The sequence below is a fragment of the Phragmites australis genome, chromosome 1, assembly GCF_958298935.1.
Source record: "Phragmites australis chromosome 1, lpPhrAust1.1, whole genome shotgun sequence".
NCBI classification, from domain to species: Eukaryota; Viridiplantae; Streptophyta; class Magnoliopsida; order Poales; family Poaceae; genus Phragmites; species Phragmites australis.
In genome coordinates this window covers 3,560,826-3,682,721 of record NC_084921.1, presented here as the reverse complement: position 1 = coordinate 3,682,721, position 121,896 = coordinate 3,560,826, and the positions used below count along the sequence as shown (strand labels likewise).

The 121,896-nt window shown below is 43.8% G+C and overlaps 3 protein-coding genes and 1 pseudogene across 7 annotated transcripts; 2 read left to right on the top strand and 2 right to left on the bottom strand.

The window, feature by feature from the left end:
• Positions 1–8,798: 8,798 nt before the first annotated feature.
• On the bottom strand, positions 8,799–17,005 carry LOC133920816 (transcription factor GTE4-like). Of its 2 annotated transcripts, none has more exons than XM_062365419.1 (5): positions 15,585–17,005; positions 15,450–15,501; positions 15,148–15,270; positions 14,945–15,029; positions 8,799–9,390 (listed from the first exon to the last, which is right to left on the bottom strand). In XM_062365419.1, exons 1-4 carry the CDS (start codon positions 16,818–16,820, stop codon positions 14,959–14,961), a joined length of 1,482 nt encoding a protein of 493 aa, XP_062221403.1. In that variant the 5' UTR covers positions 16,821–17,005; the 3' UTR covers positions 8,799–9,390; positions 14,945–14,958. The 2 variants fall into 2 exon arrangements, with proteins under 2 accessions (XP_062221403.1, XP_062221484.1); XM_062365500.1 differs by having other exon boundaries at positions 14,945–15,020.
• An 11,926-nt stretch (positions 17,006–28,931) lies between these two features.
• Positions 28,932–32,391, top strand: LOC133920651 (GDSL esterase/lipase At5g45920-like). Of its 2 annotated transcripts, none has more exons than XM_062365344.1 (5): positions 28,932–29,298; positions 29,381–29,605; positions 29,703–29,770; positions 30,730–30,897; positions 31,231–31,994. In XM_062365344.1, the coding sequence occupies exons 1-5, from the start codon at positions 29,200–29,202 to the stop codon at positions 31,271–31,273; spliced, it is 603 nt and encodes a 200-aa protein (XP_062221328.1). In that variant the 5' UTR covers positions 28,932–29,199; the 3' UTR covers positions 31,274–31,994. The 2 variants fall into 2 exon arrangements, with proteins under 2 accessions (XP_062221328.1, XP_062221265.1); XM_062365281.1 differs by lacking the exon at positions 31,231–31,994 and adding an exon at positions 32,035–32,391 and having other exon boundaries at positions 28,937–29,298.
• A 9,238-nt stretch (positions 32,392–41,629) lies between these two features.
• LOC133920413 (transcription factor PCF5-like) lies at positions 41,630–44,350 on the top strand. 3 transcript variants are annotated; one of them, XM_062365188.1, is made up of 3 exons: positions 41,630–42,042; positions 42,143–43,888; positions 43,978–44,350. In XM_062365188.1, the coding sequence occupies exon 2, from the start codon at positions 42,168–42,170 to the stop codon at positions 43,788–43,790; it is 1,623 nt and encodes a 540-aa protein (XP_062221172.1). In that variant the 5' UTR covers positions 41,630–42,042; positions 42,143–42,167; the 3' UTR covers positions 43,791–43,888; positions 43,978–44,350. The 3 variants fall into 3 exon arrangements, with proteins under 3 accessions (XP_062221172.1, XP_062221052.1, XP_062221115.1); XM_062365068.1 differs by having other exon boundaries at positions 41,631–42,042; positions 43,974–44,350; XM_062365131.1 differs by lacking the exon at positions 41,630–42,042 and having other exon boundaries at positions 42,049–43,888; positions 43,974–44,350.
• Positions 44,351–44,645: 295 nt separating this feature from the next.
• Positions 44,646–68,905, bottom strand: LOC133930325 (3-dehydrosphinganine reductase TSC10B-like; annotated as a pseudogene).
• Between the last annotated feature and the right edge of the window lie 52,991 nt (positions 68,906–121,896).

Genomic DNA, 121,896 nt, shown 5'->3' with positions numbered 1-121,896 from the left:
ATCGGGTTTTCTTGTGTTCAATCTTGAATTTTACATCTTATGAATTGCGTTTTGGGAGGAAGCTGAAGGTTTCACATTTGAGAATTTCTGGTTGCTGATGCTTCATCATAAAGCGTGGTAATCTTGACAAGTTCGAGTCGCGTTCTTTCGATGGGATTTTTTTGGCTATTCTCTTCATGGTCATTCTTACAGTGTTTTTAATCTTGACACTAACACCATCATGAAGTCCTGTGATGTGACCTTTGATGAATCAACCTCATGTACTAGTCATGTTCTTGAGTGTGTATGTGATCAGGAGATGAGAGAAAGTATATTTGTAGATGGCGTCCTTCCAGCTCTTGGAAATGACGAGAATGATCCACTACCTCCTATTACCACACTTGCTCCCGAGTTGATTCCTGTCTCTTCTACACCGGTAGAGGGTCCTGCAGCCTCTACTTCCACTTAGTTGCTTTCGAGCCTGCACCAGTAGTGTTTGAGGGGGATATCATATCATAGCGCGAAGCTCCTCAACACATCCAACGGCGACACCCTCCACAGATGATGATCGGCAACATCAATGAAAGGGTAACGTAGTCCAAATCCGCTTCTCATGCTTACATTACTGATTCTACATTTGTTGCAGACTTTGAGCCCCATGATGTTGGACATGTTTTATCTGATTCAAATTAGGTCAATGCCATGCGTGAGGAATTAAAAAACTTTGATAGAAATCAAGTTTGGGTCCTTATAGAGTCACCCCCTAATATTCACACAATAGGCACAAAATAGGTTTTCAAAAACAAATAGGGGGAGGATGGGTCTATAGTGAGAAATAAGGCTAGACTTGTGGCTCAAGGTTTCACTCAAATGGAGGTGATAGACTTTAGAGAGACCTTTACACCGGTAGCTAGGCTAGAAGCCATTAGGATCCTCCTTACATTTGTGGTATCCAAAGAGTTCAAGTTGTATCAAATGGATATCAAAAGTACTTTCCTAAATAGTTTCATAGAAGAAGAGGTCTATGTTAAGCATCCCCTATGTGTTGAGCACCCCAAATACCTAAAAAGAGTGTACAAACTTCGGAAAGCTTTGTATGGGCTTAAGCAAGCTACTAGGGCTTGGTATGATAGGGTTAAATCTTTCTTGCTAGAACATGGGTATGAGATGGGGTCGGTAGATAACACTTTGTTCATTCTCAGGCATGGCAATGATTTTCTACTTTTTCAGAGTTACATGAATGATATCATTTTTGGTGGCTCTTCTCATGCACTTGTGGCTAAGTTTGCAAAAACTATAAGTAGAGAATTTGAGATATATATGATAGGCGAACTCAACTTCTTTCTTGGGTTGCAAATCAAGCAATGCAAATAAGGTACCTTCGTCTATCAGACAAAGTACAACAAGGATTTGCTGAAGAAGTTCTACATGAGCGATGCTAAGCCCTTAGTGACATCAATGGCTATCTCGATCGTGCTCAATCCATATGAAGATGGAGAGGTGGACCAGCGAGAGTATAGGAGCATGACTGGCTTCCTTCTGTATCTGATGACGACAAGAACCGACATCCACTTTGTTGTCTGTCTGTGTGCCCGCTTTCAAGCTTCACCAAGGATGTCTCACCGCCAAGCGGTAAAGCGTATACTCAGGTACCTTAAGCACACTCTCGAGTATAGTCTTTATTTTTCTGCATCTTCTTCTCTCTTCCTTCAAAGTTTTTTGGATGCGGATTTTGCTGGTTGTAGAATTGATAGAAAGAGTACTTACGGTATCTGTTATTTCTTGGATACTTCTCTTGTGTATTGGTCTTCTCATAAGAAGTCTAACGTTACGCAGTCTACTACTGAAGCTAAATATATAGCTGCTTCTAGTTGTTGATAGCATGTTAAGCTCAGTAAACATCGAAACTTTTTACAGACGAAATCCAGAGTCCGAATAAGCTGTACTCACTAGAAAAATCAGAAGGCCTTGCTTGCATGGCTGCAACGGCAACTGCAAGCATCGACTCTGTCGCTATGCAGTTACGTTCTCAGGTGAGCGCCTGCTTTATTCTTGGATTGTTTGCGAATGTGTCTGCACAAACTGAAATGGATGCTCCTATTCTTCGTTGTTCCTTCTGTTTCTGAATATATGTATACATGGGGTTACCATCAGTGCCCCATTTCCCAATGCTATTTGACAATAATCAAATGCTAAATCAGCAGATAAGTCGATGTAACACTGCAGTTTAAGGAGAAAAAAAGATCAACAGCTTTTTTAGATGAAAGATCAGCAAATTTACACAGTCTCATTCGAGCAGTAATCTCTGGGCTGCAAGAGAGGAGCTGCGGTTGTTATCATATTTTTATTTCGTTCGATCGGCCTGTCAGCTCCACTCCTCTTCTCTACTCTAATTTTGCAAAGACGTGTTCGATTGGTTGGGTGTCCCATACAAGTAACGCCCGTCTTATACCAAACATCACGGCCATGGTAGCTAATTTCCACACACGCGGTAGTCATACCACGATTAATTTTGGTGATTAGGACTGGTGACTTCTCGTGAAAAATCCAAAGATGGAGGATAAGACAATCAATCCGAGTGTAGCAGGTATGTATGTTAGCTCGAAATGCAGGGGGCACAACGTGGCAGGATGGCGGTAGTATGTTCCAACATTTGGCCGGTGCAGTAATGCTAGAGCTTCATAATGAGTTACGCAATTTCTACGTGATGACTAGGATCGATCCCAATCAGCGCCCGATGTGGCTGGATCCATTTATCCAACTAAGTGGTGATTAACTACCAATTCCTAGAGGCTCATCTTTTTCTCAAGCCGGGGGAAACCTAGATGCAGCGACGCTGCCTCACCAGCCCGGTTGGGGTGCCGTAGCGTACTGCAAGCTATGTTCCTCGGCGTTTCGAGTGTCATGGTGACTACTAGCTTGCGCGCTTGTACCGATCTACGGCGTGGTGTGCACGGTGGGCGTCGATCGCTGCATAGCGGCTGGAGGCACGCTTTGTGCACAGGCAGCAGTGGTGCTTCAGGTTCGGGTTGGCCTAGGCGGCCTTCGACGGCAAAAGGACGCTGCGGGGCTGGCCCCAGTGGGGTTCCTTCTGCTGACAGTATTCACTTGGCTAGCATAGGCTCATAAGTAGGTCTGTTTGTTTTAGTTATAGATTGTGCCTTTTAGCTTTTACAATCTGAAGTTAAAATAAACAGACGGTTTTTATTATAGTATTTTACAATTCACTTGTTGGATTGTGGAAATTTAAGAAGTTGGTTTCCCTCACCTTTTCATAGATTGAGAAAGTCTATTATTGAACTGTCTATAAAAGTTTTTTAAATCTACAATCTAAATTTTTTTCATAATCCACAATCTAAAAACTGCTTTTTAGAATTCTCAGCTGAAACAAACAGACCAATTACTCAACAACTCGTCACTGTTGTGCTGCCAAAATTATGTTTTCACAAGTGCAACAGATAAAGTTATATTTCCTTCTTACATTCATTTTCCATCTTTCTAGTACATACTTTGAAGGGATCTCCTTTACTTTCTTGTATGTGAGCAAACATAACACATGCCTACAAAGAATGCCTCTGAATTCAAAGCGGCGACAAGAACACTGAACTTCAAATTCTTTCTCATTCAATAGAATATTGTAAACAACATCCTTTCTTCTTTCACCAATTTTCATGTCCTCAGTCACTTGATATACTTCTATTGCTCCTTTTTATATGAAAGTAGAATAGTAGTATATCTTGTGTGCCAGTTCTTCTTGGAATTCCTAAAACTTTGAATTTGTATAAACTGATTGGAATTTCTTCTCAATGTCATAATGAATGATACAAGTTATGGTTGAATTCAAAGAATGAAAATCAGCAATAGTCTCCTCCTCAACTTTATCTTGGAGAGCATTCTCATATTGTCCAACAAATTGCCTCAGCGTTGTCTTAGAGTTAACATACCCCATCAAAGAAGGAATGCATACTCTCACTACGTTGTGTTGTAGACATACCTGCCCAAAATGTGTCCTTCACATATGCTGGGACCCAACGGTACCTGTTGCTATATAGTACTTGAAGCCATTCATTGTCAGATAGATTAGACTCATCAACCATATGCTTCCAAGCATTTTCAAACTCCTCTATTGTTAATGAATCAAAAACAACATTGCTAAGAGTAGTCATGATGTCTTCATATGCTGAATATCTTCCTAACTTGTTAGGGATCTTTTTCATTATATGCCACAAGCACCATCTGTTCGAGATTTTGGAAATACTATTTCGACAGCATTCTGAATTGCCCAAGCATGACCGGTTATAATTGCTTTGGTCCTCATTTGACAATAAGGCACAACCTAACAACAACGATGGGCCATGGTGATTCACTCCAACAAAACAAGCAAAAGGCATATCATATTTATTTGTAATATGTTGTGTCAAAAGTAATAGCGTCGCTGAAAGATTCATACATTGCTCTACTTCTTGCATCAGCCCAAAAAACATTTCTAAGTCGGGATTCATCATCAAGATCCATGACACTAAAGAAATTAGAATTGCTAGAATGCATTTTAACAAAATAGTCACAAACTGCTTCAGCATCGTCATTTCCAAGGTTTAACCTTCTTGTTTTATCTAAAAAGTTACGACAATCTTTCTCACCAAAAGTGAGATTCTCATGTCCACCGGCTGCCACAACAAAAGAATTAAAATTCTTGTTTACTCTTATGCTAGCCCTATCATTCAACTCAAGCCTTCATTTAATATGCAAATCTAGTTTTCTGTTGCATCTATAGAATCGGGATTTATGTGGGCTCAGTTTATAATTGTGATCCAAAATGACCATTAAAAGATGAACTTTCCTGAATTCCAAGCAACAGACTTGTAAAATCTTCATGAATTAGCAGAACAACCACTGCAGAACAATGTCAAATGGCATAGCAGGTGCCATGGGTTGGATTAAATTGCCATAACCGATGCCTAAGTTTGTTCCCTATTACATACAAATTGAAGTGATAATTAGTTGAAAATGAACTGAAACAGATGTTCAGATATCTAATTGAAGTGGACATATGGAGCATAGAGATACATGAATTGTATTGCTGTATTTCATGGCCATTCATAAGAAATTATGTCGAACCAGTTTCAGAGGTACAGTATGAAGTTGCTTTTTTGCCTTCTTTTCTCTTGCCCTCTTTTCTCTTGACTTGGGAAGAAGCTTATCAACCTTGGATTCTTTTCTAAGAGTTGGAGGGTGTCCTCTACTTCTAACTGCAATTGGACTTAGAATAGTTTTTCTCCTTCCGTCACGATGAGCCTTCTTGTACATGTAGTTCTTTAATATTTTTGAAGTCCGAGTTGCTAGAGAACTGAATTTTCAGGTTGCGAATTGCTTCAACTAAAGCATTGCATGATTCATCAGACATGGCACCTATTTCTGCCATTTCATAGAATGAATTGCACAACATGTTGAACTGTTTTGCAATAGGAGTGTCATCCATGCCACCACAAGTGCAGCGGATAAAGTTATGTTTCCTTTTTACATTCTTTTTCCATCTTTCTAGTACGTACTTTGAAGGGATCTCCTTTACTTTCTTGTATGTGAGAAAATATAACACATGCCTACAAAGAATGCCTCTGAATTCAAAGCGGCGACAAGAACACTGAACTTCAAATTCTTCCTCATTCAATAGAATATTGTAAACAACATCCTTTCACCAATTTTCATGTCCTCAGTCACTTGATATACTTCTATTGCTCCTTTTTATATGAAAGTAGAATAGTAGTATATCTTGTGTGCCAGTTCTTCTTGGAATTCCTAAAACTTTGAATTTGTATAAACTGATTGGAATTTCTTTTCAATGTCATAATGAATGATACAAGTTATGGTTGAATTCAAAGAATGAAAATCAGCAATAGTCTCCTCCTCAACTTTATCTTGGAGAGCATTCTCATATTGTCCAACAAATTGCCTCAGCGTTGTCTTAGAGTTAACATACCCCATCAAAGAAGGAATGCATACTCTCACTACGTTGTGTTGTAGACATACCTGCCCAAAATGTGTCCTTCACATATGCTGGGACCCAACGGTACCTGTTGCTATATAGTACTTGAAGCCATTCATTGTCAGATAGATTAGACTCATCAACCATATGCTTCCAAGCATTTTCAAACTCCTCTATTGTTAATGAATCAAAAACAACATTGCTAAGAGTAGTCATGATGTCTTCATATGCTGAATATCTTCCTAACTTGTCAGGGATCTTTTTCATTATATGCCACAAGCATCGTCTATTCGAGATTTCGGAAATACTATTTTGACAGCATTTTGAATCGCCCAAGTCTGGTCGGTTATAATTGCTTTTGGTGCATGATTTGACATACATGTCAGCCATGACTGAAATAACCAAACAAATGTTACAGTGTCCTCATTTGACAATAAGGCACAACCTAACAACACCGATTGGCCATGATGATTCACTCCAACAAAACAAGCAAAAAGCATATCATATTTGTTTGTAACATATTGTGTCAAAAGTAATGGCATCGCTAAAAGATTCATACACTGCTCTACTTCTTGCATCAGCCCAAAAAACATTTCTAAGTCAGGATTCATTATCAAGATCCATGACACTAAAAAAATTAAAATTGCTAGACTGCATTTTAACAAAATAGTCACAAACTGCTTCAGCATCGCCATTTCCAAGGTTTAACCTTCTTGTTTTATCTAAAAAGTTACGACAATCTTTCTCACCAAAAGTGAGATTCTCATGTCCACTGGCTGCCACAACAAAAGAATTAAAAATTTTGTTTACTCTCATGCCAGCTCTATCATTCAACTCAAGCCTTCGTTTAACATGCAAATCTAGTTTTATGTTGCATCTATAGAACCGAGATTTATGTGGGCTCAGTTTATGATTGTGATCCGAAATGACCGTTGAAAGTTGAAAATTACCATTAGGTCGACGGATAACATTAGTTTTTGCTTTGCACTCTATCCCAGTTGATGGATTTGGCTTCAACAAGTTTTTTGACTTTGATTGACCTTTACCTTGGCAAGAACAAGAAAGTGTAAGATACTTCAGTTCTCCGTCATCTCTAGCTCTTGAGCTTCTTCTAGTGACACCAAAACCTTTTGAATTACCATAATTTGTGTAGTATAGCCACATGACATCCTCACTGTCGAAAGTCATTCCCACATCTAATTCTTCAGTTAATAAACCATTTGATTGAAGAGCACAATTCTCTTCTGAGAAGTCTATGCTGGTCACCTTTTGTTGTTCAATGCCATCATCTTCGGTAAAATATACATGTCACTATTTGATTCTTGAGTGATGGCATTAGTGGTTTGACTATCCATTCCTATGTACCATTTATGCAGCAAGCATTTGGTTAGAAGATATATATTCTGTAAGGTCTAGCTAAACGTGAATGAAACATTCATAATCAAATAAAAATTGACAGACAAAGAATATAGTCCAAGTTGATGTCTTGTTGTACATATACAACTCCCCCTCATATAAAATTATAGGGATAACACACTCCAAGCTCTCCACTCAAATAGGCAATTATGGTTGCATCAAGAGATTTGGTAAAGATGTCAGCTAGTTGGTGTTGGGTATATATGTAGTTCAACTCAATATCTCCCTTCTCATTGTGATCTCTCAAGAAGTGAAATCTCACATCTATGTATTTAGTTCTGGAGTGTTGTACTGGGTTATTGGCAAGGCTTATAGCACTAGTTTTATCACACAAAAGTGGTACACTCTTGAAAACTAACCCATAGTCCCTAAGGTGGCAATCATCCGCAAAATCTATGAGCAACAACTAGTAGCAGCTATATATTTAGCTTCAGTAGTAGACTACACAATGTTAGACTTCTTGCGAGAAGACCAATATACAAGAAAAGTACTCAAGAAATGACAAGTACCGGAAATACTCTTCCTATCAATTCTATAACCAGTAAAATCTGTATCCGAAAAACCTTGAAGGGAGAGAGAAGAAGATGCAAAAAACTAAAGCCATACTCGAGAGTATACTTAAGGTACATGAGTATACGCTTTACCGCGTAGCGGTGAGACGTCCTTAGTGAAGCTTAGAAACAGGCACACAGACAGACGACAAAGTGGATGCCGAATCTTATCACTATCAGGTACAAAAGAAAGCCAATTATGCTCCTATACTCTAGCTAGTCCACCTCCTCTCCATCTTCATCTGGATCAAACACAATCGAGGTACCCATCGATGTTACTAAAGGCTTCATCGCTCATATAGAACTTTTTTAACAAATTCTTGATGCACTTTATCTAATGGACGAAAATACCTTATTTATATTGCTTAATTTATAACCTAAGGAAGAAGTTGAGATCGTCTATCATTAATATCTTAAATTCTATGTAAATCTTAATAGATAAGAAATTATTACCATACCTGAAAGTGAACAAAGTGTTATCTACTAACCCCATCTCAAAGTTTTAGCAAAAACAGACTTAAGCCTATCGTTTTTGTAGTTGATAAAATGTCCGCCACAATTATAGCAAGAAACCAAGTCATAACAGTCGAGCCATAGCAAAGAGAAAAATGTCTAGCATCAAACCAAATGGCAGACAGCAGTCGAAATATCCGTCTAAATTGTATCGAACGGCCGCAGATCAAACAGGCCAGAAGGAAAATATTTCAGATAGTGACATGTTTTCCAAAACTTGCTATAGGCTTCTTTGTTTTACCTTGTGCTCCTATCCTGAACATAAAATCACGAGACCAGAGTAACAAACGCAGCTCCTCTCTATCATTGAGGACTCCAATTCAAACACATGAGCAGCACAATTAGAACAGGCAGTGTAATGAAAGAAATAAGATAAAATTAGGTAAATCTCATCATAAAAATGCTCATATTATAAAATACCATTGACGGCGAGATGACATATTAGCCATGCCATATGAGCCTATGACTCATATGTCATCCACACACACCGATAGTATTTTTTAACTTTTGCAACTTTTACGATGGTACTCAGCAAATTGACCCAAAAAATAATGATCAATGCTAATGCAACACCAACAGAAATTACACAACTCTTAACAATTGCACAATCTGACAACAGGGCGAGGCCTCCAGGTTCCTGGTCTTCACCTCACCGGTTGTTTTACTAACCCAATTTGCAGTTCTCCTATCCAATGTGAGATAACTTCCAGCTCGACGACTAGGTAAGTGCAGCACTTACAATAAGTACATAACTGCAAATAATGGTACAGATGCATAGGTGCACCTGCTATCTCGGGCATCCACTATGAGACCAAAACAACAACCAACAACATGGCATTGGTTAGAGTTCCTACATAACCAAAATTTACAACAATCTCGCCAACAATTTCATGCCAGATATCTTTGGTGAACTAAGGAGTTATGACCTTTACAGTCTCACATCAATATCTGCAGAGAATGAAATTGGACATGTCAGATTCACGATTTTGTAATAATAAAATATGGTCAGTATATTTCCTATGATTTGGAAGCCACCACGCCTCCCTACCATGAATTACTTAACTAACTCTTGCTTTAAGATTGACAAGTTCTGTAAAAGGTCAATAAAAACTAGGTATCTGAAATAGTCACTATAAAATGCCAAAAAAGAGGAAGTAAGACATAAGCTTAAACCTTTCGGTAGTACTAGTAGTAAATAGCAATAAAACAAATTCCAGCCATTCAAACTAGTGTCACTTGCAGAAATGTATCAAATCAAACAATCTGTGTTGGTTTCAGATCAGCATCCCATTGCGCATGGTTTCCATCTACCAAACTAGCCAACAACTAAAATTGTTGCGCTTGTTCTAATTTAACAAGGCTCTGGAGGAGCTGGTCTAAGGTAGAAAAAGAACAGAACAAAACAAACATGTATCTCTCTAAGCTCAAGAAAAGGTCAAGCAAGAAAATCTTTTCCTCACAGAAGTGAGAACAGTTTCCATTACAGGACAGCTACGAAAAATCAATTTTGTATTTCCTAAAAAAATGGAGTAAATCAGGAATATTAAAATGTTACAACTTTTCATCGTATTTATGATATACTGACTAGTGAGTGGCGACTTTTGAATATCATAACATGTTTCACATTTCCCTCATCCACTAGTGGGAATCGATATTACCACACATTAGGCCATTACTATAGCTGGTTTCTATCGTGTAAACTTATGTTGCAAAATGATCCACAATATATATGCTGAAAATTCCTATCTGAATCGGAAAACTTTCGGCCACTGGCAAACATATTAGCAATTCTCAATGGGCTGGACCAACATGGCCATATATAGGCAGCTGATGAAAATGGGAAAGCATACCAAGCAAACCTACTTACCTACCACTTGATATCCACAAAAAGCAGGGCAGGTAAACTTTAATCAACTCCGATATGAATACCTCCAAGTTTTCCAACTACGGTATATAGTTAGAATTGGAATAACAAACAACCTGACCAGAATACTCCATAAAGCAGCAGCCATACAATTAATCACTCGTTGCTTGAATTCTGAAGAACGCATGCATGATATATCAATTTCTAACAAGAATCTTTTGTAGTACTCCCTTCAGTCATAAATACATGTCGTTTTGGAAAAAGGTTTAGTCAAACTTTTAAAACTTTGACTAACAATAGCTTTCAAAATATTTAGTTTGGAAACCTTAAAATTATGTGTAGATTTGTCTTGAAATTTTTTTTCATAATATCACAAATCCATGCATTGGAGGCCATGTCTTATCCAAAACGACATGTATTTATGACCGGAGGGAGTAGTTGGTGCTATAGCTGGTTAGTAACAAGAAAACCTGGTTAATGGCATCCAGGCAGAGAGACATATCAAGACCAAAAACCTGGTTAGTGACAAGAAAAGAGTAAAAAAATAAAGAGATCAAATCAGTTTGGATAGTAAGTTTGATAACTGCATCACCTAAACAGAGGGCTAGAGCCTAGAGTTAGAACTGATCTTTAGGGGTGAGGTCTGTAATGTACCGATCTTGGATGACCCAGAAGGCCTGAACCCAAGCAGCGCGACCACGCCGGCGAACGGCGGCTGCACCACAAGGGATAGGAGAACGGATTGGGAAGATAGATTGGTTTTACTTATTGCTTGTCCCTAGATACATGACATATGCCCCTTATATAGAGGGCGAATTTGAAAAATACCATCGGTTTCCATTATCTCCTTTCGTGAAGAATGGAATGTCCAAGGTTCATTGGACCAACTCGCAGCCAATAGTATTTTCCAATATAGGCATCTTTGCAATGGTATCCACCTAATTTTTCATTATATAGATGGTGGCCGACTCCTAACAACTAGATGATGATTCTATCCTGAATCCTTATCTCTAACTAACCCTTATGTAATCGCTAAGTAACAATGCAGATGGCCCTAGCTTGTTGCGGTTGTCCTCCTTATTGGGCTGTACATCATCCTCATTCATGGGCCCATACTGCCGATGACACTACACCCCTCTCGAACATGCAGCTCGAGGAAGATGACACTAGACTGAGCCAGGTTGCAATCTTTGCACGACACCTAACTCGACATGCACATGCAGGTGCAAACAAACAAAACCCTGAAATAAACCTTTTACATCTCAGCTTTATTTCTTTATTTTCCACTAAAAATAAATAAGGAACCAAGCAGAGAAGCCGACGGGATCAAATCGACTGCGGAAAGATGCGTGGAAGTTGCAACATGCAAGGAGAAAAACTAGAGAAAAAGAAACCCTAACCCTAATTTTGGCTCTGTATACTATGTTACGAATAGCAACCTGTATTCAATAGTAGCCCTTAAGGGCAATATATAGAGTACATAAGGGAGTACAAGATAAGGACTCTAATAACCTATACGTAATAGATAAAGATTATATACCTAACACTTCCATCTTGGCCTGTAGACTGACCCCAACCCGAATCTTGAAGAGATAAACTTTGACACCAAGTAGACGCCCCTTTTGATTTCACCCATGCACACATATGGCAAACGACTGTTAATATCCTGGATTCCTGGTCAACATGATCTCCTACTCCCGCAGAATAATACAAATTGATCTCCAAGAAACGTGCATGACTTGGTGTTGGTTCCAAAAGGAAACAAAGTTGTGATTGAAAATAGCATGCATGACTTGGTTTCCATTATCTCCTTTCGTGAAGAATGGAATGTCCAAGGTTCATTGGACCAACTCGCATGCATGCAGGTCCCCGTCCCACTTGGCTTCCATGGAAGTTTCACGAGCCTGCAGTTCACACCGTACAGACACGTGATTGCATGGTTGCCTTCTTCCAGCACCGCTGCATATGCCATGCCTTTTGCCTACTTAGCTCCCCCACCTCTCCTTCGACATAGGTCGCCCACGAGTTGTGGCAGTCCCCAACAGCCCCATGTCGGCGAGGATTAGTGCCATGGATATGCCACAGCATGCTGCAACAATCCATCCCCACCGCCGAGGATGGCAGATGCGTCCTCCTGGACATGCACAACACATCTCACCACGCGGCATGGGCTGTGCAGCAGCTTCAGACTAGAGGCAGAGGCCACAGAACGCTGCAGTTCGTTCTCACTGGCCACACTTCCCCTATCGTCGTAGTACTGCCGTCCAGTGGGAGAGGAATGAGCTCCAGCTTCATGCCATCATGTGGCACACCAACGAAAAGGATCCCAGTTCTAGCGTCATCCTGCTGCACGACACGTACGGGCGCTACCTTGGCACTAATTGGAGGTGAATCCCTTGGCACGCCGGTGTCACCGTCAACGTGTAGCATTGCCACAGTGGAGTTCAGCACTGGCAACATGAAGCATCTATTAACGAGCACCACGAAATCCTCCAACGACGAAGGCGCCTCTTAAGGGCGGCAGCCAGTAGTACCACAACTATGCTGCCCCAGTCAAGTGGAACGACACGAGCTGCTCCTTCTCGTGCTCTGGCGTGCGATGTCCCTAGAAGTATTGCTTGCAACAGTTCAACAGAGCAACGAACCATCCCTGCTGTCATTCGTTAGCAAGGGCGCCTTGTGGTCGAGCTTTGCCCACGTTGATGACAGGTCGTCGATGACGGCATCAAGCTTCTTACAAATGGTGGCGATCACTTGTCGTCCATTGCGATGGAGTAGGCGACGGGTTGCCACGCCATGGCTTCCCTCGGTGTCGTTGCCGCCCGTGGGGATAGTGACGATGGAACCAACAATGGCACGACGAATTCTGCGGTAGAGGGCATGGTGGTTGGCTCTGATACCAGTTGTCATGTATCAATTTTGGATGACCCTGAACCCAAGTAGCGCGGTCACGCCGACGAACAGCGGCCGCACCACAAGGGACGGGATAGGGGAAAAGACTGGGAAGATGGATTGGTTTTACTTCTTGCTTGCCCCTAGATACATGACGTATGCCCCTTATATAGATGGTGGTTGACTCCTAACAACTAGATGATCCTATACTAAATCCTTATCTCTAACTAACCCTTACTTAATCGCTAGGTAACATGCAACCGGCTCTAGTTTGTTGTGGTTGTCCTCCTTATTGGACTGCAAGTCATCCTCATTCATTGGTCCATAGCCCCATACTGCCCATGACAAGGTCGCGGTACCCACCCCAAATAAAGAAAAAAGTCTCAAGAAAAACAAACTATACACAAAATGCTAATATAGTTTTGCAGAATGGTTGTATGACTGTATCACTTTCACACATGGTCCAGTTTACAGGCCGTAAGGGAACCCATTCAAACAAAGCATAGAAGTTCAAATACCTAAATTAAATTAGTATGAAGTACAAATATATAAGCAGTATCATAAATTTCTCCAGAAGTTCATCATTTTGAAACATTTTGAATTTCCGTAGAAGAAAAAAGATCAGAAAAGTAAACTAAGTCAAATACAAATTAAAAATAATTATATGTATAATAGTATAATTGTATTAAAAATCAAGGCAAGGGTATATGTACTATACATTGTATCACTTCACATGACAGTAGTATGCAATAAGACAAGCAGTAACCAATATCCATTTTTCAGACTACATGCAAAGAACGAATGGAGGGGCAAACAATATTTACGTGAGATGTCTACCAACAAATCTCAACTTCTTGGGCAGAGCCAACATAAATTAACTGTGCTATGCCATTAATGTGAACACTTTGTCAACCATTTACAAATTTATCTAGGGAACAACTCTGTTACTTTTCCTCAAAAAAGTGTCTCTACTACCAACAGACTTACTTCTTTTAGCGTAGGCTAGCAAATTACTATTGTTGGTCATTTTATGATCACAGTAATAGAAGCTTTCTCAGATTTCAATCATGTGCATGGTAACCCACCAGATATAAACTAAAGCCATATTTGTTTTTATTCAGTACATCAACAGATTATCAGCTTCAGAACTACTTGAGGTCTCTTAAATTCTACAAGCCAGCAAGGGAAGTTACTCTTTCGTGTGCTCCTAATCAAGGTCACCACCTAACCTACTCAGTAGTCAGTACACACATTATTTCTAACTTACAGTCTATGCAAAGAGCTTTAGCACAAAATGCGAAGCCGGTGATTTGCATCTCTGCTAGTGTATACATAATCAGAACATCCAACTATCCTAAGGAGTCAGATCATCAAATTGGTCTGCCAACTTCTTTTAAAGCTTATGCAGATATACACAGAGTGACTAAGGCAAATAAAACATTTCAAGACTGATAGTTGAGCAAAGTAGAATACATCACCCTACTAGATGAATTACGGCTTGCTCATGTGAGCTATCAATCAGTAAAATTTAGCATCCTCTATGAGTCAGACAAGAAATGTGTGCCCAAAAGCTTTATAGAAAAAGCAATTAATTAATTAAGCAAGTTCCACAAACAACATGCATTTTCTCTACACACTTGCTAGTTCTGGCGATTTGCAGCTCGAAACAGCTCATTGAATTTGAAGAATTCACTGAAGTTATTGGAGAATAAATGCAAATGATTGCTGCATTAATGTAAAATATACCTGGACTATAGATGTTACGTTCTAGGTGACTGTGCAGCATCAGAGCCATCTGCTGATGAACTATCTGTGTCCGTATCTGCACATGCTTTTCAAGGTAAATTCATGTGTTTTGCAAATACCTCCAAACCAAACCTTTATAAAGATGATTACAAAATCCAAAAGCTATTCATGTTATAATATCTGCAAAATGAGATAACATTTACCACTGGAGGAAGAGCCTGAGTCGCTGCTAGAGCTTCCAGAACTACTTGATCTAGCATTCTCTCCCTTCTGGTCTTCCAAATGGACCGGTGATGATGATGAACCCACATATCTTTCGTTGTCATCTGTAGTTGAGTAAACTTAGTTGGTGCTTTCGCAGTGATAATAAAAGTAAGTTATAAGCACAAGTAACTGTTTCATTTACAGCATGATGATTATAAGTGACACATTTGATGTTTTCTCAAAGAGAAATGGACAGTTATAGAAATTAAAAACATGCTCTAAAGGCACATGTGTCGCCTACCTGCTGCATTTTCCTTAGGTGGTTCAACATCAACTGCTTCAGGTTCTGGAATCTGTAACCACAGGACAACAATAAGGATCATATGGATCTAAAATTTAGAGCAAGCACCGATTTCTCTATCAACAAAAATCATACCTGCTCTTGTACCGTGGGAATCTGATCCTGATCTGCTTCATCCTGCCTCGCATGCTCTATCTTCTCCAGCTCCTGGTCATGCTGAGCCTCATCCTGCCTTACCGCGGAAAGCTCAGCCTTCCGCTTATTCTTAGTTGTACTCTTCTTATAGTTCATCACAAACCTATCAAGCTCCCATAATGTCTCGACATCAAAGCTATCTATATCAACCTCGATCTCATCATCATGTTGGCTGAGTGATAAGTTCCTCTTCTTTATAATCTGAACAACATTGTCTAGCTTCTCTGGTGGCAAATCCTGGAGGTTATTGCTAAGCCGCTGCTTCTCCCAGAAGGTCATATCCCTCTTATTGGGATCTCTTGCCTTGGGCTTCTTTAAAACAGGGGGTTTGCCAGTATGTGGCTTTGGTGTAGCCTCCATCCCTGCAGCATGAACTGTGGAGTCCGACCTCTCTAACACCCTAGAATTATCTATCTCCCTAGGCTTCCTGGGTGCAGCCGAGGACGGTGTCGGAGGCTGCGGTGATAGCTGTGATACCTCAGCCTCGATCTCTGACCACTTCTCCTCAAACATGTTCAGCAGCTGCTCGGCCATGAAGTGCACGTCCTGCCCCTTGGGGTTGTACGTCATGGCGTTCTGGAACGTCAGACGCACATCCCCAGCAAATTCCCGTGGTGACTTGTAGTGCCCGGCGGCTAGCTTGGACTTGACAGTGCCGAGGTCCATGGGCTTGGTGATGATGGTGTGGTAGTCGTGCAGACCGAGACCGCTAGCGTCGACCGGCTTGTTGAACACCCAGCTGTGCTTGTGCTTCATCAGCCTGCCGAGCAGCGCGGCGCAGTTCTTAAACACGGGTGCGTAGAGCTTGCGCCGCGCCTCCGCGGAGACGGGCGGGTGCGCTGCTCCCCCTTTCTTGGATTTGTGCTTGGATGCGGATGGGTGCGGCGGGAGCGGGGTGGAGGGGTCGGTGGCGGAGAGCGCGGAGGAAGGGGCGGGGGCCTGGAGCGAGTTGAGGCGCTTGGAGGCGGCGCGCACCTGGGCAAGCTCGGCGGAGAGGCGGCGGCGGAGCTCCCGCCGGGAGGCGGGCGTCGAGGGCAGCGAGAAGGTGACGGTGGGGAGGAGCGGGTCGTTGTGCGCGTCGAAGGAGGGGACGCCGGGGGCCTTGGAGCTGGCGTTGGGGCCGTGGGATTTGCGGGAGTAGGCTTTGCCGGACGGCGAGGGCGGCCCGGAGGCCATTCTGGGCGGTCAACGGCGGCGGCGGATCGGGGACAGCGGCGGATCGGAGGCGGCGATTTTGGGATTTGGCGGAGGAGGCGAGACGGGGAGGGGATCGGTGAGGTGGTGGGGGCACGGCAGCTGCTACTGTGCAAGGGACGGCCGCGTTTGTTTTCGCCTACACTGTTTTGTCCCCCCACTCTTTTCTGGAAATGTTTTCTTCCCCGTTGCTGGTAAAATTTAAACTCATCTACGGTTTGTCCATCTCTTCCATCTTACGAATCTTTAGAAGATATAAGGAATATTTTAAATAGACAAATTATATAATATAGGTTTAGATTTCTTTTAAAATAATAGCTCTATATCTTATTTGTTTTATATTGATTTTTTAATACAGTTGCTACTGTGCAAGGGACACGACGTTTTTTTTTCGCCTACTCTGTTTTGTCCCCCTCTTTTGCTGGAAATGTCTGCTTTCCCATTCTCCTTTCCCATTGCTGGCAAAATTTCAGCTCATCTACTGTTTCCTTTCCAATGCATTATTGATCGAATTTTCTTCTTGGATTTTGGTTTCCAATATATGATGAGTTGTTTGCAATATCGCCAAAATAATTCTGGTTTATAGTTCCTCAAAAAAAATCTGGTTTGTGTATGATATATATGCGTATGCAGAATTAATCATGTAATGGTCAACGGAAGTAACCGGCCGTTAAAAGATCATGTTAAGTACACTTACTAATTGCCGCACCATTGCAAAATCACGCTAATAGCATTTATTGCCGCTAATTAACCAAATAAAGTAAAAAATATTATATTGTTCTCGGTTTTGAAATCGTGTTGAGTGCACTTATTACGAGTAATAATTTGAAACTTAAAATCATATTGAGTTTGCAAATGTATGTCTGTATACATGGCACGGGGTAACTTGAGGGCTGGTACTTCGTTTGAGAATAAACTGATGACAAATTCTTAAAAGATTATTCAAAAACATCTTTCTTTTGTTTTTCATACATGTGGTTACCCAAAAGTGTACCATCTTAGGTTGGTGAAAAGACAATAAGTCAAACAATAGAAAGTGTTCGGTGAAAAGATAATAAGTCAAACAATAGAAAGTGTTCGTTATTCTCAGCACAGCTTCTCCTTTAAATGATGGCAGTGTAACATGTTATAATGATTATTTAGTAGTAAATCTTCTAAGGTAAAGACTAGTTTTCGAGCGTGCATGCTCGTGCACTCTGGCTTGCACACTCAATTGGGTATCGGTTGCGCGTCTGTTGCTTTGCATGGATCCGTGGAAGTTTCAACGTCAGCCACGCGTTCGCACGTCGGTCACGGTCCTGTTCACACGATTAGTTTTGATTGTTAATCTATGTTCGTATCCTTTTTTCCTTTTCTCACACCAAGTCCACAAATCATTAGTTGGTTATGGTTATTTGCATTTACATGATGGAAGTGGCCACCGAGAAGTTAACGAGGCAGGGAGGAACTCACGAGTTGCGTATGTTGATTTCGTCTCCTGCTTGGCTCTCTCTCTCTACTGATTTTGTTCCCCTCCCCCAAATGAGTTAGCTTTGTATGCCCACCGAGTTACATAAAAATTTGAAGGCTGTCAAGTACTTTATATTTATGTCTTCCTTTTTATTCTATACATGTCAATTCATTATTTTTCGAGTCTTCTTTTCTTTAAACATAGGCCACAAAAGCATTGTGGCTTTTTATTTGTGTCTTTTGATGGTTTCTATGTTCTTTGAATTGGAATCTTTTTATTTTCCATTAACTGATATAGTGGAAGCAAAGAGATGGATAATCTACAGAAGCAAATCGATTATATTGTGCAAGCAATTTCTTATTGCTGTGTTGGCAAAATTAGCATATATATAGTGACGTAGGAGACCTAAAGAGTGCTAATGACGGTGTTAAGAAGTAGGTAATCTTTTTTCTTTTGTACTATTACTACTGCAGTTGTTTAATCATTAGGCATTCTTTTCTATCGGAATATGTTGAGTTCATTGAAAAGGTACGAGGAAGGAACCATTGACATGGCAGCTTCAATTGGCCTATATCTCGTGTAACTTTTGGCCCATTGCAGAATATTCCTTTGCAAACAAACAGCTAAGCTGATAAAAATGTTCTTCTAATTCCTAAAGTTGTACACATTCTCCCCCCCCCCCCCTATATCTTTGTTCAAGGAGATTATTTTTCAAAATAAGCAACTTTGTATTGAAGAATACACAAAAAAATCATTTTTTTCCAGAACGGGTTAACCCCGAATTTTATTACCCTAAATCAATGAAATTACCACTAGTTTGTTCCTCCCTACCGAACCCTGTACAACAAAACAGATTAAGGAGGAAGCTAGGACGATCGCAAAGTCTAACGCAGCACTGAGGGCTGCCTACTACACACAGGCACATAGCTTTCAAATAGACGAGCAACTAAAGACACAAGAGATCTCACAAGGGCGCCAAAAGAAGCACCTATTACTAACGCCAAAGTTCCAGACTTCACACGCAAAATTACCCCAAACTACATATACAAAAGCCTTCAGCCACCCTCTGGCTCTCAACATCCTACTAACGACACACCCACTAGCTGTTGACGATTGCACCGGTGGGGACGCATTCTTTGATCTGCTCCCTTGCCATCACTGCAGCATCACCTTCTTGCTTCTTGAGGTGGAAGAAGAGAGCCGTTTCCTGCAGAGTCTGTGCTCCAACCTCTAGCGTGGCTTTGTGCTGATCGTCATGGAGACCTACCCAATAACAAAGAAAGGAACATGCACAACAGACAATCTCAGTTGGAACTCGAACCGGTTTTTTTATCAAAGACTACTATATTCCTCATTCTCCAAATTGCCCAAACAAAAGCAGCTAAGGTTGTCATATAAAGGGTATCTCCACCAGGGAGGAAATGATTGACCCAAAGAAAGTGCTGATCAAAGCTCTCTGGCCGATAATCGGCCCCAATGACGATGTCAATCAAACTCCAAATATATTTGGCCATGGTGCACCCAAAGAACAAATGATCAATGCTCTCTGTTTGACAACAGAACAAACAACTAGGGTCTCTTTCCATTTCCTTCTAATAAGATTATCTTTGGTAAGGATGGCATTTTGATATATCATGTAAGGATCGGTGACGTTCTAAGAGTGGATGAATTAGGATACTTAGAACTATTCTGGCTCCAAAAATAACACAAGATAAATCTATATTAAATTCTATCTAAATATGATCTAAGTTTATCTAGTGTGTCTACTCTACCAAACATAATGCTTGCAACCTATCTAAGAGGGTAAATTGCAAGTAAGTAAATACGGAAACGTAAATAAGATAGAGAGAGCAAACTCGGCACAAGTATTTTTTTTCTCATAGTATCGATGACATGAATGCCACCCCTAGTCTACGTTGAAACTCCACAAAGGATATGCTCCCGGTCGGCACCCGATCACGGCCTTTGAGCCACCAAGTCACAAAGACAATACCTCCACCCGGATGAACCACCAAACCACCAAGGCAAGGTCTTACCACTAGCCTCTCTTCCGGTTCATCGCCGTCGTGATCACTTCAGAGCTTGAGCCACAAAAGTAAAGGTCTTAGCATTCCTGCACAATCATCTTGCCGCCGCTCTACACCAAGTCAGAGGGTCAACAAGCTTGCCGGTGAGTCACCAAAACTCTAATGTGCCAGCGTACCAAGAAGTACATTATTGGATCACTCCTTAATCCACTCTCTAGGCAGCAATCACCTAGCAACTCACTCTCTAGACCTATAAGCACTAATCACTCACTAATCTTATGCTTAATCACATTGGATGATCAGTTTAAGCACTTTGGTGGCTTGGATGTCTTCTCAGATGTACATGAACTTCTCAGGACTCCAGCACCCTCAAATGACTGAGTGGAGGGGTATCTATAGCCTCAAACTCGTGCACTAGCCGTTAACTCAATGGCTCTAAAAAGCTGTTAACACCGGATGATTCGGTGAGAACAATAGTACTAATACCAGATCATCCGGTGAGTACACTCTCACAAACTAGCTGTTGGAACCCCACTCAAGGCTCTGTGAACACCGAATTATCCTGTAATGACTCACTAAACACCGGACAAATGCACCGGATTATCCTATGTGTATATATTTATTTTGGAGCTCTCTGAAAATAATAGTTTGGTGTGTTTATTTTATGAACACCGGATCATCCGGTGAGGCAAAAGACTCCGCTTCAAACTTTCTGTGAACACTGGACTATTTTTTATTATTCTCACCGGATTATCCGGCGTAGCACCGTACTAATTTTGATGTGAGCATCGGATTATCCGGTCAGGCAAATTTTAACAGAACATCGCTATGTATTTTGGGCATAACTTTTCGCTCCAAACTCCGATTTTGATGATCTTGGGCTCTATGAAAAGCTTGTGAAGATCTATACAAGATTATATAGAAATCCATTCCATTTGATCACATCAAAATTCATGGAATAAGTCCAATTCATTCCTCTTTTTGTTCCGGCTTCGGTGACTTCTCTTTTGTTGTATCCATGAGACCTACTAAAGCATACTTGACAAATATATTAGTCACATTGACTGTATTGTCATTAATCACTAAAGCACAATCATGGCCTAATAGGTCTATTTTCGCTACAATCTCTCCCTTTTTGGTGATTGATGACAACACAACTAAAGCAAGTGAAAAATAATAAATGATACCAATTTTAATGATCATAAACGAGCACAAGATCTTACCACATTGCTTGGATGAATGTTCTTACCATTTAATCCTCTTTGTTGTGGCTCCTCATTTCTTCAATGTCACTATCTCCCTTAATTAACCTAAACAAGAGCTTCTCCCCCTTTGTTAACATTCATGTATCTTGCACTTGCTATAATATCTCCACCTTTGTTCATCTTGCATTCCTTTCTTTGGTCATCAAACTTCTCACCCTTTGTCAATAATCTCCCAAAAAAGACTATTTGCACATATTAAACTCAAAGAAAGAACATTAGAGCTCATAGGAGAGAGCTTCACAAATCATGATGCAATAAAAATGATGCCAATTGTAATGATACCTATTGAAAGCTATGAAAGCATATGCATCATAATTCATAAAACTCACATAATATAGTCTAAAATCCTCCTATATGTGTTTATACATGTGATGAGAATAAAACATATGCACAACTATATAATTATGATAAGATAGGAAGTTTAAACTATATTATGTATGGAGGTAGTTTAAATAAAAAAAATATTTAACAATGATATCAATTAAAGCGTTTAAGCATTGCATACCTCCAGGGACATGTTGATTGCTCCATGTGACTACAAGAGATACAACTTGCAACATATGTTAGTCTCAAAATCACAATATATAGAATATACTCCCCATAAATGTGTGTATACAAGTGTTGAATACTTGTGAGATATATGCACTTGTTATTGATAACGATAGGAATTTATCCTATATATTGGATCATGATATATAAAAGATACCAAATAAAAAACTAGTGTCATGTAAGGTACCTACAACTAATAAACCATGTAGGTTGCTCATGGGTTAGAGATAAATACAAGCAACATACCATATGAAAACCTACACTATGCATTACAATATATTGAAATAAGCACATACAATCCTAGATGAGATAAATGAGAATAATAAAGAGGTTTTTTGCATGTAGCTCATTTACCTTAAATACCTTTGGATATGGATTTAGGTATGTGATGATTTAATCTTTATCAATGCACTCATCTTGTATACTTGGCTTCTTTGTTTCAATCTTCACTTTATCTTGTAAGTCAAGCCTCCAAATCCCCATAGCCGCCTTGGGCTTCAAGTCTTCTTTGGAACCTAAACCGATTGGGGCCCCTTCATGTTATTAATGACTTCTTTGGGCACACAAATGGGTTGGTTCCATCCCCAATTCTTTCTCACAATCATGTGTGCAACCATCTTATCATTGTGCTTCTTTTTAAGCTTGTAGTGGTTACTTTTGATCTTATTTTTGTAGTTGGGCTTGGTGTAGAAGTTGAAGGTTTTGTTTGAGAGGTTCGCCATCTTCTTCTTCTCCTTTGTCTCCTTCTTGACCTGCTTGTATTAGAAAGACTTGTGACCTTCTTGATGACATTTGAAGCATGTCACGGTTGACTCTCCGCAAACTTCTTCACCATGAAAGCACGGTTATCTTGAGTAGGTTGGACATGTCAATTTCCCTTTAAACTCACTAAGTCCACCTTGAGCTTCTCTACTTCTTGCTTGAGCTCATCATTTTCTTGTGCAATGAGGTTGCTAGATGATTTTACAACAACATTCTCAATACAAATTTCATTGCAAAGGAGTGAGCCAGATAAAGCAATTAAATCATTATAAGAAGTGGAAGCATCTACCTTAGGATTGAAATTAAATAGAGAGATAGATTACTTCAAAGGGGCCTTAATTTGAGATTTAATGCATTCAAATTTAGTCTTAAGTTCTTCATGCTCCTTGTTTAGCAAATTGAAATTGCATAATAATTGTTCATAATTAGAAATAAAGGTAGCATGAATGTCATTAAGTTCATTTAATTTCTCAAGCTCTTTTGATTATTTCTTAAGGTCCCTTTGTTGCTCATTGATAAAATGAAGGAGTTCATTATATGAGGGAGAACCCTCATTGGATTCATCATCACTTATATCGCTATCCACACATTTGGCCATAAGACACTTGTGAGATGACTTGCAAGATGACTTGTGTGATGATGACTTTGAAGAAGAGCTTCTCTTGGAAGAGTGGATGGTGATGCTCTCATCACTTGAGCTTGAATCTTCATCATCACTCACTCATCTTCCTATGCCTATGAATGCTTTAGCTCTTTCCCTTGTCTCCCTCTTGTTCTTGATCTTTTTCTTCTCCTTCTTAACATGATCAATTATTTTGATCAAGTCTTTAATAAAGATAGGATGATCAACCTTGGCATTGATCTTCTTCATATTTTTCTCTAACTTTGAGAAGAGCTTGACCATCTTACGATCAATTTCTTCATCACTTGATGTGCTTTGATAATTCTCTCCATAGCTCTCTTCATCTTGATCACATCATCTTTGCTTGAGCTTAATTCTTACTCTTATCTCCTCATCCTTGCCTTCATGTGTTGGCATTGAAATTGCTTGCTTGTAAGAGCAAGATTCTTGGTGTCAGATGAGGAAGAAGATTCAACTCTCATGTTTATTGTCATCTAATGGCCAGTGATTTTGCTGAGCACTTAACTTGAAGTCATCATCTTGATATCATTGTTGTCGTAGATGATGGAGACTATCCATTTGTACTTCGAAAGAAGAGTTTGAAGTTCTCACCACTTGATCATCTTCAATTGACGTCAAACCTAACACATTGATCTTATTTACAAGAATATTCAAATGTGAGTGTATGTCAATAACATTTTCATAGGGTAATTGCTTGATGCTATTGAGCTTAGTAACAAGCACATGATATTTCTCATTGTGCACATTCTTTGTACCTTCATATATTTCAATGAGACTAATCTAAATATTATGTGTATTGGTGAGAGAATAAATACGATTAAATGCATCAACACATATAGATGATAAAAGGATACTCTTGGCCAATGCATCTAATTGTCTCTCCTTGTTGATGATACGTTGTCTCTCCTGGTGACTCTCCAACATTTAACCCTCGGGCTTACAAATAGCAAGTCATTAGAATTTTCTACCGAGGGAAGTTTGTGCCATTGAAAAGTGGACCACTATGAGAATCTATCCTAACCCCTAACCTCACAACTCACTAGGTGGTGAAGCCTAACCGATCACAATGAAACTAAGGCTCAAATGCCATTAAATTAGCGAGACCTTATGAAAGGTGTGAAGCCCTAACACAAATTGTAGAGCTAGATGTGAGCCCTAGCTCTGATACCAATTGAGAGGATCGATAACGTCCTAAGAGGAAGGTGAATTATGACACTCAAAACTATTTCAGCTCTAAAAATAACACAAGATAAAACTTATATCAATTTCTATCTAAATGTGCTCTAGGTTTATCTAGTGTGTCTACTCTACCGATCAAAGCGCTTGTAACCTACCTAAGAAGGTAAATTATAAGAATGTAAATGCGAAAACATAAATAAGGTAGAGAAAGCAAACTCGGCACAAGGATTTTTTCCGCAGTATCGATAGCATGAATGTCACCCCTAGTCCACGTTGGAGCTCCACAAAGGATATGCTCCTAGTCGGCACTCGGTTGGCTCTTAAGTCACCAAGTCACAAAGACAAAACCTCCACTCGGATGAGCTACTAAGCCACCAAGGTAAGATCTCACCACTAGCCTTTCTTCTTTCTTCTGGTTTCTTGCCGTCGTGATCACTTCGGAGCTTGAGCCACCAAGGTAAAGGTCTCTGTGTCCCCACACAATCACCTTGCCACCGCTCCACACAAAGTCGGAGGGTCAACAAGCTTGTCGGCAAGTCACCAAGACTCCAATGTGTTGACGTACCACTTGGTACAAGGTTGGATCACTCATTGATCCACTCTCTAGGCAGCAATCACCTAGCAACACTCTCTCTAAACCTATAAGCACTAAACACTCTCTAATCTTGTGATTAATCACCTTGAATAATCACTTTAAGCACTTTAGTGATTTAGATGTCTTCTCAGGTATACATGAACTTCTCTAAACTCCAACACCTTCAAATGGCCGAGTGGGTGGGTATTTATAGCCTCAAATTCGCGCACTAACCGTTAACCAGACGACTCTAAAAAGTTGTTAACACCGGATGATCTGATGAGAATAATAGTACTAACACTGAATCATCCGGTGATTACACTCTCACAAACTAGCCGTTGGAACCCCACTCAAGCCTCTGTGAACACTGGACACTTTGGTGTATACTTCATCTTCATCACCAGACTATCCGGTGAGTTATCCTGAGCCATTTGAGTCTTTCCTTCTTCTCTGTGTAAATTACTCCGGTGTATGCATCTGGTGCACATCACTTCATCACCGGACTATCTGATGAGTTGACTTTAGCCAACCGAGCCAATGCAACCCTCTTTGGAAATAATGCTTCTGTGTTACACAACCTTCATCACCAGACCATCCGATGCCTTGAACTTCGTTTTGCTTCTTTGCATTGTTCATTATCCGGTGTATTATTCGGTGTCCATTCCATTCACATCGAACCATCCGATAGGTTGAACCTTCAATCTTCAACGGCTGCATTCTTCTCTGGTAAGAATGCTCCGGTGCATTCATCCTTCTCAACACCGAACCATCCGGTGGGTTGAGTTTTCTCTTCTTTTCTTTGAAAATACTCCGATGCAACTCCCACTGATCACCGGACTATCTGGTGAGGCGTAACCTTCATTCTTCATTACATCACCTTCTCTGGAAGAATTGCTCCGGTGAGCACTCTGCTCAAACAGTGAACCTTCCGGTGAAATCTTCAGACCTCTCTCCCATTTGACAAATATACTCCGATGAGTTCAAACACCGGATCATTCAGTGAGGAAAATCTTCCTAGGACTTCTCCAATTCAGTCTAACTTTGTCCCGGCTACGGTGACTTCTTCATATATTGCATCCATAAAACCTATTAACATATATTGTTGACAAACATGTTAGTCTTATTGACTATGTTATCATTAATCACAAAAATCATAATCATGGTCTAATGGGGCAATTTTTGCTACAATTTTATTGAGGGAATGCCAAAATCAAAAGGTAAAGATGTTATTCTTATGGTGGTGGATAGGCTAACCAAATATGCTCATTTCATTGCTCTTGCTCATCCATATACAATGGCTCAAGTGGTGTATTTATTTATGGAACATGTGTATAAGTTACATGGCATGCCCATCTCAATAATTAGTGATACGGGAATGATATTTACTAGCAAGGTGTTTACTGGAATCTTTAAGGCTCTCAAAGTAAAGTTAAAATTCAATACTACCTATCATCCACAGTTAGATGGCCAATCAGTGTTTGGAGGCTTACCTAAGGAGCATGGTGTTCTTAAAACCTAAAGAATGGTACATTTGGTTGCCAACTGAAGAATAGTCGTATAACACGTCCAACCATACCTCCCTCAAGATCTCACCTTTCCAAGCATTGTATGTTTATCCCCCTCCTCAAATTGGTGAGTTGTCTCTACCTTGCAACATCTCAAAAGAGGCATGAGTGACCATCAACCAAAAGGAAGTCATGATACAGAGACTCAAGCAGAATCTGGCACAAGCTCAGAAAGGAATCAAAAGATTTGCAAACAAAAGAAGAACAGAAAGGAGTTTTTGAGGTAGGAGAAATGGTGTATCTAAAGATGCAACCTTACATGCAAAATGCCTTTGGCCTGAGAGGATCACTCAAATTGAGGTCCAAATTCTATGGTCCTAATTAAGGTCCAAATTCTATGGTCATTTCAAAGTGTTGGAGAAAATAGTCAACAGAGCATATAAATTACTGCTACTAGAAAAAGCTAAGATACATCCTGTTTTTCATGTAAGCCAGTTGAAAAGACATCATGTCAAGCATGCAACCCCTTTACCATGAGTACCTTTGGTTGGTCCAGATGGAAAAATTAGGACTGAACCAGAAGCTATTCTTTATAGAAGAATTATACCCAGGAAGGGGGAAGTGCTAGCACAATGGCTTGTGAAATGGGTGAATCTACCCATTGAAGATGCTACATGGGAGGATATCTCATTCATGAACAAGGCATTCAATGGTTTCAAACCTTGAGGACAAGTTTGATCTCATAAGGGGGTGTTGTCAAGACCTAAATGTTCAGAGAGCCAAAAGTTCAGAAGTCTGCAACCGCTAAGTATAAAGTTCTTCAGTCAGTTCAAAAAACAGGCAAAGTCACTCACCTGAATACCTCTTTGCCGACTTCATTCAGAGACGTCGCGGGAGTCATGTGAAGTGTAGATGGAAGATCGAATGGCTCTCCTTGAACTTTAATTACCCGCTGTTGTAATCAACTGTGTCATTAAACACTATTTAATTACCACGCTAAACATGTTTACTTCTTAATCACCGATGTAATGAACCGGGCAAGTATATAAGCCCCATCGAAATGGAAAAGAAGCAAGACTTTCTAGAGTATCTTTCTGGTATATTCTAGAGTATCTTTAGGCTCTTAGGTACTTTTAGAGTTCTAAGAAAATCTCTAATCCACTCTCTAAATTTACCTTCTTATTTCCTCTATACAAAGAGCTCTCTATCCTAATTCCCTCCCTATTCCTTAACGCGATCCAACACACTCCTTAAATTTAACTCTTCCACTTAACTATATTTTATAAATATATTGTAACTACCAAATAGTTCTCTCTCCCCTAATTCTATATCTCCTTGCATCGGCCAACACTAGTAGAGCATAGTAGCAGCAATATTTCATCTCTCTCAGCCATGAGTTCCTCCCCTCTCTATGCTCTTCTTTCTCACGAAGCAAGCAGCAACCATCTTCCTCTCTTTCTCAAGGCAAACATCAGCAGCACCTTACAATCCTCTCTCTCCCTCATCGCCAGTCCAAATACAAGCACACTAGCAACAACCATCTAGCTTTTCTTCCCTAAATCAGTCGCACCTTCCTCTTCCAATCGAAGTACCAGCTCCACGCGCAGCTCCAATCCAAGTCCATCGCCTGTTCTTCCTCACGGAGCAGCATAACCACAACATGCCATCAATCTCTCCCGTAAATCCGCAAGCACAAGTACAAACGATGCCACCCGAGCTCCATCCCCCACTGGCGCTCGAGCTCGTCGAAGAGGAAGGGGCTGGAGGACAGGCGCCCAGAGCTAGTTCGCCCTTGGCATCCAATGACTCCGCCCGAACTCGTTGGTGACCCCGCACCTAGGCTGTTAGCTCTCAAATCGATCTGCGACAGCCATGCAGAGGGTAGCACGGCGGCGGCCGGGGCCAGTGGGGATGTGGGGCTACATCAAGCTGCTCGCCTACGGCGCTGGGGCGGTGGGACATCGTTGGTGGTGGGGATGAGTGGTGGCGGTGGCGTGAAGGAGTTGCCCGAGCAAGAAGCGAGCGGGATAGCGTGTCGAATCGGCTCAGTACATGTAGCGAGCGCAAGGGGAGAAGTAGGGAGACATAAAAATAGAGTAGTGGGTTGGAGAGAGGTTTTAGATTATTTTGCTAAAAAAATAGTATAGAAAGCGGGATGGAGAGTGGGTTGAGAGTTGCTCTATCATTTTACCCCAATTCATCTGCTGAAACTGCGGGATCACACACCACCTAACCAGCAAGAGACGACGAGCTTGCCGCTCACCACCAAGTCTGCAACGCATATAAATTTGCCCCCCGAAACCTGAAGTGGAATCCCCGCTATAGATCCGTGCTCGTGCTATCGGATCTCGGAGCCCGTCGTCCCAGTGATCCCCCGCGGCGGAGTCCCCGATCCGAGTAGTCGAAGATGCGGCCGAGGCTCGTGCTCTTCGGCGACTCCATCACCGAGCAGTCCTTCGCCGCCGGCGGATGGGGCGCCGCCCTCGCCGACCGCTTCGCACGCCAGGTACGTGCCCGCCGCTTTCCTCTCTCGCTGCGCTGTCGCCAGTCGCTGTGCTCGAGTGTCTTTGGCTCTTTGCCTTGACTAGGCGGACGTGGTACTGCGCGGGTTGAGCGGGTACAACACACGGTGGGCGCTCGAGGTGCTGCCGCGGGCCATGGAGGGCGCGGCGCCGGCGGACGAGGACCCGGCGGCCGTGACCGTCTTCTTCGGCGCCAACGACGCCTCGCTGCCCGACCGGGCGCAGGCGCACCAGCACGTGCCGCTCGAAGAGTACCAGAGCAACCTCCGCGCCATCTGCGGCTACTTCAAGGTTGCGGTCTACGCTCTTGCTGTCGTTGACGTGTGTTGTGTAATTCTCGGATTTGGAATTATTAGCTCATTTATCCGTTGTGGTTCTTCGATCACAGGAACAATGGCCCTCCGCTTCTATCATACTTATCACTCCCCCACCGATCTACGAACCAGCGAGAATTCGGTAAAGAAATAAATCCACTTTGCAGATCTTTACTGATCTCAGCTTTCAGAGGGGAACCTAGTAGTCAACAAAAGAGAAGTCAAGGCACTGGGTGCCTTTAGTATGTTGATTCCCATTTTGGTTTCCTTTTGCTACGATGCATATATGCCATTTCTCCATTTGGTCATGACATGCATGTAGTATGATATACTATCCTGGGTTTTGAGTTAAAAAGTGAATTACATCAATCCAAACTACTACTTGCAGTAAGTTAAAATGGTGCTCAGCATTGACAACCATACTGCACACCGCCATCGATTTATGAATTGGCGAGAATCGGGTAAAGAAATAACTCCACTCTGCAGATCTCTAGATACTGTGCTTAGCTTTCTGAGGAGAATCTAGTGGGCAAACGTAGATAAGTCTCTAGACCACTGGGCGTCTTTATGCTGATCACCATTTTGGCATTTGGTTTCTTTTCGCTATGTATAATTGCATATATGCCATTCCTGTTGCAGTTTTCATGACATGCATGCCTTATAATACTATTTTTCATGAACCTCTGTTTCCACATTCTAATTGTGATGAACATAACTTGAGGGGAGAAACAACGGGGAATACTGAATTACATCAGTCCAGACTACTACTTTTATAATTTTATTCAATAAGTAATAAGAAAAAAGTGGCCAGAATACATTGTATGTATTGAATGCAGCACATGCTTATTTTGGACCTATATACATTTTTCCAAGAGTCCATGAGGTAGGATTCTTTCAATGTTGCCTGTATATTCTGTTCAAAAGGATGTGCATTCTTGTTGGATTGTGTGTACCACTGTATCTCTTGGTTTCTAGGTATGTCCAGCTATCCAATTACCTGGCCTGATCTAAAGAGCTCTTCTAGCAACCAGTGCAAATTGTGCCTTTTACTAAAGTAGATTTCAAGCCAGGCACACTGATTGTTCCTGACTCCTTATGCAGAGACATCTATGGAGAAGACGACCCTTCACGACAAGCAGAAAGAACCAACGAGGCTGCTGGCGCTTATGCACAGGCATGCCTAGCTGTTGCCAAAGAATTGGGTCATGCAGTTATAGACATCTGGACAAAGATGCAGGAATTTTCAGATTGGCAAACATCTGCATTAAGGTATGGCATCTATTTCATTTGCCCCTATGCCAAACACTGGATCTGGGTAGGCTCAATGAGCAATAGCGATCTTTCCTCTCGCGTTATCAGCACTCTACTTCATAGGTTCTGGGATGGCTGATCAGATGAAATAGCTTTGTTGTATGTAAAACCTTTTCAGAAACTATTAATTCACAGGTAGCTTGTTACTCAGAAATATGTTACTATCCAATATCCACAATTAGTAAATTTGAAATTGAATGAGGATATCATATTTTGTTTCTGTACATCCCAGATGCCATAAAAGGATGGATAGAAGGTTATGAGCTGAATGTGATTTTTCTTTTGTGACAGACTATTGGTTAATGCTGTAGTTCAAGCGCTAAAAGCTCTGTAGTAAGATCAAGTGACATTCTGTATATTGATACAAAATAATGACATTTCTCGACTTTGTTATTCTAGCTTCTACAATGTCAAATATCCTTCACCTTATGTCTTATAGAATACACATACAGCGTCTTTTTGTGTCTCTTAGTTTTCAAACTTCCCCATCATTAACATTGTGCACTGGATATTTCAATACGCTGTATGGGGGCAAGGAACTTATGTATATGTTTGATTGTTCTGTTGGCTGTTGCTAAGACCAAAAGCTTATGTGCTTGGAATACACTGTTAAGAAATTTGGAAGGGAAATTGTTTCTCTTCGAGCCTGTTTGGTAGAGCTCTCCTTTATTCAAATTTTTTAAAAAGAGTGATTATTTGAAGAAAGTGATTCTGTGACTGAAAGTAATTCTCTAAGGTAAACGCTATGGATGAAGTGATTTTATTAGGGAAGTGAATCAGAGGAAACTATTTTTTTCAGCTCCACAACATATAGTTCATTTCAGAGAATCACTCCAATGGAATCACTCTGGAAATTAAAAACTGCAAACTATGGTTTGGCAGAGCTCCCACTAATGACAAAGAGGCCCTTGATTTCCTTTAGAGTTATGTTCTGTATCCAGTAGGTTAATAATAACCAATGGGCTAGTATTTTTTGATTTTTCTGTCGTCAGTCTTCTGGTCTTGGTGTTTTCCAATGAACTTCTTGTGAAATAACTGTATAGTGAGCGTATTTTTCCAAGTGCAAGCATGGGTTAACATTTTTATACCATGTAGTGATGGACTTCACTTCACCCCAACTGGAAACAAAATTATGTTTGACGAGGTGGTGAAGACACTGGCAGGTATTGGTTTCAGCCATGAGAACCTCCCATCGGATCTCCCTCTCTTCCAAGAAATCGACCCCATGGACCCCATGAAAGCTTTTGAAGTTTGAAGAAGATGCCTGCATGATTGGATTAGTGATGTTTACTTGAGACAAATGATGTCGTTGTCAATGTCTATTCTGCATGACTGTGCGTGTGCGACTTTTCCTTATGAAGATGCTTTTGTTCCGTGGACATTGTACTGAATACGAATTATATTATGCCATTCCAGAAACGGTGAAAAATACCAAATGGCGATTTTCTGTTATTTTTTCAGTACTACTGCATAGTCTCCATTCCTAAGGGTGCAGTGAAGCTCTGTTCCGCTCCCTGATGCCTTGGAAATCAGATTCAGATCTGCAACATGGGTTTGCTTGTACTCAGCAGTCTACAGATTGGCAAGATTCAACAAGTCTCAACAATGCTGCCTGAAAAATTAGTGCATGGGTTTCGCAAATCTGATGACACAGGAGTGCTGCAAGTATTTCGATGAGAGAGAAAACAGATGACTGAAATCACGAAGGTTATCCAAGAAGAAGGGTTCATCTGGAAAAGAGAGAGAAAGAAAAAACGCAAGGCTCTGGGCCACAGAGAGGAGGTCCAGCAGAGCACAAAGCCTAACGCAATTTTAGCCCATCATGCTCTCCCGTGCCGCTTTGTCACTGTTTGGGTCCTTCTGTTTTCTATATAGATTTCGCCTGGCTCCTCTGTCCGAAAATAAAAGGGTAGAAAGATCTGGCCTGGGAGTGAGAATAATGTGATCACCAGCTCATCACCTGGGGATAGGAGTCCACAACATCCTCCTCCGCGGCTCCATCCATCAAAATTCAGCACCACAAGAAGCGGATCTGCCGATGAAGCACACATGCCATGGCCACGAGAGAAACCACGCAGCTGCTGCCTGCTACTGTACAGAACGAGAAAGAAAATTAACCGGCCGTTTTTCTTTTGCAGAACTCATGTGCAGCAGTGTCGGCGCCTGCCTCGCTAGAGCAGAGAGAGAGAGAGAGAGAGAGAGAGAGAGAGAGAGAGAGAGAGAGGGAAGGGGAGGGGACAGCGCAAGCAACAAGAGCCGCAACAAGGAACTGGCATGCATGGACACCTACTGCATGGGTTACTGATCCCTACGGCCTAGGTAGGTTGGTTAACTAACTAAGTACTCCTATATACTACGTACTACTAGTACAGCTTGCAGCGAGATTAACGATAATCAAAGCACAGCAAGCTAGGATTTTTAAACAAAGCTGCCTATGTGTACGGCGGCAAAGATCGCTCGCCTTGGCCTGCGAGACGGCGATCGACCTCCTTAGGCCGACGCGTGGCTCCACATGGGCCATAGACCCGTTTGTCCGCATGGCGACGACGGCACAGGCATAATGCAATAAGCATACGCACGGCATGCATGCCTAGTGATCCTTTTGCGCGTGTCGTGGAAAGCAGCGACCTAGCAGCCGTAGCCTGATGGGACAGGATAGGATAGCGTAGGGCACAGCGTACCACCTAGCCGTACCGTACCATGAGATGAATACAGTAGTTTTATCCTCTCCATCCTAGCCAGCAGTACCATCAGGAAACTAAATTTTACTATCCCACTGACGCCTGCCATTCTTAAGGCATCCAATGATCATTCTAGTAGCACATATAATCATCTAGTTAGTTTCGAAATATACCTGGAGCAGTACTTTCTTTCTGGCGCGGGAGGTTCGTTTGCAAGAAGAAGAAGAAGAGGAGGAGAATTTTGCATGCATGCAGCCCCACCCACGAGGGAAAAGGAAAACTGGTTCCATCAGCTACAGTCAAGCAACGCTATTCTCAGCTCAGCTGCACTCCTCCTACTCAATTTTCAATGGGGAAACAGCTAGCTTACGATCGCATGCAGCTGTAGCCGCCATCGATCTGCTGCTTCACTTGGGCGTCGGTCGTCTCTAATCATTGTCCAGAAACGCCACTGGCGGCCACCTCCCAGCTCTCATGTAAGGATCTCGATCCATTCCTTCGTGTACGTCTACACATCGACATGAACAGCGACGTGCATGGCGCCCGATCATTCATACGGAATTCGTGTTGTCTTGTTTTAACACATAGATCACCCGCGCACTGGGAGATGTCCTTTGAAACTTGAGACGTGTGTTGAGATCTAGGCTTGAGATCGGTGGAGCCTTCTCCTGGACGTCTCAGTTCAGCAACTGTTTTTCTAGATGTTCCTCGATCCATTTATGCATGCTTAGCTGAGCGTCGGACGTCGATCTGTATCCATCAATTGATCGAGTCACTGCATGTTGTTTGTTGTTGTTGTTGTTGTTTTTGACATTAGTACCGCATGTTGCTAGCTGGGCTCGTTTTGGCGTTTGCAGCTGGAGTGTTGCCGTGTTGGAGGGATGTTGATCGTGAGTAGCAGGCTAGCAACACAATGCAATCGACTGTAGTGCATGGGATGCATGCAAACCTGTGGGCCTGGATGCATGCATGGTGTTATTATGAGCATGTTTGTTTCTGTTATAAATTCTGAAAAATAACTTGTAGATTATAGATTGTAAAAAATTGAATTATGAAAAACTTATAGATCGTGGATTCTAAAAAATTTGATGGATAGATCAGTAAAATGGACTTCTATAATATGTGAAAAGTTAAGGGCAATCAGATTCTTTTATTTCATAATCTAACAAATAGATTAAAAAAACTATAACAAAAAATTATCTATTTATTTTAGGTTCGGATGGTAAAAACTGAAAGACAAAATTCAAAGTGGAAACAAACATACCCTACATGGCTGATCATTCAAGGTAGGCCTAGGCTGGGGGGATCGATCCATGCAATGGGGCAGATATCATAGGGCCCAACTGCAAAGCTGGAGCTCCAGGAGATGCGTGCCTGCATGCATGCGCGCAAGAGGAGAAAGTAAGCAAGTGCAGTACTGCAGTGCACACGGCGAGCTAAGCTAGGTCTCAAGGCCTGTGCGGCGATTTACGCGCGTCGCATGTGTAGTACGTAGGCGTCAGGCGTCTCATGGTCACAGCGGCACCGCAGGAGAGGGCCTGATCGACCGACATCTAGCTAGCTCCGGATGTGGAGTTGGACCGCGGCGATATGGCTTGACTTCCTTTCCGCAGCATGCATACATGCATGCAGTGGCCTGCCGCGGCATCCATGCTCTTGCAGGCTACAGATATAGCTAGCCTAGGCCGATAGGCGATAGATAGCTCAAGTCCAACTGCGGAAACAGGATATGTAAGCCTCTTCTCAAGCAAGTTCAAATTGCTTTCCTTAGGACGAGCTTTTAAGGCAAAGTAGAAAGAGCTTATTTATTCGTCGATAAAAAGCCTTTACTTAAAACTAAAAAGGAATAGAACCGAAAGCTTCCTGAGAGAGACGATGATTTTCTTGCGAAATTTGATTATATGTTTTAAAGTCGATTAATATTTTATTATATGTTTTATAGTTAATTAATTTTTGATGATTTATCTGAAGTTGATTATGTTTTAATCATATATACTACGTAGACTAGTTTGTAATAGAATTTCGTATTAGTAAAAGAAGTGAAGACATAATGTAGGAATGAGAATGGCGACTAGAGGGGAGGTGAATAGGCGCCTCAACAAATTTCTTTCGAAATAGATAATCTTTTCCTATTTCTCACCCAACGCACCTCAAAACGCTCCAGCGGAAGCAAAAGAATTAAAGAGACAAATCAAGAAGACTACTTCCATGGCAACATGACTCCACAGATGAAATATGAACCATAGGTTCCATTTAGGATCATTCCATGTGTCTTTGTGCACAAAAATTCGCAACTCCAAAGAAACTAGATAAGATGGACACCGGACAAGGTTATCCTCCAAGATGATAGTCTAGTGGTAAGGGGACTCAAGATCCGCTCAAATACATGAGTATGTGAGTGTTTAAGCCACTAGCATCAAGAAAAATAACCTTGCAAAGGTAAGATATTGCAGCTCAAAGAAAAAGATCACCGGGCAAGAAACCTCTCCAAGTTGATGATCTAGATGCAAAGGTACTCAAGACCCATGAGCATACACTCGTATGTGAGTTTTTAAGCCTCTAGCAACAAGAAGAATGATCTCACAAGGTGCTGAAATTTCAGCCCAAAAACCAAAACAAAAATCAAAACCGAAAATCGAAAAACTTGCAAACTTGCAAGGGAACCAATAGAGGAAAACTAGAAGGAGGGGAATTCAAGCATATGTAAAAATATAAACTAAATTAGTCAAAGAGGTCAGCCCTATTTTAGACGGATCAAAAAGATTTATCTCTCAAAACTCTCACCTATTACATAGGCTAAGCACTCATCCTTCTCTCTTCTAAAAACCTAGCTCTAAGGCTCTCAAATGAGTGGTATAAGGGGGCTCAAGTGGCTGGTTCAAAGCTCTCTCTAGTCTTACCCCTCTATTTATAGGTCTAAGAAACTTAGCCCTTAAGTTTCCTAGTTTTTTCCCAAAATACCCCTCTCTTGTAGTGCACTCCTACCTACCATCGAGGGTATTTTAGTCCATTTTCTTCTCCATTCATCGGACGATCGCGGCGCCTTCACGACTTAGCTTCGCCTCGACTCAAGCTTCGCGATGGTGCCACATACTCCTCCAGTCCTCCCACGATTTTGAGGCCAAACCGCGAAACCCTCTGCACGCTTCTCAAAGCGTGACTCACCGCCTTGCTTACACCTTGAGCAATCGCTTCGATGTTGACGCGTATACTCCGTCATGCGATAGTGACCGCTGGCAAGTCTCTCCCGCTCCCGATCCCTCGGGCCGCCTTGTCACTTGCACCGGTATCCCCTTCGCTTGACTTTGTCAACACGCCGTCTCCATCCGCCTTCAATGCTTTGCTTGACCTCCACGTGTTCAGCTAGGATCACGCTTGACTCCGCTCGGCCTCCTTGATCGTCTGGCACCAAGCACTCCGCTTGGCCCCAATCATCCCGCCGTCGACCGCCAAGTTGCATCCATCACCTGCACATCATGAGACAAGCAAACACATATCTCCAACTCTAATTCTAATTAGTCCATAATCATTATGCTCAAATAAAATCTCAAATCAATTCACATCACATCAAAGCTCATGCAAAACCGAAAATCATCAAACCAAATAAATGACAATGTCAATCACTCATCATAAGAAAATCAAGGCACATCTCAACTTGGTTTCTCACATAACTTTATTACAAACCAGTTCTTATAGAACATATAATTAAAAATGATTAAATTTAAATATATTATTAAAGATTGATCAACTATATAATCAAATTTCACAATTTCTTCTCGTCTGGCTGCACATAATCCTAATGAGTTGCTTCGGAAAATTGAAGGGACTGAAAAGATAGTATAAAACTGTACAATCCGGCCGGCTACATCCAAAAGTTGCGGAAGAATTAAATCTCTTGCGCGCTTAACCCTGATAACAGCATATAGCTCACATAATCCGGATCGGATACACAGTATTTTCCAAAGTTTTATTCTTAGGAATGAAATAGCTTAGCATAGTGGAAAACCCACCCAAGCTATGGCTTATTGGTTGTAATCGAACTGAGCTTTCGTTTCAAAAATGGTGATCGAACTGAACTCTGCTCTTCACCAAAAGAACCAAGTTGCCAAGCCGTTGTGCTATGCAACGGCTGGCTAGTCCTATTTCTGTCCACAAATTAAAGAAAAGCACCATCAATAACAATGTTTTCTCCGTCCGTACAAGGAAGCCAATGGATCTATAGACAAATGTTTCCGGTCAACATCAAACCTCACGCTTAATCTATTATATTACTATTTGAATATTAAAAGGACTCGTCATGTTCATTTTTAAGATCACGGAATTATCATGTTAATCGAAAAAAGATAAAAAAAAAATTAGACCACTCATTTTTATGAACATCTAATGATCTTGATTAAACTAAAGAGTCTATATAAAATACGATTAATAAATATCTAAATTCGAAATTATAAATTATAAATAATATAGTAGTTAGATTTCATTAGGCTTTAGGAAGCAAAATATCTAAATAAAGAACCCAAATAAAATAAAATAAATAATAACAACTAATTTTTAATCAAATATTATTGTGACAAAATATTACAACAAGGTTAATTAACCACATTATTACAGTGAGGTCACCTTGCTAGTTTATAAAAAAAATCCCAATTGAAGCGAGCAGCGAGCACGAATATAGTCCGCATCTAGCAGCAGGTCAGTGGATGACGTCTAAAGCTAGAGTAACTCGCATGCTACTGTTCGTGTGGCCATTTTTTTATAAAAAGAACTAAAATTTTGTAGGCAATTTGCAGTATAGTTTAGAAGCTGCCAATAAAATATTCCTTTTTTCCGACTGTCGGCCTCCACTCGATCATTTATATACTATTTTATTTTCATTTACTTTTCATCAATTTTTTACTGTAACAATTTTGATCTTACGTTTTTTTTAAAAAATTTATAGATGTCTAAAATTTTCGTATCATTAGTTTTATCATGAAATATACTTTATTAGTATTATATAAATTTTAGTTGTAAATTTTTCGTAAAAAACGTAAGATCACAATTGCTAAAAAAAATTGTGATAAGTAAATAAAAATAAAGGTAGTACTATTATTGTGAGAATCGCATTCTTTGCAACGGGCACACTACGCAGTAGGCTGCACACAATGTGCCCAACACACCACACGGTGCGGCTAGAAAATTTCGTCTAGCTCCGGCCCCTCACAACCATCACTTGTACGTACCAACCTGCTAGCTAATTCTGATTTCTGACGACTTCAGGTTATGTTTGCACAGACAGGACTTGCATTGGGTCGAAACCCTGAAGATTCAGTTCATATTTAAGGTTTAGTCCTAAATTTTTTTATCTGAGATCAATCGTCGCATCCAAACGATAATGAAGTTTTATTAGTACAAAATCATTTGCAAGAGAAATCGGCGATCCCTATATATATATATGCCTAAGAATCTTCTTGTGTGTGCGCATGCAAGCAAGATCACGAAGATCACGGCCAAACAATCATGAATTGTTAAAGTGTTTCGGCGTACTGCATACCCAAACTTTCACATGGAACAAAATAAAGGCGAAAAGAGAGGTTCGCCAGCGTTGGTCCTTCTGTGGCTGGGTTCTGTCGGCGTTGGGGGTGCGCCACCGACCGCTGCAAGGCCGACTAACATGCGTAATCCATCCATCAATCAAATCAACTGACAGAAGTTTCTACAAAAACAATTCCTCCGGGCCAGAAGTGATGAGTACGAGTCGGCTGTTTAAATTTTATTCAAGCTGATTCGCAGAATGTCTCTGTGTCTGGCCGGACGGGAGGCAGCAAAGTGCGATCTTTTTTACACTCGTTCACCGTCTTTATTGATGGTTCCGAGACCACATGCGGAACAGAAAATCGAATCTCTATCTGGCTCGACTCCATCAAAGCGTTGCCTCACGCTCCATACGTGACTACATAAATCGAAAAAATCCTATACATATCCATGGGAGCGCGCTCGAACGCGGGTTGACTCGGGCGTTCACAGCGTCTTTGCTAATGGATATAATTTTTTATATATATATTCGTAGAAATAAAAAAACGTTAAAATTGGAGTTTATATGTAAAAGTTATGTTATTTTACCGAAGGCACTCCAATTTACCTATCAAATTATGATCATTTGTATGAGATATTCATAAATTATTTGTACAACTTTAGATGAAGAAAAATTTATATGTAAATCAAATATTCACTAAATTCAGTATCAAACAATTCGGTACTCAATAATTCGACAAAAATAGTCATCAGTAAACAGGTCATAACTGTGACCCGTTACCTACGACCTTCGGCAACTAAGATTAAAAGTATAAAATATCCAGTTTCTATCATAACAACGTGATAGCTAAGTGGTAAGAGGGTTAGTGTGTGAGGGTAGGTCATGGATTCGATTCTCACTTAATATAAAGACTAAAAATAGTGTTTCTTGTGAGATATATATTCCTTTTTCGTATCTAAGAAAGAAAAAAAACGCTTATCAGTCATAAGTGAACATTAGTGATGAGTCCTGCATCCGTCACTTCGAATACATTACTGATGAGTCGTGATCCATCATCAATAACGATTTATCAATGATGTGTTCAGGATGACAAGCATGAGATCTATCAGTAATAATATTTACCACTTATCACTCATGATTTTTTTTTCAAATAGTATCACGTCAAAGGATGTGATAACTGACATATAGAGCCTACTGAGAGTGACCTCACGCACTAAAGACCACGTCAGAGAACAATTACGTCAGGCAAGTCTCCTCCCAGCATATGTGGTGTGGAATGGATGGATAATAGGGCGTGTCTCTTTTGGCAAAGCAAAGCCATCAAAGGCAGCAGCCCGTGGAAGCCAAAAGCTGTAGAGAATTCGCGCACCTGTAATGCACACAGCACCCACACTGCACAGCCTGGCTGCTCCTCCACCGATTCCATTCAGATCTCCCCATCACTAGCTGCGAGAACGAAACGGGCTGTTGCTGCGGTCGCGACGTCCCTTCACTCGGCGCATGCGCTTGCGGTCTTCCGAGCCGACGCCGACGGCTCCTGGCCGCTAGCTGTTGCCTCTTGGAAATGAGAGGACGAAACGAAAACAACCAACTACACATGACATGCCACGCACACGCACCCGTCGTCCTCCATCGACTCATTTGCGGCGGCGCCGGTGCGTTTCAGTGCACAGTGCAAATTGAGCTTCAGTCTACTACTGATCGAGTCAAGTCAAGCATGCTCGTTATATTTTTACGTGTCCGGGATCTAGTTACTCTATGACGTCTAAGTCTAACCACCGCCGGCCGGGCACTTTGAAAGCGTGCCAGTTTCCTACTGTTTTAAGTCTCAAAGGGGAAAATGTCCTTCACTTCACTACCAGCACTTTAACAGGTGGAGTTATGAACAATAAACACTGTATATAAATCTAGTTGGACCAACCTGAATTGATGGAATCATCGAACCTAGCTAGCCCACATAACATATGTAGAAATATTAAAAAAAATCTAGAACAATGTCATATCTAGTGGAAATGACATTCCACAGCTACGAAAATTTTTAAGACTAAGATCTATGTATTTTCTAAGTTACAAAAATCGGAAAAACACAACGAAAAAAGTGAAAAAAGATGAAATATTAACGTCTTGTACTTAGTTTTGGTCTTTTTCGTCGACAGAATGGAGTCTGATCGTGAAATTTTGTACGGTTCGTATAATACCTTTTTCCCTGCATATATATATATGATTTTTTAGGAAAAAAACTTATACACATGTTGTGTGGAGTGATTTCACAATTCCACCGCATCGGAGGTCTTCACCCAACATTTACCCATTGGAAGGGGAAGAAGACTCCCACCCAGATCACGCAAAGCATTGTAAGCAAGCATGCAAAAGAACATAAATATCTATCTCATAGCACATCTCCATCTCCAGAATCATCCAAATGACCAAATCAGCCACCCTGCAAGGAATCCCCACCCAAACACATGCATCCCAGCTCCTCCAAAATTTGGCTTCTCAAACACCTCTTGGCCCCAGCTGCTCTCACTCATCAGCTAGTGCCAGCACTCACTCTCTCTCTCTCTCTCTCTCTCTCTCTCTCTCTCTCTCTCTCTCTCTCTCTCTCTCTCTCTCTCTCTCTCTCTCCAGCTCCTGCAAATTTGGCTTCTCAAACACCTCTTGGCCCCAGCTGCTCTCACTCATCAGCTAGTGCCAGCACTCACTCTCTCTCTCTCTAAATCTCAAATCCCACTCTTATCATCCTGTCTTGCTGCCTCCTGACCTCCAAGCTCCCACACTCCCAAGAAAAAAGAAAGGGAGAAAGCTTCTAGCTTTGCCTCCCCCCGCCCCCTCCAGCCCTGCTAAAATGTGATGTTGCCATCCATGCGATTGCTTCTAGTTTAGTCCCCCACTCCTCTCGTCCCCTGGGTCAGTGTTCCTGGCCACCACTTCTTCTCTCCCCATGCTGCCGCTGCCGCCTTCTTCTCCATTCTTTTGACGTTTTTTTGTGTGTTTCTTGTCGTCCTAGTTATGGGTTCCGGCGAGGTGGATGGATGCGCAGTGCAGTTGGAGCAGCAGTAGGGGCGCCCAAGAAGGTGGGGGATCTGGATCCGAGGCACCACCACTGGGTTCCTCACAGAGGCGGCGGCGGCGGAGAAGGAGGAGGAGGAGCGCAGCAAGAAGCTGATGAGCAGCAGCAGCAGCACCGGCTGCTGCAACTCCACCAAGAAGTGCAGGACCAAGAGCCGCCGCCGGTCCCCGTCTTCCAGCTCCAGCATCTGCAGTCGGCGTCCGTGAGGCAGCGGGGTTTGTCCGCCGAGTATGCCCTTCTCGCGCCCATGGGCGACGCCGGACAGTCCCACCACCACCACGGGTTCCAACCGCAGCTCCTGTCCTTCGGAGGAGCCGGCCAGCACCACCTGCACCAATTCACGGCGCAGGGGCAGGCGCCTGCGGCAGGCGCGGCGTCTCACTCGCGGTCGCGTGGAGCAGGTGGAGGCGGCGAGATTGTGGCAGCGACGTCCGCGTCGCACTCGCGCGTGAGAGGCGGCGGGGAGATCGTGGCGGTGCAGGGAGGACACATTGTGCGGTCGACGGGGCGGAAGGACCGGCACAGCAAGGTCTGCACGGCGCGCGGGCTGCGCGACCGCCGCGTGCGGCTGTCGGCGCACACGGCCATCCAGTTCTACGACGTGCAGGACCGGCTGGGCTACGACCGCCCCAGCAAGGCCGTGGACTGGCTCATCAAGAACGCCAAGGACGCCATCGACAAGCTTGAAGTGCTTCCCGAGTGGCAGCCCACAGCCACCGCTACCAATGCCGCCGCGCCGCCGTCCTCCTCAACCCGCCCTGATTCCATGGAGAACTCGGACGACCAGGCGCAGGCTATCACCGTCGCGCACACAGCGTTCGACTTCCCCGAAGCCGGAGCAGGAGCCACCGGTGGCGGCAGCGGCACAGGCTTCCTTCCGGCGTCGCTCGACTCGGACTCTATCGCGGACACGATCAAGTCGTTCTTCCCCATGGCTGGCACGGGAGGCGGAGAGGCGTCGTCGTCCACGGCGGCGGCGCAGTCGTCGGCCATGGGCTTCCAGAGCTACACGCCTGACCTCCTGTCGCGCACCGGCAACCACAGCCAGGAGCTCCGGCTGTCACTGCAGTCTCTCCCAGACCACATGTTCCACCACCAGCAGCAGCAGCAGGACCGGTCGCACGGCCACGGCGGCAATGCCTCCTCGCAGCAGGCACTCTTCCCCGGCGCTGCCAATTACTCATTCGGCGGCGGTGCCATGTGGGCCGAGCAGGCGCAGAGCCAGCGCATGGTGCCATGGAACGTGCCCGACCCAGGCGGCGGAAGCACTGGCGGCTACCTGTTCAACGTGTCGCAGCAGGCGGCGCACATGCAGGCGGCGCTTGGTGGCCAGAGCCAGTTCTTCTTCCAGAGGGGACCCCTTCAGTCCAGTAACCAGCCCTCCGAGCAAGGATGGCCGGAGACCGTCGAAGCCGACAACCCGATGCACCACCACCAAGGCGTATCGGCCATCGGGTTCGCCCCCAGCATCGGCTTCTCCGGGTTCCGCATCCCCGCGACGATACAGGGCGACGAGGAGCACAACGGCGGCGGCGGCAATGGCGATAAGCCGCCGCTGTCTGTGTCCTCGGCTTCTCACCACTGACAGCAGCAGTGGAGCAAGAGATTACTTCACAACCAACCACCATGAGCACTACACCATGTACCAGTATCATCCCCTTCAGCTCCTCAACATGCACCCTCGTGAGGATTCTCCTCATAATATAATCCTACTGTTCCTATTGCTGTTTCTTGGACTAAATCTGACGCAATTTCATCCTAATGCTAGGTAGTTGATTTGCTACTGCTGCTTCCTGATGATGTTGGTGATTGCAACGAGGAGGAGCAAAGTTTGGAGCCAGTACTCCAGTGGTTGGTTGGTTGGTCGGTCGGTTTTCCATCTCTTGTGCTGTGTCATTGGTTTTTGCTTCATGAACTCACTCAGAGCTTCTTAGAATTAGGCCTGTGAGCTGTGAGAATGCAGCATATTGTTGGTCAGCCGGCCTCTTTGTTGCATTACAGTAGGTTTTAGTTGATGTTCTAGCTGCTGTAGTACTTCACGCTTGTTTAATTTCACTTGTTCTTGTTGGTGATGCATGCATGAACGCTTAATGTGCTACCTCCTGTTCTTCTTAACCTGATAAGTGGATGGGGACAGGAATCTTTTGCTGTGATTGGCATTTGGAGACAGATTGTGCCTGCCCTAGGATCTTCTCCCAAGTTTTTATTACATTATTATATATACTACTCTAACCTGCCTACTGCTAGTATTTTATCGTTGGTGCTGTTGTTTAATTTCTGAACCTTTAATTTGTTTGGAACTGAGAAAGAGCTGCATGACAATGCCGCTGGCCCTCCGACCTTCCTCAAAGCAACCAAAGGGGTAGGATTTAGTGCACACTTTAAGCTTTGAAAAAACAGAAACTACAGACTCCCAAGGCCAAACACTATTTCCCCTACCCTATCCACCATGTGATTGGTTTGGCCTCTTTCCCTGTTGCTGCTGCCGTAGCAGGACTGCAGGAGGAGGCAGGAGCAGCAGCAGCTTTACTGCTAGCTCTGTGCCATCCATGCATGCACGATCTATTGCTCGTACTGGCCAAGGCAAGAATGACACGAGGAAAAAGGTTTTGTGTCTGTTTGCGTGTGATCAGTACAAGATCTGTCTGTCTGCTGCCTCTGCGCGTGTCATTTGATTTAGATTAGTACAGTACATGCGCCACCAGCGACCCAGTACACAGGCCCTTTTTAACCATGTTACTTGCCTCAGGCCGGCCTAAGGCTGACTCCAATGGAGTCTCCGAATGTCAGCAGCATTACTGTACCAACAGATTTGCCGCTCATGCTCTTCTGTATCACGCTCCAGTAGAATCGGTTTTAGTGGTATAGTATTACGGCTCTCCAGAGATACATTGTTATAGTTCCCTTATATTTGTGGATCTCTTCCTTCCTCATCCTTATTTATGGAGAATGACTTTGGATCCGAAGAAGGAAGAATAGTAATAGAAAATAGAAAATAGAGTAGTTGTTGAAGATAAAATAATATTATAAAATAATATAATAAAATAATATTATAAAATAATATAATAATATTATAGAAAATAAACTTTTAAAGTATCTGTTAGAGATGACTAATTTGAAAAAAGAGGAGAGCCATGATTGTTTGCTTCTCTTTTCCTCTCCTCTCCTCTCCTCTCGTCTGGTTGGTTGGCCGGCTGGCTGGCTTACACATGGACTCTCTTGTTTGCCCTCTTGTAACTTTAAGGTTGGTAAATTAGCTCCGTGATGATTGGGGCATGTCATGCATGATTCTTACAGCCCAGTCGGACCCTCCCTTCCCTCTCTTACTATACCCCCTTGGGAGTCGGCATAGATGAGTGCTTTGCTTGGAAGATGGAATGAGCAATCAACACTTTACACACCCATAGTGCAACACTGATGAGTGTACAGATATGGCTGTCACAACATACTCCTTTCCAGGCTTTAGCCTGGCCCGATAGCTATTGGTTATATCCTGCCAGATACTTAGCTATGACAGTAAGCAGATATACAGAAAAAAGTCCCCCACCCTCCTTTTACTTCTACACAAGTTAGGATTTGTAGTATGTGAATCAAATCCCTTGTCTTTCATTTGGTTGATAACAAGATATGCATGTGACTATGTGAGCACCACAAGTGAAGTTCTAAACATATGAATTTCTAGTTCCTGATCTCTGGTAGATTTTGGCCAATTTCTTGTTGATTGCAACATATTGTTAGAAATATCATGATGTGAAAGTGTTTCGTGGCAAATCCACTAATATCATACACCAAGCAAAGTGATACTTTTGTTACTAAAATCAAATAGAAAACTATAGAAACATCAAGAAAAGCATGCTGCTTTCTAAAATATATTGAACTTGACATTTGTTTTCTGTAGCTCTATAATCGATCAACTTTGTAGGTACGAAAACACAAGCTGAATTTGCAAATAATATATATATATATATATATATATATATATATATATATATATATATATATATATATATATATATATATATATATAGATGACAAAACGAAACAATAAACAAATCAAGTTCCACACTAGTTGTTTTCAGAGCTGAAAGAAGAAACAAGCACATCCAAAGCTAAAAGATCACACAAATGGCTAACCTTTGCTATTGAAGAAAAATGAAAATTGTATGTTGTAACGGAGTATTTAGACATTTGAGTTACTTCCTCCTCCACTTTATTCTATCATAGCAAACAAAATGCACATGCAATGATCCCTGAGAAGGTCTGACAAGCAAATCAACAATAATTCATATGTTAACAAATTTGCCTAATTTGCACATCAAGCTTGTAAGAAGTAAATCGCCATCTCATGAAGAAAAACTACTAATTGCCATCAGCCATTCAGTTCATTACACATTTACTCTGTAACACCCAACAATCCATGCTTACACAAAATAGAGTGAATGGCCATCATACATCACTGTCCAAACAAACCTCCTAGCTCAATTCATCAGCTAACCTCTTATGTCTTATCATAAGAGTTCTCACACCCACAGAAGTCTATAGAGACATCCACAATATTATAGTTTCTATTTCCAGTTTTCAATCAAATACCCACCTTGTTCGAACCGATTAAACATCACTTGCTCATTAAAAAGACCTCTTTGCTATGTAACAATATGAATGGTGGTTAGTGCACAAATGCCCACTTTGTTTGCTAATTATAATAGTAGCTTCCCTTCTTTATTAAATATATTAGCTAAGCTAGAGATTGTGATACTGATTCAGATGCCTAATCAATTTGTGTTAATGAAACTTAGCTGATGGGAGCTTAGTTGGATGCCCAAAAAATCAGAAAATAAACCAAACATATCGGCACCGAATTGTGTGGATTGGGGAGAACAATGAATATTCGCATTTTAAAGCATAGTAAAAGCATAGCGGAAACTTAACAAGAAGAATATTTCTTCATTCTTCCCATTTGTGCTGGGTAACTTGCGAAAATGATATTATGGAACATGTACCCATTTAACCAAACGAGGAATAAAATAACAATGGTCAACGTATTTTCCGTATATAATTTTTCATGTACTAATTTACAGATAAGTACCATTTAATAGTCATATAGTATTGTGGATATATTATCGTCACTATATAGCTCTGAAATTTTCAGGTTGCTAACTTGCAAAGTTTCAATATCAAATTGAAAAGGAGAACTCAGGTGTTCAATGCAAGCACTTGTTAGTTGCTACCAAACTAATAATCTTCAAACATGCAATCCATGTGGTAATTATTTTTAGAATATTTGCATCAATGCAAGTGGACTTCAAAGCTAGAATGAAAATAAGTACATAGTTGATTAGTTCAGCAGTCACTTAAAAACATCCATAAGCCACACATACCCTCTTTGAAACCAGGAGTCTCAGTGTCTGGAGGGAAGATCAACGACATATGAATATTGTCTGCAATGACCTCATGCTGTAGTGCCTCCCCTCCCTACAGGGGAAACTTGCTCGCCGAGTATGCAGTGGGTAAACCCATAAACACTAACATGCAACAAAGATTTTACCAACAATGACATTAATCTCATAAGCATTATATCGAACACCTTAGTTGCATGGTGGGCAAAGCAGTGAAGAATCGCGTGCAGTATCTACCTAGCCAGCCTGCGAGGACATGATGGCGATGGATGCAGTGAGGCCCGTTTCGCGGGTGCACGCCTTCATGGTGGGGAGAGGGGCGTTGACGAGGTGGAAGGAGCCCATGAGGTTCATGCCCACCATCCACTTGACCTCCTCCATGTCTTGCCTCTCGAGCTCCTGTGGCACAAACACGTCATGCTTGCAGACCAAGACGTCGACAGAGCCTACCTCCTGGAGCGCATGCACCACAACATTCGTGTCTTGCACGTCAGCTGCGAGAATGAAGTCGTCCTGCCCCATGGCGACGCGCGCTTCCTCGAGGTGGGTTGTTGAAAATGCATCTAGGCCCACTATGTGGGTTTGGCTAATTGATGACAAATGATTAAGGGACTAACGTATTTATTGAGATTATGAACATGTTTTAGTTCTGATGAAGAAGTTAAACGACGATGACGTCCCTCAAAAGAAAAGAGGAGCAGTATGTAGTCACTCAATAGGTTTTAATTCGCTTTATTTTCGAATTTGAGTTTAGGAATACTGCTCTATCCAGAGGGACGTGTACTGATAGTTTTGATGGTGTCTCAGTGCTCAAGTATCCTTTTAAAACCAAAAATTGAGAGTCACAATAATCCGTAGACACTGGGAAATTGCTATTTTTTGTCTGAACCCGGAGTCTCCGGGTTAGACTGGATACTCCAGGTTGGACCGGATACTCTGGGATTTTGTGTTCATCCGGACCCTCTGGGTTGGGTTCCGGACAGGCTGTTGACTATGCGATTTATGCCAACTCGGAGCCTCCGGGTTGACCCGAATACTCCGGGTTAGTTCAAAAAGCACAGTAACAACTAGTTTTTGAGTGGGAGGTATAAATACCCCCTCATCCCCTCCTTCATTTGCTGCTAAACAACTCATGAACAAACTCATTCATAGCCATTCAATAGCTCTCCTAACTCCTCTAAAACCTTAAATCTTTGTAGATTTGGAGAGTAGGGTTGGTAGAGTGAGACTAAGAGCTAGTGAGCTAAAATCAAATCTTGAACACTTGAGTTCATCGCTAAGCTACCGATCCGCGCCCTTTACTATTGGAGCCTTGAGCTCCTAGATGGTTAGGCATTGTCCGGAGAGCACCCAAGCTTGTGGAGTGCCCCGAGAAGTTTGCATTACCCCAATGATTTGAGTAAGCAATCCTAGCTTGATCTTGATGGTCGCTTGGGTGAGGAAAGGGTGAGAAGAGACCTGGCTCTTTGTGAGCTCCTCAACGGAGATGTAGGCACCTCTTTATGGAGTTGCCGAACTTCGGGATACAAATTCTTGTCTCCTTTAATTTTTGCATATTTTCTTGCTCTAGTTGATTTTGGGCAATTTGCCCCTATCTACTTGCTTGTGAGTGTGTAGTTGCAGGTTGTTAGTCAATAGATCTTGAGAAATCTATTAGAACCTGTGGTAACTCATAGACTAAATTTCATTTGCATAAAAGTTCTTATTTTTTCATTTCCTGAACAGGCCAGGTTCACTCGGAGTATCCAGGTCTGTATAACCCGGAGTATCCGGACGCTGTAATCCGCTACGAAGTTTTAAATTTTAGATATTGTCTATTCAACCCCTCTAGGCAACATCAAGTACTTTCAATTGGTATCAGAGTCTAACCTGCTTCAAGGCTTCACCGTTTGGAGGATTAGAAGATGTCGGCATCTGGGGAAAGAGCCCAAAGAGTCCGAAGTATGACATTTCGACATCGGGCAATGGTAAAGGGAAGGGAGTAAAAATTGAGTTCAATTATGACAAATTAAATGCATCTAATTCTTATATATCAGTGCCATTCAGGCGTGTACCGTATTTTGATGGTACACATTATGGAGCTTGGAGACACAAAATGAAATTGTATTTAATCTCTCTTCATCCAAGTATTTGGAAGATTGTTTGCACAAGTTGTGATTTACCGAATGAAGATAAAGAGCTCACTTCCAAACAAGAGCAAAGCATCCACCGTAATGCACAAGCCGCAAGTGTATTGCTTGACACCTTGAGCCCCGAGGAGTTCAATAAGGTGGACGGGCTTGAGGTGGCCAAAACAATATGGGATACACTCCAAGTCGCACATGAAGGCACCACAAGCGTGAGAGAGTCCAAGATATAGTTGCTTGAGGGAAAATTGTGAAGAATTGTAATGGATGATGATGAAATTCCTCTAGCAATGTATGATCACATGATGGTGTTGGTGAACAAAATTAGAGGGCTTGAAAGTGAAGAACTAGATGATCACAAGGTAGTGAGAAGATTGCTAAGAGGTTTTGCACCAAGAAACCCCACCTTGGTGACTCTTATCTGAGAAAGAAGAGATTACAAGAGGCTCATACCAAGCGATATGCTCGGAAGAATCCTTCCTCATGATCTCATGAAGGAGGAAGCAAATGAAGTCAAAAATCTTGTCAAGCAAAGCTCCACTTCCAAGAACAAAGAAGTAGCATTCAAGGTAAGCAAGCGCAAGAAAATTGAAGAATCAAGCTCGAGTGAAGATGAGAGCTCGGATGATGAAGGAATAGGCTTCTTTGTAAGAAAATTCAAGAAATTCATGAAGAAGGGTGGCTATAGCAAGTACAGGAGAGATATTCCCAAGAGAAGAATATCCAAGAGGGTTTGCTATGAGTGTGGTGAAGTTGGCTATTTAATCGCCGATTGTCGGAACAAGAAGAAGAGCAAGGACAAGGATGAGAAGAACCAAACTATCAAAAAGGATAAGTACAAGACCCACAAGAAGAACTACTCGGTCAAGCTCATATCGGCGAGGAATGGGACTACAACTCCGACACCGATGATGAAGGAGTCACCACCATCGCCATTCGCTCTTCTACACCAACAAAGTCACTTTTTAGTGTCATGAGCAATGACGACAACACTCCCAAGTGTCTCATGGCAAAAGGGCGCAAGGTAAAATCGCTCCCTAGGCTCTTATATAGTGATAGTGATAGTGATAATGGTTGTGAAAGCATGTTTAAATATCTTAGTAAAAATGCAATGTTAAAAATAAAAGAACTAATGGAAATAATAGAGAGTCAAGAGGAAATCCTTGAGAAGCAAGAGGACTTGCTCATCCTTGAAAAGGAGATAAATCTTGAACTTGAGGAGCCCTTTGCTAAAGATAGGGAGAAGGTTGAGGAGGTGACCAAGCAACTAAGCTTGGCCAATGAATCTGTTGCTAGTCTTGAGAATAGGAATGTTACACTTCAAGAGAATTTAAATTTTTTGGATGAATCTCATAAAACTCTTGAATTGCAATTTGATACTATTAAGAATTGCACTCCCACCTCTAATAATGCAATACTCTCTAGTACTTCCACTAGTAATGGTTGCTCTCGTTGTTACAATATTGTTATAAATGCTTGCACTACTAATGTTCAATCTTTACAAGTATTGCAAAAAGAAAATAAGAGGCTAAATGCCTTAGTTAAGTATGGGTGTATCAAGACATACAAATCCAAAGATGCACTATACAAGACCATTGAGACCTAGGACAATAGGCAAATTTGGGTACCAAAAATAAAGACTTAAAATTGTTTTGTAGGCATACTCGTCCAGTGGATCAAGTTGGGTGCTAGATAGTGGATGCACAAATCATATGACCGGGGAGGAGGAGATGTTCTCATCATTTGAAGAAAATGAAGGATCTTATGAAAATATTATTTTTGGTGATGATGGGAAAGGAGAGGTAATTGGCTTAGTGAAACATAATCCATATTCAAGAAATTCGTGAGAAGAGCTCAAAACGAATTTGATGTGAAGATCAAGAGGGTGAGAAGCGACAATGGAAGCAAATTCAAGAATACATAACTTAAAGAATTCCTTGATGAAGAAGGGATCAAGCATGAGTTCTCGGTACCCTACTCCCCTCAATAAAATGGGATTGTCGAGAGAAAGAATATGACTCTCGTAGAGTTAGCAAGGATAATGCTTAATGAATACAAGATTTCGGATCAATTTTGGGCAGATGCCGTCATCACCGCATGCCATGCCATCAACCGGTTGTATCTCCACAAGATCTTAAAGAAGACCGCTTATGAGCTTCTAACCGGTAACAAGCCTAATGTTTCGTACTTTAGAGTTTTTGGTAGTAAATGCTTCATTATAAATAAGAAAGTAAGAAATTCTAAAATTGCTCCTAAAGTAGATGAAGATTTCTTGCTTGGTTATGGATCAAATGTCTACGCCTATCGTGTTTTCAACAGAACCACTGGTTGTGTTGAAATTTCATGTGACGTGACATTTGATGAATCTAACGGCTCTCAAGTGGAGCAAGTTGATCCTAATATTTTAGAAAATGAAGAAATCCCAAGTGAGGCGATAAAGAAGATGGCAATATGTGAAATTAAGCCTCAAGAGCCCCAAGAACTACAAATAGCCAATAATGATCAAGTTTATCCATCTTCATCAACTCAAGTAGAGCCATCTACATCAACTCAAGATCAAGACTAAGGTCTAGATCAAGATCAAGCTCATGAGTTCCCAAGTGACGCACCCAAGAGTTCATCAAAGTGTCCAAACAGATCACCCCGTCGATAACATACTTGGTGATATACAAAAGGGAGTAACCACTCGTTCTAGAATTGCAAATTTTTGTGAATATTACTCTTTTGTCTCCTCTTTGGAACCTTTGAAGGTAGATGATGCACTTGAAGATCCGAATTGGGTGGTGGTCATGCAAGAAGAGCTCAACAACTTCAAGAGAAATGAAGTATGGTCATTGGTGGAAAGACTCAATCAAATCGTGATTGGCACCAAATGTGTCTTCCGCAATAAGCAAGATGAGAACGATATAGTGACAAGGAACAAGGCAAGGTTGGTTGCTTAAGGCTTCATATAAATCGAAGGTTTGGATTTTGGTGAGACTTATGCTCCCGTAGCTAGGCTTGAGTCTATTCGAATATTATTTGCCTATGCTACTCACCATGATTTCAAGCTATATCAAATGGATATGAAGAACGCTTTTCTTAATGGACCAATCTCTGAATTGGTTATGTAGAGCAACCACCTGGATTTGAAGATCCTAAGTATTCTCATCATGTGTATAAACCCCATAAGGCACTATATGGGCTTAAGCAAGCACCTAGAGCATGGTATGAATGGCTTAGTGATTTTCTTATTAAGAAAGGTTTTGAAATAGGCAAAGCCGATTCTACTCTTTTCGTTAAAAATGTTGATAATGATTTATTTGTTTGCTAAATATATATCGATGATATTATATTTGGTTCTACTAACAAAATGTTTTGTGAAGAGTTTAATATGATCATGTCCAAGAGGTTGAAATGTCAATGATGGGAGAGTTGAAGATCTTCCTAGGATTGCAAATGAAACAACTCAAGGAAGGGAACTTCATATATCAAATCAAGTACATTAAATATATGCTCAAGAAGTTTGATATGGAGAATGCGAAGCCTATCAAGACTTCCATGCAAACCAATGGACATCTCGATCTCAACGAAGATGGGAAGGCCGTGGATCAAAAGGTATATCGCTCCATGATAGGATCTTTACTTTACCGTTGTGCATCTAGGCCTGATATTATGCTTAGTTTATGCATGTGTGCAAGATTTCAAGCCGCTTCAAAAGAGTGTCATTTAGTGGCCGTTAAGAGAATTCTTAGATATTTGGTTCATACTTCTTACATTGGCTTATGATATCCTAAAGGTTCATCCTTTGAACTCATCAACTATTCGGATTCCAATTATACCGGTTCCAAAGTGGATAGGAAGAGCACATCTGGGACATACCAATTTTTTGGTAGGTCCTTGGTGTCTTGGTCATCAAAGAAACAAAATTCCGTAACCCTATCCACCGTCGAAGTCGAGTATGTTGCCTTAAGTGCTTGTTATACTCAACATCTTTGGATGAGACAAACCTTGAGAGATTATGACTACAACATGACCAAAGTCCCACTTTTATGTGACAATGAGTGTGCCATCAAAATAACCAATAAACCCGTGCAACACTCAAGAACCAAACATATAGACATATGACATCATTTCTTAAGAGATCACTCAACCAAAGGGGATATCGATATTCGCTATGTGAGAACTGAAAAACAACTAGCCGATAGCCTCACTAAGCCACTAGATGAGCAAAGGTTTTGTGAGTTGAGAAGTGAGCTAAATATCCTGGACTCTCGCAACGTGGCTTGATATGTTGCACACAATTGATTGTATTAACTTTATAGCTTTGATAGCTAGAAGTTTGCAAAAATGTCATTTGTGTGCTATTTTAAAAAATATTTGGTTCTTTGATCTTTTGATCATAATTTGCTACTTGTGATTATAGTTATGTATTGTTGTTTGTTGGCTGATCACAAGTAGTAAAAATGTCTTATATGTCCAACTATCCTCTCTCCAAAAGATCCGTGTCAAATCTCATCTCAAAAATTCAAGTTCAGTCATCTCCAGAACCCGGAGTATCCGGCTTGGCCCGGAGTATCCGGATTTTGAAGGTCTTCAGGACCTTCTCTGTTCTATCGGGTTGACAGTACCCAGAGTGTCTGGGTTCACCGGGAGTCTCCGGATACTATCACTCGACTCGGAGGGTCCGAGTTCCCCTCCAGGAGAGCTTCTTGATTTGGAATTAATTTCCAACCTGAAGTCTTCAAATTCACCTAGATATTCCAGGTCATCCAGACTTTTTCATCTACCCCGAGAAGTTACCCCTTCACTTTATCTTTTACAACTCCTCTTTCACCCTCTCACAGTGGAGAAGCCCCCTCTGGCGATTTCAAGACTCCACTGTGGAATTTGCGAGTTCATCATCAAATCACCTTCAACTCTAGGTAAGATTCTTCGGCCCTCCCTCTGGATCTACTCTTGGTGCATCGTGTGCATCGTGTGACCTAAAGGTACTCCTCAAGAACATTTAACCCGATCTCTTAATGTCTAAATCTAGAGTCAAATTCCTTTGGTAGAAATGTTCCTTATCCATCCTACAACCACATACTCCAAGGGTTTTGCAATGTATTGGATAAATCATCCAAAGCCTAGTCTTTGTTTCGGAGTCGGGCTACCGGGAATATCCGGGTTGGCCCGGCTACTCCGGGCTGTCCAGTGTCTGCTCAATCATCTTTTGTTCCTCCACTCCAATTCTTGTGCAATCTTTCTCCTATCTCATGTATGTCATCCATATATATCTCAGGGTAATTAAGATGGTTCATGAGAGGGAAAAAGGTCTCGCCTATAAAAGGAGGTTGAAGCAAAAGCTTGTTCTACAAGCTCAAGATGATGCCCCTTTGCAACTAGCTGATTGGGGGTGGCAGTGGCAGCGGAAGTGGCAGTGGCAGCGGAAGTGGCAGTGGTGGTAGATAGGAGCGAGTTAGCATGGTTGTTAGGAAGGTGAAGGAAACCCAAGCTGGTGGTATTCGGATTGATGAGGCGGTCCAAACCGCCAATGTACCTCGTGGTGGTGCTTTGGCACCTCGAGGAGCAAGAGGAAGAGGAAGGGGAATAACAAGAAATAGAGGCAAAGGAAAAGCCGTGGCCTCCGGTTCTAGTACTCAAAGGTAAGAAGAGATTGAGGAAGAGGAAAGTCCCATGTTAGGTCCTTTGAAGCTTCACATGCCTCTCATGACACATACGGCAATGGATATGCCCAGACAAGTTGTGAACTACATGAAAAAGGCAAGCAAATTGAAAATGAAGAGATATGAGAATCCGTTTGAATATGTGAAAAGTATGGCTGATCATCGCTTTTGAGTGATTTCCAAGCAGATTTTTATGAAACTGTGATCCTCACCAAGAAGAATCTGATAACCCCAATGCAATAAATTGGTTGGGATTACATGGAAAGGAAGAATGATCCAGTTTTCAATGAAGTTATTGCAGGTTGTGAGGAGAAAAGGATCAAAGACCTTATGGATTTGAAATGTGATTGAAGTAAGGAGGCGATCGCTCAATTTTATGCAACACTTTGGTATGACCATGAGGATAATCAAACCATGTTCTGGATGATCGAGGGAGAGAAATACAAGATTACATATTGGGCTTTTGCTCATGTATTTGGATTTGATATCCGAGATAGACAGAAGACCAATATTTACAATGAGAACCAACTCTCCGCCGAAGACATGGACTTTATGTATGAGTATCATGGAACGGTGACCCACGGCACGGTTACGGGTGTGAGGCCTTTTTACAAATATGTCAACTCCTTGTTCCGTCTCACATTGGCTCCAAAAAGTGGAGACGCCACAACGGTACAAGTTATCTCAAGAAACCTTCTCACTAGGATATCTAATGAGGCCGCTCCTTTTAGTGTGGTGGATTTTATATGGGAAGAGATTCATACCACATCACACTCTCCTACCCAAAGTTGTGCTTATACGCCGTACATCATGTATATGCTTGAGAAGGTCACCGAGAAGACCTTTTTCAAAGAAGTAAAGTATGATCCCTACATGATGAGATTGGTGAGCACAAAATCCTCTACACCTCCGCCTTCTCCTCCACCCGAGGCTTCAAGTGCACAAAGGGCAGCTCCGAAGCATCGATCTTCCTCATGTGGCTCTCCTTATTTTATCAAGAATGCTCTCAAGGCTATATTCAGAGTTTGCACTCATAATGCCATGAAGATCAAGGAACACAAAGACAAGTCTAATGTGAGGTTGAGGAAGATAGAGGAGAGACAAAAAACCATTCATGCTCATTTGGGGATTCAACACCCTTGCTCTCCACTTGCCTACGAGGAAGAGATTAGCGAGCCCGAGGCCTTTGACAATCCATGGGCTTGGTATGATGAGGCTCAAGCTGTTGCCGAGACTTCACACGCTCAAGAGGTTAATGATGAGGAGAATGAGGAGGAGGGCCTAGGGAGAGCTGATGATAATGATGATGATTATGATGATGGCAACAGAGATGATGATGATGATGTCGAGGAATTTGAGGCAGTCAACGAGTAGTTCTTCATCTTTGCTTCTCTTTCCTTTTTGGTGCTTGATACCAAAGGGGGAGAGAATGCCTAATCTATTCTGTTGTTCTGTTCTGCTCCAACCTGGAGTATCCGGGTTGACCCAAAGTCTCCGGGTTCTGGGCAATGTGTCCTCTCTTTTATGTATTCAAATCTTTATCGCTTCCGTTGAACATGTAAGCCTATTGTAATAATCTGTGATGACTATGTGTGGTGTGCCTGATGCTGTACTTTTAATTTATAAGTACTTAAGTCGTTAGTGTTGGATCATTGCTATGCGATGCGATTCTTGATGTAATGTTTGTTTTTCTCTTTCTTTTGTTATGTGATATACTGTCGAGGGTAAATCCCTGACAGTGATTCTGAGGTATGATGAACAATGGGCATGTGCACAATGTTTCAGGAAACGAGTGTGTGTGTGTGTGTGTGTGTGTGTGTGTGTGTGTGTGTGTGTGTGTGTGTGTGTGTGTGTGTGTGTGTGTGTGTTTGGTGGACTAGGGGACACAAGGAGTAATACAAGTTCGGGCCTCCCGGAGGATAATAGCCCTACTTACTGTGTGTGTTATGAAGGATCTCGGTTGATTACAGATGATGTCTTTTGCTATTTCCCTGCTCCTTCCTTAGGGACGAGGCCCTCGTCCCTTTACATAGTAGGCAGGAGGAGCACTTACATGTGGGTCCAAACAGAAAGGCCTCTGCTCATCCAAATATCTAATCCAAACCATCATTACGGATGACCAAGCGTGCCCACTTGCTCTGAGGGCACCATGCATCTAGTTGTTGTGCGTTTAATACCATGGGACGGGACAAGGCCCTTTTGTGCCGACTCCATCCACTTGCCTGGTCAGGATGCAGATGACGTCCTATCCACTGTGTGCCACCATGTCGGCCTGCAAAGTTCTATTCCGCAACATTTAATGCTACGGGACAGGACAATGCCCTTCTGCGTTGACTCCATCCACTTGCCTGGTCAGGTTGCTGACAACGTCCCATCCGTCGTGCCGGCTTGCAAAGTTCTTCCCCACCGCATTTAATGCTACGGGATTGGACAATGCTTAACTGTGTCGTCTATGACTTCGTCCTCTGGTGCTGGTGCCTGGAGAAAAAACACTCGAGTGGATATTAGCAACTGCGCTCTGGACAGGTTACGTCAAATCTTGCCCTGTGATCAGTGGGGCTAGTCGCGGGTGTAAGCGATGGTATAGGGAGACTGGTCGGGTGAGCGTTAGACTGATCGTTGTGGTCGCACGATCGACCAGACTTCGCTGTGTATGTTGCTCTAGTTGTTAGGTCCCATGTGGAGCCCATTAGCCAGGGTACCCCTTTACTTAATACACTCACATATACCATGTCATACGATTTTCGTGTATCATGTTCAGTCACACTAGTTGCACCCCATGGATGCTAAGATATAGGGGGAGCTCTCGTAAAAATTCCATTATATATGCATTTGATCTCAAACTCAAATTTCAATAAATGCACACATTTAGGGGGAGCTCGTCATATTCCTTAGAATTCAAAAATCTTTAATTGAATTATCTTTTATATGCTTTAATCGTGTTGTCATCAATCATCAAAAGGGGGAGATTAAAAATACATCTAAGCCCCCTATGTGGGTTTTGGCTAATTGATGACAAACGATTAAGGGACTAACATGTTTATTGAGGTTATGAACATGTTTTAGTTCCGATGGAGAAGTTAAACGACGATGACGTTGCTCAAAAGAAAAGAGAAGCGGTATGTAATCACTCAATAGGTTTTAACTCACTTTATTTTCGAATTTAAGTTTAGGAATGCCGCTCTATCGAGAGAGACGTGTATTGATAGTTTTCATGGTGTCTCAGTGCTCAAGTATCCTTTTAGAACAAAAATTTGAGAGACACAATAATCCGTGGACACTGGGAAAGTGCTGTTTTTTGTCTGAACCCGGAGTCTCAGGGTTGGATCGGATACTCCGGGATTCTGTGTTCATCTGGACCCTTCAGGTTGGGTTCCGGACAGACTCTTAGCTGTGCGATTTGTGCCAACCCGGAGTCTCCGGGTTGACCCAGATACTCTAAGTTAGTTCAAAAAGCACAGTAACAGCTAGTTTTTGAGGAGGAGGGTATTAATACCCTCATCTCCATTTGCTGCTGAACAACTCATGGACAAACTCATTCATTGGCATTCAATAGCCCTCCTAACTCCTCTAAAGCCTTAAATCTTTGAAGATTTAGAGAGTAGGGTTGGGAGAGTGAGACTAAGAGCTAGTGAGCTTAAATCCAATCTTAAGCACTTGTGTTTATCGTCAAGCCATCGATCCGCGTTCTTTACTCTTCGAGCCTTGAGCTCCTAGACAGTTCGGTGTTTTTCGGAGAGCACCCAAGCTTGTGGAGTGCCCTGAGAAGTTTGTATTACCCCAACGATTTGAGTAAGCAACCATAAATTGATGTTGGTGGTCACTTGAGTGAGGAAAGCGTTGAAAGAGACCCAGATTTTTGTGAGCTCCTCAACGGAGACGTAGGCGTCTCTTTGTGGAGTGGTCGAACTTCGGGATACAAATTCTTGTCTTCTTTACTTTTTGCATATATTCTTGCTCTAGTTGATTTTTGGCAATTTGCCCCTATTGTCAATGTATTAAGTAATGGGTACCCTGGCTAACGGGCTTCACAGGGGACCTAACAACTAGAGCAGCATACACCACGAAGTCTGGTCGATCGTGTGACCATAGCGACCAGTCTAACGCCCGCCCGACCAGTCTCCGTATACAATCGCTTACACCCACGACCAGCCCAACTGGTCGGAGGGCCAAATTTGACGCAACATGTCTAGAGTGGAGTTGCTAATATCCAGTCAAGTGTTTTCTTTCCCCAGGCACCAGCACCAGAGAACGAAGTCATGGACGGCACAGTTGAGCATTGTCCCATCCCGTAGCATTAAATGCGGCAGGGTAGAACTTTGTAGGCCGGCACGGCGGCGCACGGTAGATGGGATGTTGTCAGCAGCCCGACTAGGCAAGTGGATGGGGTCGGCGTAGAAGGGCACTTTCCCATCTCGTAGCATTAATTCTGTGGGAAAGAACTTTGCAGGAAAACACGATAGCGCATGGCCGATGGGACGTCATCAGCAGCCTGACCACGCAAGTGGATGGAATCAGCACAAAAGGGCATTGTCCCGTCCCGTGGCATTAAACGCACGTCAACTAGACACATAGTGCCCTCAAAGCAAGTGGGCATGCCTGATCCTCCGTAATGATGGTTTGGATTAGATATTTGGATGAGCAGATGCCTTTCTGTTTGACCCGCATGCAAGTGCTCCCTACTATATAAAGGGACGAGGGCCTCATTCCTAAGGGAGGAGTGGGGAACTAGCAAAAAACATCATCTGTAATCAACTGAGATACTTCATAACACAAACAGGACGTAGGCTCTTATCCTCTGGGAGGCTCGAACCTGTATAACTCCTTGTGTCCCTTAGTCCACCGAACACACACACAAACCCGTTTCCTGAAACATTGTCCACGTGCCCACTGTCCATCATACCCCAGAATCACTGTCAGGGATTTACCCTTGACATTTGGTGTGCTAGGTAGGGGGGCGCATTTTGTCGTTGAGCAAGTTTGAAAAAAAACTTGATCAGGCAACCCATGGCCGAATCCACGACAACCGTTGAGCCCCATTCTGAGGACCCCAGCCGCCGCGAGGTGTTCATCATGGGGTACCACCCTGATGAACCTGGAGTGCTCCACGGATGGGACACCTAGCCGGAGTCTAAGAGCTCTGAGACCCAACGTGAGGTTTACATGGCGGACCATACAGTGGGAGGCACTGAAGGCCCAAACGCATCAAACGCTGGTGGCGAACCCCCGACTTTACGCCCAGAGGGAAACCAGCCTAGCGCTGGACAACCCTCACATCCCCAGCATCGTCCTGAGGAGTCCCTACACATAGCACAATCCACGATGGCGTTGTTGCCTAGGCCATCGTACCACCTAAACATCGAGGGTTCCCCAAATCGCGACTTATTGCCGCTCTGGGCCCAGTGTCTCGATTACGAGACCATGACGCTGGTGCAGAACCTATAGACCCTACGGATCCTCCTCAGCCACCCACCGGTACCTGTCTCGGAGGGCTCGCCTGTGGCACCATGGCTGCATGATCTTGCCCTCTTGGTCGAGACCACCTGGTGCCAGACCACGTCAACATGCACTACGTCTATTGCAAGGGCCGGTGAGGGTCTCGGTCGCCAGGGGTCACAACAGGGCCCACGTCGGAATAGGTCCCGTGCTTCCCCATCCCAGGGGAGTACTCGTGGTTCACCTCCATGTCAGGACAGCCAACCCTCCGACCTGCATAACTCTCTGCGCCAACGTGACCTCCAGGGTGTGATCCAAGGCCAGGTGGCCACTAGAGAGCAGGAGGATAGGGCTCAGCGTGAGCAGGAAAAGGGCAAGCAGCCCTGTCGCACGCCTACCCCTTGCAGGGAGGCATCAAACGGCTCCACCCCTTCACCGGGACCCTGAGACCGCCATTCTCTCTCCCCAGGTGCGCGCCGCCACCCAACAACAAGTGGCTCCCCATTACAAGACAGGGTGTAATGCCCCATCTATCAGGTTATGTGAAGTGCACTGGCCAGACAAGTTTCGGCCGGTCCTAGTTGAGAAGTATGATGGCTCAACCAACCTGGAAGAATTCTTGCAGATCTACACCACCATGGTGCAAGCTACGGGAGGTCATGGGAAGGTTATGGCCAACTATTTCCCTACTGCCCTGACCGGTTCTGCCCGGTCTTGGCTGATGAACCTCCCTCATGGTTCGGTTCACTCCTGGGAGGATCTATGTGACCAGTTCGTCGTTAACTTTCAGGGGACCTACGCCCGACCTGGGGTCGAGGACGACCTATATCAGATCCAGCAGCGACAAGGAGAGTCGTTGCGAGACTTCATCCGGTGTTTCATTGAATGTCGGAATACCATTCAAAGGATCACAGGAGAATTCTTGATCATAGCGTTTAAATAGGTGGTTAAAGACCAAAAACAAGAAGCTGGCCACCCGGGTATTCTGAAGCACAACCGAGCTCTTCGAGCTCGCGGATAAGTGCGCACATGCCACTGAGGCCCGGGAGCGACAGATCGACACCAGACCACGACCTACGTCCAAATGACCTGCCCCTGCCAAAGGGGTCAACTGGAAGGACAAGAAGAGCAAGTGCAAGGCCGGACCTCCTGAAGTCTTGGTGGTCGAGCAAACTGGCCTAACACGCCGACACTTCGAAAAGAAAGACGAGAAAGAGGGTTGGGGCTACTACCTGATCCACCGTACGGACACCCATGACCTAACCGAATGCAAGGTCGTGCGAGGCATCATCGACCAGGAGCTCAGAGAGCGCAAGTACAAGCACGACGATGACGATAAGGACGGGGTCACCCCCGACTAGTCGACACTAGGGTACTAGTAGGCCGATCATATGGTCCATCACATCTTCAGAGGCATCGCGACATATTCATCTAATAGGGAATACAAGTTGGTGGTCCGGGAGGTGTGGGAAACCACATCAGACCCAATCCTACGCCTTAAGTTGTCGGAGGTCCTGCTCACTTTCAACCAAGCTGACCACCCCGCATGCGTCCGATGCCCTGGTCGCTACCCCATCGTGGTCGAACCCACGGTACAAAACATCCGCCTGGGCCACATGCCCGTCGATGGCGGTAGCTTGATCAACCTCCTCTTCGCCGATGCACTAAACGCCCTACAGATTCTGAGAAGCTCGTTGAGGACATCCCCACCTTTCTTTGGGATCACTCCGGGCTCCTTGGCCAAGCCACTGGGACAAATCGAGTTGCCCGTCACCTCCGGCTCGCCGGACAAATTCAGGATCGAAAGAGTCCTTTTCGATGTGGCCGATTTCGGGACCGCGTATAACGTGATCCTAGGCCGACTAGCGATGGCCCAGTTTGTGGCCATTACCCACTACGCATACCAGGCGATCAAAATCCCTGGGCCAACTGGGGCCATCACTATTGCTGGCAAATGCCAAGACAGCCCTGCACTACGACAAGAGGAGCCTCGACATGGTCGAACTGACTCCTGGATCACATCCCTTCACCATGGAACCCAGCGGGCGGCCGGAACAAGCCCATATCGTCGCTAGCCCCGACGATTGGCTCAAGGCAGTAAGTCTGAACGACACCAACCCAACCAGGTTGATCCAGATAGGGGCCGCCCTGGACCCCAAATAGGAACTCACGCTCGTCACCTTCCTCCGGGCGAATGCGAACTTCTTTTCATGGAGTCCATCTGATATGCCTGGAGTCCCCAGGGGTGCGATCGAGCATAAGCTGTCTATACGACCAGATGTATGACCAGTAAAGCAGAAAGTGCGTCAGTTCGCAGCCGACCGAAAGGAAGCACTTTGTTAGGAGATCGATAAGCTCCTCAAAGCAGGCTTCATACGGAAGGTGCAGTACCCAGAATGGTTTGCTAACCCAGTCATGGTCCGGAAGCACAATGGTGGGTGGAGAATGTGCGTCGACTTCACCGACCTCAACAAGGCATGCATGAAGGATCTTTCCCCACTTCCCCGAATCGATTAGCTGGTTGAATCAACTACCGACAGTGATCTATTATGTTTCTTAGATGAACGATCGGGGTACCATCAAATTAGTTTGTATAGGAAAGATGAAGAAAAAATAGCTTTTGTTACACCCTTTGGGGTCTTTTGTTATGTAAAAATATCTTTCGGCTTAAAAAGCGCCGGTGCCACTTACCAGCGGTGTATTCAAATCGTTCTGTGACCACAGCTTGGATGAAACGTCGAGGCATACGTAGACGATGTGGTCGTCAAAAGCAAAACCAATACAGACCTGATCACAGATCTCCAAGAAACATTTGACAATCTCCAAAAGTACCGCATAAAGCTGAACCCGAAGAAGTGTACGTTCGGAGTTCCGTCAGGGAAGTTGCTCGGATTCCTCGTATCCCAGCGGGGGATAGAAGCAAACCCTAACAAGATCAGGGCAATCGACCAGATGCGATCCCCGACCAGGTTAAAATAGGTACAAAAGCTAACTGGATGCATTGCTGCTCTGAGTAGGTTAATCTCAAGGCTAGGAAACAGGGGACTGCCACTCTTCAAACTCCTGAAGAAAAATGACATCTTCTAGTGGATGCCAGAGGTAGAAACAACATTCCAAGAACTCAAAAGGTACCTCTCCTCCCCTCCTAGACTAACCGCGCCTCAACCCAACGAGGAGCTCTTTCTCTATGTTGCCTCAACACCACAGGTCGCAAGCGCGGTCCTGGTTGTCGAGCGAGATGGCCTCCGACGACCAGTATATTACGTCAATGAGGTCCTGCACGACGCGAAGGCTCGGTACCCACAAGCTCAGAAACGGCTATACGCCATCCTAATATCCTCTCGCAAGCTCAGACATTACCTCAAGGCTCACAAAATCAAGGTCATTTCCTCGTTCCCAATTAGGGAAATTCTCCCTAATAGATATGCGACAGGAAGAATGGCAAAATGGGTAGTAGATCTCAGGGGATTCGACCTCCAGTTCACCCCCCAAACTTCTATCAAGTCCCAGGCACTGGTCGATTTTGTAGCTGAGTGGTCGTCCGTCAAGTCCGAGCAGGTACCGTGACTAAAGGCAGACGAGCACTGGACCATGCACTTTGACAGATCGTTCACACTGAAGAGAGTTGAGGCAGGAGTGCTTATGACCTCACTCACCGATGACATCCTCAGGTACGTAGTTCAATTATATTTTCCAGCAACTAATAACACTACTGAATATGAGAGCCTCTTGTCTGAAATGCGAGCAGCCTGCACACATGGGATTAAATGACTGTTGGCGATAAGGGACTCGCTTATAGTCGTGAACCAGGTGCAAAAGGAGTTTCAGTGCTCTGACCCAACGATGGTGGCATACCTCACCTAAGTGAGAAGAATAGAGCGGCGCTTCATCGGCTTTGAGGTCAAACACGTCCCTCGCAAGGACAACTTTCTAGCCGATGAGCTGGCCCGTCTAGCTTCTTCTGGTCAACCTGTCCTGGTCGGAGTCTTTGAAGAAAGACTCTCATGATCATCCACCGTGGTCTCAGGCCAAGGTGAAGGGGATACTCCGCTCAAAAATGGAGCACCCGAGGCAACACCTTTAGAGGCAACACCTCCCTCGGTGCCATCAGCCTCAGGCAGCCATCATGTGGTCACCTTGCTCAATTCGGGTATGGCCAGGATGGATCAGATCTCGGACTACCTTTAGAATCAAGCAACCCCTGATGATGATGCGTTAGCAGAAAAGGTCTGGTGGTAAGCTAGCAGATACTCCCTGGTAGAGGGACACCTCTACCGCCGAGGGAGCAATGGTCTTTTACCGAAATGCATCACTCAGGAAGAGGGGAGCACAGTGATCTCTGATATCCACGGAGGCATATGTGATAGCCACGCTTTCGTATTGCACCCTGGTTAGAAAAGTGTTCTGGCAAGGATTTTATTGGCCCACCGCCCTCCAGAATGCTTGCGAGCTGATGAAACGGTGCCAGTAGTGTCAGTACCATGGCTGAAATACCAATCTACCAGCCCAGGTACTGCAAATCATACCACTCTCTTGGCCTATCGCTGTCTGAGGGCTCGATATCGTGGGACCATTCCCCAAAGCCCCATGCGGTTTTGAATTCCTATTCTTGACCATCGATAAATTTACTAAGTGGATCGAGCTGAATCCGTCAGGAAGATCACCACCATAGTAGCAATTAAGTTCGTACGAGGATTGGTACTGCCAAACCGCATAATCACGGACAACAGAACTGAGTTCACCAGTAGTGATTTTCAAGACTAATGCGATGAAATCGGGACCAAGGTTTTCTATACGTTTATGGCACATCCCCAAAGCAACGGACACGCCGAAAGGGCGAACGGGATGGTACTACAAGAGATCAAAACCCAAGTCTTTGATCGGCTTAAAAGCTATTCAAGGCGTTGGGTGGATGAACTCCCTATAGTACTATGATCGCTGCGGACAACCCCTAGCCGGGCTACTGCCGAGACCCCTTTCTTCTTGGTCTTTGGCGCGGAGGCCATGCTCCCCTCAGAAATCTCTCTCCTGTCGCCTCGAGTCAGCAATTACTCGGATGACGACCAGGTGGCGCGACGAGAGGATGACATAAACCTAATCCAAGAGTTTCACGATCGTGCTCTAATTCGAGCCACCCGATATAAGCAGAGCCTCGGACACTACCACGACTAGAAGGTATGAGAACAAACACTGTTTGTAGGTGACCTTGTCCTTAGCCAAATTCAGAATAAGGCAGGTCAGAACAAGCTCTCCCCCAAGTGGGAAGGGCACTACAAGGTGGTCGATGTCACCCGGCCTGGTGCGGTCAGGTTGGCCATGGAGGACGACTGAGAATTACACAACTCCTGGAACATCGCCCTGTTGTGCAAGTTCTATATGTAGGGTCACTCGAAAACGGGCTTGTTTCTCTATTTTTGCAGGGCCTTCCGGACGAGCGTGGAATACGACCTGTAAGTTTTAAAATTCAAAAAACTAGACTCCCTACTTTGCAGGACTCCCTGACCAGCAACGGACTCCTGACAGGTTAATTCTCCGACCACAACATGCGACCACACTTAACGGCCATTACGGGATCTGCCAAACAAACAAGGCCACACACCCTCACTCGGGCTATGATCTGTTCTACATCCAAAGAACCTGACTATCAAGCGGGAGGGGACAAAGATGAGCGTCATGAAACCTCAACATTTTCCATTCATAAAAAGGAAGGATTACAAGCCGACTAGTTACATGCAATCGGACCAACTATCCTGGCACATACCCGCCCTATCCTCCCTGGCTCAAGTAACTAACGCGAAGTTGACAGAAAGAGTCCGCCAGACTCTCATCTCTACCTACCTCCGAACGAGTCAAGAAACCTCTTATACTCCTCCCTGGAGTGGCAGCTCACTACTCTAGGGATCGGGTGATGACCTGCATAAGGGCCAGGGAGGGAGGCTGAGGCAAAGGCCCTGCTGGAGCTGATGACCGACCCCGGCGCGCCCTAAAGACCTCTCTTCCTCATCATCTCCAACTCTTCCTCTTCATTGATCTCCTTCTCTAGATGGTCCCAATCGATCCACTCCTCATCACCGGAAATATCGATGACCTCAGCCAAGGGATCCACCCGGGCGGGAGAACAAGAAGGGCCAGCAAAAGGCGGCCTTCTTTGGAAGGAAGCGTGATGGTCACTGGCTCTAGTCTTACAAGCACCGGCCCCAACCTCGCAGATGCATCCGCAACGAAAGCCACTTCTGGAGATGCCTCGGCAGGCGGATCCAAAGGCAGAGGCAACTCCACCTTCGCTGAATCATCCAAGATATCAACCCCTACAGCGACGAAGGAAGGGAGTATGCCATGGCCTGAGGGTCTGCCTACACTACGGAGTGGAGCGTAAGACAGGATAGAAACGGATGGGCTCTAGGCACTGGAAGACCTGAAGGGAGGAGATGAGGCAAGGGGGTGGATCGAAAGGCCATGAAACACTCGTCTTTAAAAACCACACCGGTGAGGCATTCAAAACGCTCAAAAACTCGAGTTGGCGCGCTAATGGAGCCAAGAGTCCTTCAGTTCCAGTGACAATCAATGTCTCTCCTCTCGCCCCCTTGTTTTCTCTCTCAGGACACTTATGCCTCCCCACATGACATGAAATTCGAAGCCAAGCTTTAAGAACTGACGACATCGAACGACCACTCCCTAGGCAGACTACGTCTACCCAAGACCCAAGTGGCACAACCAGGTCGAACCACGGTCATAGGGAGGCTTGGGGCTACTGTCAGTGTATTAAGTAAAGGGTACCCTGGCTAAGGGGAACCACAGTGGACCTAACAACTAGAGCAGCATACTCCCTAAAGTCTGGTCGATCATGCCACCACAGCGACCAGTCTAATGCCCACCCGACCAGTCTACCTATACCATCGCTTACACTCACGACCAGCCCCACTGGTCGTAGGGCTAGATTTGATGCAACTTGTCTAGAGAGTAGTTGCTAATATGCACTCAAGTGTTTTCTTTCCCTAAGCACCAGCACCATAGGACGAAGTCATGGACAGCGCAGTTGGGCATTGTCCCATCCCGTAGCATTAAATGCAGTGGGGTAGAACTTTGCAGGCTGGAACGGTGGTGCACAGTGGATGGGATGTTGTCAGCAACCCGACCAGACAAGTGGATGGGGTCGGCGCAGAAGGGCATTGTCCCGTCCCGTAGCATTAAATACTGTGGGATAGAACTTTTCAGTCCAGCATGGCGGCGAACGGTAGATGGGACGTCATCTGTAGCCCGACCAGGCAAGTGGATGGAGTCGGCACAAAAGGGCCTTGTCCCATCTCGTAGCATTAAACGCACGACACATGCGGGTCTCCATCCTCAAAAGGGCCTTGTTGCCTATTCACTCCCCCTCTAGGCGACATCAAGTACTTTCAATTGTGTTGCAAGCGAGGATGGAGACCCGCACGCTCCTGCGCGGTAGTCGTGGCCATGGAGAGCCCAATGCCACTGTACCCACCAGTGATGAAGACCTGACCTGAGCAGGACACGCATGACGTGGGGCCACACCAGGTAGGCAAGCACGGTGAGGAGGTCAATGGGCGGGACCAGGAGCAGGAGGAGCTCCACAGCCACGACGATGCGGGGTCTGGCTCAGTCACTAGAGCTAGAGTCCGGGCTCGTATAGGCCAAGTCTGGGGATGATGCCCTTTAAAAGCACAGTGGAACCCTCCTCCCTGCTAAGGTGGTGGCGGTGTCCCCTGCGGCCGGGGAGGGGGTGGCAGAGGCGGCTCAGTTGGGAAGAAAGGAGGACACATAGGGGGTGAGACCAAGAGAGTGATGCAGGATTTGTTTGGCAGCTGGAGGGAGAAGGCCACACACAGGCGAGGGAGGAAGAGGTCATGGGCTAAGAGTGAGGGCAGAACATGGGAAGGGTATGATGTGGTGACAGGATATAGGAGGGTGCGGGAATCACTATATATTTTTTAAGTAGTAGAGATACAATGCTTACATGCTTTCTTAATGTAGTGTTTTTTTGCGGTACTATTTGAACTTTTTTCCAACCAGCGGTATAAAAATTTTGTTCAAAATTTACACAACCATGAGATTATTCAATTTGTCATATGCCATTGTACAATCAACCTCTGTAAATTTTGATAGTATTTGTGTTTATACATTTTGAAGTTCCAACCAACGGAAAAAAAATGCGGCTCAAAATTAACACGGGTATGCAACCAACAATAATGCCCTGTTATCTTTGACAGACCTCGCGAGTCACCGCAATCATTTGGGATCTATACTAACATTCAAACAAGGACTGGGATTGAGTTCACTACAACAGAAATGGTCATGCTGGCTCAAAAGCGTCATCAGTGGCAGTTTTTGAACCGGCACTGATAGTCATGGACTATCAATGTCGGTTTTTGACCTGGCACTGATAATGAGTGTCAATGCCGGCTGACAAATAAAAACCGGCACTAATACAGAGAATATCAATGCTCATTTTTAGTAAAAGCCGGCATTGATATTATCCATATCAGTGCTAGTTTTTTATATTGAGCCGGCACTGATAGCCGCTCTCCCCTGTACAGAATGTAGCCTTTGCCGACAATAGCACAAATAATGTCACATAAAGCACATGCACATATAATGATTTCAGCACATAATGTATCACACACATACATAATTCATTCTCATCTCATCTCATTCATGCATACGTAACAATGTTATTTCACATGTCATTGATTACAGATCATAACTAGTAATAGTTTGCAACAAAAGTTCATAATTAACAGAAGTATACAACAAAAGGGTAAGAAAAGATGTCATTCAATAGTTCTTGTTGACCAAGGACCTGAACTACGTTTTTTGCCTTTTGAAGAATCAGGTAACGAACTCCACGGGTCTTGTGAAGGGACGACTTTGTTCGAAATACACCATTTGGGAACATGGTACCACGCGGACTCTGGAATGACTTCGTCATTGATGCACCCACAGAGTTGTTCCTAAATTGTGCTGATTATCTGCGGTGTGAGGATACCGGTTTCCAGCTGGAGGTCCTACAATTAACAGAATTGAAGAAATCAATATATTTGAACACTAGTAGGAACTGAAAAATTAAACATCAATATCTATACCACTAACCTCAGCTTTGAGAATGTCACTATAATTGCTTTCGGTCCATCCATGCATGAAGTCACATACATAGTAGGCACATAAATTGTTGCCCTGGGTCTGAAACCTACAAGGAAAGTCTGTTACGATCCTCCATTCCTTTCAAAATGGAAAGTGACGTCCTTTCCTCTTGACATAGCGCACGTACACCCTGTATGAGTGTGATTATGGACTGTAACTAGACTTAGATTCAATCAATTCGAAGTTTACTAAAGCGTTAATGAAATATACCGTTGTAACAAGTCTATGACGGGTTGGTATTCGGCTACTGGATTTCATTTACCGTCAAGGACAACGATACAACTGTAGTCAGTCTGGATGACAAAGAGGGCCCAGTGAAATCTTCACATATGTCATTGTAGGTAATTAGTCGTAAGTCCTAACGTCGTGATGCTCAAAAAGAGTAGTGCAAACATGGAGAAAAACACGTACCCAAAGTTGTAAAGTAGAAGTATGTATCACTTTAGTTGGTACATTTGAATAAATTGAAGTGCATAATCCTCGGTTTCTTGTGGCCTGGTTTTGATCGTCGTCTGGTTTATCTTCATTGCACGTGTTGGATTTGTGGACCGTAGCATTTGCACGTGCTTATTGACATACGGGTCCACTACAATTGCTTATTGCAAAACTACGAAATGTGCTTGAGTGAATGAAACATAATCATTGGAACGAACTGTATTATGACCTAGCGTCACTTTCCCCTTAAGCCTTCCCTCATGGCGAGATACAAGCTTACCAATTGCTTTCAGATCCATGTAGTTGACGGCAAACTCAACGACCTCCTCCGTTCCCTAGCCTTGGGCCATGCAACCTTCCGGCCAACCTCGGTTACGAACATATTTCTTCAGAACTGACATGAACCTTTTGAAAGGATACATCTACTGCAGAAACAAGGGGCCAAGGTACTTTATCTCATGCACGATGTGAACAATGAGATGGGGCATTATGTCACAAAACGATGGAGGGAACATAGTCTCAAGCTGGCTTCCTGTACCTTTGTTAGTTTGCTCGGATCGATGACCTTCTGTGAAATTGCGTTGAAAAATGAACACAACTTTATGATTGGGTCTCGGACCTTATCCGGCAGAATACCTCTAATTGCAAAAGCAAGCAACTGTATCATCATCATGTGACAATCATGGGACTTCACTAAGTTCTAAGTTCTAAGTTTTTATGTTCACTAATCTCTTTACGTTGGATGAGTAACCGTTCGGAACTTTGATTCCATGCAAGCAACGGCACAGGCTCATCTTCTCTTCCTTGTTCAGGGTGTAACAAGCCGTGGGAAGTTCGTTTGCCCCGTTGCCTAGGATTTTAGGATGCATAATTTTCCTTAGCTTCATATCTTCCAGGTCCAACCGTGCATTGAGTGTATCTTTTGTTTTGCCAGGTATATCCAGTAAGGTACCAATCAAGCTGTCAAACACATTCTTCTCCACATGCATGACGTCGATCGCGTGTCGGACCATCAAGTGCTTCCAATAAGGTAGGTTCCAAAAAATTGTTCTCTTCTTAAATATAGGAGTGAGTTTTCCAGCTGGGAATTTTGTACTGCCTTTCCCCTTTCTAAGGACAACTCTTAGATTATTTACCATCTTATATACATGCTCCCCAGTGTGAACCTTCGGAGCTCGATGAGTCTCCTCTGTCCCATAAAAAGCTCTTTTATTCCTGCGGTATGGGTGATCCGGGCGCAGAAACCTATGGTGACCCATGTAGACCATTTTTTTACAGTTCTTCGGCCACAGCCCCCCTGTTTCATCCAAGCACCATACACATCCATTGTAGCCTTTTAAAGTCTTTCCCGATAGGTTAACAAGAGCAGGCCAATCTTGGATCGTTACGAACAGCATTGCGCATAGGTTGAAATGCTCGCATTTGTATTCATCCCACACTCGTACGCCATCTGTCCATAGTACAAGGAGATTATCAAGCAACGGTTGGAGATACACATCGATATCGTTGCCACGTTGATTCGGACCACTGATCAGCAAAGGCATCATAAGGAATGTTTGCTTCGTACACAACCAAGATGGAAGGTTGTGGATATAGAGAGTCACGGGCCAAGTGCTATGACTATTGCTCATGTTGCCGAAAGGATTTATCCCATCTGTACTCAACCCGAACCTTATATTCCTCACTTCAACTTTGAATTCCTTGTATTTTGTATTGAAGTTCCTCCATTGCATTCCATCAGCAGAGTGTCTAAGCTTTCTGTCTTTCTTGCGCCCTTCAGCGTGACATCGCAACAACTCGTCATTCACTTTGTTGGTAAACAATCACTTCAGATGGGAGATTATAGGGAAATACCAAACTATCTTAGCGGGGGGTCTTTTATCCTTACTCTTCTCCCCTACGTCATCGCTATCGATATCGTCAATGTTGCTCTTGTACCGTGATGCATCGCAAATGCGACACGCTTCCAAGTATGCATCCCCATTGCGAAACAACATGCAGTCGTTTTGACATGCATGTATTTTCTCCACTTCCAACCCCAATGGACAGATAATCTGTTTGGTGTGGTACGTGTTTTTAGGCAACTTGTTGCCCTCTGGAAGCAAGTCCCTCAAGAATCGTAACAACTCGTTGAAGCCCTTATCAAACCAACCATTGTTAGACTTTATTTGCAGCAATGTCAGCACAACATGCAAATTGTTATGCTCTTCCTTGCAGCCCGGGAACACTGGTGTTTTAATGTCCTCCATCATGCACTAGAACTTTTCGTGTTGCCTATCACTGGTGAAGTCTTCCTCCGCATTGCGCAACATTTCGTGAAGGTCTTCATCATCGTTGCCGATAAAAGTATCTTCGAACGCCGACATATCGATGTCTTCGTCAACCGTCATATCGTTGCCTCTGTCTTCCTCGACTGTGGACTGCTCTTCATGCACAATCTTCTCATGTTCACCGTGTATGGTCCAGCAGATATAGCCAGGCTTGAAACCCCTGCGAAACAAGTGTGCACGGATCTGCTCTATGCCTAAAAACTGCTTCTCATTCTTGTAATCAACGCACGGACAACATATATTATGATCATCACTCTTGTTTTTTGGCTTTCTGTACGCCGCGACAGCCCTCAAAAAAGCATCCACGTCATGAAAGAACTCTTGACTGTGACAGTCAAACTTGTACATTCATGTCCGATCCATCTGTAAATTTATGATTATCTTTATGTTTTAGCAATCAATAAAAAAAACCAATGGAATGATAACCATGCGATATTTCAAAATGCACATCTAATTTATTGAATTACCTCGCATCTTGATTGCTCCATGTTAGATGGCCCGTCACCTTCCGGCACTTGGTCTCGATCGGAGGACCCACCTTCTAAATACTGCCGCATCCGCTAGCGACTAGCAGGTGGATTTGCCATCCCTACAACACAATATTCATAATCAATACGTTGATCTATTTAGAGGTAATTTTAATCTTCTTACTAAATCACTACTAATTCACAATATCCATATTCAATATGTCAAAGCACACATGCTGCGTAGTCACTAAAGCTTCATCTCTTCTCTCTTCTAGCCATCTTTCACAAAGTCACAAATAAGCACCTCAACACTTGTATCTCTTCCACAATTATGTAATTAAAGCAAGATATATATACTCCCAATCCCAATCCCAAGATATCATGCATGCAAGATATGGGTTTAAGGTAGAGATATGAATGAATTAGTGTACGTGCGTGGCGTATCTCGATCACTTTGTTTTTGGCTTCCATCCCAATCCCAATACATATATGCATCTCAAATCATTTGAGCTTTCCATGAAGGAAAATCTCCAATTATATTATTTATCGCAAAATTCCAGTTTGATAGCGCGCAAGAGAACAAAAGAATATATCAGTAATATATGTTAAAGTAGGTAGCAAGATACCTAGTTACATCTAGTGTTGTTGCGTCAGATCAATTCAGAGTGACCACGAACATGCATATGCCACTAAGTTTCTTGCTTGGCTTTTCTTTTTCAGAGGCGCCCAAGCTCAGTGATAACGAGTGGTATTTCTTTAGTTTTCGTGACCAAAAATACGCGATGGGTTCACGCACGAACCGAGCAACAAAGCATGGCTACTGGAAGGGGCCGGACCGGCAAGGACAAGGTGATCCATGGCTACTGGAATGGGCTGAACCAGCATGGTGATCACAAATTCCTCCACACAAATGGCGTGCTTTCGATCAAGGCATAGATTTCCAAGTTCAGATGAGTTGCAGCCTGCCTCTTCTCCATCTCATTGCCGAGCTCGCCGGCCCATCCATTCATTCATTCTGGCCGAGCTTGTCGACGATGAGGCAGCACGACGGCGCACAGCGCCGAGGGCGGCCGCGCCGGCTTCGGGTCGAGGGGAAAAAGAGGCGCGTGAAAGGAAGAGGATGACCCCGCGAAGCTCACCATGTGCTCGGTGGGCGCGAAGACACGAAGGTGAGGCGGCTCGAAAAGAGAGGGGCGCAAAAGGTTGCTGCGAAGAGCTCAGGGAAGAGTTGGCGCGAAGAGCTTGGGGAAGAGGAAGACGCCTTATATAGACAGTAGACTTAGTAGTGCCGGCTCATAACTATAAACTGTCACTGATAATGAGTATCAGTACCGGTTCATATTATGAGCCGGCACTGAAGTATCAGTGTCGGTTCAATTCAGATCGATCGTTGATCGAGTGCGGGAAGTTATGAATCGGCACTGATACTTTATCAGTGCCATTTCTTTTATAACTGACACTGATGAGGCGGTACAGATGATTGTTTCTGTTGTAGTGGTTCACCAAGTATTATGTATGATCCTCAACGAAACACAACCATGCATCTTTGATCGATTTCTATAGACTACTTCATCCAACTAGATACACATTTTTTTTAACGAAACCGGCACAAAAACTACCGGTTATATTAAATAGAAGAAGCCGGACGGGCTGCGTACAAAATAACTAGATACACATTCGCTATGCTTCATAATTTAAGCGAAACAACGGCACGTACCATCACAATTTCTAGCTTAGCTTGTTGGGAACCCGATCGACCTCCACATTCGTTTACAAAACAAGGGATTTGCAACATCGTGACCATTCGATATGATGATTAAGTAGTTATTATTGTGAGACGACACAACTCACAGGCGAAAGCTACGTACGTGACCTATGACTATGGAGTAGAGCAGCATCAGGCGGTCGCTTTTGCGCTCTCATGCACGCATCCACCTCATGCAGCATCGGGATCACATGCTGTTTGGACGGCCATCCATATGATATGGTACCAAAAAACTGACGAGTCCCTGGCCAGCGACTGTAGCCGGAAACGAACAGCTCCTCAGATTCGGGGAGCACCACGGCCCGCTCAAACAGGAGACGTCGGACCCGTCGGTACTTGACGGCCGGCCAAGTTCATTCGATCCACCGATCGATCGACAGCGATGCATGCATGGCGCAGTGGTGTTTGCACTACCTGCTGGTGTATCACGGCATGCAACTCCGACACAATGATGGCCGGCAGGGCAGGGCCGACGGCACGAGAGGCGCCGGCTCAGCCGCCCACGCACGTTCCCATTCGCAGGAGGCCGGCCGGCCAATTGATCCGATCCCGACCCCGATCGCCTCCGGTCCCTGTCCTGCCAGCAGAACGGAACACGACGTGGCGCTGGACGCGATGAATGAGATGCCATGAAAGTGGAGGAGCTATCTCACGTTCGATCGTGACCGTCCGGCGGCCTGTAGATGCTGCCGTGTGCGCGCGCGAGCGCATGCATCATTAGGCGACGCAACCTCCGACGGCCGGTCGCGCACCCGCCGACCAGCGGCGGATCGAAGCCGACCGGAACGGGAAGTAGCAGCCTGGTCGAGTTCTGATTGAATCCTGGCATGCACGTGAGCAATGGCGCGCGGCAGGCATGGCCGGTAGCGTGGTTGCCGTACGTGATGCTTGCGTGACGATGGGACGGTCATTTTGTGGCGACGGGAACGACAGCGGCAAGAGCGCAGTGACGAGCCGTTGATCATCAGTGACCGACGGTGGCGAGGGCGCATTGCAGCAGCTGTACCCGCTGAGGCTATTGGCCTGTTGCACCGCAAATGAACACACATCTCCACGGGCTGTCCCGATCGGCCAGCAGGCTATTGGTTATATCCTGCTAGATATTTTGCTATGCCAAACATGCTAGATATTTTGTTATGATAGTAAGCTATTGGTTATATCTTGCCAAACATGGCCTTAGACTGGCCCGGCAGCTTTTGGTTATATCCTGCCAGATATTTTGCTATGATAGTAAGCAGGTATACAGCAAAAAAAGAGCCCCCCTTACTTCTACACAAGTTACTCCTCCGGTCAAAAATGTATGACGTTTTTTATTCTTCAACGTGCAATTTTTATCAGTATTTACTATTAGAATATAGTTATACTATCTAATAAAAATATAATATTATGAAAATATTTTTCAACCAAATAAATCTACACGTATTATTTTAATATTTTCAAACTAAATATTTTGGAAACTATTGATGATCAAAATTTTAAAAGTTTAATCAGATCTTGATCAAAACGTTAAGTATTTATGACCACAGAGGTAGGATTTGTAGTATGAATCAAATCCCTTATCTTTCATTTGGTTGACATCAAGACATGCATGTGACTATGTGAGCACCACAAGAGACGTTCTAAACATATGAATTTGTTATTCTTGATCTCTGGTAGATTTTGGCGAATTTCTCGTTGATTGCAACATATTGTTAGAAATATCGTGACGTGAAAGTGTTTCATGGCAAATCCACTAATATCATACACCAGGCAAAGTGATACTTTTGTTACTAAAATCAAATAACATGGTTCCTCTGGAAGTATTGCGTTAGTATGAATTTGTTTTCTGCATGTAGTTCATAGCAAGCAATGCTGCGTTGCTACAATTTATTCATTGCTGTAAGATAGTCAGTATAAGACATACTACAACATACGAGTGGTAAGCACACTTGACTGCCACCGTGCATGCCTTCTTTACCCTGATCTTGAACCAAAAATTGTATCTATATATAGCTTACAGTGCTTGTTTTTTGTGGTACTATTTGAACTTTTTTTCCAATCAGCGGTATAAAAATGTTGCTCAAAATTAACACGACCATGAGATTGTACAATTTGTCATATGCCATTGTACAATTAACCTGTGTAAATTGTGATAGTTTTTGTGTTTATGTATTTCCAAGTTCCAACCAACATTAAAAATGCGGCTCAAAATTAATACGCGTATCCAACCAACAATAATGCCCCAGTTATCTTTGACAGACCTCTTTGAGTCACCTCGATCATTTGGGATTAGGGATGGCAACATGCCAGGTTGGGTCTAAGTGGACCAAAACCACGCTCGATCCAAAACCCACCCGTCTCAACCAGACCCGTGCTTGAAATGACAAGCGGGCAAAAAACTGGCACATGAACCCGTACCAACCAGGTGATCGTCAGGTGCGGGTTCAAGTGCCAGTTGAGTTTTTGTCTAGTGGCCATGACGTGAGGTGACAGTGGCGTGGGCGCGTGGCGATGATAACAGCGCGAGGCGACAATGGCGGCAGCGTGGGAACCTAATGGCGGCGACATGAGGTAATAGACATTGGCACTAGCGGCGACTGAGGAGGCGTATTAGGGTTAGGTTAGACTGGGCATGCTCTGTGCAGCCGATTGGACCTCGGGTGGGCATGGCCGACAGGGCTGACTAGGAGACTGGACCGCCTAGGAGATTGGGTTACAATATAGTGTTTCGAATGACCTGATGGGCACCCACAGGTATAAATTGAAACCCGAGTCCGACTCGACCTAGTTTGGATACCTAACCCAACGGACTCATGGTTAGAAAATGGAACTCAAACCCGAACCCATAGGGAGCAGAACCTGTTGGTACTCGAACCCACAAGTCTAATTGCCAATCCCTATTTGGGATCTATACTAACATTAGAACAACAAGGATTGCAATTGAGCTCGTCAAGTATTATACATCATCCTCAACAAAACACAACCATGCATCTTTATGGATGTCTATAGACTACTTCATCCAACTAGATACACATTCTTTTTTGAACGCAACCAGCAGGAAAACTACCAATTATATTAAACTAGCAAAGTGGTCACACGCTAATAGTATGGCTACCCTCACTGTAATATTTTATCACGATAATTTTTGATTAATTGTATTTTATATGGACTCTTTATTTAGATATTTGATTTTTAAAATAATTTGACTTTTTTCTAAGACTATATTTGGTATGGATCATTCTTTTTCTATTCTAACCCTAATTTCAATTATTGTTTATTTTATTTTATTTAGACTCTTTATTTAGACATTTGCTTTTCAAATCATATAGAAATCGAACAGCTAATTTTTTTTATAATTTTTTATTCCGAATTTAGCTATTATTAATTGTATTTGATATGAGCTCTTTGGTTTAATCTAGACCGTTAGATGTTCATAACAATGAATGGTCTTGATCCTTTTCTTTTTGATTAATGTGGTAATTTTGTAATATTAAGAGTGAATGTAATAGCTTATTTTTCCCTTCAAATATTAAGATAACAGATAAAAAAAGCCCGATGGTCTGCGTACAAAGTAACCAGATACACATTAGCTATGCTTCATAATTAAAGTGAAACAACGGCACGTACCATCACAATATCTAGCTTAGCTTGTTTCGGGAACCCGACCCCCACATTCGTTAACAAAACTTGTTGGGAACCCGACACCCATATTCGTTAACAAAACAAGGGATTTGCAACATCGTGACCATTTGATGAGTATGTAGTTATTATTGTGAGACTACACAACTCTCAGGCGAAAGCTACGTACGTGAGTAACGTGACCTATGGAGTAGAGCAGCATCAGGCGGTGGCTTTTGCCCTCTCATGCACGCATGACGCATCCACTTCATGCAGCATCGGGATCACGTGCTGTTTGCACGGCCATCCATATGATATGGTACCCAAAAAACTGACGAACAGCTCCTCAGATTCGGGGAGCACCACGGCCCTCTCAAACAGGACCCGTCCGTACTTGACGGCCGGCCAAGTTCATTCGACCCACCGGTCGATCGACAGCGCTGCATGCATGGCGTACCTGGTGTATCACGGCAACTCCGACACAATGATGCCGGCAGGGCAGGGCCGACGACACCAGAGGCGGCGCAGCCGCCCACGCACGTTCCCATTGGCAGGCGGCCGGCAATAATGAAAAAAAAACATAAGTAACGAGATAATCATTATGTACGAAGGATTTCATATCTGTAATTTTAAAAATATCATTAATGACTAGTTATAAGTGATGAGTAATGATTTATCACTAATAAGATCATTAGTGACGGATCATAACTAGACTCGGCACTAATGAAATAAACGTTTTTTTTGTTTTCCAGACACGAAAAAGTCAAAATAATATTTTTTTTCACCGAGCCATCAACACTCACCATGTGTCACATGTTATTTTACACATTGTTTTCAAACTCCGCGTTCCATAAGAATTGAACTCGCGACCTCCACTCGTGTTACTCCTTACCACCACACCCTCGCATGTGTTCCGGAGGAAGCCAGATATTTTATCATTTTAATTTTTGCCGAATGTCATAAGTGATGAGTCACGACTATCATAAGTGATGAGTCACGACTATCATAAGTGACGGGTCACGAGATCACAATTATGACCATCATTTATGACTGCATTTTTACCGAATTGTAATTTGATAGGTGGTCCAGAGTGACCTTCAGTAAAATATTCATAACTTTGGCATACAGACTCTGATATTAACTTTTTTAGTCTACGAATATCTACAGCAAAAGTTACATCAGTTGCTCACTGACAATGTTAGTTTTGGAATTTTTTTTCTGGCCAAATTTGGCCTGGAAGATTGAGTTCTCGCCTCCTGAAGTCTTTTTCATCGTTTTCAAAACATGTGTTTATATCTATACTCACCACCCCTTATATCAAACTTAAGCAAAAATATACAAGAGTTCATAGCCTAGTGTTGCTGAGGTGAGAAAAAAATAAGAGAAAAATAAAATAAAAGTAAAAAAATTATAGCATCATGCTATGCACATATTTACTATCTAAGAAAAAAAGTTGTAATAGAAAACTAATTGACTAATACATTTAATGATTGATTAATTATATTTTTTTATTTCATCTATTTCATCAAACTAGTCATTAGTGACAAGTTATAATTTGACCTGTTACTAATGACTCTCTAGGACGACCCGTCACTAATGAGTTAGTTATTAGTGACGGGTCATAACTTGACCCGTTACTTATTACTGGCCAAGAATGACGCGTAATTTATGACTGGTAATAAGTAATGAGTTACAAATTGTTCCATCACTTATAACTATCACTTATGACTGATAATAAGTGACAGATCACAACTATAATTTATCATTATTATCATAAGTAACAGATTATATTAGAAATCATCATTAATTTCATATCTACTTTATCCTTTTTTTCACGTGGTGCGGCTGACCAATTGATCTGATCCCGATCCTGATCGCCCCCGGAACGCGACGTGGCGCTGAACGCGATGAATGACATGCCATGAAAGTGGAGGAGCTAGCTCACGTTCGATCGTGACCGGCCGGCGGCCTGTAGATGCTGCCGTGTGCGCGCGCGAGCGCATGCATCATTAGGCGACGCAACCTCCGACGACCGGTCGCGCACCCGCCGACCAGCGGCGGATCGAAGCCGACCGGAACGGAAAGTAGCAGCCTGGTCGAGTTCTGATTGAATCCTGGCATGCACGTGAGCAATGGCGCGCGGCAGGCATGGCCGGTCGCGTGGTTACCGTACGTGATGTGCTTGCGTGACGATGGGACGGTCATTTTGCGGCGAGAGCGCAGTGACGAGCCGTTGGTCATCAGTGACCAACAGACGGTGGCGAGGGCGCATTACTGCAGCTGTACCCGCTGAGGCTGTTGGCCTGTTGCACCGCAAACGAACACACATCTCCACGGGCTGTCCCGAATCCCGATCGGCCAGCAGGCCAGGGCTGTCTTACTTGCAGTACGTCCATATGCATGCAGCTGCAAGCTAGCAGTTGGCTGAAAGTGAGAACGTACTGCCAACCCACATCACATGTATGCATAGCAACACCGTACCACAAGGCAAGCTCAACCATTTGCTGCTATTCACCCTCATGAAGTATTTTTCTTACTCGAGTACAGGAATCAAACTGTTCCGATCCCCCACGAGATTGTTCGTTGTTGCGTTCCAAATGGGCCCTCACTGAGTATATATTGAAGAGGTTAGATGCACCAGGGTTCGCTGTGCTCTTTTGACAGTTCGGACAATCGCGTCGGAATATTACTGTAACTCGTGTTGCATTTGGTACTCAAATTTGGTACCTCAGGTACTAAATTCAAGTTATAATTTTGGTACCTCTTGATCGATATCTTTTCAAAGAACGAAAAAGAGCTACGCTGCAAAAGAAGAGGGATGCTATTCTGCCGGTCAGTTTAAAACATTATCCACCTACCTACTGGTATATATCAGTTCAGTTGTAGTATGAAACAAGCTTTGCTTTTGTCTCCCTTGTTTCGTCATGAAAAGACAGGAATATAAATCTAGTGGAGCATAAAGCTCGAGAAGACAAGTGCGCGGCTCCATTTCAAGAATCCGCATTGCTGAGATGTGGTCCAGTCCACCTAAAAGAAAAGAGCCGGAATCTTTGTAGCACACGCCACATTGTATTGTATCGCGTTGCATTGTCGCCGGCCGGTAAAATCACTCATCATATCCGGTAAAATGATCCAAAAAATATAAAACTTGCATCCGAATATCTGCGCGTAAACTTCTAACAAGCGGAGACTCCATTTGCTAGGGCGCGACCCGTTTCGCGTTAACTTTGTCCTTCCAACAAGGTGTACATGTTGGCAATGGGGCCTCCGTTTCTTTTGGCATCGATCAGTGCCTCGACGCATCTGCTACCCTGCCTTAGTGGTGCCAAATTATATATGATGGCTCAGCAAATCGATCCCTCCTCCCGTCATCAGGTGGCCCTGCCGGTTGGCAGCAAGATGCATATTTGTGGTCATGGCTGGGGGACCTCGATGGCTGTCATGCATCCCTGTCGCAGGGACCCTACCTTAACTCTCGCCACGACAAAGGAAATATCATGATGCCCACACAAACAAAACCTGACACTGCATGCATCGCTGCATAAGACTGATCTAAGAAGCTAGCCTCTCAGGCGTCGTTTTACTTTTTAGACAATGGAATAGAATTATCTCGATCTCTGCACCGTAAGATGCACATGGCCGTAAATATTTCTCTATAAATTTTAGCAATATACATGTAACATTTGTATGTGAGAAACCAAGTTAAGATGTGACTTAGTTTGATTACGATGAGTTATTGATAACATTCGAGTTGAGTTCAACTTATTTAGTATGTGTTTATTGATGCTTGCTTTTGTTCATAACTAATTTGAGTTGGAGGAAAAATGAAATTGGTGTGTTTGTTTCTAAATCTAGTAAAAATGAACTCACCGAAATATCCGGTGTCTGGGAAGTTAGCTTGACCGGATGATCAAGTGTTGTATTGACAATAACGTCAGAGTATTTTTGTCTCTGAGAAGAAATCTGGACAATGCGCCGGATCGTTCGGTGTGGGCTACAAAAGTTCATCGGAGTATTTCCAGCAGAGAAGGAATCTTTCAGAGGAAAATGAAGTTCAACCCACCGGATGATTTGATGATTCCATCAGTGAGCGCCGAAGTATTGTTCAGTGTGCGGTAAAGTTTAAAATTTGAGTTTGGCGTCAAAACTGAAGTAGCCACCAGATAGTCCGGTGTTAGTGTTTTTGAACACTGGAGGGTACACCAGACTAATTCTTGCAGAGAGGTTATCAATCGCTGATCAGGTAGAATTGAAATCACCGGACGTTCCAATGACTGAAGGTTTAACACCGGAAGCTTGCGATGGACCAATTCTTGCTGAGAACATTTTTCAGTGCGCTGAATGGAAACACACTCACTGGATGTTCCGGCGCTCAGTGAGTGAACACGTTGGAACATCCGGTGCTCTCGTTTTCTACAGAATAAGTTCTGAACTGAGGATTTGTGTTATGGGCTAACTAGATATATTCTTAGAATTTGGAGATATGTATTTACTTATTTCATGATGTAGAGGTGATGGATGCAATTTGACGGTCGACAGTGGGATGATTTGGACCAAGTGGATGCTTGGTGCCAGATGATCAAGGAGACCGGACAGTGTCAAGGGTGATCCTAGCGATACATGTGGAGTTCAAGCAAAGCATGAAGAGGATGAAGGATGAAGACGGCGTATTGATAAAGTCAAGCGAAGAGAATACTAGTACAAGTGATAAGGTGGCCTAAGGGATTGGGAGTGGAAGAGACTTGCCAATGTTAAAGATTGCAGGACGGAGTACCACATGTCGACATCAAAGCGCTTACATAAAGCAAATCAAGTGGCGGCTAGTCACACTTTGAGAAATGTACTAGGGTTTCGCGGTTTGACAAAAAACCGCGGGAGGACTGGAGGGTCACGTGGTTTTATCATGAAGCTTACGTTGAGACGAAGCTAAGTCATGAAGAAGCTGTGGCCGTTCGATGGAAGGAGTGAAATATGGACTGAAATGCCTCGATAATATGTATGAGTGCACTACCGGTGAAGGATATTTTGAGAATAAGGAAATTTAAGGGCCAAGAAAGTTTTCAAGGGCTATAAATAGAGGGGTAGAGCTGTGGAAAAGTCTTGAGCTAGCTATTTGAGAGCCTTGTGATAGGTTTTGGAGAAGAGGAGATGATAGACTTAGTCTTTGTAATATATTAGAGTTTTTGTGAGAAAAACAATTTTGTAATATGCCAAAAATAGGGGCTGATTTCTGCGCTTAATGAAGATTATTTTCTTGCATGAGCTTGTGTTCATCACCTTCTAGTCTCCTTCTTTTAGTTTTCTTGCCTTCGGTGTAAGTTTTTTGATTTTCTTGTTGATTTTTCGTTTTTGTCTTTGATCTGCAATTTCTCAACCTTGAGAAGTTGTTTTTCTTGTTGCTAGGCATAAATGTTCATATTCTTATATATTTGAAAAGATCTTGAATCCCCTTGCCTTTAGACTATCAACTTAAAGAGTTGCTTTTTTCGGTGACTGTCATTTGTTTTGTTCGTCATTCAAATTTTAAGTTTTTTATATAAAGACATATGGAATGGTCTTGTGCTCTCTATCTATCTGAGTATGCTTCGGGAACAGAGCCAAAATTTCTAGTAAAGCTGACTTTAGGCCATCTCCAGCAGTTATCTTAAATTTTCATCCTCAAAAACACTATTACAGCATCCCCTATTACTATTACAGCATCCTTATTTTTTCATCTCCAGCAGCTACCCCATTTCCTACCTTCTACTCCTCTTTTTCTCTCTACGGTCCCACTGTCAGTCTCTGTGAACAGTATTACTACAGTGTGATACAGTACCCGACGGTGTTTTTCTCCCTCCGGACCCACGGTCATCCACTGTAAACAGTGCTGCTACAGTAGTTTGCGGGTGACACGGTAGCGCCGCATGCTACAGTACCGTAAAAGTACTGTAGCACTAGATTTGCAAATTTGATTCCCTGCTGGAGATGGCTTTATAGGATAATCTCGTAAAAGAATATATTAGAACGCTATCATGAATTTGCTTTGACTAAAGTTGGTCACTGGACCAGTCTATATTGAGCCATATTCTTCAATTCGTCCAGCAACCGAATCACACAGAGTGTGAAAACCCGACTCACCTCAAACACCAGATCAGGTCAAATTGGGTGAGTTTATGTCGATAGAGTTTCAGGTTCTAAGTCTATGGTTTATATTCTATCTATGAAATCATATTTTTTTTATAACTTTCTCTCTCGTTTTGTCTCTCTAAAGTTTATACTTCTGCTTGAACGTTTTTTAAGCGTTAAGTGAATAAGTAGTAGATCATCTATTTTCTAAGAAATTTATAAGACACCTATTCACCTCCCTTTAGTTACATATCTTGGTCCTACTGTATATTTCAAACAAGGTCTCGGCCCCGGAAAGCATTATGGTGATGAATTGCTGGAAAAAGAAGGGTTTAAATTCCAGCAAGAGGTGGGTTACACATTGGTTATTTAGTTCATCATCGGTGGTGCTTGATAGGGTGGGACCCACATGTGTGTTCTTTTTCTTTTTTCTCTAATTATTGTAATTAATTCAGGTTTATGTAGAATTACGATTTTGTGCTTTTTATATGCCTTCAACAATTAAAAATATTTGATTCAACAAATTGAAATTTTACGATAAACATATTATATATGATATGTTGAAACACCTTTCCTTTCATGCGTACTCAACATTTTTAAATAACCGATTTAACAATTTGTGGAACTTGATTCAATCATTTGGAAAAAATAGTTCAACGACTTCTTATGAATTGTTAAAACATTGTATAAGATTATATTCGAATAGCTAGTTTTTTAAACAAAAATATTAAAAATAAAAAATCGTTCATATTTGGGATCATGTGGTTGCATTCATTTCAAACAATTGTGTTTCAAACGTCTTCTTAAGCTTACTTACGGTTTGAGAGAAATATATGTCAACTTTTTTGAAATCAATCCAAATTGTCTCCAGGTACCCATCCCAGCACCCAACTGCAGGGCTTCGTGGGTGTCAGTCAGCTCAAATGTCAGGTTGGGCTATCCCAGCCAACTGCCAAGGATTTGGGCCCTTGCGAGCGGAGTTTTGCTCCCAGGGGGCACTTGCCGGCCTGGTTCCGGCCCAAGAGCGCGACACCTGCGCCGCAGGCCGGCCGGCTGCCGTCTGCCCCACGGAAAGTCACATCACGAGGGCCCAACATGTCGATTCCTCTTGAAGCCCCAGAGTTTGGCAGAGACAGCGACACGCCAAGATTGTTTCTTCTAGCCTGCAAAGCACCAGCATCACAGCATGGACGACATCAAGGTCCTCGCTATTCCTCGTCAATAGCGAGGTACTTAGGTGACTTCATCAATTTTTAATTTACAACTTGACTCACTCGGGCCCCGCTCAGCTCACTTTAAGCTCGATTCAAGTTTAGCTTAAGACACTAACCAGCCAAACTTAAGTTTGATTATAGTCTTGATAAGATCTTTGACTCAGTTCGAGCTTGCTCGAGTGACTCGAGTTTCTATCAAACTCAAATTTAAGATGATGAGCTCATTCGAGCTCGACTCTTTGATAGCCTTAATCACAGTATGGACGACATCAAGGTTCCGATCAATAGCAAGATATTTATGATGATTTTGGCAATCTCTAATTTTCGTATCTCTAATCTTTAATAAATATTATATGAATATATATTTGTGATAGTGTAAATCTGTATGTCTCCATGTTGTTATGGGTTTAAAAAAAAAGATTAATTGGAACTTTCACATGTATCTCGCATATTCAGAGTGTTCCTTCTTGTAAAGGTACTGTACTTGCGTGGTAAAAGCAGCATCTCTCATAAATAGCGTTCCTGCTCCCGGTCCATCTTGATCGTGAGTAGTTGGTACTCCACTCTGGAATCCAGAATTCCGCATCGATCTCCTGCGACACTAGGATGTGCTTCATGTGAGATTTCGACGCCCTTGCTCGTCCAAGTTCTGGCTGTTGGTTGGCAAGTCAAGCAAATTGTGTTGGCTCCTGATTCCGGAACCATTACATAAAAAACAGATAAAATATATACATATAAGTGATAGACCGTTATATCACTTATCAATTATGTCGTTTCAGGTCAAGATCGAATATTTATCCGTCACACATAATAAGTAATAGGTGATAGATTCTAATATTATCTGTCACCTATAATATTAATGACGGATAATAACTAAATTTATCACTTATGATTTAGATCTCCCTATACCAGTCATAAGTGACAAATTATATTACGACACGTCACTTATAACTTAGTAAAGTTGATGGGTCATAATATGATCTGTCACTTATAACAAATAATAAGTGAGGAGTATTATTATCACCCGTCACTTATTATTTAGATATATTTTAAGATCTGATCAGCCACTGTACGGACGAACAGTTACTTAACAGTTCTGTATGTATAGTGCTAGCGATTTTTACCGAATCCGCTAAAGATTTCTGATATCTTGTTGATTTGAAGTTTGAATTGGTGCTAGGTCTTTCAAATTTTCCATCTCCTCTTTCCTCCTCCTATAATTCCTATTTGGTAAATTTATTGTGCTTTAAGTTGTAATCGTTTATTTTGCATCTGTATTCAAAATCTTAGTACAAGTGAGTTTCTTTTATATTAGATTTGATACTAAGTCTGTTCGATCTACCGCGAGATGCTATAGATCTAGTGTATTTATAGGGAATTTTTAATTACATGCTTAACCACGAAATTAAGGTAATTGTTAATAAAGAATGAATATTTTTACATTAATTGTAGATGACGGACAAAAGTTGCATGTACTTCGAGACCTGGACTTGTTCAGAGTACCTGAGCGGGGTGAAGCATTTCATGAGTGCTGCCTTGACGGATATGAAAGATCGTGGTAAAACGACAATGTATTGTCCATATCGCAACTGCAGAAATAAAAAGAAGTTCCTGAAACCAGACAATATCCATGCACACTTGGTCATACATAGATTTAAAAAGAATTATACATGTTAGAATAAACATGGCGAGGAAGGCCTTAACGAGGGAGAGATGGACCAGGCCCTCCATGCCAACAGTGAAAGGTGGCTCTAGGAAGGTGGTGTGGTATTTTCTTGTAATTTCCCGTTTGAAGCGTCTGTTTGCCAATAGAAAGGAGACCTAATTGGTGTATTACCATAAGGAAGGTCGTAAGAACGTCACAATGATACAACACCTAGCGGATTCCACTAAGTGGCAAATCATTGATTCCACATTTGGTTAGTTCACCGAAGAATTAAGAAATATTAAGTTTGCTATGAGCACAGATAGATATATGTGTTTGCTTATCTCATGGTGTGCAGGTGATGGATGTAACTTGGCGGTCAACGACAGGATGATCGGGGCTAAGCAGAGTGCTTGGTGCCAGACGATTAAGGATGCCGGGTGGACTCAAGGGTGATTCTAGCTGAATACGTTGAGGTCAAGCAAAACATGGAAGGTGGATAAAGACAACGTGTTGACAAAGTCAAGCGAAAAGGATATCGGTGCAAGTGACAAGGCGACTCGAGGGATCGGGAGCTGGAGAGATTTGCCGGCGGTCAGGATCGCAAGATGGAGTACACGTGTTGATATCAGAACTTTTGCTTAAGGTATAAGCAAGTGAAGAGTCACCCTTTGAGAAGTGTGCTAGGGTTTCACAGTTTGATCTCAAAACCATAGAAGGACTGGATGAGTATGTGGCATCCTCGCAAAGCTTGCGTCAAGACGAAGATAAGTCACGAAGGCACTGCGACCATACGATGGATCAAAAAGAAAAGAGACCAAAATACTCTTGATATAGGTAGGAGTGTACTACAAAAGAGGGGTATTTTAGTTAAAAGTTAGGAACTTAGGGTCAAGTTTTCTATGCTTATAAATAGATATTTAGGGCTATGTGAGGAGATGAACTAGCCATTTTTAGCCTCTTGTACCATCCATATGAGAGCCTTGTGCTAGGGTTTTAGTGGAGAGAAAGAGGAGTGCTTAGCCTGTCCTGTTTATTGGGTAAGAGTTTTGTAAGAAAAAATCTTTGTAATCTGCCTAAAATAAGATAGACCTATACTGCAATGAAGTTTATTTTTCTTCATGTTATTGTGTTCACCTTCTTCTAGTTTCTCTCTATTGGTTTCCTTGCAAGTTTGCAAGTTTTCGGTTTTCGAATTTGATTTTTGGCTAAAATTTCAGCACTTTGTGAGGTCATTCTTCTTGTTGCTAGAGATATGAAATTCGTATACACACGTTTATGTGATGCCATCTTGAATTTCCTTGCCTCTAGGGAATCAACTTGGAGAGTTGCTCGGTATTTATTTTTTCTTATTTCTTTACAAGTTGTTATCTTTCGAGTGCAAAGACACATGAATTGATCTTAAATGGACCTATGATTCATATACTATCTATGAAGTCGTGTTGCCTTGATTTTCTCTTACTAAAACTTCTCTCTATTTTTGCTTCCGCTTGAGTTCCTCGATTTTCTCTTACTAAAACTTCTCTCTATTTTTTGTTTCCGCTTGAGTTTTGATGAGTTGTGTGATCCAAATAGGAGAAGACCATTAATTTCGAAAAAATTTATTATAGAGTCTATTCACCTCCCTCTGGTCACTAATATAGTTCCTACCTATTTCCATTCTCAAGAAAGTTCTACTACAACTTCAAATATATCTATAATCGTTCGTGCTCGCATCTACACAATTTTCTATAAACTGGATATCTCAAGCCAAAATTATATGCACATCAGCACACTTTTTTGCATTTTTTCGAGAAATTTTTTATTGCATTTATTCATATGCAAATAGCCTGTGACAAAAATTTTTTACGTCATCTTTGGAAAATAAAAGCGTTTTATACCGTGGAAGTGGGTGGGGTGGGGGGGATTCTCTGCTGCCGTGCTGCAACCCGACGCTCCTGCAGCACCAGTCGGATGACTGCCAGGTGTCCCACGAACCAATCTCAAATCATTCTGAGAGCTAGCCGCGTGAGCGCATGCAGCTGAAGCCGACATGGAACGAGCCGGAGCATGCATGCAGCAGCGCAAAGGAATTAATCCCGGCGCAAATTACTTTCCTAATCAATCTCGCATGCAGGTGCATCTGTGCATACGAGATCCTGACACCAGGTGACGCACCGCCAGGAGGGCTTGAGGGGCGGGCTTTGTCGTCCGCCAATTTCCCGATGAGATCGATGGCCGCCGAGCAGGCCGACACTGCTGAGATCACGGAGGTTGTCGCCGCCGTTGAGACGATGCTCGTCCCCGCCGAGCAGGCCGACGCCGCCGAGATCGCGGAGGCTATCGCCGCCGATGAGATGATGCTCGTCCCCGCCGAGCATACTGGCGCCGTCGGGATAGCCATGACTACAGCAGTCCATCCATCCATGGCCGGGCTCCTGGACGAGATCGTCGAGCAGCCCGTCCACGATGAGCAGTTTGATGACGCAAAGATGGACGAGCAACCTGTCCACGATGAGCACGACGAGCAGGCCAGCTATGTCGAGATCGTCGAGCAGCCCGTCCACATCGAGCATCCCGACATCGCTGATATCGACGAGTAGGCAGTCCCCCACGGTGAGGAAGAACTGGGCGTGTTGTACATGAGCTCTAGCGTGCACGACAAGTCAATGTTCCATGGCAGGACTGCCATCCAGGTGTGCGTGCAACTTATATGTTCATGTTAACTGCATTGAAGTGCTCAGTTTTGAAAGAACTTCTTCATGATTTGGAGAGCGCTATAGATAAGTTGGACCTGGAAGCAGATAACTCACTAAGCCAAATACTTACCAAATCTTATGTGGTTTCTCGAAGTTGTAATGAATGTGCTGGAGACATATTAAAAGGTAAACTATCAATTAGAGTTCCTCAGGTGATAAAAGGTCCAAAGACTAAAATATCAAGGAATGTACTTGAAAAGAAAAAAGGGAGCAATACAAAGGCTGCTAAGAAAAAAGGTAGTGCTTCCCATTGAAACATGACATTTTTCCATCTCAATTTTGTATAGGTAGCAATAATTTTCCTTCTCTTTTATATGTGTACTCAGTAGGAGAAGATCCAAAGAATGCAGCAAATAGTACAAAAGTTGGACAACAACCAAAGCAATTGATTGTAAGACATATGACTAGCTGGGCTCGTTATTCTCTTTCAATAATTCATTTATTTGCATATGTTCTAAACAAATTCATTTTTCCACAGGGATCTTTTGATGCAAGCATTGGTGCTAATAGTGCAATACCAAACGATTCAACCAATATGAATGGGGATTTTCTGACCATGGTTCCTCCTTTCATCCAAGGAGGATATACAAGTCTTTTACTTGGACTCGATCAAGATGCCTCGGTTGCACGAAAATTACATTTTGATGAAGTATCGAATCATGCAACATTTATTGAGTAGGCATGCTTTGATAAGTTTAGATGGAACCATGAAACTATAATATCCCAATGTTATCAGATGTTACCTTGATTTGGTATTTCTTGTTAATTCCTGGGAAAGATAGATGTTTTCTCCTTTTCCACTGTTTTATGAAATCCCAAGCTCAGTTCAACGAGACAATTAACTTGTCTCTCTATAGTAGTACAGAGTAACTGATAGCTCACAGCTGTCACAAAGTTCATGCAGAATTATCCTTCTACAACAACTACTACCATTCGACTTCTTATTTCAACAAAGGGGATTTAGGAAATCCCAAACTCTGCCATTCATTGAACAAGAATAGAGTTTTACATCAAGTTTTTACTGCCTACAGACAGCCGGCAGCTAGTAGCAAAAAGAAGATTAAAACAGCAATTACAAAATGATTTACTAACACCCATACGAACACCACCGTGGAGGCACAATGTTGTCTGGGATAGCAGGCAGCAGGACCACTACTTGGATTTTCATCCATACATCAACAAACTCATGTGGTTGCTGATTCATGTAGTACTATACTACTATTACAATCCTAACCAGCAGCTGCTCGCTTGCTGCATGCAACGCTTCTTCTTGCAGGCTGAAGCTACTACTGCTTGCCCCCGTGGTTGAGCAGCGAGTTGAGCCTCTGCAGCTGCAGTTGCTGCCTGAACTTGTTGATGAAGTCGTCCGCCTCCTCCTTCACTGCTCCTTAGATTCTCATTTTGCCTTCTTTCATCTGCACGTTGTATGGATACATATTGGTAAAAACGAAACATATTCCATTGTAAGACTACATTCTAAGATGCTTGAACGGATGAGGCAATTCATCAAACATGTTATGTGCAATGGTGAACACTTGCAGAGACTTGAAGAACTATGGGCACGAGAGGTAAGGAGAAGGGCAAGAGAAACCTATAAGCACCACCTGTCACCTGCGCCGGCCGCCGAAAGTGGGGGGCTACGGGCGCCACCGCATCTTGCGCACCAGCCGTGAGTCACCGGAAGGAGTGGGAGCTGGGAGGCGCCGAGGCATCGCCGGTCATGGTCAGGGCGTCAGGGCCAGGCGGAGCTGCGAAGCTACGATCTGAGAGGGCGCTGTTGGTGTATCAGGAACCAGGGGTCCCTGAATCCTGAGGCCAGGCCAGCCATCCGTCACATGGCGCCATCCCGCAGAGTCTCTCCCGCGAGGTGAGAAAGAGCGAGTCCCGGGAGAAGGCGCTCGGGGCCACAGTCGGTGGCCCCCGAGTACCCCAGTCCCCCGATGATCCACGAAATCTAAGTGCCGAGAAGAAAGTGCTCGGGAAGGTGTACGATGACCTCCGAGCACCCTAGTCCCCCGACGACTAGGAGAGCTAAGTCCCGGGAGAGAGTGCTCCGGGCTGCGTGCGGCAGCCCCCGAGCACTCGGTTCCCCGAGGATCCGTACCAGAGTGCTCGGGGAGGTGAACAGTACCCCCGAGCACTCGGTTCCCCGAGGACAAGAAGGAGCATTCTCGGGAGAGAGTGCTCGGGGAGGTGAACAGTACCCTCGAGCACTCGGTACCCCGACGACCCAGAAAGCCCCCTGGCAGAGGCCCCCGAGGGGCCCACCGATGAGGTGTCAGCCAGTCAAGGGCCCGAGGCCGCATTTAAAGATCGTGCGTGGCCTGTCATCTCTAACTGCTCCCGCCGCGCTCAGCGTCAGTTCCTGCCCCGTTCTGACAGAGAGGCGTCGGGTTATTAATTGCACAGGTCCCGTCCCGTGCCATCCGGCCCATCTCAGGATAACGTCGGAAGGACCGAGGCATTCCGTCTGCCGCGCTGCTGTGGCAGGGGAACAAGACAGGGCGGGCACGCCGGGTCGCTCTGCGGCTGCCCGATGGGCCCACCCCACGGCGCCCGTTGCTAGGGCATTTATTGTGACGAATGACCGGGCGTGCGACGCATTTTCCACCCCCGGTCACTTCGCCCAGAGGAAATGATGACGCCCTTTCCATTTATGGTGTCTCGGAACTCGTGCCCCCCTCCCGTTCGGGGCGCGTTGCTGCCGGCGGGTATTTAAAGCAGCCGGCAACACAGAAGCAGATATAGCTGAATGCATCTGGAATAGATCCTTAAGCATAGACAAGAACACAGCACAAGAGAAACAACGACTGAGAAGAGAGCAGCACGAGATATTCTGAGGAACAAGCAGCTCCAGGCTCTTAGATAGACCAACATTCTTGTAATCAGCAACATCCTTGAAGGACTTCCTCAGGGCATTCATAGTATCCATACAGGAGTAGGGTGTTACGCCCCCGTGCGGCCCGAACCTGTCTAAATTCCGGTGCATTTACTCCTTTCTGCACTAGGTCATCTCCACCACCACCGGCCGTTGCATTCATTCCCATTTATTTCTTCGACGAACATACTTAGGATCATCCCCCCGGTCGAATCTCTAAAAAGGGGTCTCTCGGGATCCCTGCGACTGGAGTTAACCCTCCGACAGGCGCCAGGGGGACTGGGGAGTGCCGGAGTGGGGAGCCGTCGCAGCTCTCCGAGATCTTGCAGGCGGCGCGGCAAGATATTGGAGTCTGGATGGTGGACGGCAAGGCACCGAGCTGTGGCTGTCGTGGCGCAAGGTGGAAGCGGCTTCGGCTAGTTCCATCGCTCGCTGGCTCGATCATCACGACCTGCGCTGGGCTCACGCAGATGCTTTGAGATCGAGGTTACGACCACGTGGCTTCAATCTGAGGCGTGCTGCAGAGGCGCCGTTGTGCAGCATGCCAGCAGAGAATTTTTTTCCCACCCGGAAGGGGGCGATGCAAGAGCTAAAAAAATTACATAGCTAGCAATCTTTACTTCTTTAGTGTCTATGAAAAAGAATACCAACACAAGAACATTTCATGAATTAGCATAGAGAAACCCATGCAGTCTGAAGAGCTAAAGATCGGTGTCAACAACCAAGTTAGCTCACGGCCTCCGTAAACCTATACTCCACTATCATGTCCTCAAACAGCATGGCCTTGCCGGGAGCCGTCACCCAGTGCTGCACCGCGACGACGCTGCTCGCCGGAGCCGTCGTGTCCTTCGTGTTCCGCTCCCTCTTCGTCCTCATCTTCCTCTGCCTGTGCTTCCTCCTGCTTCGCCGGCGCTTGTAACACCCAAATTTCAATATTTGCAATAATTTAAAATTTTGCTAGAAATTAACTCAGGTGTTGCAACTTAGCTCAATAGGAAATTAATTTCTAAATTTAACTTGTCCTAGGATAATTGTTTGAATGCATTCATGCCATTGTAGATGCAATAAGGTTTTATTGGGTGGAAAAAGTTTGCAAAATTTCGCTAGAATTCGCCGGTAAGATTCCGCACACCACACACGCTCACGCCTCACTTTTCCGCTCGGAACGCCGTCGCCGCCGTTTTCTTCTTTGGCTCCGGTGAGATGCGCTGCCGCCGTCGTTCTTCGTGTGCGCACTGTCTCCAGCCGAGCTAACCGCTCCTTTGGACCCGCAGGTGCCTCCGGAGCCGATCCCGTGGGTCGTCATCGCCGTTTAGCCACCGGAGAGCCCTCCCCGCCGCCGCACCGATCGCTGCTGCCGCCCTCGTCGTCGCCCGGTCACCCCGACGCCCCTCCGGCCATCCTTTAGCTCAAGGTGAGTTCGTCGGGCTCCCCTCTCTCCCTTCCGTCGCTCGTCGGGGCAGCCCGGCCGCCGGAACCCCGATCCGGCCAACTCCGGCCACCCGCCAGCTACCCCACCGCCGTTTGCGCCTCTGTACCGAACCCAGAACAACCTCGGCCGTCGATCTCCCTTCTACGGCCAGGATTAAAACCTCTTCGTTATTTGAACTTCGGTCCACCGTGGACTCATGGACCGACCAACCAGCCCTGGTCCATGGGCTCATGAACCTATTCCATTTCCTTTCTAATAGAAGAATAAACCAATATTGTTTATGACGTCATAAATCCAATTTTCCAGTATAAAAACAATTCAGATTTTCTCTGATAATAAGGAAATTTTGCAGAAACACCCCTGGAACTTCAAATAATCATAACTTTTTGTTCGTAGCTCCGATTTAGGCAATTTTCACGCTCAAACGATCGTAGCGTCGCGTAGAATCTGTTTATAGGGTTTTCATCTTGTTTTAGGAATGTTTGGTGTACTGCTCTTATGTTAGATTGTGTGCTCGTGTAGACGGTTCAGTCCAGGAGTTTGGTAACTTTCAAGAGGAAGATTTTGAAGGACCTGTGCAACACTTTGACGAAGGCAAGTGTCTTGACCATGTTGCAAACCCAGTTTTTAAATCAAGTTAGTCTTTGTCAAAATATGCATGCTATTTTACAAAAATAGGTAGTTTAGCAAATACTAGTGTTAGATATAGATGCTTTATCCATACAAGATCATCATGTTTATGCTTAGCCATGCTTTAGATGAGCATGTAGCGTGTAGGTGATGAATCTTGAGTTATGAACTAAAAATTGATATAGGAAGAATATCATGGAAACTAATGTTGTTAAGGGAGTTAACAACAAAGATAATTGGGGTTTTGGGCAAGAAAGGGCAACTTTTCCCAGCATGATTGGTTGTTTAGTAGTATACCCTTATGGGGTTATTGGAGGTCTTGCCCAGACCATTTTAAGGACCGGTTCGTGGAGCGAACATCCATGGCAAACAGAGCAACCACGAGACCAATATGGTACGTCTTGGCCTAGTGACTAGATGTTCTCCTAGTGTTGTATGAGCCAATCGGATGTGTAGATAAGGAAGGGTTACTTCCCGATTGTACCTGGCACAAGAGGGGGCTTCTGGGGTGGAGGGTTACTCCACTTATGTACGGTGGTGAAACCTCAGTGGGCAAGTGCGTAACTGGGAGACTCTTTGGAAAAGCCTCGTAGTGATCTCTTGGCGCAAACCCCGGAAGTGTGTAAGGTACCTTCAGGTGCCGGCAACAGAGAAGATCACGACTCGTGGGTAAAGTGTGCAAACTCTGTAGAGTGTCAAACTAAATATTCAGCCGTGCTCACGGTTATGAGCAGCATGGACCCTCACATGATTAGTCGGGTGGGAGTTTCTCTGGGTTTTGGAATTGGGTTGAATTCCCGGAGGTTAAAGAAGATCTTTGGGAATTGGGTTGAATCCCCGGAGGTTAAAGAAAATCTTTGGTACATCTTTTCCCGGTTAAAATAAAAATTTGTTTTCCATAGTTCAGGGCTAAAAATCGGCTTTTATGCAAATGAAACCCTAGAGAATAGGAAGCCTTGTTTCAAGCCACCATATCAAATTACATGTTTTCCCCCACTTGTTGAGTATTGGAAATACTCACGCTTGTTGTTTCAGAAGGTGAAACCTTTGAAGAATTTCCAGAGGATGACTTCCCCAAGGATGATGTCGAGTTCTAGGCTTGTGGAACTCTCGGTCGGCGGCCTGTTGGCTTGGAGCTGCGCCGTTCTTTTTTTTTTTCGCTGTGGTGTTTTTTTTTTCTTTAGACCCGTGTGTGGTCATTTTGTAATAATTTAGCGTTGTAATAAGAAACATTGTGTCTGTTACACTAATGAAGTCGTTATATGTATGAATAACTGATCCTGGCATACATATAGTTTACATCTGGTTTTGGTCTTAAAACCGGATGTGACAGAAGTTGTTTCAGAGCCGTGTTGACCGTAGGTCGCAAGCCTAGCTAGAAATGGTCGCGTAATAAGGATTAATTTATAAAAACTATATTTGCAAAATCCTCATTTACCCTTGAGCTTCATTTTACTGCCTTATTAAAAATGTTTTACTGATTCTCTCTTGTTTCCAAACTGTAGATGGCCCGCATCAAGAAGACTGCCCACAAGACCACCGGCGGATATGTTCCTCCCCGTGCCCCGGCCACCTTTGCACCCAACACCTCTGCTGGACCCAGCCGTGGAGTCACCATTCCTAAGAACGGAAGCAAGAAGCTGTACCATTCCAAGGGATTCGAAGCAGGGAAGGCACCCATGATACTGGTGGAAATGCTGCAGCGTCTAGGGTACACCAAGGAGCCTGTCTACCACGGTCTTCGCCAGATTTGTCCAGGACGTGAGGAGTGGGCAGTGGAGGTGTGCATCTACGGCTCTCTAGAAGGTGACGACAATTATGAGATCGTGGGCATCTACAAAGCAATGGCCGTCCGAGCAAGCTTCGAAGCGGGGATCCGAGACGCGGCGAGGCAGGCACTGGCTTGTGTCTGTGAGCGCCACAGGAGTACTCTGAGGGGGACCTCCTACGACTACTTCCCTTGTTGAGAGCGTGGAAGCCGGGACATCAAGGTGAAGGCAACCACCCACGAGCACAGCAGTGTGGCTCGAGAGCATGTGCTGCTGGCCACCACACTGCACGAGGACTTGGATGAAGCTTTGGACGAGCTTCAGGACACCCACAAGCGCCTTCGTGATGCCGAAGCACAGATCAGGGAGCTGCAGAAGAGCCTCAATGGGATGACCAGCTCTTCCAACTCAGAGGACCAGTCCATTCGCTCGCCCTCTCCCAAGAGGCCGCGCCGCAGTGATTCTTCTAGTGAGGAGTCTTCAGAGGACGATGACCAGTCAACCGCCAAACCATCTGTCGGGTCGCAAGCTTAGGAGAGTACCTGAAGCCAGTTTAATAAGTCGTCTAGACCGTTTGTGCTGTCTAGTCCTGGTGTCGTCGTGTCTGTTTTGTGATCATGTTATGAGTTGGATCTTTGCGTGATTGTCGATGTAAGGTGGATGCTCTTTCTCCACGTTGCATCAGTTATCTTATAATATAATAAATAGTTGGGAGTCTTTTTGCTCTTGTTCTTCCTGTCTCAGTCATATCCTGTCATGTTTGCTTTCTTCCCTCCGTTCCCCGCTCATACCTTGGCAACCAGCAGATGGTGAACACCAGGAGAAACCCCCGCGCCGACAACAACGAAGTCAACAACAACCAGCAACTGCCTCCTCCTCCTCCACCACCTCAATTCAACATGGAGCAAATGATGGCCATGCAAACGCAAATCCTTCAGGGACTAACTCAAACTATGGCAAATATGCAGCAGGCCCCCGTGCGCATGCAAGCCCCTCGTCCTCCACCGCAGAATAAGTTGGGAGAGTTTATGAGGACCAAAAACCCCCAGTGTTCTCACAGGCTATGGAACCAAAGGATGCTGACGACTGGTTGAACGCCACGGAAAAGAAACTCCGAATAGCTCAGTGCAACGACAAGGAAAAGGTCTTGTTTGCTTCACATCAGCTTTCCGGGCCCGCGGCAGATTGGTGGGACGCATACGTCAATGCCCATGAAGACGCACAAGCCATTACATGGGCGGAGTTTCAGACCAGTTTCCGCACTCACCATATACCAGCTGGGGCAATGAAACTCAAAAAGAAGGAATTTCATGAGCTTAAGCAGGGAGCTATGTCTGTAAGTGAGTATGTGGCAAAGTTCACACAACTATCAAGGTATGCCCCCGAGGATGTCGATACAGATGAGAAAAAGCAGGAGCACTTCCTAGAGGGCCTGAATGATGGTATCCAATATGCATTGCTTCCCCAAGATTTCGCAAGCTTCCAGGCTATGGTAAATAAAGCCCTGGTGGTGGAACACAAACGCCGCCAGATGGATCATAAGAGAAAGATGTCTTCTCAAGGTCAAGGCTCAAGTAGTCACTCCCGACCCCGCTATAACCCACCTCAACAAGGACCCATGTTCCGCCAACAGAACCAGCACCAGAACCAGAACAAGCTACAGATGCAAGCTCAGCGCTCAAACTTCCAAGCCCCTCATCAACCCCCGACGCCTCAACAGAAGTTTGATGATCAGGCACCTTCCACCGGAAAGGCATGTTTCGTCTGTGGTGAAGTAGGGCACTATGCCAATACATGCCCAAGGAAGAAACCCAACAACTCTCCTGTGCAGTATGGCAATGGGAATGCTCCAAAGCAAGGACAACATCAAGCTCCGGGCCGCAATGGGAACCCAGCACCAGCTCCAACCAACCAGGCTCAACAGAATTACGCGCGTGGGCGAATCAACCATGTCACTGCTGAAGAAGTCCAAGAGGCGCAAGATGTGGTGCTTGGTATGTTCCTTGTCAACTCAAACCCAGCATCAGTTTTATTTGATTCAGGAGCATCGCATTCATTCATCACTACAAGATATGTTGCAAAGTATAATCTGCCAATTGTACATATGAAGCAGCAAATGATTATTAGCTCTCCTGGAGGAGAGATGAGGGCAAAGTATATATGCTCAAAGCTAAGCCTTTATATAAGGGGGGTAGATTTCTTAGCCAACCTTGTAGTTCTGGAATCCAATGGAATTGATGTCATTTTGGGTATGGACTGGCTAGCGAAATATAAGGGAATCATGGACTGCGCCAGAAGAGCAGTTCAACTGACTAAACGAGAAGGCACGCAGGTCAAGTTTGTTGCAGCTATACCCTCGACAGAGGAAAGCTCACTAAATCAAATGAAGGGTATTCCTATAGAAGAGATCAATGTGGCGAACGAGTTCCCGGACGTTTTCCCCGATGATCTTCCAGGTATGCCGCCAGATCGTGAAATAGAATTTGTGATTGAGTTAGTGCCAGGAACTGCACCTATATATAAGAGACCTTATAGAATGGATGCCAATCAGCTGGCAGAGCTCAAGGAGCAAATCCAAGAGCTGTTAGACAAAGGGTTTATCCGTCCTAGTTCTTCACCCTGGGGAGCCCCGGTCATATTTGTACCCAAGAAAGATGGAACGCAAAGGATGTGCATAGACTATCGAGCTCTCAATGAAGTGACTATCAAGAACAAATACCCACTGCCTCACATTGATGGTCTGTTTGATCAATTGAAAGGAGCGTGTATTTTCTCCAAGATTGATCTTCGGTCCAAATACCACCAATTGAAGATTCGCGCTTCGGATATTCCAAAGACCGCGTTCGTCACCCGATATGGCCTTTATGAGTTCACGGTAATGTCTTTTGGCTTGACAAATGCGCCAGCATACTTCATGTACCTAATGAATAAGGTCTTCATGGAGTTTCTGGACAAGTTTGTCGTAATGTTTATTGATGATATCCTGGTCTTCTCCAAGGACAAGGAAGAGCACAAGGAATACTTAAGGATGGTATTACAGAAACTCAGAGAGAACCAGCTTTATGCCAAATTGAGTAAGTGTGAGTTATGGTTGACAGAAGTACCCTTCCTTGGTCATATTATTTCATCAGGAGGTGTGTCCGTAGATCCATCCAAAGTAAGGGATGTACTAAACTGGAAAACCCCCCAGAATGTTTCGGAGATCCGCAGTTTCTTGGGTTTAGCAGGGTATTACCGCCAATTTATAGAAGGTTTTTCCAAGATAGCGAAACCAATGATAGAACTACTAGGAAAAGGAGCAGAATTCAAATGGACAGCCGCTCGAGAAGCCAGTTTCAACGAATTGAAGAAAAAGTTGACCACCGCGCCAGTTCTTATCATGCCAGACACCCAGACGTCGTTCTCTGTGTATTGTGACGCGTCTTGACAAGAGTTGGGATGTGTGCTTATGCAGGAAGGTCATGTGGTAGCATATGCATCTAGGCAGTTAAGAAAACATGAGGAAAATTATCCGACCCACGATTTGGAATTAGCTGCAGTGGTTCACGCCCTAAAGATTTGGAGGCACTACCTCATTGGCAACCGATGTGAAATATATACGGATCATAAAAGCCTAAAATATATTTTCACCCAACCAGATCTTAATCTGCGGCAACGTAGATGGTTGGAACTAATCAAGGATTACGATGTGGGAATACATTACCACCCTGGGAAAGCAAATGTTGTGGCAGATGCCCTGAGTAGGAAGGGATATTGCAATATGACTATGTTGCGAGGAAGTCAGCCAGAATTATGCAAGGAGTTTGAGAGATTAAATTTAGGTTTTATTGCCGACATGGATGCAACAGTAATAGAAATGAAGTCACAATTGGAGCAAAACATCCGAAAAGAACAATGGGAAGATGAGAAAATAAAGGAGATCAAAGAACTCATAAAAACAGATAAGGCACCGGGATTTTCGGAAGATAATCAAGGAACAGTGTGGTTTGGGAAAAGGATTTGTGTACCCAACCAGAAAGTTTTGAAGGATTTGATTTTGCGAGAAGCACACGATTCTGCACATTCCATTCACTCTGGGAGCAGTAAGATGTATCAGGATCTGAAAGAGTATTATTGGTGGTATGGTATGAAGAGAGATGTTGCAGAATATGTGACTTTGTGTGACACCTGTCAGAGAGTAAAGGCAGAACATCAAAGGCCAGCGGGATTATTGCAACCCTTGAAAGTTCCAGAGTGGAAGTGGGAAGAAATTGGTATGGATTTCATCGTCGGGTTACCCCGCACTCAAGCAGGCTATGATTCTATCTGGGTAGTGGTGGATCGCTTAACGAAGGTTGCGCATTTTATCCCAGTCAAGACAACATATTCAAGTGCGAAACTTGCCGAGTTGTATATGTCAAGAATTGTGTGTCTACATGGGGTACCCAAAAAGATTGTGTTGAAAGACATGTTAAGAGCCTGCACCTTGAAGTACAAGCAGAGTTGGGATAAAAGCTTACCATATGCAGAGTTTTCTTACAATAACAGCTACCAAGACAACCTCAAAATGTCTCCATATGAAGCTTTGTATGGTAGAAAGTGCAGAACTCCGCTGTATTTGAACGAAACTGGAGAAAGCCAAGTGTTTGGGCCAGAAATTCTTAGAAGAGCAGAAGAACAGGTTCAGGCCATACGGGAAAACTTGAGGACTGCACAGTCCCGACAAAAGAGTTATGCGGATAATCAACGAAGAGAATTGACTTTTGAAGTAGGGGATATGGTGTTTATTTGAAAGTCTCACCTATCAGAGGTCTCCGCAGGTTTAAGGTTAAAGGAAAATTGGCACCCAGGTACATTGGACCATTCAGGATAATCGCTAGACGTGGAGAGGTAGCCTATCAGCTGGAACTACCATCTGCACTGGCTGACGTGCATGATGTATTTCATGTATCTCAATTAAAGAAATGTTTAAGAATGCCAGAAGAACAGTTGTCCCTGGAAGAAGTGGACCCAAAAGAAGATCTCACCTATGCAGAATATCCTATCAGAATTTTGGACACTGCAGAGCGAGCGACGAGAAGAAAGGCTATTAGAATGTGCAAGGTTCAATGGAGTCATCACTCAGAAGATGAGGCAACCAGGGAGCGAGAAGATGATCTGAGGGCGGAATTCTCGCAGTTGTTTGAAGATCAACCCGAATCTCGAGGGCGAGATTCATCCTAAGGGGGGTAGGTTTGTAACACCCAAATTTTAATATTTGCAATAATTAAAAATTTTGCTAGAAATTAACTCAGGTGTTGCAACTTATCTCAATAGGAAATTAATTTCTAAATTTAACTTGTCCTAGGATAATTGTTTGAATGCATTCATGCCGTTGTAGATGCAATAAGGTTTTATTGGGTGGAAAAAGTTTGCAAAATTTCACTAGAATTCACCGCTTTAAAACCTCTTTTGAAATTTGATGGAAATTCTAATGGAAAAAGTTTTGAAAATTAAGAAAATACTCTCGGGCCGAAATCCCCCTTCTCCCTCGGCCCAAACCCCTTTTCCTTTCCCTCCCGCGTGGGCCGTCGTCCTCCCTTTCCCCGTGCAGGCCCACAGGCCGAGCCGGCCTGCTGGAGTCCTGAGCCGGCACCCCGCTCTCGCTGCCGTGTGGACCTGCTGAGCCCCGAGCTGAAGCCACGCGCCGAGCCTCGAAGCCAACGGCTCTCCTTCTTCTTCCTCCGTCCGCCCGCCTCCCTGCTTAAACGCCGCCGTCGCCGATTTCATTTACGGCCTCCCCATTCATCTCCCCACCCCGAATCACCTCCACCGCGTGCACGCGCCCCTCCCCCTTCCTTTCCCCTCCATTTAAAGCCGTTTTAGTGCTCAACTCCGAGTAGAAACCGCCGGCCATCAAGGCCATGACCGCCACTCCTTTCCCCTTCAAATTCCGGCCACTCCGGCCACCATCTCCCCTATTTAAGCCACCCTCTACCTTCCCGGCAAGATTTCGCACACCACACACTCGCTCACGCCTCGCTTTTCCGCTCGGAACGTCATCGCCGCCCTTTTCTTCTTCGGCTCCGGTGAGATGCGCCGCCGCCGTCGTTCTTCTCGTGCGCACTGTCTCCAGCCGAGCTAACCGCTCCTTTGGACCCGCAGGTGCCTCCGGAGCCGATCCCGTGGGTCATCATCGCCGTTTAGCCACCGGAGAGCCCTCCCCACCGCTGCACCGATCGCTGCTGTCGCCCTCGTCGTCGCCCGGTCACCTCGACACCCCTCCGGCCATCCTTTAGCTCGAGGTGAGTTCATCGGGCTCCCCTCTCTCCCTCCAGCCGCTCGTCGGGGCAGCCCGACCGCCGGAACCCCGATCCAGCCAACTCCGGCCACCCGCCGGCTACCCTGCCGCCGTTCGCGCCTCTGTACCGAACCCAGAACAACCTCGGCCGTCGATCTCCCTTCTACGGCCAGGATTAAAACCTCTTCGTTATTTGAACTTCGGTCCACCGTGGACTCATGGACCGGCCAACCGGCCCTGGTCCATGGGCTCATGAACCTATTCAATTTCCTTTCTAATAGAAGAATAAACCAATATTGTTTATGACGTCATAAATCCACTTTTCCAGTATAAAAACAATTCGGATTTTCTCTGATAATAAGGAAATTTTGCAGAAACACCCCTAGAACTTCAAATAATCATAACTTTTTGTTCGTAGCTCCGATTTAGGTGATTTTCACGCTCAAACGATCGTAGCGTCGCGTAGAATCTGTTTATAGGGTTTTAATCTTGTTTTAGGAATGTTTGGTGTACTGCTCTTATGTTAGATTGTGTGCTCATGTAGACGGTTCAGTCCAGGAGTTCGGCAACTTTCAAGAGGAAGATTTTGAAGGACCTGTGCAACACTTCGACCAAAGCAAGTGTCTTGACCATGTTGCAAACCCAGTTTTTACATCAAGTTAGTCTTTGTCAAAATATGCATGCTGTTTTACAAAAATAGGTAGTTTAGCAAATACTAGTGTTAGATATAGATGCTTTATCCATACAAGATCATCATGTTTATGCTTAGCCATGCTTTAGATGAGCATGTAGCGTGTAGGTGATGAATCTTGAGTTATGAACTAAAAATTGATATAGGAAGAATATCATGGAAACTAATGTTGTTAAGGGAGTTAACAACAAAGATAATTGGGGTTTTGGGCAAGAAAGGTACCTTCAGGTGCCGGCAACAGAGAAGATCACAACTCGTGGATAAAGTGTGGAAACTTTGCAGAGTGTCAAACTAAATATTTAGCCGTGCTCACGGTTATGAGCAGCATGGACCCTCACATGATTAGTCGGGTGGGTGTTTCTCTGGGTTTTGGAATTGGGTTGAATTCCCGGAGGTTAAAGAAGATCTTTGGGAATTGGGTTGAATCCCCGAAGGTTAAAGAAAATCTTTGGTACATCTTTTCTCGGTTAAAATAAAAATTTGTTTGCCATAGTTCAGGGCTAAAAATCGGCTTTTATGCAAATGAAACCCTAGAGAATAGGAAGCCTTGTTTCAAGCCACCATATCAAATTACATGTTTTCCCCCACTTGTTGAGTATTGGAAATACTCACGCTTGTTGTTTCAGAAGGTGAAACCTTTGAAGAATTTCCCGAGGATGTCTTCCCCGAGGTTGATGCCGAGTTCTAGGATTGTGGAACTCTCGGTCGGCTGCCTGTTGGCTTGGAGCTACGCCGTTCTTTTTTTTTCTGCTGTGGTGTTTTTTTTTTCTTTAGACCCGTGTGTGGTCATTTTGTAATAATTTAGCGTTGTAATAAGAAACATTGTGTCTGTTACACTAATGAAGTCGCTATATGTATGAATAACTGATCCTGGCATACATATAGTTTACATCTGGTTTTGGTCTTAAAACCGGGTGTGACAGCTCTGGCGTCGTAGTGCAAGGCTCCTGCAGGAGCAGGAGCAGGAGCAGCCGCGGCCCAAGCTCGGCCTCGACGCCACTGCCATCGCTCGGCTCCCAACCTTCCCGTACCGCCGCGACGACGCCGACGCCGAGTGCTCAACCTCTGCACCGGCAGGGTGCGTGGTCTGCCTCAACGTCCTCGACGAGGGGCAGATGGCGAGGCAGCTCCTAGGCTGCAAGTAGTTTTCCACCAGGAGTGCATCGATGTTTGGCTCGCGTCCCGCGCGTCGTGCCCGGTGTGCCATGCGACGATTGGGCCAGCGCGGACTGAGGAGAGAGCTGCAGCGTCGACGTCGGCCTATGTCATGCCGGTCAATGATGAGATAGTGGCTTCGTCGTCCACCCCTGTGGAAACCGAGGGGGGCTTGCGGGCGCGGCCGGAGGAGGCCGGAAGCGGCTTGGAGTGACCGGCGTCCCGCCAGCGTCGTACAGAGTTGGTCGGCAATGGCAGGTGTCGTTTGGTAGCTGCTCGAAGTACTACAATATGATCTGCTCGACTTCTTTGGACTCATCAGGATTCCAAACAGCCAGAAGCCCAATCTGTCACTCAAGATAGCAACATCTGCAGCCCATCGTCCTCGAATGTCCCATTTCGTTTTTTCTCTCCCTTTTTGCGTTGTTCTTTTTTACTCATGAATGTCGAATGCGCGGGATACATCGTGTAAGGTGTGCATGGCAAAAATTGCAATACCTCCCGAGGAAAACAAGCTGAATTACACAATGAAGCACACCGCAGTCTAATTCTGTCAAGGGTATGCATCTACTAAAATAACCTCGCCTGAATTCTCCCCGTAGGTTGCTCCAAACTTTTTTTTTTATGAAAAAGCAGGAGAGCTGTGTTTTCATTCATTAGAAGGAAAAAAGGCCAGGTACAAGACCCAAAGGAAAAAAAATACAACATCATAAGCGAGGAAAAGCTTGCCAGATGGACTAAGGAAAAGAAAAAGAAGCTAAACAACGACATCTAAAACGGTCGATTAGGAAACAACACATACCACATCACGAAATCCTTCACGTGTCATCATTGCCAAAGCCGTGACCAATCGATAAAACAGCTCCGACTTCACCACGGCGGGCCTCACCCTTCGCCTCGATATCATTTCACTTCATGCGCATAATCCCGAAAGAACAAACCCACCTCGCGTCATTGTTGCCAAGCTTGTCGTGTATCCATGATGCAGCAGCTTCGACTTCCCCTAAGCACGGCCGTCCTTCATGATCCGCTATGGAGCGTAGCTCCAAGGAGACAAAAACCTCGTCAAGTGATCTAAACGGACCACCATTTCTCGGTACGAAGCCCGCAGACCCCAAGGCGTAGAAACAAGCACCACAACTAGACGGAAGCTTTGAGTTCACCGGAATGTGTCATCATTGCCACCAATCTGCACCAACGTCGGCAGACAACCACGATGAGGGTTGGGGGAGACAAGAGCACCTCGACGCAATGCCGACGGACATCCAACACATGGTAGTAATCTCTAAGGCAATGCCTCCAAGGGGGACACGACATCAAAGATGTCGTTGTTGCCCGATCCCGTGAGCTAGATCTGGGTTTTCACCTAGAGAACCCACCGAGGGTTGGGTGAAACAGGAGCACCTCAATAACTCCAAGGAGGAGAACAACGCCCAAAGGCATCACCGTTGTCGGCATCGATAGAACGCCGAGTAGGTTTTCTCTTGGGGCTCCTGCACCAACCCACCGCGCGTGTTGAACCGAACCACCACTAGCCACCGCATGCAATCAAACCTCTGCACCACCAATCTCGATCGCACTTGCCGCCTCGCACCTCTGCAAGAGAGGCCACACTCCACACCTCGTTGCCCTGGGACGCCGGGAGCAGATCTTGAGTAGCAGCCATTGCCGCACTGTGACGCCACCTGCCAGACGCCCTCGTAGTCGCGTGCCACCGCAGCCCTCCACCTGCCATCGTTCTCGAGGGTAGAATGCCCCAGACATCGAGGGCCGCCCAGATCCAGCACATCTCGGTGACCGGAGTGCCTCTTACATCTGTGCTGACCAGAGCTTGACGATCGACCGTTCTGACTGAACAGCAGCACAAAAGCAATAGCCTTCGATGTAGAGCAGCAACAACAATGATAGTCTGTTGACATTGTCACCAACCTAAATCGGCCTCCTCACTGCCACACCGTCACCACCACACCATCGCCGGCACCCGCAACACCACGCCACTACCACGCTGTCGCTCCATCACCCAACATTGTCGCCGCCACCTCACACCTTTGCACATGAGGCTGCACTTCCACGAGCCACCGCACCGTAGCCACCAAGATCTAGCCATCACATCATGAATTCGACCACCAGCACGTCGCCCCGTGGGGGATTCGAGAGCTACCACACCGATGACGCGTGGATTCGACCAACAGCACGCAGATATAGGCGAGCACCCTAAGGATTGGCCGCAATCGATGCGATCCCGGTCGCCGTGCGCAGATCCGATTGGCCACCTCCAGGAAGTCATGGACATGCATGGAATCACCGTCTCCGGGCTTCCCCCACCACTAGCTTTCACCTTCGGTTTCCCTTGCCAGGCACCTCCACTTTGTCGAGCTCGAGGTCCCGCCATGCCATCTCGAGGGAGCATGGCCCCACCACCATCGTCCTTGCAGCCAAGTGGGCTTTCGATGGCTTGCTCAGGCGATGGCAATGAGAGAGGGATGTAGGAGCCTCCTGGCGTGTTGGGAACCAGGTCACGGAGGATGACACATCAGTCAAGAAGTGGCCCGTCGAGCTTGGCGAGCATGCCATTGCTGTGCTGCCCAAGTTCAAGTACTGCGGCACCAATGACGAGGGTGACCAGTGGGAGTGCGCGGTATGCCTCAGCGCCATGGCCGACGGGGAGGTGGCTAGGCAACTGCCCGAGTGCATGCACCTCTTCCACCGGGGGTGCGTCAACAGGTGGCTCACGGAGCACACGACATGCCCTGTGTGCCGGGCTGATGTGATCACGCCGACGGATGACAGCAGGTGCATGGAGAAGCCGATCGCCGAGGATGAGCGAGAGCCGGCAACATTGGAGAGCGGCGAGAGGGATTTTGAGGCATAACGTGATAGGCACGCACGTTTGTTTTGCATTGTCGTTCTCTTTTTCGTGTGTGTACAAGTGTAGATTTGGTGCCCCATTAAGCAGGTGATTTTTGAGCCGTTTGGTTGGACGACACTTTTTCACCTCTAACAAGATTTGGATTCTTGAAATGGGATCACCTAACTTCACTCCAGCATGAGATGTTGGATCATAGATGAACGGTCAGGATTTAATGTTACAATATTGCTATAGTAGTATGTGGACAATAATATTGCTCCAGTATCCGACACTGCGTACCTATGATACAATGTCTGTCGTCAGGATACTATTTGCGTCTCACGATTTCCTGTTTATATCTGACTTTATTGGAGTAAAGTTAGAGAATTTAGATCCTTTTTCTTAGAGGAACCATCAATCCCAATCCACCACTTGCCGTTGAACTAGACCAAATAATTTGACGGATCAGACCACAGTTACTTTACGCCTCAAACCTTGTGTCTAGTCTCCAGCCGACAAGGCTAATGGGCTAGGCTGGGTCAGGCCCACCTATTTTCTTTTATTTTTATTTGATTTAGCTAGCAATGCCTATGTAACCATCACATGCATTCTTCAACTTCTAGACGCACTCCTGTTAGGTATAAGCGTGGAGTGATTATGGATACCCATAATTTCATGATAATTTAACTTAATTAACTAACTAGTCAATATCCATCCCTAACTTCTGCTATGCACCACCTGTACCACTCCGACCTCACCCACATTCGATCCCACCGGCTATCCCGTCCTAATTCTACAGTGAGGACTGGATGAACTCGATTACATGAAGCTATAACTTGTCCTTCGAGGAGAAATAAAATAGTGAGACAATTAAACTGAAATCCTTGGAATAATTGCGTATTAGATTGTCGCGAGAAACTTTGTGTATTTTGCAGAGATCTCCAGCAAACTTTGTGGTTCCAGCTGCTAGATCTCAGGGATTCAATGGGCCGAGAGCATGGGTTTCGCATGGGTAGCGGTTTACTTGTGGGTGGCAAGCAGTGAAGTGACCTCACACTGAAGCAACAGCTATCGGGCAGGGACAAGAGGCCACTGCTTCCTTGCAAATTGCAATCGTGCTGGGCTGGTGCGTGGCACTGTGAGGTGGCGCCGGGCTGGGTCAGTTTAGTGAGGGGTGTTCTCAAAAAACTTGTTCGCTGTTGATCCCACACGACTGCACGAGCAGCAGCTTCTGTTCCGTCCTAGTTGGATAGAGATAGCATATTAGAGAGGAATGAATATACGTCTATTTCTTATACATTTAACGTTTTAAAAAATATATAAAAATATATAAATTTTAGAGAGATAAAATGAGAGATAAAGTTTTAAGATAATATAACTTATAGGTGGAATATGAGCTATAGACTCTATTAAGACTATTTTATATGTTTTTATATAAAAATTTAAAACTTGAATGAATAATAAAACAAATGACATTCACCAAAAGAAGTAACTTTTCAAGTTGATAATCTAAAGCCAAAGAATTCAAGACCTTCTCAAATATATGAGGATATGAATATTTATACCTCTAGCAATAAGAAGAACAATTTTCTAAGTTGAAAATTACAGTTCAAAGGCAAAACAAAAATAAACAAACAAATCAAAGAACTTACACCGAAGGCAAGGCAGCCAAAAGAAGGAGACTAGAAGAAGATGAACACAAGCTCATGCAAAAAAATAATCTTCATTAAGCACATACGTTAGCTCTATTTTTAACAGATTATAAAGTTATTTTTCTCACAAAAAACTCTAGCCTATCACAAAGACTAGCCTAGCCTATCCTCTCCTCCCCTCCAAAACCTATCACAAGACTCTCAAAATAGCTGGCTCAAAACTCTCCCACAGCTCTCACCCTCTATTTGTAGCCCTTAGGAGCTTTCTTGCCCTTAAATTTTCTTATTCTCAAAATACCCTTCACTGGTAATACATATTTACCTACCATCGGAACATTTTGTTCTAGATTTCGCTCCTTCTATTAAACGGACACGACTTCTTCACGACTTAGCTTCACCTTGACGGAAGCTTCGCGATGATACCACATGACCCTCCAGTTCTCGCGCAGTTTTATGGCCAAATCACAAAATTCTTGCATGATTCTCAAAGCATGACTAGCTGCCACTTGTTTTGCCTCAAGAAAACGCTCAGATGTCGACGCGTGTCCTCTATCTTATGATCTTGACCGCTAATTCTCTCCCGCCTCCAATCCATCGGACCGCCTTGTTATTTGCACCGGCACCCCCCTTCACTTGACTTTGTCACATGCCGTCTTCATCCTTCATCCTCTCTATGTTTTGCTTCAACTCCACATGTACCACTATGATTACCCTTGACTCCGCTCGGTCTCCTTGATCGTCTGGCACCAAGCACCTGCTTAGCTCTAATCATCCCGCCATCAATTGTTAAGTTGTATCCATCACCTACACACCATAAAATAAGCAAACACATATCTTCAAATTTCAAAGATATCTCTAGTCAGCCCATAACACAAATCCTCAGTTTAGTACTCATTCTGTAGAAAACGTGAGGACCGGATGTTCTGGCGCGTTCACTCATTGAGCACCAGAACATCCAACAAGTGTGTTTCCATTTAGCACACTGAAAAATGCTCTATGCAAAAATTAGTCCAGTGTAGAGCTCTGATGCTCACTTTCCCATCACCGGACTATCCAGCGCCTTCATCTCCGCCAGATTCACCTTCTGCAATCTCTTTACAAAAATTAGTCTAGTGTATTATCTGGTGTTTACAAACTCCCACCCCAAACTATCCAGTTACTTCTTCAGATTTGGCGCCAAAATCGAATTTCAAATTTTTGCCACGCACTAGAAAATACTATGGCGATACCAATATTGCATCATCGGATCATTCAGTGAGATCTTCCACTTTTCGCCAAAAATTTCTTCTCTGCAGGAAATGGTCTGGTGCTCTCTAAGCCTATCGCCGGACAATCTGATGCTTTGATCTTCATTTTTGCTGAATTGCTCCGATGTCAGTTTCAACACTACACCGGACCATGTGGTGAAGCCAACTTCCCAGACACTGGATATTCCGGTGAGTTCATTTTTCCTAGGCCCAAAACAGAAACTCCAACTCCAACTTAGATTAGCCATAAATAAAATCACACACAACCAAATTCAACTCAAATCTAACATTGTCAATGACTCATCACAATCAAACCAAGGTACATCTCAACTTGATTTCTCAGTCTCCCCCTTGATAAGTTCATTGACAATACACATGAAGATCAAAGAAAGAGATAAAACACAAAATAAATGAGCATACCTAAGTGATGCAAAAAAAGCGAAGAAAAGCAAGAACAGGATCACTTAGCATAAGAAGGAATTGCAAAAAGGCCGAAAACCAAAAAATTTCAAAATTTTCCTTTGAGCACCAATTTCTCTCCCTTGTTGACAATGGATTCATCATGAATTCAAAAAGGTACACATGAATGCAAAAACTTCCCCTTTCTATACAATTTTCCCTTTGTACTCCTCTTTGCGACAATTTCTCCTCCTTCAGTAATACAAAAGATTTGCAAATGAGATACAGACCTACAAAGCTTCACATATATATCACAAAGCACTTGCAAGACTAAATATGTCAAAGCACTACGAGGAGTAAACAATATAATTCAAAGGTGCATAAAGGCTTAAAGTGATTTCATGTCACAAGCACAGGGAGTATAACAAGTTTTGATCATATTATTCAATTATCAAAAAGATGTCACCATAAAAGCATCTACAATTCATGATTAGTGCAAAGATTAGAAAAACTAGCGCAATGTCAAGTTCAAACTAGGGAACCAAGTTGAACCAGACGGGCTATGCAAACACCCACATATCAACCCAAGTCTTATTTTGACAAGATGAAAAAGAACATTTTTAGGATATTACAATAACACAAGTTAACTTTATCATTTGATCATTTTTTTTATCCTCAAGTGAACTTTAGCAACCATATATTCACTTCTTTGTCAAATCACATGAATCATTAAGCCATCGTATTGGATTTAATTTTAGCTCAAAATTTGATCATGCATTTGATTAACTTAACATAGGATTAAGAGATGTAATTTTTGACAAAGCCAAGACCAATTATGCCTTTACGATACAAAGAGAATATGCTCTCTCAAGGGTTAATCATGGGCTAAACATCTATATCGACAAAGGTCAAAGACCCCTAATCCGCTGAACTGAACAAAGCGGTCTAAGACAACTTTTTCATATAACTAGCACTAATTTAAGCATTGATCAAACTAAAAGCAAACACTCAAGGGTGACAACTGATTACATTCACATTTCAAGTTCATCCTTAGAAAATACAAGCTAACTCAATAGATTTTGTTGACGAAGCCGTTCCTCCAGAGGGGCGTTAATGTGGTAGAACAGTTGGCGTAGTGGTGGTCCAGGAGCAACGAGTCATGCTTGGCGCACACCACAACGCCCTTGGCCACGCCGCCGTTGTGCTTGCTGCCCTATCAGTAGGAGGACTGATCAGCAGCAACATCTCACGATGCATTTGGTCAACTCTACTGGCTTAGCAGCGCAACGCGACCATGATGTCCTGAGCGAGAGTGTGCAATCAATGGAGCCTATGGATGACGAGGACGTGAAGAAAAGGGAGGTGGTGATAGAGTTGTGGTCGTCGTTGCAAGCATCCTCATCCACCGCCGCCGTCCACTAACCCTTGGACATCGAGAAGAAGAAGGAGAAAGTGGTGGACACCATGGTGGGGGGTACGGTGATTCTTTGCTAGCTCTCACTGCTGCAACGGTGAAGCATGGTGTGCGTAGCGAGGACACAATGCACGTATTAAAAGCAAAGTGTCAAGGAGATGCTGAACGGAACTGGCTATGCTACTGGGATAGCGAAGGAGCATACTGAGCGAGCTAGGCGGTTGGGGTACTTGAATCGGCGATGGTGATGATGAGCGAGGAGATGCATCGGTCCTCTATTTCTCGCTCTATCGGCTACCTGCTCCTCCTCCCTTCCTCTCACTGCCGCATGCTATGCTCCTCCCCTCTCACGCTGTTGCTTCCTTCCTTTCTTGCTGCCACGCGCACAAGCTCGGCTAAGCACGTGACCTCACATGACATGGGCCAAATTGGGCGTGTGCGGGATATATATATATATAGCACAGGGGACTTCACGTAGGTGGTAGAATAGTGGGGAGGAGGCAAACTAATGGTAATAGCTTCTCCTCGTGATAGTGTTCATGGGGAGGAGTTGGGAAGGGGGAGAAGAAGTGGAGGGGACGTGGATGGTGGAGGGGACAAGGATAAGGGGAAATAGGGTGTTTTGATGACGCAATTATGTGTGACTGTGGTGCTAATCGGAGTTCCAGTTCCTCTTCCTCGGTTCCTGTAGCTGTCTGCAACTAATTTGTAATCCAAACTGGTCACCGGTCATGCGGTGTGTTTTACACTGGCTCAAACATCGGGCCAACAAGGGCTTAGGCTGGGCTGGACCTAGAAAGCATGACCCTAAAAGTCTTTTAGGAAGAGTAACAAAAGAAGAGCATGATGGCAAAACTGTCTTTTTTTTCAATTTAACAGCCATCTCACAGCTGATGGACGCCAATAGCACTAGGGAATAAAAGTTAGAAGCAATGGTAAATAAGTAAACTCAAATTTTTCAGTGGCAGTTAAGGGATTGTGCTATATTTTGATGGCAAATAAGGATTTTTTTAAAAAAAAAAAAACTAGTAACACACAAACTTCCTGAATTGGGCCATGCCCAGGAGATTTCTAATTCACATGGGCACGCCAGTTACAGAAGTAGCAACTTTTAGATAGCCCCTCCCACATTTCTGTTTTCAGAAAAAATTTCCTACCACAACTTTTTTTTGGAAAACTTGTCCGGACAAATTGTACAGACAAGATTTTTTGGACAAGTTAATGAGAAAAGGTTAACGAGAAAATTCTGCTTAGAAAATTTTTGAGAAAAAGTTTTCAAATAAAATCTAAAAATAGAAGGTAGGCCTCTCAATAAGGCGGTGTGAGCGAAGGAACTCGAGTGCGCGTGGGAATAAGAATTTTCGGCCGTGCCAGTAGGCAAAATAGGCTTTTCATGACTAAAAGGCCCAAAATGCGGGAGCGTAACTGTACAAACTTGACCGTGACTTGACCTGCTCAACTGCTTTTAGCCTGAAACGAAGACTGCACAATTCTTAGCTGTCAGCGTTGTCAATTGCAGAATGCTAAGCAATTTTGATGTGACATAAACCAATAAGAAGAAGCTTGTGTGCGCGCCGTAATTGCAGATCCAGAAACCGGGGCCTTGGATGTGCGAAATCCATTGTTTCTCTAGGAGAAACTACCTTTTGGACGTGAAAGAAAGAGAGAAAACATGGGGGGGCAGTTTGGCTCAGCCTTTTTCTTGTCAAATCATTGCAGCTTGCAAAAGATAGTCGAGAGCTTTTCTTGTACCAGCCTTAGTTTTGGTTTATGGTTTATATTAGCTGAAAGGAATTAGGAGCAGTGACCTTCCGGTGGGCAGAGACCACCAGCGAATGTTGGTGCGGCATCTGAATCTTGAGAACCAGCAGGAAAAAAATTACTACAACGTTTCTTTGTTCATTTCCTTTTATAAGCCCCAAGTGGACCCTTTTCTCTTTCTCTAGGTTATGGGTAAACTCCAAGAAGCAGAGAACTAGTGCAAAGTTTCTGGGACAATTTTATATATATTTCTGAATCGACATGCTGAACACAGACCAATGGAAATGACACGTACATGGGCACATGGCACGGATTTGTTCATCATCATCATGCCGTGCCTAATAATAATCACTTGAAAGAAGCACGGGGCACATGAAGGTATCATGAGCGTGAACAAACACATCAAATCTGACTGAAGTCGAGCTGTCAGCTGCTCGTCCGCACTCCGCAACCTGCCAAGTCTGTCTGCATGGAGGCCCTCGTCTCCTCCCGCGATCGGCATGAAGTCACTACAGTATCGAACTGAACTGATCTGATCCTCTTTTCACCACACATTCAAAGCCACTGCACAGAGACACGGATAGCTGCGTATCGTCAGTGGTGTTGAATTTGCAATACACTGCTAAACATGATCGTTAAAGCGCATTGCTATAAGCATATATATTACTACTAAATTTGCCTACCAAGTACCGACCATGTATTGAATTCTGCTGGATGGTTCAGATAAGGACGGTTGGAATCGACGGCGGGAACGGAGAGAGATGGGGTGTCATCGCCAACGTCACGCGTACAGTTGCATCGGAGAAATCGTGCCCGACTGGCGTTGCATTGTTCTTTTCTCTCTTTTTATTTCCACGTTTGTAATACTACCGATCATGATGGCCTTGCAAGTTCTATTCACACAATTTGTAAATCTTTTCAGTACGTGAGGCATCAAACGGTACAATACCACAGTGTAAGGATGCAGAACAAGCCGTTGACACTTTACTTAGTCTGTGTGCTGGTAAAGAGTATGCTTATCTACTTTGTGCACCCGAATATCGCAGCCGGTTCCACCTTAACAAATTAGTGCTGCAATGAGCTTTCCCATCATAACACACATATATAATGCACCTAATTCTTGGTTTATGACCACCAAGTCCCGAATCACCGCTGTAATCAAACCGATCATCCTATCGTGATCGTCAGCTAAAAAAATACCGTAACAATCAAACCTCACTGACATGCACGAGCTCAGTGCCCAATTCTAACAAGAAAACTTTCAAACCAGCTCCAGCTCGCAAATTGCTTTCGAGTTAAACATGGTGACGACGCACTACCCGAGTGAAGGGTAGTGAACACATATCACGCAGCCCAGATGTCGGACCACCTAAGGAATTAGCAAGAAATGGGCACTCGACGCCACGACGATGCTCGTACATCTTCGTCTCGTTGCACACAAATGATCCAACACATGACGTAGCCCAAGTGTTAGGTACAGTGCAAACAAGGGAAAAAATTGACATTTAACCGGCATTTTTAATCGCCCTGGTACTTCAGAGAAAACAGGCAATTTTGCACATAAGCCCATAAAGCACCTAAGAGAGAACGTTACCTAGAGAGAACGTTACACGAGCAGTAATCACTGTAGCGCCTGGCCCAGGGAAGCACTTTATCGTGCCTTTTGTCTTCTGCCGCCGTACATACTTTGCCTCTCCCACCATCTCATTCTCGTGAAAAGAACCGATGGCAGAGCTGTTTATTATATTATTCTCGTAAAATAAACTATTAAAAAAACTACTACCTCCATTTTCAAATAATTGACACCGGTACGATAGCAACCAGTAACTTTGATCAATAATAATTTTTAAAATACTTAAGCAAGTAAAATGAAAATAGTATTGTTAGATTTGCCATAAAAAAATAGTTTAAGTATGATGTATACTTAGAATGATTTACGTGTGTATTTGTGAAAAATTGACAGTCAAATATTGATGCTCGAAGTCAATGGTGACAGTTATTTGAAAACGGAGGTAGTATCTATTATATTAGTAGAAACGAGATTGGTGATTAAAAAGGGTGAATAGACATCTTAATAATTTTTTTGCGAAATCGATGGTCTTCTACTATTTGGATCACCTAACGCACATCAAAAGTCAAGCGAAAGTAAAAATAGAGAGAAGTTTTAATAAGAGAAAATCAAAGAAACACGACTCCACAGATAATATATAAATCATATGTTACATTTAAGATCAATTCATATATCTTAACACTCGAAAGATCATAACTTATAAAGAAACAAAAAAAGATAATCACCGAGCAACAAAACTCTCTAAGTTTATTATCTAGAGGCAAGAGAATTCAAAATCTCATCACATAAGTGTGTGTATGCGAATTTATGCCTCTAGCAAAAAAAAAACCTCACAAGGTGCTAAAATTTTAGCAAAAAAAAAACGAAAATCAAAACTAGAAACTGAAAAACTTGCAAACTTGCAAGGAAATCAATAAAAGGAAATTAGAACGAGAGGAATTCAAGCATATGTGATAACATAAACTTTATTAATCAAAAAGATCATCCCTATTTTAAGTAGATTACAAAGATTTATCTCTCAAAACTCTCACTTATTACATAGGCTAAGCACTCATTCTTCTCTTATCTAAAACCCTAACTCTAAACTCTCAAATGGGTGACACAAATAGGCTCAAGTGACTGGTTCAAACTCTCTTATAGTTCTATCCTTTTATTTATAGGCCTATGAAACTTGATCCTTAAGTTTCCTAGTTTTTTTTCCTAAAATACCCCTTTCTTATAGTACAGTCCTACCTACCACCGAGGGTATTTTCGTTTATTTTTTTCTCCATTCATCGGACGGCCGCGACACCTTCACGACTTAGCTTTGTCTCAACGTAAGCTTCGCGATGGTGCCACGTACTCCTCTAGTCCTCCCACGGTTTTGAAGCCAAACCACGAAACCGACTGCACGCTTCTCAAAGCATGACTTGTTGTCTTGTTTACATCTTAAGCAAGTGCTTCAATGTCGACGTGTGTACTCGGTTATACGATCCTAACCACCGGCAAGTCACTCCCGCTCTCGATCTCTCGGGCCGCCTTGTCACTTGCACCGGCATACCTTGACTTTGTCACCACGCCATCTCCATCTGTCATCCATGCTCTGCTTGACCTCCACTTGTTCAGCTAGAATCATCCTTGACTCGGCTTGGCCTCCACCAGCACATCATGAGATAAGCAAACACATATCTCCAACTCTAATTCCAGTTAGTCCATAATCAATATGCTCAAATGAAATTCTAAATCAATTCAAATCATATCAAAACTGAAGATCATCAAGCCAAATAAATATCAATGTCAATCACTCATCACAAGTAAATTAAGGCATATTTCAACTTGGTTTCTCAATCTTCCCCTTGATGAGTGCATTGACAACCCTCAAAGTATAAAGATTTTGGTTTGAAAAAATTAAAACAAGATAAACTCATCCAAGTGACTAAAAACTCGAGAAAGAGTAAAATATATCACTTGGCATAAGAAAGGTTGCAAAAGCTCTAAGAGAGGCAAAGACGAGTAAAAAACCTCAAAAGAGCAATAAAAACTCAAAAACCCAAGAATACATTATCCTCCTTGATGATTGCACATATTCCATTTTTTATTTCTAGGTAAATATAATTTTCTCCCCCTTTGTTGAATATTTGTGCATAATATCTTTGGACATATTTTCTCCTCCTTTGACAATGCAAGCATCAAGGATACAAGATTATGCAAAAGATGTGCAAATAAAATGTAAGGCTACAAAGCTTCATATATAGATCACAAAGTACTTGTAAGAACTAGTGATGTCAAAGCACTAGGAGTAAACAATATAACTCAAAGGCACACAAAGTCTACAAAAGAATGTTATTTTTTATGTTATCAAAGTAAGGCTTGGATTGATATGTGGGTGTTTGTATAGCCTGTCAGGTTGAAATTGGTCGCCTAGTTTGAACTTAACATAGCACTAGTCTCCAGGGGAAAAGACTATCATCTCCTACCAGATAAATTCCTAATTCACCTTTTGGAGCTTCTACTCTTACATAAAGCTCTTGCTTTGATAATTCAAAATTGGGCGAAGGTTTTTTACCAAGAAATCGATATTCAAAATCATTCCATTCGGAATTTTTTGCTTTCTTAAAGCGTCGGGCTTCTAAATTTGCACATTAAAAAGCACAAGTTAACTTTCTCATCTGATCATTTAACTATCCTCAAGTGAGTTTTAAGTAACCATAGGTTCACTTCTTTGGCAAACCATATGAAGCCTTAAGTCACCGTATTGGATTCAATTCTAGCTCAAAACTTGATCATTCATTTTATTAACTCAACATTGGATTCAAGATATGCAATTTTTCACAAAGCCAAAACAAATTATGTCTTTGCGACACAAAAGAGTACATGCTCTCCCAAAGGTTAATCATGAGCTAAACATTTACATACACAAAGGTCAGAGACCCGCAATCCGCTGAACTGAACAAAGCGGCATAGCACAAGCTTTTCAAAGAACTAACCCTAATTAAGCACTGATCAAGCTAAAGTAAACACTCAAGGGTGACAAGAGATTATGCTCACATTTCAAGTTCATTCTTAAAAAAGATAAGCTTGCTCAACAGATTTTATGTCATGTTTGAATAAGAGCCTCAGCTTGCACAAATTGTTATACATTCACTACACTTAGCACAAATTCACAACTAATACAAGAAAGTGCAAAGAACATATAAGTGAAACTTGCTAACATGATTATCTTACAAAAATGCTATGCAATGAAAATGCCACAAAAGTAAGATAGAGTATGTAAAAAGTCAACTCCCCCTCACACAATAACATAGGGATGTCATACACCAAGCTCTCCCCTCAGAAAGGGAAACTTTGTTGCATCTAGAGGCTTGGTAAAGATGCCGGCTAGCTGGTGTTGGGTATCTATGTAGCTCAACTTAATGTATCTCTTCTTATTGTGGTCTCTCAGGAAGTAAAATCTCACATCTATGTGTTTCGTTCTGGAGTGTTGAAGTGGGTTATTGGCTAAGCTTATGGCACTGGTGTTATCACAAAAAGTGGCATAGTCTTAAAATCTAACTCAAAATTCCTCAAGGTAGCAACTATCCATAAAATCTATGAGCAACAGCTATATATTCAGTTTCAGCAGTAGACTGCGCAACGCTAGACTGCTTGCGAGAAGACCAGCACACAAGAGAAGTACCCAATAAATGACAAGTACCAGAGGTACTCTTCATGTCAATTCTACATCCAGCTAAATCCTCATCCGAAAAGCCACGAAGAGAAAGCGAAAATGATGCAGAAAACTAAAGGCCATACTCGAGAGTGTGCTTGAGATACCTCAGAATGTGTTTCACCACTTGGCGGTGAGACGTCCTCGGTGAAACCCGGAAGCGAGCACACAAGCAGACGACGAAGTGGATGTCGGGTCTTGTCGTTGTCAGGTATAGGAGGGAGCCGATCATGCTCATGTACTCCCGCTGGTCCACCTCCTCGTTATCTTCATCCGGATCAAGCACGGTCGAGGTAGCCATCGATGTCGCCAATGGCTTTGCATCGTTCATATCGAACTTCTTCGGCAAATCCTTAGTGTACTTTATTTGGTGGACGAATGTACCTTACTTGTATTGCTTGATTTGCAGCCCAAGGAAGAAGTTGAGCTCACTCATTATCGACATCTCGAACTCCTTGCTCATAGTTTCTACAAACTTAGCCACAAGTGCATGAAAAAAGTCAAAAAAATGATATCATCTACGTAAATTTGAACAAGTAAGAAATCATAGCCATGCTTGAGAGTGAACAAAGTTCTATTAGTTGACCCCATCACATACTCATGCCCTTGCAAGAAATATTTAAGCCTATCATACCAAGCCATATATGCTTATTTAAGTCCATACAAAACTTTCTAAAGCTTGTATACTCTATGATGGTATTTGGGATGCTCAAAGCCTGAGGGTTGCTTGACATAGATATCTTCCTCTATGAAACAACTTGAAACCTCAGGATGCTGCAAATACAAGGAGGATCCTAATAGCTTCTAGCCTAACTACTGGTGCAAAGGTCTCTCCAAAATTTATCTCCTCTACCTGAGTGAAACTATGAGCTACTAGTCTAGTCTTGTTTCTTACTACAGACCCATCCTCCCCTATTTGTTTTTGAAAACCCATTTAATGCCTATGGTGTGAACATTTGGGGGTAGCTCTACTAGGACCCAAACTTGATTTCTCTCAAAGTTTTCAAGCACTTCATGCATGGTATTGACCCAACTCGAATAAGATAAAGCATGTCCAACATCATAAGGCTCAAAAGAAGCAACAAATGCAGAACAAGTGAAATAAGCATGAGAAACAGATTTGTACCTCGTTACTCTCTCACCAAGCTCGTCGATCATCAGCTGTGGGGGATGTCGTCACTGAATGTGTTGAGGGGCTTCGCGTTGTGGGATGATCTCCCTCTCAAACACTGCTGGTGCAGGCTCGAAAGCAGTTGAAGTAGAAGTAGATGTTGTAGGACCCTCTGCCGGTGTCGAGGAGGTAGGAACCAGCTTAGGAGCGAGTATAGTAGTAGGAAGTAGTGGATCATTCTCATCATCCCCGAAAGTTGGAAGATCGCTATCTACAAAAATACTTTTGCTTATCTCCTGAGCACCTGCACACTCAAAGACAGGGCTAGCACAAGAGGTTGATTCATTAAAAGTCATATCACAAGACTCTATGATGGTGTTAGTGTCAAAAACCCTGTAAGAATGAATATGAATAGAATACCCTAAGAAAATACCATCGGAAGAACGCAACTCGAACTTATCAAGATTGTCACGCTTTAGAATGAAACATCGACACCTAAAAACTCTCAAATGCGAAACCTTCGGCTTTCTCCCAAAACACAACTCATAAGAAGTCAAATTCAAGATCGAGTGCAAGAAAATTTGATCAAAGATGTAGCACGCCGTGCTAATAGCCTTAGCCTAAAACTTCCTATGAGTCCTATGCTCATTGAGCATCATCCTAGCCATCTCCACTAAAGTGCGATTCTTCCTCTCAACCTTACCATTTTGCTGAGGAACGCGTGACTCGTCGCCTTGCTTACACCTTAAGCGAGCGCTCCAATGTCGACGTGTGTACTCCATCATGCGGTCTTGATCACCAACAAGTCTCTCCCACTCCCGATCTCTAGGACCGCCTTGTCCCTTGCACCGGCACCCCTTCGCTTGACTTTATCAACATGCTATCTTCATCCGCCTTTCATACTCTGCTTGACTTCCACATGTTCGGCTAGAATCACCTTTGACTCCACCCGATCCCTTTAATCGTCTGGCACCAAGCACTCTACTTGGTCTCGATCATCCCGTCAAGTTACATCTATCATCTGCACATCATGAGACAAACAAACACATATCTCCAACTCTAATTCTAGTTAGTCCATAATCAATATGCTCAAATAAAATTCAAAATCAATTCAAATTATATCAAAACT

Excerpts from the sequence above, each read along its gene's own strand:
- LOC133920816 (XM_062365419.1), bottom strand. The coding sequence starts at position 16,820 with ATGGCCTCCGGGCCGCCCTCGCCGTCCGGCAAAGCCTACTCCCGCAAA. Across the intron at positions 15,502-15,584 it reads TTCCCACGGTACAAGAGCAG|ATTCCAGAACCTGAAGCAGT; the intron begins GTATGATTTTTG and ends CTGTGGTTACAG. Across the intron at positions 15,271-15,449 it reads ACCTAAGGAAAATGCAGCAG|ATGACAACGAAAGATATGTG; the intron begins GTAGGCGACACA and ends ACTCAACTACAG.
- LOC133920651 (XM_062365281.1), top strand. The coding sequence starts at position 29,200 with ATGCGGCCGAGGCTCGTGCTCTTCGGCGACTCCATCACCGAGCAGTCC. Across the intron at positions 29,606-29,702 it reads CCATCTGCGGCTACTTCAAG|GAACAATGGCCCTCCGCTTC; the intron begins GTTGCGGTCTAC and ends CTTCGATCACAG. Across the intron at positions 30,898-32,034 it reads TGGCAAACATCTGCATTAAG|TGATGGACTTCACTTCACCC; the intron begins GTATGGCATCTA and ends TATACCATGTAG.
- LOC133920413 (XM_062365188.1), top strand. The coding sequence starts at position 42,168 with ATGCGCAGTGCAGTTGGAGCAGCAGTAGGGGCGCCCAAGAAGGTGGGG.